This window comes from Oncorhynchus kisutch, linkage group LG1, assembly GCF_002021735.2.
Source record: "Oncorhynchus kisutch isolate 150728-3 linkage group LG1, Okis_V2, whole genome shotgun sequence".
NCBI classification, from domain to species: domain Eukaryota; kingdom Metazoa; phylum Chordata; class Actinopteri; order Salmoniformes; family Salmonidae; genus Oncorhynchus; species Oncorhynchus kisutch.
The window spans coordinates 39,781,001-39,925,179 of record NC_034174.2 but is presented as its reverse complement, the minus strand read 5'-3'; the positions used below and the strand labels follow the sequence as shown (position 1 = coordinate 39,925,179).

Here is a 144,179-nt window from a genome sequence, read left to right as displayed (position 1 = left end):
TGTGGCTTACGCAGGCACACGTAATAAAGCCATGAATAGAGTTGCATTAATCTCACCATCGCCATTTTTATAATGAGAAAGTGACCAAAAAACTGTTTTCTTTTTTAATGGAAGGATTTGCATGGAAATCCAAGTTGAAGCTAACATTAGATGTTGTCATCCTCATATAGCAGCATGTGGTTTTACTGCAACAAAGTAGCTCAACACCCTACAATTGAAGCTGCGGGAAACAAACGAAAGTGGCCACTCTCACAAAAACTGATCAAAAATAAAATCACAGATAATTATAAGGGAGCAGGATAACTTATAAATTGGCTACAGTAATTACAAGGACGTTTCAAGAACCAAATTGAGAAAATGTCTGATTTTCAAGCTAGGCCTTTTACAGTATTTGAATTTCTGTGCTCCAAATCTCCAAATTCAAGAAGGCTACTTCAAGCCCCTTGTATTGTTTAACATTGCAGGTGTGACATGGAAAACACAATGTATTTGTCATGTTATTTCATTACCAGATCATATTATCAATAAGCCCACTAGACTATGTCCTTTGTTGTCATTATACCCAGAAACATGTATGGGAAGAGTGTTGGGTGTTGCGCAATAGTCTATCCTACACAATTGCGCACAGTAGACTTAGTGTCCAATCCAAGGCACAAAAAACATATGAAAACATGTACTCATTACCTTGATGCTTTCTCTGTTAAATCTAATAAGACTCTGCTGTAAATCAAGCAGACAACAGACAATCAACCTCAATTGGCAATGGATATTAGATTTAACATGGTTCCAGGCAAGCAGACAATAGAGTAAGGCAGATCCAAAATGCAGATGTTTCTGTGACGGAGGGGCAGCCAGGAAAGCACAGCGCATATGCGTGGGTAATCTTCTCTAGCTGCGCCGCGATTGGCTCAGAGTTCTGTCACTCATGGGGACACTACATCACCGTAGAATATAAAGGGGGGGCTAGGCATTTCAAGCCCCATTGGGAGCTGCCATATATTTACATTAAAAGTGCCTGTCCAAAAACGTTCAAGGAAATTGACCACAGATATAATTACGTCAAATAAAGTTACTTCTACCGTAACTTTGATTGGACTGATCATCTCGACATCATAGGCTACTTTCAAAATATTAGCTATCAAGCTAGATTAGATAGCAAGGCAAGCAGTCATCATCATGAATCACGTCAACAATATACTGGAAAATTATTTTCAATCCTTGTCATGTGAAGATAAATTACAAATAAATGTATTGGTGCTCATCAGCCATTGAACATAAACATCACACAACAAGACGGAAATCGAAAATTCAACAATGAGTGGTTTGGAAGGAATCAGTGGCTAACTGCAAGCAAGCAATCACTGTTTTGCTTCCCCTGCCAGCTATTTGGTTGAAAGGGTGTGTGTTCCAAGTCCAGGTTTAAGGATTTAAAACATGTCTAAAAGGGTCTCTTTTCTAAGCTTAAAGGGTTAAACATTCACACACAGCACCATCGGCCAGAAAATATTTAATACATTGTCCATGCTGTCAATTCAGGATGACTTTTGTCTCATTCAAAACAACTGGGAACTCAGAACGTGGAACCCCGAAATCTCCAACTTCAGTGCATTCAAGACAATTGGGAACTCGCGAAAAAATGAACTCCGACTGGGAAAATACATTTTGAATGGTCATCCAACTCGGAATTCCAAGTCGGGAACTCGGGCCTCGTTCTAGAGTACTTTAAGAACTGCCCATGTTCTGAATTCTGTCGCTGTACATTTCAAAAGTAATAGACCCATGTAATTCTAGTTGATATTGGAAGGGTTGTTTTGTTTGCCCAATGCGCTGTCTATGCATTTGTATACTGTCTATAAAAGTTGATCCTTGTGATTGTATTTTCCTTTTTCCCTTTTAGACCATATAGGTGTCCATTTTGAAAGTGCTGAACGAAAGCCTACCTTGTTGCAGCTTGTTTTCTTGCACTTGCACTCGTAAAAGTATTCAGACCCCTTGACTTGTTCCGCATTTTCTTACATTACAGCCTTAATCAAAATCCTCATCAATCTACACTCAATACCCCATAATGACGAAGCAAAAACTGCTTTTTAGAAATTTTAGCTAAAAATAAAAAACAGAAATACCTTATTTACATAAGTGTTCAGACCCTTTGCTATGAGACTCGAAATGGAGGTCAGGTGCATCCTGTTTCCATTGATCATCCTTGAGATGTTTCCACAACTTAATTGGAGTCCATCTGGGTAAATTCAATTGATTGGACATGATTTGGAAAGGCAAACACCTGTCTAGAGCTCCAGAGTTCCTCTGTGGAGATGGAAAAACATTCCAGAAGGACAACCATCTCTGCAGCACTCCACCAATCAGGCCTTTATGGTAGAGTGGTATGACGGAATCCACTCCTCACTAAAAGGCATGACAGCCTGCTTGGAGTTTGCCAAAAGGCACAGAAGGGACTCTCAGACCATTAGAATCAAGATTCTCTGGTATGATGAAACAAAGAATCAAATCAAATTTTATTGGTCACATACACATGGTTAGCAGATGTTAATGCAAGTGTTGCGAAATGCTTGTGCTTCTAGTTCTGACAGTGCAGTAACGTCTAACCGTAATCTTACAATTCCACAGCACCTACCTAATACACACAAGTCTAAGTAAAGGGATGGAATAAGAATATATATATATATATAGAAGAACAGTTGAAACTGGAGCAGCAGCACGACCAGGTGGACTGGGGACAGCAAGGAGTCATCAGGCCAGGTAGTCCTGAGGCATGGTCCAAGGGCTCAGGTCCTCCAAGAGAAAGAAAGAAAGAATTAGAGAAAGCATACTTAAATTCACACAGGACACCGGATAAGACAGGAGAAATACTCCAGATATAACAGACTGACCCTAGCCCCCCGACACAAACTATTGCAGCACAAATACTGGAGGCTGAGACAGGAGGGGTCGGGAGACACCGTGGCCCCGTCCGACGATACCCCCGGACAAGGTCAAACAGGCAGGATATAACCCCACACACTTTGACAAAGCACAGCCCCCCACGGGGTTATCTTCAACCACCAACTTACTATCCTAAGACAAGGCTGAGTATAGCCCACAAAGATCCCCACGGCACGAACCCAGGTGGAGGGGCACCAACCCGGACAGGAAGATCATGTCAGTGACTCAACACACTCAAGTGACGCACCCTTCCTAGGGACGGAGATGAGTCTTCAATAAAGACTTAAAGGTCGAGACCGAGTCTGCGTCTCTCACATGGATAGGCAGACCATTCCATAAAAATGGAGCTCTACATAAGAAAGCACTGCCTCGAGCAGTTTGCTTAGAAATTCTAGGGACAGTAAGGAGGCCTGCGTCTTGTGACCGTAGTGTACGTGTAGGTATGTACGGCAGGACCAAATCGGAAAGATAGGTAGGAGCAAGCCCATGTAATGATTTGTAGTTTAGCAGTAACACCTTGAAATCAGCCCTAGCCTCAACAGGAAGCCAGTGTAGAGAGGCTAGCACTGGAGTATTATGATACATTATTTTGGTTCTAGTCAAGATTTTAGCAGCTGTGTTTAGCACTAACTAAAGTTTATTTAGTGCTTTATCCGGGTAGCCAGAAAGTAAAGCTTTGCAGTAGTCTAACCTAGAAGTGACAAAAGCATGGATTCATTTTTCGGCATACTTTTTGGACAGAAAGTTTCAGATTTTTGCAATGTTACGTAGATGGAAAAAAAACTGTCCTTGAAACAGTCTTGATATGTTCATCAAAAGAGAGATCAGGGTCCAGAGTAACGCTGAGGTCCTTCACAGTTTTATTTGAGACGACTGCACAACCATCAAGATTAATTGTCAGATTCAACAGAAGATCTCTTTGTTTCTTGGGACCTAGAACTAGCATCTCTGTTTTGTCTGAGTTTAAAAGTAGAACATTTGCCGCCATCGCACTTCCTTATGACTGAAACACAAGCTTACAGGGAGGGTACTTCGAGATGTACAGCTGTGTGTCGTCCGCACAGCAGTGAAAGTTAACATTATGTTTCCGAATGACATCACCAAGAGGTAAAATATATAGTGAAAACAATAGTGGTCCTAAAATGGAGCCTAGAGGAACACCTACATTTACAGTTGATTTGTCAGAGGACAAACCATCTATAGAGACAAACTGATATCTTTCCAACAGATAAGATCTAAACCAGGCCAGAACTTGTCCGTGTAGACCAATTTGGGTTTCCAATCTCTCCAAAAGAATGTGGTGATCGATGGTATCAAAAGCAGCACTAAGGACTAGGAGCACGAGGACAGATGCAGAGCCTTGGTCTGACGCCATTAAAAGGTCATTTACCACATTCCCAAGTACAGTCTCAGTGCTATGATGGGGTCTAAAACCAGACTGAAGCATTTCGTATACATTGTTTGTCTTCGGGAAGGCAGTGAGTTGCTGTGCAACAGCTTTTCCCAACATTTTTTAGATGAATGGGAGATTTGATATAGGCCGATAGTTAAAAAAATATTTTCTGGGTCAAGGTTGGCTTTTTCAAGAGAGGCTTTATTACTGCCACTTTTAGTGAGTTTGTTTATTATGTTCAGCATAGGAGGGCCAAGCACAGGAAGCAGCTCTTTCAGTAGTTTAGTTGGAATAGGGTCCAGTATGCAGCTTGAAGGTTTAGAGGCCATGACTATTTTCATCAATGTGTTAAAAGATATAGTATTAAAAAACTTGTGTCTCCCTTGAACCTAGGTCCTGGCAGTGTTGTGCACTCAGGACAACTGAGCTTGTCCGTAATTAGTCCGTAATTAGCTTTTTAATGATCATGATCTTTTCGTCAAAGACGTTCATGAATATATCACTGCTGAAGTGAAAGCCATCCTCTCTTGGGGAATGCTGCTTTTTAGTTAGCTTTGTGACAGTATCAAAAATAAATTTTGGATTGTTCTTATTTACCACAATTAATTCAGAAAAATAGAATGATCGAGGAGCAGCGAGGGCTCTTCGATACTGCACAGTACTGTCTTTCCAAGCTAGTTGGAAGACTTCCAGTTTGGTGTAGCACCATTTCCGTTCCAATTTTCTGGAAGCCTGCTTCAGGGCTTGGGTATTTTCTGTATACCAGGGAACTAGTTTCTTATGACAAATGTTTTTTGTTTTTAGGGTTGTGACTGCATCTAGAGTATTACGCAAGGTTAAACTGAGTTCCTCAGTTAGGTGGTTAACTGATTTTTGTACTCTGACGTCTTTGGGTAGGTGGAGGGAGTCTGGAAGGGCATCTAGGAATCTTTGGGTTTGAGAAATGATTGCACTGCTTTTGGTGATCCTTGGTTGGGGTCTGAGCAGATTATTTGTTTTGCGAATTCAAACATAATAAAATGGTGGTTCAGTAGTCCAGGATTATGAGGAAAAACATTAAGATCCACAACATTTATTCCACGGGACACAACTAGGTCCAGAGTATGACTGTGACAGTGAGTATGTCCGGAGACATGTTGGACAAAACCCACTGAGTCGATGATGGCTCCGAAAGCCTTTTGAAGTGGGTCTGTGGACTTTTCCATGTGAGTATTAAAGTCAACCAAAATTTGAATATTATCTGCCATGACTATAAGATCCGATAGCAATCCAGGGAACTTAGTGAGGAACCCTGTATACGGCCCAGGAGGCCTGTAAAACAGTAGCTATAAAAACTGAGTAAGCTGCATAGATTTCATGACTAGAAGCTCAAAAGACAAAAAAGCAGTCTTTTTTTTTGTTAATTGAAATTTGCTACAGTAAATGTTAGCAACACCTCCACCTTTGCAGGATGTGTGGGGGATATGTTCACTAGTGTAACCAGGAGGAGAGGCCTCATTTAACACAATAAATTCATCAGGCTTAAGCCATGTTTCAGTCAGGCCAATCACATCAAGATTACGATCAGTGATTAGTTAATTGACTATAACTGCCTTGGAAGTGAGGGATCTAACATTAAGTAGCCCTATTCTGAGATGTGAAATATCACAATCTCTTTCAATAATGACAGAAATGGAGGAGGTCTTCATTCCAGTGAGATTGCTAAAGAGAACACTGCCATGTTTAGTTTTGCCCAACCTAGATCGACACACAGACACGGTCTCAATGGGGATAGCTGAGCTGACTACACTGACTGTGCTAGTGGCAGACTCCACTAAGCTGGCAGGCTGGCTAACAGCCTGCTGCCTGGCCTGCACCCTAATCGATGCCAAAGGTGCTTCAACAAAGTACTAGAGTAAAAGGCCTGAATACTTATATAAATGTGATTTATTTTTAATTTGTAATAAATTTGCAAAAATGTCTAAAAGGCTGTTTCTGTTTCGTCATTATGGGGTATTGTGTGTAGATTGATGAGGGAATAATTGTATTTATTTATTTATTTCACCTTTATTTAACCAGTTAGGCCAGTTTAACAAGTTCTCATTTACATCTGCAACCTAGCCAAGATAAAGCAAAACAGTGCGACACAAACAACAACACAGAGTTACACATGGAATAAACAAACATACAGTCAATAACACAATATAAAAAGTTTATATACAATGTGTGCAAATGAGGTAAGGCAATAAACAGGCCATAGTGACAAAAATAATTACAGTTTAGCAATTAAACACTGGAGTGATAGATGCGCAGAAGATGAATCTGCAAGTAGAGATTACTGGGGTGCAAAGGAGTAATAAATAAATAACAGTATGGGGATGAGGTAGTTGGATGGGCTATTTACAGATGGGCTACGTACAGGTGCAGTGATCTGTGAGCTGCTCTGACAGCTCGTGCTTAAAGTTAGTGAGGGAGATAAAAATCAGCTTCAGTGATTTTTACAAAAAGGCTGTAATGTAACAAAATGTGGAAAAAGTAAAGGGGTCTGAATACTTTCCGATGCACTGTACTTAGAGCTAAGTGTTATGAAATAATAACAAACATTCTGAAATTACTGAACATAAATGTAATAATGTTTGTGTATGGTTCAAAAGTCAAAACTCATTCCGGCATTAATATTGAAGGAGAATGCGATTCTTATCGAGTTACACAAATCCACAAGGAGTCAGTAGAAACCATATTTATTTAAGGAAGTCAGTCATATCAGCTATGTTTTTTTAAGGCAGTAAATGAGGCTGAATTAACTGTTTCGCTGCCAGACAAGGCTCCACTGATAGCCAGGTGGAGCGGTGGTAAGGATTCACTCCGTGGTGCTGAAAGGAAAGTTCTAACAGTTTGTAGGCACCGTTTGTCACCATTATCGTGCAATTAATTAATTGTTTAGTGTTCTGTTATGTAGTGGCTTTTCTGGCACCATCTACAAAAATTGGTTGAGTTTGCCCCAGCAACATTTACAAGCTAAAATCGCCACTGGATCGAGGTCTGGGGAGGGGCTCCCGAGTTGCGCAGCGGTCTAAGACACTGCATCTCCAGTCCCTGGTTCGAATCCAGGCTGAATCACATCTGGCCGTGATTGTGAGTCCCATAGGGCTCTTTGCCTAGCGTTGTCATCAATTGGCCGTCATTTTAAATAATAATTTGTTCTGAACTGACTTGCCTACTTAAATAAAGGTTAAATAAAAACAAATCCAGGCACAACTGTCTTCACCGGTGTAACAAATGAAACACCAAAATATTTTGGACATTCCTCGTGAATACCTTTTGGGCTGTTGTTGCATTGCATGCGCCATCACAGCAGCTGTTCCTCACTTGGCTGTCATCCTTCTTGCATCAGATGATGATGTGTGAAAATATCACGGCGTAACTAATCAGCTGGACACCAAACACGCATCCAACAAGTATTATGCATAATTATTGAAGAACCACGTTAATCATAGTATCGATTTAGGTTTTATGTATCAAGGTAAGGTGACTTTTCTGGTTAGAAGTATTTGATTTCTCAATTGCATATATTATTAGGATTTGTGTGCGCATAAAAACAGTTTTCACCATGTAATATAAGGAGACACAATATGTTACATAGCTACAATGTATTTCTGAGTGTCACGTTCGTTATAAAGATCGGACCAAGGTGCAGCGTGGTATGCGTACATTCTTATTTATTAAAAGAATGAACACTGAACAAACTAACAAACCGAAACATGACGCTATACAAACGAGTGCTGACAGGCAACTACACATAGACAAGATCCCACAATCACCAAAGGGAAATGGCTACCTAAATATGATCCCCAATCAGAGACAACGATAAACAGCTGTCTCTGATTGGGAACCATATCAGGCCAACATAGAATTACAAAAACCCCTAGACCTAGAAAACCCTAGACATAAAACAAAACCTAGACAATACAAAAGTCAGAGACAATTCAAAACTAGCGTACCCACCCTAGTCACACCCTGACCTAACCAAAATATAAAGAAAACAGAGATATCTCAGGTCAGGGCGTGACACTGAGCTCTATACCAAGAACTGTCCGACAGCTAGATTCTTATAGGGTTAAAGTTCAATGTCTATTTTAACTGATTAATGCTTAATATATTACATAACGACAACTTACACTGCCATAAATGCAAGGACAGAATTTGTTTATGCCACACGATTTTAGACAAATCTGTCAAGACACCAACCATGATAAAGTGTTAAACACAGGTTTTTACATCAACTTGTACATTTGATTGAATATAGCTATGATCCCCCTTACATCTTAATTTAATGACATAAAGAAAATGGCAGATTACCTTCAATGACGTATCAACAGATGTAACAAGTTGTCCAGTGAAGGAAATCACTGGTACCCTAGTTTACAGAAAGTCTCACATACACACACACAAAAATATTTGCAGACAGTCATCTTACAACCAGTTCCACAGCAGAATACAACCACACCAACAAAAGCTTGGAGTCAAAACAAGAGCAACAAAAGTTACATGTCGTTGATATTGAAATACATCTGGATGCATATAGCAATTATAGGATATTATCACTGTATTAAAAGAGTATATTGAAATGTCTCTAAAAGTACACCAATATCATATATTATGTCTACGTCAAGACATAAAGGTCAGCAAAAAAACATGGAAATGCCCTTAAGAGGGAAAAATGCTGGGCTATCTGTTCACCCAATATGACTTTCTGTTTCTGGTAATGAGTCATGCTTTCTGACCACTTCTCAGCCGTTTGTAGCGTACCTACGCCACCCTTTCCCGGGCCTGTCACTTTTTCCAGCAAGAAGAACTTGCTACGACATTGCCCTTCCACAATTAGCTCTGTCAGAGAGAGAGCGTGTGCGTGCGTGTGTTGCTCGTGCATGTGTGTGTGTATGTAGGGGAATACCAATGTTATCAGACACTCCCTTCACAGAAAAAGATTTACCTCTCAGCACTTCCTTTTTTTTTTTTTTTTGTGGAAACCAAACCAAAGAGTCCCCAACGAGGCTGTGAACACCAGATAAGCACTTCCCTTTCGCAGGGGGTGAATTTCTGGGGGGGGGGGGGGGGGGGGGTGTTGTTGTTTTTTCCTGTGGGTGTTACTGTACGGTTGGCACCCAATCAAACCTGTTAAACTTGGGAGTCTACACACTAGATCTCCATGATTAATTGAGTCAATATATGGATGACAGATGTCAATGTATTTTATTGTGTCTGTTGGCACTAAACATTAATAAATGCTCATTTTAGGTCATGTTATTTCAACAACAACAGGTTAACAGACAATGACAGTGACATCCCTACTGATTGATGCATAACTACTATATGCATTTACAGTATGTAGCATTTATGAATATATTACACATAGTTCATGAATATGTTATGCGTTTCCAGTAAAAAAAAAACATAACGTTTCCAGTCAATCCTTTTCCTCTTCAGCACCTGGCACTGAAAACTCATGATCCAACATACACTCTCACCTCCTGCAACTCTCATGCAATCTATGAATAGAACTGCATTTTTGCATTTTCCATTGCTGTTGACTCCTGTGGTGCCGCTTGAAACACGCAAGCAGACTATGTGTGTGGAGAGGTGATGCCTAAGTGTTGGTCATCATTGCACACTGATTGCAACTCGTTACGGCATGATAGCAGTCAGTCCCGCTCTGCTCCATCTGTTGCAATGGAGACACTGTTATTGCCTGGCATTGCATTTGACGGTGTACACTACAGTATGTACACGGCCCTGTCTGGGCAGTTGTGTCATCCCTAAGAGCTTATACACACCCACACACACACACACAAGCCTTAACCGTGGCGCTCTGAGGTCAGAAAAAGGGCTCTAACACGGAGATGTGAAGAAAAATCATTCCTGAGTGAAAAAGTTCACCTCAAGGTACAGTGATCAGACTGACAATTATAAAGTTGCCTGGTGTGTAGTACTGGTCTAAACAATGTTTCTCTCTTTCTCTTCCACTTTTTCCTCACTTTCTTTGCTTCCCATTCTCTCCCTCTCAGTCAGTCTCTCCTTTATTCACTTTCTGTGCCTCTACTTCTTTCTCAACCTGTGGCTTGTCTGCTTCTGTTTATTTTTACTTTCTCTCTCTCGCTCTCTGCTCTCTCCTTTCTACCTGTCAATCATGCTCCTTGCCAATTTCTTAGCCCAACTACTCTCTCACTCACTTTTTTATTATGTCCCTAGCTACTTCTCATTCACACACTGTCTGACTCAATACCTGTCAATCTCTTGGTTTCTCTTTCACTTCTTATCAATGCTCGTCTTCCCTTTGAATCTTTCTCCTCTTCTTTACTCTTCCTCCCTTAACCTTTTCTTTCAACCTTTCTTTATATCTACCTCTTGTTTTGTCTTCCTCTCTCTCCCTCTGTCTCTCTATTTCTTCCTCTCTCTCGCTCACCCCCTCATGTGTTTCTGCCTGCCACTGTTCAGCAGGTGTCAGGTCTTGCACAACTTCCCCTGTGTGCTGTGTTGTCTGTCTGTGTAGCTGTGCAGCCAGTGGAGCTGGAGCAGTATTTGCATGGCATTACCTCAATCCCGCTCCTCTGACACGTATCACATTCCTAGAAGAGGCTTGACTTTCAGCCACAGAGACAGATTCACTAGCTCGTACCTGAAAGTGAAGGGGGCCAGCTTACGCAATGGCCCAGGGGATTGCTCAACCTCTCCCTCACCGCCAACAGGAACTGTGTCGACACACCAGGAGCGAAAACAAAAGTCAGCGCAAAGAAGTCACTATAGTAACTATCAACACATGCTACCAGCAATTAAATATTCAAAAATGTGGCCCTCCTCCTCTCTTCCCAAAACAAATCGTTGAGAGAGGTTGCTGCACTCCCAGATTAGCCCGAGGCATGTTACTGTAGTTAATTATATACAGGTTTCACTGTCTGTGCTCGTTTGTGGTGCATCTGTATGGAAAATCTGAGTGTGTGGTGTGAGAAATACTCATCATCACCATCATCATCTAGCCTCGTACAACCATCCTGATCTCACAGAATTTATGAGGCTAATTATCATCTCAGACAAGCAAAGATTTCAGGAGAGTCACACTGAGTTATAAGAATACACCACATGACAGTGGTCTGAGGCAGAGGCCACCTTGAGGACACCCAAACCCATCTGATCCTACTCTGTTGTTAGAAGTATGACATTAACACAGTTACACACTGCCTCTTTGTTTAAACCCAGAAGTTCAGTGGAACTATGTTGAGACTGAGGTAATAGGAAGGTTGCTTTTTCCTCATAGCATGCTCTTTGAAATAGGGATGTTCCACAGAATTGATTCCTACTGCCAATTGCAAAAACGTCTACTTAATTTATCAGGAAGAAGGAAGGCTCATATTATCACAGGCTTTAACTCGTGACAGAAACCCTACCTTTCAGAATCCTACTTCTCCAGAGTTCTCACAAGACTCTGTGTCGTTTTCATTAAGTGCATGTGATTATGTCTGAATTGCATCATGCAGCGCTGTACACACTCTCCCCAGTGGGAGTTCGCAAGAAAAATAAAAACTATTTAAAGTTATTTTTATTCAACTGTCAAAAGCGAACAATGCCTGCAATTTGAACCAAACAGAGTGCCGATGGTAGAGGAAGATTATTTTGACCCTGGTGTATGACCCTCTATTGAATTGTCATGCCGACATGCGGCATTACAGAGTGTTTCATCAGAGTTCCAATCCCAAGCCTGCGTGCACTGAAATGGCTGCCACTACCCTAGCAGTCATCTGGGCAAGGGGAGTTAGGTGTTGTATTAGGAATGCGGGTGATATAAGCCTGAAGTAATAGGAAGAATGGGGTTGGGGTTATAAGTGAATTCCTGTATAAATCTGCAGATTTACAGTTAATTCAGAAAGTATTCAGACCCCTTGACTTTTTCCACATTTTGATACGTTACAGCCTTATTCTAAAATGTATTAAATAAATGTTTTTTCTCATCAATCTACACACAATATACTATAATGATGAACTGAAAACAGTTTTTTTGAACATTTTGCAAATTTATAAAAAATACTAAACACAAACACCCGATTTACATAAGTATTCAGACCCTTTGCTATGAGACTCGAAATTGAGCTCAGGTGCATCTTGTTTCCATTGATCATCCTTGAGATGTTTCTACAACTTGATTGGAGTCCACCTGTGGTAAATTTAATTGATTGGACATGATTTGGAAAGACACACACCTGTCTATATAAGGTCTCACAGTTGACAGTGCATTTCGGAGCAAAAACCAAGCCATGAGGTCGAAGGAATTGTCCGTAGCACTCCGAGACAGGATTGTGTCGAGGCACAGATCTGAGGAAGGGTACCTAAAAATGTCTGCAGTGTTGAAGGTCCCCAAGAACACAGTGGCCTCCATAATTCTTAAATGGAAGAAGTTTGGAGCCATCAAGACTCTCCCTAGAGCTGGACTCCTGGCCAAACTGAGCATTCAGGGGGGAAGGGTCTTGGTCAGGGAACTTGATGGTCACTCTGACAGAGCTCCAGAGTTCCTCAGTGGAGATGAGAGAACATTCCAGAAGGACAACCATCTATGCAGCACTCCACCAACTAGGCCTTTATGGTAGAGTGGCCAGATGGAAGCCACTCCTCAGTAAAAGATATGACAGCCCGCCCGGAGTTTGCCAAAAGGCACCTAAAGACTCTCAGACCATGAGAAACAAGATTCTCTGGTCTGATGAAACCAAGATTGCACTTTTTGGCCTGAATGTCAAGCTTTTTGTAGTCCGTGATTGCCTGTAGACTCTGCCACATAGGTATCGTGTCTGAGCCGTCTCAATTGCGATTGAGATTTGAGATTGAATTCTTCTGCCTGAATACCAAGCGTCACATCTGGAGGAAACCTGGCGACATCCCTACGGTGAAGCATGTTGGTGGCCGCATCATGCTGTGGTGATGTTTTTCAGCGGCAGAGACTGGGAGATTACTCAGGATCGAGGTAAAGATGAACGGAGCAAAGTACAAAGAAATCCTTGATGAAAACCTGCTCCATAGTGCTCAGGACCTCAGACTGGGGCGAAGGTTCACCTTCCAACAGGACAATAACCCTAAGCACACAGCCAAGACAACGCAGGAGTGGCTTCGGGACAAGTCTCTAAATAGCCTTGAGTGGCCCAGCCAGAGCCCGGACTTGAACCCGATCGAACATCTCTGGAGAGACCAGAAAATAGTTGTACAGTGACGCTCCCCATCCAACCTGACAGAGTTTGAGAGGATCTGCAGAGACGAATGGGAAAAACTCCACAAATACAGGTGTGTCAAGCTTGTAGCATCATACCCAAGAAGACTCGAGGCTGTAATCGCTGCCAAAGTTGCTTCAACAAAGTACTGACTACTTAAGTAAATGTGTTTTTAAGTTTTTTATCTTTAATAAACTTGCTAAATTTACATTTAAAAAACGACATTTTTGCTTTGTCATTATGGGGTATTGTGTGTAGATTGATGAGGGGAAAAATACTACTTAATCAATTGTAGAATAAGTTTGTAACTTAAAATGTGGGGGGGGTCTGAAAACTTTATGAATGCACCGTATATGGGAACTACAGTACAGTGCTATTGCTATTTTATCAACTGTAATCTCGGAAGTATATCGTAACCTATTCATACCACTGCATTAATTAGTATCTAGTGTATATCAAATCCCCTCTTTCAATCAATATTTAATTCTTGACTGGGTATGAATACTGTACAACCAAGCTGACTAGTCCTCATTAAAGTTGCACACAGGATGAACTTCAGTTCCAGGACATTTCTCATGTATCTGTCTGTACCCACCCAGCTATGCAAACGACGTGTTCACTTCCCTTTTCCTTCCTGGTGTGCGACTCGGCTGCATGGGCAACAGGGAGACGGATGCTGTGGTGGCCGAGGGGAAAGCACTAGTACAAAGGAGGATATGAGGAAATCAATCAAAGCTCAGATAAAGCACAGACAGTCCCATCAGTTTCTTGCTCCTAGCAGGATGAAGCTACCAACACTGAGATGAGTTGGCAACTGCTGATAAGAGTTATTTTCTAATGAACGGCAGTATTATTTTATCTACATTTGAATGACTTTGTCATGAGAGATATCAAATGGTATTTTCCCTGATCTCAATGTGCTAGACTCATATCAGTCTGTCAAATGTGTCAAGGTGCTAGTCAAGTCAAGTGTTTTTCGACATGGATTTCACAACCCTCTACATGCAGTTCTGGGGCCTGTTCTACCCGCAGCTGCATGGTCTAGGGGGTCTGGTTACTCACAGGAGTCATATGAGTGGGGAGCGGAAACGCTGGCTAAACCACAGACCTCAACCACACCACTTCACTACAGTAGTTTCACCCTTTCCTGCTGGAATGGGCCTTGTTGTTGCCAATGGACCTGTGTGGGACTTTGATGGGGGCTGAGATGGGAAATCCTCTCAGAGAATCCAATGGGAAGTGTCCCAGATAATTGCATCCTGATTCCTGACTACTGTCCCAGCCCTGTCTCCAGGGTCCTTAGTGAAATCCCTTGATCACAGAGAACTATTTTAGACTCTAAAACTTCAAAAAGCTGTCTGGTGGAGAATCAATCACATGGAACCCCTTTACATCTATATCTAGCTACCCACTGTCTTAGTTCATCAGAATGACAGAGATCAGTTCAGTCAAAATAGTCCTCTCTCTCCTAAATACAGCTTGGAAAGCAACTAAGATGTTACCTGTTAGTAACACATGTATAAGGGTGTGATAGAGAGGAGCCAGCAGAGGGCAAGGTACCAGGTGTAAAATGATCAGTAAAACTACAGAACAATCTACTTTAAAGCAACATTCTTATTGGGGAATCCCACAGGTTGTGACACGCCAAGCCAGTGAGAAAACACACAAACAGTCACTATGGAGTCAACACCAAACCCTGCTACCCACACTAGAGACGGTATAATCTGTACCACAGTCACAGAAAGACTGAGTCATTTATACCTTTGACAGCTGAACACATCTGTGAACTCAATAGCTCACTACTAGCCACTCAATATACAGTAGACTCTTCCAAATCAAACAGAAGGAAACCCCAGGTAAGACTATTGAATCTGATTTTGATTGATGTCTATGTGGTGGACATCTGTCAATTGTGTCAAGGTGCTAGTCAAGCCAAGTGTCTCTGTATAGCCTTTCCTACTTTTGCTTTAGCTTTCGACATGGATTGATTGCACATCCCTCATCCAATAAATAGATATTTTGGGAAATATAGTCTGACAAAACAAGCCTAAAATGTGATACTGTGAGGAAGTTAAAGTGAGTGAGAGAGAGCAAATAAGACTCTGTTTTGATGATCAGACCTTCATTTTGGATGGGAAAACAGAGCTTAACAATAAGCCAAGGAGAACCCTGCTGTTTTGGTCCATACTGTATGTATGTGTTAAGGGTAGCCAGACCAGACCAGGCTGTGCTCTGTCTCTGGGCATAGCCTGGCGTTAATGGCAGACCACCGTTGAGTCAGAGCACTTGGCCTCTGATTTCATCACATTTTGTTATGAAAGGCATGTGATTCAGAAAGAAAACGCAGCTGACTCGAAAAGGCCACTTTTGTGGCTGGGTGTGGAAATGCATCTGAAATGTCAATCTCAATATAGAGATAGATCCGTTGCACCAGCTAGCAGCGATGGAACGAGATGAAACACAGTGGCTTGGAGGCCTTTAAAAATCACATCTCTTTGCATCCCAAAATGGCACCCTGTTCTCTGGGGTCCTAGTCAGGAGTCATGCACTATATAGTGAATAGGATGCCAGCCCTAGTGGTTTACATCTAGCTTGGACTGAAGGCTACAGTGAGCCATGGCAACACTCGGCAACACATACAGCATTACTCTTTACAAATGTATAAATCCTTTTCCTCATTTATTTTCCTTTTTACATGATAATTCCGCATTGGACACAAAATGAAGCATTTGGTTGACCCAAATCCTGCCTTGTACTGTACCAGTGAAAATCCCATGTTAATTTAGTGTTCTGTTGAAAATAGGAAATTGCTGATGTGTCATGTGTAAATCTCTTGTGTATTTGTTAGTGGTTTGCCTTAATGGTAGAGACACACATACTGTAGACTATAGGGAAGAGAATGGGCTCATTGTGTGTGGCCTTGTCAGCAAAAAACAAAATACATTTCTCAGTAGTTCACTGCATGCTCAACACAAGGTCTTAGTTATTCATTCTCTTTTGACCTGGGCATCCACTGGCTCTGTTCATGTAGACCCAGGCTCCTCGGCTTCTATGCCAGGTCGGTATGATTTTACTTAGCCCACATTATGATTTCATTACAGTCATAAGGCTCTCGTGAGATTGTATTGGTTGCCCTCGGTTACCGGCTCTGTTCGCTTGTGAAAGGTCATTCTGGTTTCAGAGGCCCCATTCTATGTTTACACAAGACTCGAAGATATGTGTTTTACATGACTCACATAAACACAAAGGCAGGAGTTCATTGTGGAGACAGGCTTTTTTATTGTTTTGATAGAAAAGGGCACAAAACAGCTGAACTAACGTTAGGGAGGGGATCAAAGATAAATTGTCTGCACCTTTCCATTGGCTAACGTTAGGGAGGGGATCAAAGATAAATTGTCTGCACCTTTCCATTGGCTAACGTTAGGCAATAGCCTACAGCAGGAGAATGAACTGGTTCAAACAGCTGTTCAATGTTCATAAATTTTTTTTCATTTACCAAAATGTACCAAAATAAGTTACAATAGAAGAAAGTCTGTGTTAATTCGTCATTATTATTAACCAGAAAATATCCAGCTAACCCCCCCAAAAAACTTGCCAACTGCTTGGAGACTTTCGGTTTCCTTCATGGTCATCACTTCCGAATAATTATTGCATCGTTAGGGACGTGACTTATAATTGTGAAATCTTTCACAAGAACTGCTTAACTCAGCATTTTCCGCTTTGTTTCTGAGTTAAGTTATGCCACACATTTCATCTGAAATAAACAAATAAGGGGAATGAACAGGGAAGTCCCTAATAGGTTATTGGGTGTCATGCTATGCTATCAATGTGAGCGATTGAGTTGAACTTTTCTCCCCCTCAAGTCTATAATCATACACCACTTAAATTAGCATTCCCATCTTTCCTCCCAATCATTTCTTAAATATTTCATCATGTAGTACATACTCTATGGAGTGCATTCACAATCATTTAAAAGCTAGATTCCTTAGTTGCTAAATCCATTTGTGGACTTATAAATGAATGATATATAGTGGGGTCCGAAAATGTCAACCTTGATAAAGATGTGCAATAATGACTGTATAAAATAACTAATTTAAATACTGTGTTACAGTGCCTAGTGAAAGTCTACACACCTATTTGAGTATTCACATTTTGCTGCCTCAAAATTTAATCTAAAAAGGGAACAAATTATATTATTTTTCTACAGATCTACACAACCTACAACCTGCTTATAGAAATGTTGATGAATGAAAACCAGTTACGACAGAGCCTGGGCGCGAACCCAGGGACCACTGCGCCACCCGGGAGGCCAAGAATGTGTTCTTAACTCACTTGCCTTTCGGTGCCGAAGAATACTGATTTCCGATTGTTATGAAAACTTGAAATCGGCCCTAATTAATCGGCCATTCCTATTAATCGGTCGACCTCTACTTGAGACACCTGTGGCATTGTTCTGTGATAAAACTGCACATTTTAAAGTGGCTTTATATTGTCCCCAGCACAAGGTGCACCTGTGTAATGATCATGCTGTTTAATCAGGTCATGAAACATGGGACCAACACTTTAAATGTTGCGTTTATATTTTTTGTTCAGTGTACATGTTACTTTCTTAAGGGCGTTGGTTTAAAAGGATCAAATGTCTCTGATGATTTGTTTAGGGGATAATATAAATATTTGGGGTAGGTCATGGAATCTATTTAAAACTGTATAGTCTCGGGAACTTGTTTGCACAACAGCATTTTGGATGCATCACTCTTTAGAAATGGTTTGAACTGCCATTAAAAGTAATGTGCAGATAATGCAGTAGGCACAAAGGACTGAAAGCAAAACTCTGTCGTCACTGAGCTAGAATAAAGAAATAAATAGGGACTGGTGATGGGGGGGGGGGAGGGGAAGGCCATGGGGATTTACTGCTTCCTCAAAGGGCATTAGACATTAATGAGCCATTAGAAACAATACACAAACTGTGCCTCCCTACGCAATACACAAACACCCACAGCCCAGTTATGTGTGGTGGAGCTGCTCCACCACAGCCAGCAGTAAGAAGCGTTAAAGGCCAGTCATAATGGAACCTGACGCCTGCGACTTTTGATCTGTAAAGAGATTAGCTCCCAGTGTCTAATGAGGGGGAGGTCTGTCAGTGCACAGCTAGTTACAGTCAACAGGGCTAAATAGGTCACGATAGGTTCCAATACAATGTCTGAATGAAGGCCTTAGGACAGGCCATAAGGGACGGTGGCAGCAGTGTGGCCTCTTATAATTCAATTCTAGAAAGAAGCATACATTGACAGATGCCAGCTAATTGAATCTCCTCTCCATTGAAAGGCTAGAGGAAGGTGACAGGTACTTTGTAGCTTCTGCTTCAAAGGACAAATCTTTAATGTGATTAATAAAAGAGCAAACCAGATGGCATCATCAGGTTAAGTGGATAAATTAACACAATTATGAAGCTGTATTATAACTGTTCTGTTTAGTTAATGGGAAAATCAGGCTCAGTTTTCTTTTAATCTGTCTAATCAATCAATCAAATGTATTTATAAAGCCTTTTTTACATCAGCTGATGTCACAAATTATTGTCTTCATTAAGAACAATGAGCTATAACTGAAATAGAAGTTTTGTCAAATGGGGAGCATGAGCAGCTTTTTTCAGGAGCACGGTCAGAGGAGCAGGTACCATTTGCCTGAGAAGAACACCACTGTCTAACTTGTTTATGCAAAAAGACCTGTCGCTGCAATGGAATTTCTGCTTTCGTAATCTCTTGCATTGCTGTGGCCGTGCCAGAACGAGGCCAAGCCGAGTATGGTTGGCTCTGCTGTTATTTATCTTCCTGGTCACAGTTAAAAAGTCCTGCAGATATTTTCCCTAACAGAGAACCATCCACCACAAAAGCAGCATTATGATGCAATACCCCAAACTTGCCCTTTTCTTTCCCCTGACTGAATCATTACAGTAGTGGGAAGAGGCCCAATTCATGGTAGTGTCTGTCTGTTGTGAATGCCAGGAACTCTGTGGTCTGATAGCTGAAGACCCAAACTCCAAAAGAGCCATTGAGTACTGATAATCCAATTACCCACAGAAATAAAAGCTATAACCTCTTTGTTAGCTAGGCTAATTGAGCTAGCCCTCTCATTGAGCTAGCCCTCTCCGATCCATGTTCCCCAGGCTGAGAGTCTGTCACCACAGAACATTGTGTAGGGGTTACCAGGACATTTTGTATCATGGGTTACCAGAACAGCCAAGTCTACATGACTCCAGCATCAAGGCACGCCACTGTGAGAACAGCGACTTGTGCTCCCATTGCGATAGGCCTACTGTTGCTCAACCCAGGAAGTATGACTTCAACACAGCTGAGAGTTTCAGAGAAATCTAGTCATTTTCCCCCACTAATCAATTTCCTCTGATTGCCATCTATTGTACTGAGATAGTTATTGGTTTATCATTGCACTATTTGCAGACTGCTATGGTGCCAACACAAATTATTCTGTTTCATAATCCTTCCATGTAAATGTTAATACAGAGGGTGATTCATTCATCATCAAACTGTGACTCACAGAGTTAATGAAGGGAGATTGAGGCAGCAGGCAGGGAGAGAAAGGCTCCCAGAGAATATTTTAGGATATTTAGTGCTGCCAAGTTACATTGCGACGAGTGACAATTTCATGGCTGTAGCCTCAGGCAATGTCTCTACCAGTCATGCAACGCTGTGTGTGCGACTGAAATGTTTCAATATTAAGGCAAGGATGATCTCCCACTCATAGGTCTGACTAGGAGTCATCCAGGCACAGGACGCTTCCCTCACCCACACACGCGTTGGTTTTACTACCCAAGTAGGGATCAAAACTTTATTCCCATTCAAAATAATTTATTCCCATTCAAAATCATATATTTCCTAACCCTAATCTTAACCCCTAACCCTAATCGCAACCTTAATTGTAACCCTAACCCTAAAATGTAATTTTTTCTTTAGGGTGCCAGCAAAATGTCCCCACAAATTTTCCTTGAATTACTATCATTGTGAGGACTGTTGGAACCCAAAAGCAGTAAAATGAGTAAAATGAGACCACACACAAACACACACCCTCTGACTCAGCTCAAGACCACACCAGTAATGAAGCATTACATCCTATCTTTGGTCACACAAAGACATGACTTTGAAGTGAACGTTGTGCAACTCAAGCACAAGCTCAGGCCATTAAAAGCTACCTATGCGGAACTAAAGATCCATGTGTTTCATTGACATTAATAATGTGAAACTGTCCTCCACGTGTGTATTAGTGAGGCATACATACGTGTGTATGTGACGCATGCCATAAGTTGTATCAATAGCCGGATAAAATTGATTTGATCCTTGCCCACTTTACTTCCAGGCTACTGAATTTGTTTAGCTTTGTAATCAATGTTAGGCACTTTTTTCAGATACTTGCAAAATGTGTTGAACATAGATGGTGAGGACAACACACTTCTACTTTCAAAGTCAATTTCTCTACTTTTCCATAGTTACAACAATCAAACAGATATTTGCTAACCCAAAATAACCAATGATTTACATATACACAAGATGACTTGACAGGGGCCTCTGTTTTGAAGCCACCACGCCTCCATCTTGGCAGGTGTTAAAAATATTTTGGAAGATATAGAAATGCATTTATTTCATTTCTACATTTGTTTTTGCCACTTTTATGCTATTACAGACACCTTAATGCATACTTTTAAATTATATTATGTGAGCTAAACATAAAACAATATATATAATAATTAAAAAATATAGAGAGATTTTCCTTCAGGTATATAGTTTTTTATGTACTAATGTTACTGTCCCCACTACAACAAACCATATTTCAATACATTTTGTCCTTGAAACATTTAATTTAAATACTGTAGTATTCCATTCATTTCTATTTAGGTCTGCTTTTCTGAGGAGTGTCAATATGGCCAACCAGTGGCTTCAAAGCCTGTCCTTGGTCAATACATAGCATCAGTAATCCATGGTTTATATACATGATTAATATTAACCCATCCCCATGTGCATGCCATCCAGAGAGCATGCATTGGGAAGAATGGTGCAATACAATCATTGCTATTGAGTCATAGCAGGGGTGTGGCAAACCCTGTCCAACATATGGTTGGGTTTATAGTGACAATTTGTTTTATCTTATTAAATAACATGCCCAATGTCCTTTGGAGAAAAAAAATATATATATTTTTTTTATATATGCAACTCTTGCATGTAGAGTAAATCGTTTTGAATTCATTTGGTCAGTGCACATTTGGATGTATTCCACCTCAACTGGATTTTGTCACATAATTACTTTATGATCAATGACTTCCACCACACCTTGCAATTTCAGATTTAAATTGCAAGATTATTTTTTGTTCCATTCAATAGATGTAAACTGCCTGGGTGACTATTGCGACGTTCCCCGGCTGATGTCGTCAGACCAGGGGGTGGAGCTACGATGTTGCAATCATGCTCAGTCGCGCATCACCAACTTCACTGCTGTAACAGAAAGGATATTTGAAGCCAATGTGCTGTCCAGTCCATTCTCAATCAGTCGGTGGGGGCACGTCTGATTAGAAATCTACTTTTTAGGGACTGCATTTGGAAATTAAAGGTTTACTATGCAATTGACCAAATAGGGGACGTGTAGCTTACTCTTCCCTATGACCAATTATTTATCTGGACGCGTCCACGAGTTTCCATAACTACTTCGGACAAGTAGGCGCTCTTTCTTCATTATTGTGCAAGAGTCTTTAAACGTGTATTTTTACTATTTATAGAAGGTTTTGCTGGTTTTCTACTAAAATTCGCTGGCTTTTTCGCAAGGAAAACACTGGATACACAAGTCGCTACACACCGGGAATGGAACAAAGGCATCTGTACCAACAACAGTAGACACCAGTGTTGCCGCCTCTCTTCAAAGCAAAATAACCTATTCAATTTGTCAAGGACTTTAATACATATTTTGCTTTGGATATGTGAACAGACATCCCGCACAACAAACGACGAAAGCTAATTTGAACTCGTATGTTATGGTTACATAATTTGCACATGCAACTGTAAATACGTTAGACTCCCTTTAACCACTTTCTTCTAGAAGGAAGAAAAACATTTTGTCTGAAGCGATCAAAATTATTTGGTTTACTCTACACAGCAAGGGTTTTGCTACGTTTACTGCACATTTCGAGTTTCTTGACAAGCAAAGCACTACACCAAAAGCTGGAGTTACCATACCATTGTTCTGTTCTGGAGAGCTGACCCCTTTGTCTTCCACTGCCAAGGTAATAACTTGTTCACAATTTTCACCCTATCTCAGTATCCTATTTTTATCATACAGTTGAAGGGGTTGCTTGCAGTCCCGACATGTATTGAAAATTCATACCTTTTTTAGGTGTATGTTGTCGTGAAACAACAATGTTAAACTTTTAGAAAGTGATGGTGCAACTCTCCCTTCCACTCTTCGCGCTCGGTGAAGTATCCCGAGGTCGCTCTATTTCTCAGAATTGCTCGCTGGTCTGACCAGTTTTACCCGGTTCAACAAATATTTATTTCGACTAATAACATGACCCCCATGTGACCTCTTCTAGTTATAATGTAAATGTATCATGTTTATTTTACTTGTAAAACTTCAGGCCTTGGCGCAAGCTAAGGGAAGCCTGACGTCACTTTTATCATGACGTCCATCCATGTATTTAACTTTTTTTTTCATTTGGCTGGCTGAGAGTGACTGACTCACAAGCCACATTTCGAAAGAAACAGTCAGTAATTTGAGTAATGCATATGACAGACAACATTGCTCATCAGTCAAGGCTCCATGGCGTCATCTAATAACTTTTAGCCTGTTATTTAGCACTGTTTAATGGTGGATATGATTCACATCTCCTCTCCAAGTTCCCCAAGTTGTAAATTATGCCTTGTATGTGCAATAAAAAATATACAGTATTTGCACACAGTAAGTTTTTATAGGTAGTTATTTCACTGTGTATTTGAAATGTGGTTATCAGCATATCCAATCAAACACGAATCATACAACCCACTAGGATAACCCTGCAGGTTACCATGTGGTTCAGACACGTCCTACACATATTGCAATGAAACCCACTAAAACAATCCGTGTGACTCTTTCAGATGAGTGTGAACATCTCTCCCGCCCCTGCGCCTACTCGTCCCCTGCGGCTGAAGCGGCTGGAGCTGGATGACCCCCAGGACTACACAGAGGCCCTAAAATGCAAGCGTCCTCGACTGAGCCTGCCACCCTCATCCCCCGGCCTGGCCCCATGCCTGAGGCCCCTGAGACACAGTCCGGGTCCTGTGGGCACTGACCACCACTGTGTGTCCTGCATCGGGCCCTACGTCCTCCTTGAACCCACAGAGGGAACAGAGACTTACAGGGCCGTCCATAGGGTCACAGAGCAGGAGTACACCTGCAAGGTATGTATTGTAGCTACATGACCAGATAGTGGTGTGACTGTTTGCTTAATCAAGTCGCCCAACTGTCTGTCGGTACTTGCTTGATACTGTGCCTGTGAAATCGACCTATGCACACACATCCCTTTTGTGCCGTTCAAGTTCAGCGTATTTGTCATATGCACAGGAACACACGGTGTTCTTTGACACTCGAATGGATACATTATCCTCAGGCAATAAAGAATATGCATAGCTGTACAGTAGTCCGGTCTGTAATTTGACCATGAACTTATGAATTGTAACCCAACTCTACCCCATGTCCTCTACCAGGTGTTTTCTATGAGGCGGTACCAGGAGCTCATCGCCCCCTACGCCCGCCTACTGCCCCACGACAACATCTGCCGCATCGCAGAGGTGGTGATGGGCGAGCACAGCGTCTACGTCTTCTTTCAGCATAACTACGGTGACATGCACTCTTACGTGCGCACGTGCAAGCGGCTCCAGGAGGAGGAGGCGGTCCGTCTCTTCGGCCAGATGGCAGCGGCGGTGGCCCACTGTCACGAGCACGGCATTGTCCTGCGTGACCTCAAGCTGCGCAAGTTTGTCTTCGTGGACCAGCAGAGGTTAGTAGTTGACACTTTTCTTAACTTAAATCGAGTTTTAGCTGAGGAACATGATCATCTGTTTGCAGGTTAGATTGCCTTACAGTAGTGACTGAGACCTGTCCCAAATTCATCATCTGAATGTTTAGACGGCCAGGCATATGTGGACTATGTTAACTTCCATTATGTCACTGCTAAAGAAAGCCCTTTAGTTGGGTAACTGTTAAAATGACTCTAAAGATCTTCATAATGCCTTAATCATGACATCATAACTGTCATATAGGACTGCAATTTCTCCAACCCTGTAAACTCCGGTGTTATTCCAGACAGTTATGTAAGCCACTGTATTATGCATGCATATGACTCGGTGCACCACCTGTAAATCACACAAAGCAGAAAACATGATGTCCCACCATGGGGGTTTGATTACTATGATGACTCAACCTCTCTCTCTGGTTTTCCTTAGGACCAAGCTTGTTCTTCAGAACCTGGAAGACTCATGTCTGCTCCATGGGGACGATGACTCTCTGACGGACAAGCACGGCTGCCCGGCCTACGTGGGCCCCGAGATCCTCAACTCGCGCCACTCCTACTCAGGGAAGGCTGCCGACGTGTGGAGCCTGGGTGTGGTGCTGTACACCATGGTGGTGGGACGTTACCCTTTCCAAGACGTGGAGCCTGCTGCGCTCTTCAGTAAGATCCGCCGGGGGGCATTCACAGTGCCAGAGTCACTCTCAGTGCAAGCCAAGTCGCTGGTGTGCTGCATGTTGCGAAAAGCTCCCTCAGAGAGACTGGAGGCCTCGGAGCTGTTGTTCCACCCGTGGCTGAACTGTTCCATCAGCACAACACCTCCCAACACGCACCTCAACCCCAGGAACTGCACTGACCAAGTGGTCCCCAGCTACACCGACGACACGTGTTTCTAGAATAAAAATGTTAAATATCCTCTGTCCTTCATCGTCCACTTTGTCCTACTGATGCAAGTACAGCGGCATAATCTCCATATAGGAAATACTGGTAATGCAGTTCTTTTTTCTCCCTACCTGAAATTTTTGGTGACATTTAAGAAACATATCATAGTCATAAGGCATTGCAAATGTCTATAACTGCAGTGTTGTTAACCTGCTGTTAGACATTAGCATGTATATATGTTGAAGTTGTGCTTTTGAAGAAGTTATGAACATGTTATGCATGGCCGTCAATCTGAAGTGTTACCAAAAGTATAACATAGTTCTGTGTCAAAGCATCTGTTGGCATTGCAGACAACAAAGCAGTAACTACCGAATACTGTATCTCCTGGCCACGTGTACACCTACCTCCGTCGAGGTAGTTGTACACTTGCTGGTCTAGGGTCCAATACAGTTAGTCCCACACTGCTGTGAAACATCAAAAGAGGTGCTTTTCAAAAGCTACCCAACTATTGTGCTTTTAACCAATGAAAATGATTTGTTGACTCAATGGGAAGAACAGGTGAAAAGTCTTCAGATAACATGCCCTATAGAAGCAGTCTGTCGAGCTGTATTCCCCTTCACAAAAAGCAGTCATTTTACAATTTTTTTGTTGAGCAACTCCGTTGGGAACACTAAATCGAAGATCTATATCTGACCGGATTGATACCTGATACCTCCGAACTTGACAAAATCCTGGAATACTTGATGCACGTTTTGTGCCTTTTTATGTAGGCCTACTGTTTATATATTTCAGTGACCGATGGATCCTACCAACCGTTGAAGTGCCTTGTTTTCATAACCACAGTTTATGTTTAGTCCCCCTCCCTATATCCCTATCAGAAGTTGAGTTTTGCTTTACCAAAGACTAATGCTGCATTCATAACCAAGTGGGAAGGTGGTATTTACCACATACGACTGGGAAAGTCCACTTGAACGCCCCCCACCCCCCCCCAACTGGTAATTACTAGTGGGAAACTCGTCTATCATCCCTGACTTCTCTTACATGCTGATCTGAGGTCACCTACTAAGGAAATTTCAGCAGTTAAATGCAACAAAACATTTATAAAAAGCAATCTATTAATATGGTTTTTGAACACATTGTTCACAAGCATGATAGCTGTGCTTTTAGTTTTTAGTGACAACTTGTTGGCCATTACCCAACTCGGCATTCTCAACAAGTTTAAAGCATCAATGCATCCAACTGGTATTTACGACTTGGCAACTGGTAATTACCACCTTCCCACTTGGTTATGAATGCAGCACTAGGCTACCCTCAATCATCACTTGTGGTGTGCTGATAGTTTGTCATCTGTGATTCAGTGATCGTTCGCCTCGGTCACAGGGTTTGTATGTTTTCTGACAAACGTATGATGTCAGAGTTAGCATGGTGTCCTAGATCCCTAGACAAGTGTAGTCATTACCTCAGGCGTGAGTTAATGTCTGTAGAAGTATATAGTGCAGTAGGTTAGATCCTGAAGAATACAGTGCTGTAGTGTACTTTAAACATCTTAAACCCATGTAATGGTGAAACTGTGTTATTATCTGTTGACCTGAAGAAACAAAGGCATCACATACATTACACAGTACTGTGTGTTAGTCGTGATGCCTGCATGCAGTTCGCTGACCCTAAATAGATCTAAGATCCTACACTAAGCCACAGCTCTTATTGTGACTTTGTAAATACTTTTTTGTAAGAAAAGTACACACTTTTTCTGATGTTTGTTTGATGGATGTACTTTTGTGAACAAGTATTTGTTGCCAGTAAAAATAAATCCTTGAACTGACTGTTTGCAAATTAGCTTTTTTTGCGATAAGACCAAACTGTGTTGTCAGAGATGGTTGTAACACTTCATTACCCAATCTCTATTTTCAGGGTCAGAAAAATAATTGCAGGAATCAAGAAATTATTGAACTATAAGCATGCCTTGATTCAGCTTGGACTAATATCAGGATGTAACGTGCAAGGACCGAGGTTATGGCCATTTCATACGTAATAGTAAAGATTGTCGGGTTTCTGCTACGTCTGACAATAGTAATGATGCACTACCTAGCCTCATTCCAAGTCTTGTACTGGTTGGATTACACCGATTTTGAAGAAAAACACTCACCTGAGTTTGTCAAGAAAATAACACATCTACATTATTTAAATCAGTGTTATAAAAACATGTTTTAGTCAAGACCTTTGTTGTACATGGCGAGTTGGTGACAAATGGAGAAAAACAACAAGTATGAGGTCTTTAAAAGTTACCAGAAAGAAAATTAAACTCTTCTGCAATGTATTAAATAAATAGGTCAACCTTGCGATGGGAATTTAAAACCAAATGTTTTGACAGATAATATATCCCGGTCTTTAACACAGACTAAAATAAATGTGGCTCTGATACAAAAGCATTAGCATTCTTTAGCAATATTATCTTGCTTCTTAGTATGTAATTGGACCATATCATCAGGAAGTCAGAAAAAAAGCTTGCCTGTCCCTACCATGACAACCACCTGGTCATCACACATGGGCCAAATTGATCACAACAAATCAACAGTGATATCTACAGTACCAGTCAAACATTTGGACACAGCTACGAGTGTTTTTCTTTATTTTTACTATTTTCTACAATGTAGAATAATAGTGAAGTCATAAAAATATGAAATAACATATGGTATCATGTAGTAACCAAAAAAAGTGTTAAACAAATCAAAATATATTTGAGATTCTTCAAAAGTAGCCACCCTTTACCTTGATGACAGCCTTGCACACTCTCAACTAGCTTCATGAGGAATGCTTTTCCAACAGTCTTAAACGAGTTCCCACATATGCTGAGCACTTGCTGGTTGCTTTTCCTTCACTCTGCGGTCCAACTCATCCCAAACCATCTCAATTGGGTTGAGGTCAGGTGATTGTGGAGGCTAGGTCATCTGATGCAGCACCATCACACTACTTCTTGGTCAAATAGCCCTTACACAGCCTGGAGGTGTGTTGGGCCATTGTCCTGTTGAAAAACAAATGATAGTGGGACTAAGCGCAAACCAGATGGGATTGGGTATCGCTGCAGAATGTTGTGGTAGCCATGCTGGTTAAGTGTGCCTTGAATTCTAAATAAATCGCCAAGTGTCACCAGCAAAGCACCCCACACCTTCTCCATGTTTCATGGTGGGAACCACACATGTGGAGACCATCTGTTCACCTATTCTGCATCTCACAAAGACACAGCAGTTGGAACCCAAAATCTTGAATGTGGACTCATCAGACCAAAGGACAGATTTCCACCAGTCTAATGTCCATTGCTTGGGTCTCTTGGCCCAAGCAAGTCTCTTATTTAATGTCCTTTAGTAGTGGTTTCTTTGCAGAAATTCAACCACGAAGGCCTGATTCACCCAGTCTGCTCTGAACAGTTGATGTTGAGATGTGTCTGTTACTTGAACTCTGTGAAGCATTTATTTGGGCTGCAATCTGAGGTGCAGCAGAGGTAACTCTGGGTCTTCCTTTCCTGTGGCGGTGCTCACGAGAGCCAGTTTCATCATCATATCGCTGGATGGTTTTTGCAACTGCACTCGAGGAAACTTTCTTGAAATGTTCCGGATTGACTGACCTTCATGTCTTAAAGTAGTGATGGACTGTTGTTTCTTTTTGCTTATTTGAGTCGTTCTTGCCATCACATGGACTTGGTCTTTTACCAAATAGGGCTATCTTCTGTATACCGCCCCAACCTTGTCACAACTAATTGGCTCAAACGCAATAAGGAAATCAACTCCACAAATGTACTTTTAACAAGGCACACCTGTTAATTGAAATGCATTCCAGGTGACTACCTCATGAAGAGGTTGAGAGAATGCCAAGAGTGTGCAAAGCTGTCTTCAAATTCAAATAACATTTTGTTGGTTGCATACACATGGCTAGCAGATGTTAATGTGGGTGTAGCGAAATGCTTGTGCTTCTAGTGCACAGTAACATCTAACAAGTAATCTAACAATTCCACAAAGACTACCTCATACACACAAATGTAAAGGGATGGAATAAGAATATGTACATAGAAATATATGGATGAGCGATGGCCAAGCGGCATCAAGGCAATGGGTGGCTACTTTGAAGAATCTCATATATTTTGATTTGTTTAACACTTTGTTGGTTTCTACATGATTCCATGTGTTATTTCATAGTTTTGATGTCTTCACTATTATTCTACAATGTAGAAAATAGTAAAAATAAAGAAAAACCCTGTGTGTCCAAACTTTTGACGTACGTCTAAAACGTCTTGTTAAGTAGACAAAGAATAAGACAATCAACAAGGAAATATGTACTGTAGCCATATCTACCTGCACAAAGTATGTATGTCTAAAGCTAATACGCTGATCACTTTGGATGTTGTTGACATTTGAAATCAATCTGAGTAAATTCAGGTCAGGTTTGCGTTAACATCTCTAGGGAGCATGTTCTACACTAGAGGCAGATAGATATACATCACATAGAAGGGACTGGATGCAACTTTAGAATACCCACCTGTATTTTTCTACTATTTTGTACCCAAAGTACGTGTCTTTGTCACATTTTACTTGAACAAAAACAGCCAAGAGCAAGAATTATGCCACATGCAGATATAGGATCTTAATTTGAGCCCGTTTGCTCCAGCAGGAAAATAATCCTGCAGCAACAGGAAATGTGAATTATAACTAATTGACATGTTTTGTAAGGGAAAATCCGGTCTAAAATTTCAAAGTGGAAATTACTTTTTAAACCTGGAGTACACTACACGTTTAAAATGTCCTGCATTGCAGGAAAGTTCACCTGCAACAGGGCGATCAAATGAATATCCTACATCTGTTAGAGTAACAATGCCTAGCTGGTATTCAGTAGGACAAACACAATACTGATACAGTGGCTGTGAGGATCGATATCCAGCTAACCAACCACTCACACTACTAGCCCTAAATAGGTAGCCTTCAGTCCTACCATTAATCACAAATGCGTTATTCTATATTAAGTACATTTCCATCGTGTCATTTGATAAGGAAAGTTGGACGATAGGCATCACGGATCTCTACTGGCAGTTTTTTAGTGAAAGGAAACTCAAACTAGATTTGTTTTCAAACTAGAAGTCTTAAAATTACATTTCAAAACACCACACATGGTGAGAGAGCGACAGTTGGACTAAACGGAAACTGCTCTATAGCTAGACTTCTGCGGTCATAAACTCTTCAGACAAACTAAAAACTGTTCAACTAAAGCAATACCTAATACGACTTTGAAGTTATTAAAACACAAGACATGTAAATTAGGTTCAAACAGTACACTCTACAGGCAGAGTTTGTATTTGGTGTGAGAATGCACGTCACACTCGTCCTTAAAACACATCATAGGATTGAGAATCAGAACTAGATTCTGCTGTACTTTTGGAACAGCGATGCAGCAGAATTGTATTTGCTGGCTTGACCCATAAAACTATAGACTGCACTAAGTCCTGTCGCTAAATAAATAAAAACATTGTAGGTTTGAGTAGCATTGGTATGGAAGGCATAACATATCCAAGAGGCAGACTGATTCAAGCTGGTATGTGAGTTTTCCATCAGCTAAGTTGAGTATGCCCCCTTGTGTTCAAACATGCCCTCAAGCATGCAGTCAGAATGGTCCTAAACCTAAGTTGAGTCAATTTGGTACGACGACATCCTACACTTTGGAATGGTAAAGCTTGAAAAACAGAACATGATCATAAAAATCCCAAACTGTGCTTACCAACACCAGCATAGACAATGTGAAATATGTAGCAAATTAATGAGTGCCAGAACTTGCTCCAATACCAGGCCAAACAACACACACCAAACATAAATGCTTTTGCTTCTGATAAACAAGGTAAGGAGAACATAGCAATGGAAAACTAAAATGAGACACAAATAAAGTAACAGAGTAACAGAGCTCCAAGCTCACAGTCTGACTTCAGTAAAACATGAGGTCCACCAAACAAATGAATAAGAAAAATGTTTAAATAAAATCCCAACCCGAACGAGTTTAAGATTGTAAGAGAAATGGTGGCGACGTGGGTACAGACAGACATCCAAGTATACTGTCTGCTCCTGCATGAGAATGGGATTGGAGCGTCACTGGGCACACAGGGCACCATACCTACTGAGAGAAGAAATACATGGTTCAAATTAGAAGATTAGACCGCCCCAAACGATGCATCCACGAAGAGTACTAATTCAACATAAAGACTGTAAAACAGTTTCATTCTCCATGTTTTCCATACCAATCACATTTTCGGTTTTTCTATTTGGGCAAACATTTCTGTGAAGAATGCAGGCAGTGTGTTCTCCTCACCTCTCTTCATCCATGTTCTCATCATAACAATCTTCATCCAGCTCCAGGTCCAGTTCGTTGCCAATGCCAGAGTCCCGTGGGGCCATGAATAAACTAACATGCGGAGACAAAGGCAAATGTTGCTCAACACAGACCATTTCAATGTATAAGAAATTCTTTCAGGGATGGCATATAAGTATTTTGGGCATTCGCCAGTCGGAGTAGTAGACAGATTTCTACTGGCCCAGGTAAGAGTCGGGTCCAAAATCGGTGCCATGCGATGTTTGAAAAGACAAATATCACTGCCGGGTTAGTTTCTAACAGCCCAGTCTGAAAAGTACTAGCCTCAGGCTAGCGGGCTAGCTTAATTTCTATCCCTTCCCTGGTTCTTTGGCTATGTTGACTGACAGCCAAAGATATTTATCCATGCATTGAGCTTTGAGCAAAAGTTAAGTATTTATTTTGTTGATCGTATTGCCAGTATGCAGTTATATCGTCTTTGACCAACCATGTTCAGATCGTAAACAGATGATTTCCACTCAGAAAAAAGAATACCATACCCAGACAACTGTCACTTCAAATGGACATGAGAAGTTAAAAAAAAGGTATAGGTCACTCAAAAATAATACATTCATATTTGGTTAATTAGTCCATTTTTAATACAACCCCAAAGAACTGTGCACATCAATCAAGATTATTAAAATTGAGGACTTTCAATACAGAGCACAAAACTGTAATAATGATGTGTTTTGCAGTCTTCAGTCTTACCTGACCGAGCGGCATGTGAAGAAGACGATCCTCTTCAGCCTCATGTTGTAGAAGAAGTAGTTGAAGGACCACATGTTGCCCTCCTCTCCGTACGGGTCAGAGTCCAGGTCTGGGTTGTAGCTGCAACATCCAAAACAAAATGGCCTTTACATTCTGGTTTACAAATGACATGTACAGGTAACTACCAAAATAAAGCAAACCCTTGAGCAAATGACTATACAAAGTATTTTGAAAGCAGGTGCTTCCACACAGGTGTGGTTCCTGGGTTAATTAAGGAATTAACATCCCATCATGCTTAAGTTGATGTATAAAAATGCCCATTTGCCCATTATTTTGCTTACCATTGTTAGAAGAAAATACCTCAGTGACTTTGAAAGAGGGGTCTCAAAGGAGCATAGGAGGTTTACAGGGTGTGTGTCTCAGTCACCAGATCTCAACCCAATTGAACACTTATGGGAGACTCTGGAGCGGCGCTTGAGACAGTGTTTTCTACCACCATCAACAAAACAACAAATTATGGAATTTCTTGTGGAAGAATGATGTCGCATCCCTCCAATAGAGTTCCAGACACTTGTAGAATCTATGCAAAGGTGTTTTGAAGCTGTTCTGGCTCGTGGTGGCACAATGCCCTATTAAGACACTATGTTGGTGTCTCCTTCATTTTGTCAGTTACCGGTATGTCTCCTCGCACATGTTTAAAGGTGGCGGTGCTCGTGCCGGAGCCTGGTGTAGTGATAGCGCTGCCAACTCCAGACCACAAATACCCGCTGTCTACCACACATACCCTCTCTACCTTTAAGAAAAAATGGAATTGCTCACCTGTAGATGTCACACTCCGACAGGCAGATCTCTGTGTCAATGGCCTCCCACAGCTGGGGCTGTAGCCGACTGTACTCCTCCCCAGCCGCCGCCGACAGACTGCTGTTCACCGCGTTGAACACCTAACATCATACACTGCGTTAATAATGCCACACAAACACAGAACTTTCGTATTTATCAGGCCCTGTTAGGATTTAGCCAACACTGACCATGTCTAGACATCAACTAATAGATTCAAGCTCAGTGTCCAAAACTTCATTTTGGAGTTGATCTGTTAGTCCCCTTCCCAAGCCTTTTGTCCTCCAGGTAATGGATTACAGTCTCACACCACATGAGACCAGACAAGCTTTGGGTCGTGTACAAGCTGCCTCGGCACGTCAAGCCCAATCAACTCCAGCTACTGTGTAGTGAAAGCCACAACGCAAAACCAGCAGAATACGCTGGTTCTGGTGTAAGCAATTCCTACCAGCAACGTGAGGCAGGTAAAGGCACAGTTGTGTAGGTAGGAGATATTAAATCCTCACCCAGTTTATGCTGGGCTCTCTGCTGAAGTCGTGGCTCTTGGTGCGGCTGAAGTCATAGTCGGGGCGGAAGGATTCGTTGAGGGTGGCAATCAGGTAGAAGAGGGTCTTCCTGCTGCACTTGTCAGAGAGAGGCCCCTCTCCCTCGTCTCCACTCTGACTCTGGCTCAACCTACACCACAGCACAAAACAACACCCTAGTTAGTGTTACGAAGATGTTCAGTGCACACTTGTGAATACTTGTCATTCACACTGTCTGCTTGACAGGAACTAAAGGATTCTTCTAGGTCTTCCAAGTGACCAGGCCATGATCATTACAGAATACAGATAGAAGTGTAATGACTAGAACACATTCAATTCACTATCACTATATTATACATCTACTATAAAGTGTGTGTGAACACTACATGCATTAGTTACATTTATCTGAAAAACACTGACCATTTCTCCCAAGTACTGAATAGATCTCTACTTCCTAAGGCGGCTGAAGAAAATTGACATGTTGCCCCGGGTCCTCTCCAAATACTACCGCTGCACCACCGAGAGCATGTGTGGTGAAGACGGCCCTGTAAATCACTGGGACCGTGCTCTCACCCATCCGGGACATCTACTCGAAACGGTGCCTGAGGAAGGCACGCAACATCATCTAGGACCCCATACATGAGCTATTCTCTCCCTTACCGTCAGGCAGGCGGTATCGGAGCATGAGGTCTGATACCAACTAGTGATGGGTCGTTCGCGAACGAACAGCTCTTTTTGAAGGGATCTTTTCGGTGAATGTCTGGAACCGAATCACCTCAGTGAAAGAGCTGTTCATTTAGCTCTCTGATTTGCATACTGCTATTACTGCTTCTTGAGCTCAAAACAATGTTTTTCTGCAGATCTGTAGTCTTACTTGTTGGGGCTGATTCCTGAGGACTGTGGAGGGGACAGGGCTTCCAGGACATGAGGCAGTCCCTCCTGGCAGAACTGTTTGAACATCTGCTTGTCCTCGCCTGCCATCTTGCAAGAGTAGCTTTCGATCCTGAGGAAAGACACAGTGCAAAACAAAAAATGGTTCTCACATCATGCATCTACTTAAGAAAATTATGTGATTGTGAAAATCAACTTCCTGTGTAACAAAGTTAAGTTGTGTTAGGTCTGTTAAATTCTGTGAAAATGTTTTCCCATTTCTAGGTCTACATACCAAATGGGTTGGTGGCACATTGAAGTGTTGAAAACTTACCTTCCTATTATCTGACAGTCCCCCATTTCAATGGTGAGTCTGGTGTTTATGGCTTCAAAACTTGAATTTTCCAGGAGTTTCATCTTGAGTGTTTTCTTATGCAAAATATAAATTGTTTAAAATGCACTCATCCCCTGTTTAGCACCTAGGTTTGAATACTACACTGCTATTTGTCACCACCAGGAGGTCAGATCATCAATTCTGATAAACAAAATTACACTTGTCTTTACACCCCTGTCTTGCTTTGTACACTTTAGTTAGATATTCAACAATGGTCGTACTAATTTAGTTAGGCTAACAATTAGCTATGCACTGGCCCACAACAAACTCGGTCAAATGTCTCGTTCAAAAAAACTGCGGACGCTTAAACTTTTCAGGCCTATCAAGCTGCGTAGCTAATGGAGCTAGCCATTTTGCTAATCCTGCAACAAAGCTTGCCTTGCATTTAATACCTCCGAGACAACGGGCCGTGGAGAAGAAAGATCCTCAGCTCGCGCGCACAAAACAGTTCGGTGTATTTTGCGCTCGCTTAACTCAACACCAAAGTAACCAATTTCAATTACACACTTCAAATTCAATATTGCACGATTCATTTACGGATGATGTAAATACCTTTGTCGATGGCTTAAGGCACTTATATTTCTGATAAAAATATCTTCCTTTTTACTGTGAAATTTCCAATACCTGCCATTAAATAAACTGAAATTAGATACAAAAATCTTCATCCCAGCTTTTGTATCAGAACTTAAAGAGAAATCCCAGGCTTCTCGAAGCCTTTCGCATTCGATATGCACCTGAATTTGTCTATTAAAACAGCAAAGCAATTTTGTTGTTTTGATCCTTCCTCAGTGTAACTGCACTTCCTTCTTCCCTACAAGCCCTTCCTCTTTCAGCGCATTTTGCCTCGAGGGGGCGCCATGGGGCCATATAAACATGCAATGACGTATTATCATAACACCCACCCCCTCTTCGTCCATTTGTAGTATCCTTGCACTTGCATTAGAAGTTAACACACAAAAAGCAAATATCATGTAATAAATTATTAAAATACATATTGGTCTATCTGGATGTTATGAAACGGCAGTCTCTCATCACTATCTATGTACAGTACTGATATGTCATAAATTGCAATATGCAAATTAATCCTTTAAAAACGTACTTCCTGAATATAGCTAGCTAAGTTTCGTTTCACTTTTCATTCAGCTAGCCTTATAATCTTGATAATGAAGTAGCTACACGTAAAGAGAAGTGGTTTCAAGTTCTATAATTACATAACATTTTTTGGCAAGAGAAAGGTAAGTTAATTGTCAACAGATGAGGAAACTCTATGAAGAAGCCTGATAGCCCTATTACGTAACTGCGCGCTGATCAGGTGAGAAACCCATTTGCAGTTTTATCAACTTGAAGCTCGAGCGCCTTTACCACCTTCACTCTGCTGTGTGACCCATTCTATGTACATTTCTCTAAATTTTGGTAGTCTCTAGATACTTATGGGTAAAGTATCACATGTCGTTTAGCATACAATACAATATTAATAGTAATGGTCTTCCTTATGGGATAGAGTACTGTCAAAGTGAACGTTTCCGTTTCACATGATGTTGTTTTTCACTGTGTTATTCTTCTCTGCATCATTACTTTCTTATTCTTGTCATTTCTTAAAATAGGTCTAACTATGACTTCTCCTGAGGTCTTCACAAGCAACTTAGTAGAGGGTAAGAATAGAGAGTTTTCATAATAGTCTCCTATCTGATTTCCTGATCATGTCTAAATGGGTCAATAAACGGCCAAAGAGCAATTATAGTATGACATCATATGAACGTGAAACGTACAATAGCTGGTCTATTTTTGACCAAGTTGAATTGAGTATCGAGTGTTCTGTGCATTGATGAAAATGTAATTGTTCTATTGCAGCGGAGGAGCTAGCCCAGTTGTTGAGTGAGGCCATCAGCTGTGGTGACAAAGAGGAAGCCAAAAGGTGTTCAGAGCAGCTGGCAGAGTTGTGTGTACCAGTATCTGTCATGATCTCCCGCAAGGCTTACTCCCAAGACTCTATTCGGTAGGTGGAATCATTTAGTAGTATTCTGTTGGGTCATACTTTACAGTAGTTACATAGGATTAGCCTATAACAGAATAAACGCAAGTGGAATAATCAACATGTAATTAGGCTGTAACAAGCTATTAGATACAAGCGATTGTGGATTACTTACTTTACTCTATTGCTCACCACCTTGAAAAACGTGCAGAAATCGCCCCACCATTTCCTGGTTGCTACAAGTCTAATTGTCAAAACAAACAAGTAGAGTGTAGAAAATCATTGTACCATTCAAACCGCTATGAAATATATTTTCCATAAACAAAATTATTGCATTTTAAGCTGTTTGAAGCTGGTGTACCAAACCGAAAGTAAAATATGGAAATACGAAATTTAAGCACGTGAAGCATAGAAATAGTGCACATAGAACTTATGCTTGCTTTCAATGAGAATGCCACATCTATAACACCAACGTGTATGTGAATTTGGTTGGTTGGCCCACAAAGTGACATATTGCAGCTTTAATAAATTGTAACACCTTTGTAACTGTGTTGTTTTAGTGCTGAGACATTCCGACCCAGTTACCTCTATTGGTTACTTTGCTGCAGGTTGAAGGTGGGAGTCGGGGATGCACAGTCAGAAAACTATATTCCGGTTACTTTGTTGGTAACACTTGACATGACCATTTCAGATCTGAAAGAAAAGGTAAAATAAATAATTGTTGCAACCCATTTTCAACAACAGCTCTGATATTTACTAATTATCTTGAACACACATATTTGCAGTGAAAAAAAGTGGAGACCGAGACCCCATGCATTCTTGAATTTCTCTCTACAGATCAATACTGACTATGGATTTCATCCATCTCTGCAAAGCTGGGTGATCGGTAAGCGTCTGGCACGGGACTCTAAAACTCTGTACAGCCATGGGGTAAGGAAGAATGGAGACCAAGCCTACCTGTACATCAAGTCTGCCCAGGCTGCCAACCTCAGCCGGGAGCAAGTGAACCAGGAGGAGGAGCACCGTCGGCTAGACAGTAAGGATACTCTGTCATACAGCACTGTTTAGTCTTCCAATAAGAACCTAGTATACTGAGCAAGGCACAGGTTGTCAACGTATCAGCTTGTGACACACACATGCACACTTACACCAACCTATACCTTAAAATATTTCCCCCCATTATAGACAGCCATGTTTGTATTTTGACTTGTTGCCATCATGGTATAGGTATCATTGAGTCATTGAGTCCTCTACTGGCCAGAGGAGCAACTGGACCAACCCCACCTCCCAAAACTAAACAACCAGCACCTCCTCCTCTGCAACCAAAGCCTCCGGTAAGATTATAATGCAAACTGTGCAATGACTCATTGTATACATATACGATAACCATGACCGTTTCTACAATAATGTGTGCTTGCATATGTGTGTGGGGACAACTAGGTGGGTTGGTCATGCTCTGTGTGCACCTATGCTAACAAGCCAACGAGGCCGGGCTGTGAGATGTGTGGGTCTGAAAGACCAGAAGATTATAAAGTACCTGAGGTTTACCAGCCTGATGAGCAGGAGATCCAGAGACTCCAGCTAGAGGAGATGGCCAATCTACAGTACCAGCAGGTATGCTTTAAACAAGATATGAGTTGCAAGATATGAGATATACACGTGTTACTCAGATTTTCGTGACAATCATGTCATAATTACATATAGCTAAAAAGACACTTGGTATGACTGTTTTAATGTGTGTAGCCACCTTATTAAATGAGAAAGACAGCGTTCCCTTAATTTTACCGCTCTGTTGCTGTGGGACGATGAAGGCATTGGATGAAGAGCGGGAGAGGAATTTCTTGAGTCTGGTGGAAACAGACGCCCACAGCCTCGTCCCCAACACAGAGGAGCTGGACTGTCCTATTTGCCTCTGCTCCATTCCGCCAGGGGAGGGAGCCACACTGCGGGAGTGCCTGCATGTTTTCTGCAGGTATAACACATCTTGGCTACATCTCAGTAAGGGGGTAAATGTTATTTATAATAGGGGTTACATGGAGAAAATCGGACCTCTCTGAAATGAAAATGGACTGCCCTCCCTTCAGCAAAATATATTTTACTTAAACCCTCTAAACGCTTGAAAAAAAAAACAAGTGACCATCCCCTATACCCAAAATAATAATTAAAATAAAAAAGATAGCAGAGAATATGTATACCGTTTACCCTCACTTCCTGGACAGACCAGAGCCTTAGATACACAGTTTTAGAAACTGTTCTTCATCCTGTAAGCATTATATGGCAATGCAGGAAGAGTGATAGCGCAGAGGGCTGCAGGCCAGGAGGTTGTGGGTGGAGGAATTGACCGACAAAATTTATGGCTATAGCCTAATTTCGTCTGTCAAACAGGTAGGCCTACCTCTTATTTCTTAAATAGGAAGAAATAGACTCAAATATAAAGCCTTCTTGTTGTTAGTTAAGTCTAATTTAAAAAAAAATATATGGTTGAAATGAATTATGTCTACTTGAATTTGCCTACATTCAGCACCATGAGGTGTCCATTTCCGATTGATTGTGACGCGGCTGCTGCTTCAGGTTTTAGCCCCACGATGTAAACTACTCAAATTTGGCTTATTGTGATGTCAATAAATATGATAACTACATCATGTTTTTAATAAAATTAATTAAAGTATTAGCAAGCTATCAAAGTTCTCATTTTCGCGCTCTCTTCAAACTGATCAGAACATAGGATATAGGCTAGTCCGCGTGCAAGAGTGCATTTTGTGGACTTGGCCTAATAAATAAAAACATTTGGAAGCAGCCTTTGACTCTCCTCCTGAACTGCCACTGTAAGCCTACACAGCACAGCCATTGGCAGCAGACAAAAAGTTTTGGATCAGCAAGAGCAGAGCAGGCCGGGGTTCAGGGTTGGAATATCCATTGCCGTGTGTAATGCAGCCTAGTTTTATTTTCACTGCGGCTATCTTAGAAATATAACTTTGTTCTGTGCCTCTCCGAGCATGCACTTCATAGCCTATGGCCTATAGGCTATGGATCATTGGATTGAGACCAGACTAAATTTCCTATAGGCACACTTGATATTGCACGCCCAGCGGCAAATCAGAGATGAGGAGCGGCATCGAGCACACATTGATATATAGCCTAATAAGCAACTAATTCTAAAACCCTGAGAAATATTGAAATTTCGTCAATTACAAATTACATGACCCTCCCCTGGATTAGATTGAAAAAGTACTAAACCCTCCCCTTGACTGAGATTGAAAAAGGAGGACCCTACGCAATTTCCCTCCAGGTAACCATTCTGTACATTTTGATCAACCCTTAATATTATAAAATGACTTCCATTACTTGTCTCATGCACGAGGAAACAAAGCTAAAACTATTGAGACACAGCCCTGGCTGGTACTCTCTAGAGTAGATCACTGTCGCTCCACTGCTATCAATAATATAGAAATCAAATACTTACTGACCGTGTATCAATTTTAGAGATGTCCCCATAAATGTTTTATCTGTAATAAAAAAAAATTTAAAACATCTAAATAATAAAATAATTTGAGACATATACAGGTTAAATGCCTTCTTATTTGCGTGTTTTCTTTAAACAGGGAGTGTCTTAAAGGAACCATAGTGAATAGCATGGATCCAGAGGTGACCTGCCCTTATGGGGATGAAGACTACAGCTGTGATAGAAAGCTGCAGGACAGGGAGATCCAATCTGTGAGTCCTGCTGGTGCTCTCGCCATTAGCCTGGCAGCCAGTCAGTTTATGCTTGGTTGGCTAAAGAAAAAACAGAACTGTACCCAGGCTATCTCACTATAGCTCTCTGTATCAAGTGATGATAATGCCTTGTATCATTTATGTAGGGTGCTAATAATAATAATAATACATGGCATTTATATAGTGCTTTTCAAAGACCCAAAGATGATTTTTGTGAAAGATATTCATCACCATAACATATATTTCATCCATTCCATTGTACTCTACAGTGTCCTGTTCTTTGTCTCTTTAGCTTCTCTCTCAGGAGGAGCACCAGAAGCTTCTAGAGCTGAGGCTCAGTATTGCTGAGACGCGGAGTGAGAACAGCTACCACTGCAAAACCCCCGACTGCGCTGGCTGGTGCATCTTTGAGGACGAAGTCAATGAGTTTATTTGTGAGCTCTGCAAAGAGACCAACTGCCTCCTCTGCAAGGTGTGTCAACTTTCTCTCACTCTTCCTCCTTTGTCCCCCCTTGAATGCTAAAATAAATTATGAAGATAACAATAGGTGCTTGGCCAACAACATTTTTGTCAACCTCTTTTTAAGGCCATCCACAAAGACATGAACTGCAAGGAGTATCAAGATGATCTCCGGATCAGAGCTGAGAATGACGTGGCTGCAAAACAGACCACACAGATGCTGGAGGTAATGTGGTAACAGGCAGATAGTATTCCCTTTCAGTGATATAGCACTGTCTGGGATTGAACATGACATACTACACTACTGAACTGCTATTTGAAGTCTGTTTTTTGGGGGGTGAAACATACTATCGGCCTATTATAGTTTTGAACTGAAATATGAAGCTTATGGGTTTAGATTACACATACTGTCAGCCTATTACACTACCGAACCCATATGTGAAGTCTACTGGTATACCCAATCTTGATTAAACCCACTATTGGGTTATTATATGACTGTACTGTGATATGATATCTATGGGTAAACCTAACCTGGAGCTCCTGTTGTCTTCTTCGATAGTCCTTACTGCAGAACGGGGAGGCCATGCACTGTCCTAAGTGTAAGGTCATAGTTCAGAAGAAGGACGGCTGTGATTGGATCTGCTGCCTGATGTGTAAGACGGAGATCTGCTGGGTCACCAAGCAGGCTCGCTGGGGACCAAACGTAAGACAGTTACGGCCAAATCAAACGAAACATGAATGAGCGTTGCTCGTTCGACGCAAGAAAAATATATTTGCTGTCTAATTTGAAGCGCATGGCGATTTTGACGGCATCGACGCTCGCGGCCCGTCTGATTTCTGTCATTCACTACCATGCGTTCTAATTCCAGCATGTAAACACTCGTTGGCGTTTCGTTTGATTTGCCCTTCAGTTACAATGAACTGTACTCTTACAGCTACTTCCTCCCCACTCTAATACCTCACCGTGCTAGACCATTCTTCTTAGACCTACCCTATGGCACAATTTCAAACATACACTACATGACCAAAAGTATGTGGATACCTGCTCATCGAACATCTCATTCCAAAATCATGGGTGTTAATGTGGAGTTGGTTGCCCCTTTGCTTCCATAACAGCCTCCACTCTTATGGGAAGGCTTTCCACTAGATGTTGGAACATTGTTGCGGGGACTTGCTTCCATTCAGCCACGAGCGCATTAGTGAGGTCGGGCACTGATGTTGGGCGATTAGGCCTGGCTCGCAGTCTGCGTTCTAATTCATCCCAAAGGTGTTTGATGGGCTTGAAGTCAGGTCTCTGTGCAGGCCAGTCAATTTCTTCCACATCAAGCTCAACAAACCATTTCTGTATGGACCTCGCTTTGTGCACGTGGGCATTGTCATGCTGAAACAAAAAAGGGCCTTCCCCAAACTGTTCCACATGTTGGAAGCACAGAATCGTTTAGATTGTCATTGTATGCTATAGTGTTAATTTCCCTTCACTGGAACTAATGGACGTAGCCCGAACTATGAAAAACAGCCCCAGACCATTGTTCCTCCTCAACCAAACTTCACAGTTAGCACTATGCATTCAGGTAGGTTGTATTCTCCTGGCATCCGCCAAACCCAGATTCGTCTGTCGGACTGATGGTGAAGTGTGTTTCATCACTCCAGAGAACGTGTTTCCACTGCTCCCAGAGTCCAATGGCGGTGAGCTTTACACCACTCTTGCCGATGCTTGGCATTGCGCATGGTGATCTTAGGCATGTGTGCAGCTGCTCAGCCATGGAAACTAATTTCATGAAGCTCCCGAAGAACAGTTCTTGTACTAACATTGCTTCCAGAGGCAGTTTGGAACTCAGTAGTGAGTGTTGCAACCGAGGACAGACGATTTTTACACGCTTCAGCACTCGCCGTCCTGTTCTGTAAGCTTGTGTGGCCTACCACTTCATAGCAAAGCCTTCATTGCTCCTAGACGTTTATATTATAGTGCTCCAGCGGGGCAGAAATTTAACGAACTGACTTGTTGGAAATGTGGCATCCAATGACGGTGCCACGTTGAAAGTCACTGAGCTCTTCAGTTACACCATGCCCAAACCGGACGCATGCGTGCGTGCGCCATCGTGCGCAAATTGATTTTGTCCTCCCACATCAAACGTGATCGCGACATGCAGGTTGAAATATCAAAACAAACTCTGAACCAATTATATTTTGGGGACAGGTCAAAAAGCATTAAACATTTATGGCAATTTAGCTAGCTAGCTTGCTGTTGCTAGCTAATTTGTCCTGGGATATAAACATTGAGTTGTTATTTGACCTGAAATGCACAAGGTCCTCTACTCTATTAATCTACACGTACAACAGTCAACTGAATCGTTTTTAGTCATCTCTCCTCCTTCCAGGATTCTTTTTCTTCTTTGGACTATATGGCTTTTGACAACTAACTTTCATAATAAGGTGCATTACCACAACCGACCTCAGTTTATCTTTCAATCACCCACGTGGGTATATGTTCCAAAAAACCAATGAGAAGATGGCACGTGGGTATATGCTTCTAAAGACCAATGAGGAGATGGGAGAGGCAGGACTTGCAGCGCGTTCTGCATCACAAATAGAATCAACTTCTATTTTAGCGTCTGGCAACGCAGACACGCGTTGGCGCGCGCGACCAGTGGGTGCAATGATTGAATAACATGTATGTGTAAATTTATTTTTGCAACACTCGCTCATGCGACGCGACCGGTGTGGTCAGCATGTAAGGTCATTCTACTGCCATTGTTTGTGTATTGCATGGCTGTGTGCTCGATTTTATACACCTGTCAGCAACGGGTGTGGCTGAAATAGCCGAAACCACTAATTTGAAGGGATGTGCCTTCGGAAAGCATTCAGACCCCTTGACTTTTTTTCAAATTTTGTTAGGTTACAGCCTTATTCTAAAATTGATTAAATGTTTTTTTCCCCCCTCATCAATCTACACACATTACCCCATAATGACAAAGCAAAAAAACAGGATGTTAGACATTTTTGCTAATTTATAAAAAACAAAGAATGGAAATATCACATGTACATAAGTATTCAGACCCTTTACTCTGTACTTTGTGGAAGCACCTTCAGCAGCGATTACAGCCTCGAGTCTTCTTGCGTATGACGCTACAAGCTGGGCACACCTGTATTTGGAGAGTTTCTCCCATCCTTCTCTGCAGATCCTCTCAAGCTCTGCAGGTTGGATCGGGAGCGTCGCTGCACAGCTATTTTCAGGTCTCTCCAGAGATGTTCGATCAGGTTCAAGTCCGGGCCACTCTGTCTGGGCCACTCAAAAGACATTCAGAGACTTGTCCTGAAGTCACTCCTGAGTTGTCTTGGCTGTGTACTTAGGGTCGTTGTCCTGTTGGAAGATGAACCTTTGCCCCAGTATGAGATCCTGAGTGCTCTGGAGCCAGTTTTCATCAAGAATCTCTGTACTTTGTTTCGTTCATCTTTCCCTCGTTCAAATTAAAATCGGATTGTATTTGTCACATGCGCTGAATACAACAGGTTTGGCACACCTTACAGTGAAATGCTTACTTACAAGCCCTTAACCAACTTAACCAGTTAAGAAAAGTACCTAAAAAAATAAGAAATAAAAGTAACAAATAATTAAAGAGCAGCAGTAAAATAACAATAGCGAGGCTATATACAGGGGGTACCGGTACAGAGTTAATGTGCGGGGGAACTGGTTAGTCGAGGTAATTGAGGTAATATGTACATGTAGGTAGAATTATTAAAGTGACTATTCATAGATAATAAACAGAGAGTAGCAGCAGCGTAAAAGAAGGGGGGGGGGTCAATGCAAATAGTCTGGGTAGCCATTTTTTGGCTTAGGTGTAGAAGCTGTTTAGAAGCCTCTTGGACCTAGACTTGAAGCTCTGGTACTGCTTGCCGTGCGGTAGCGGAGAGAACAGTCTATGACTTGGGTGGCTGGAGTCTTTGACCATTTTTAGGGCCTTCCTTTGTCACAGCCTGGTATAGAGGTCCTGGATGGCAGGAAGCTTGGCCCCAGTGGTATACTGGGCCGTTCTCACTACCCTTTGTAGTGCCTTGCCGTCGGAGGCCGAGCAGTTGCCATACCAGGTAGTGATGCAACCAAATGCTCTCGATGGTGCAGCTGTATGACCTTTTGAGGATCTGAGGACCCATGCCAAATCTTTTCAGACTACTGAGGGGGAATAGGTTTTGTCGTGCCCTCTTCATCGACTGTCTTGGTGTGCTTGGACCATGTTAGTTTGTTGATGATGTGGACGCCAAGGAACTTGAAACTCTCAATCTGTTCCACTACAGATCGGTCGATAAGAATGGGGGCGTGCTCGGTCCTCCTTTTCCTGTAGTCCACAATCATCTCCTTTGTCTTGATCACGTTGAGGGAGAGGTTGTTGTCCTGGCACCACACGGTCAGGTCTCTGACCTCCTCCCTATACAATGTCTTGTGGTTGTCGGTGATCAGGCCTACCACTGTTGTGTAATCTGACAAGGTACAAATCTGTCGTTCTGCCCCTGAACAGGCAGTTAACCCACTGTTCCCAGGCCGTCATTGAAAATAAGAATGTGTTCTTAACTGACTTGCCTGGTTAAATAAAGGTAAAATTTTTAAAAATAATAATAATCGGCAAACTTAATGATGGTGTTGGAGTCGTACCTGGCCATGCAGTCATGAGTGAACAGGGAGTACACGCACCCCTGAGGGGCCCTTGTGGTGAGGACCAGCATGACAGATGTGTTGTTTACTTACCCTTACCACCTGGGGGCAGCCCGTCAGGAAGTCCAGGATCCAGTTGCAGAGGGAGGTGTTTATATCCAGGGTCTTTAGCTGAATGATGAGCTTAGAGGGCACTATAGTGTTGAATGCTGAGCTGTCGTCTTTGAATAGAATTCTCACATAGATGTTCCTTTTGTCCAGGTGTGAAAGGGCTGTGTGAAGTGCAATAGAGATTGCATCATTTGTGGATCTGTTGGGGCGGTATGCAAATTGGAGTGGGTCTAGAGTTTCTGGGTTAATGGTGTTGATGTGAGCCATGACCAGCCTTTCAAAGAACTTCAAGGCTACAGACGTGAGTGCTACGGGTCGGTAGTCATTTAGGTAGGTTACCTTAGTGTTCTTGGGCACAGGGACTATGGTGGTCTGCTTGAAACATGTTGGTATTACAGACTCAGACAGGGAGAGGTTGAAAATGTCAGTGAAGACACTTGCCAGTTGGTCAGCGCATGCTCGTTGTACATGTCCTGTAATCCGTCTGGCCCTGCGGCCTTGTGAATGTTGACCTGTTTAGTTCTTACTCATATCGGCTACGGAAAGCTTGATCACAAGGTCGTCTGGAACAGCTGATGCTCTCATACAGGTTTCAGTGTTAATTGCCTCGAAGCGTGCATAGATATAACTTAGCTCGTCTGGTAGGCTTGTGTCACTGGGCAGCTCCCGGCTGTGCTTCCCTTTGTAGTCTGTAATAGTTTGCAAGCCCTGCCACATCCGACGAGAATCGGAGCCGGTGTAGGACAATTCGATCTTGTCGAGTCCTGTAGTGATGCTTTGCCTGTTTGATGGTTCGTCGGAGGTTATAGCGGGATTTCTTATAAGCTTCCGGGTTAGAGTCCCGCTCCTTGAAAGCGGCAGTTCTACCCTTTTGCTCAGTGCGGATGTTGCCTGTAATCCATGGCTTCTGGTTGGGGTATGTACATACAGTCACTGTGGGGGTTCGACATCATCAATGCACTTATTGATGAAGCCATTGACTGATGTGGTGTACTCCTCAATGCCATCGGAAGAATCCCATTACATGTTCCAGTCTGCGCTAGCAAAACAGTCCTGTAGCTTAGCATCTGCTTCATCTGACCACTTTTTTATCCCTGGTGCTTCCTGCTTTAGTTTTTGCTTGTAAGCAGGAATCAGGAGGATATAATTATGGTCAGATTTGCCAAATGGAGGGCGAGGGAGTGCTTTGTACATGTCTCTGTGTGTGGAGTAAAGGTGTTTTTTTTCCCTCTGGTTGCACATTTAACATGCTGGTAAGTTTCCCTGAATGAGCATTTTCCTGTTTGCTTATGGCTGTATACAGCTCATTGAGTGCGGTCTTAGTGCCAGCATCAGTTTGTGGTGGTAAATAGACAGCTACGAAGAATACAGATGAAAACTCTCTTGGTAGATGGCATAGTTTACAGCTTATCATGAGATACTCTACCTCAGGTGAGCAAAACCTCAATACTTCCTTAGATATCGTTTACCAGCTGTTGTTTACAAATATACATAGACCATCACCCCTTGTCTCACCAGAGGCTGCAGTTCTATCCTGCCGATACAGTGTGTAACCCACCAGCTGTATGTTATTCATGTCGTCGTTCAGCCGCGACTCGGTGAAACATAAGATATAACCATTTTTAATGTCTTGTTGGTAGAATACACGTGCTTGTAGTTCGTCAACTTTATTATCCAGCGATTGTACGTTGGCAAAGGAGGATTAGCCACTCGTCGCCGGATCCTTACAAGGTACCCCAATCTCCTTCCGTGATATCTACATCTTTTTCTCCCGCAAATGACGGGGATGAGGGCCTCGTCGGGTGTCTGGAGTAAATCCCTCTTGTCCGACTTATTAAAGACAAATGATTTGTCCAGTTCAAGGTGAGTAATCGCTGTTCTGATGTCCAGAAGCTCTTTTCGGTCATAAGAGATGGTAGCAGCAACATTATGTACAAAATAAGTTACAAACAATGAGAAAAAAACTAACAAAATAGCACAGTTGGTTAAGATCCCATTAAATAGCAGCCATCTAGCAGTCATTACTACCCTATCCTGACTAGTCTCCCAGTCCCTGCCGCTGAAAAACATCCCCACAGCATGATGCTTCCACCACCATGCTTCACCATAGGGATGGTGCCAGGTTTTCTCCAGACGTGGTGCTTGGCATTCATACCAAATGTTCAATCATGGTTTCATTAGACCAGAGAATCTTGTTTCTCCTGTTCCGAGAGTCTTTAGGTGCCTTTTGGCAAACTCCAAGCGGGCTGTCATGTGCCTTTTACTGAGGAGTGGCTACCGTATGACCACTCTACCATAAAGGCAGTGGTGGAAAAAGTACCCAATTGTTATACTTGAGTTAAAGGAACAATACCTTAATAGAAAATAACTCAAGTAAAAGTGAAAGTCACCCAGTAACATACTCTACTTAAGTATCAAAAGTAAAAGTATAAATAATGACAAATTCCTGATATTAAGCAAACCACACAGCACCATTTTCTTGTTTTTCTGTACCGGTATTATTATTTTTTACAGATAGCCAGGGGCTATCTCCAACACTCAGATGTAATTAAGCATTTGTGTTTATTGAGTCCACCAGATCAGAGGCAAGAGGGATGACTGGGGATGTTCTCTTGATAAGTGTGTGGATTGGACTATTTTTCTGTCCTGCTAAGCATTCAAAACATACAAAGTTCTTCAGGGAAAATGTATGGAGTAAAAAGTAAATTATTTTCTTTAGGAATGTAGAAGTTGTAAACATAAATAGTAAAGTACAGATACCCCAAAAAACGACTTAAGTAGTACTCGAACGTATTTTTACTTAAGTACTTTACACCATTGCATAAAGGCCTGATTGGCAGAGTGCTACAGAGATGGGGGAACCTTCCAGAAGAACAACCATCTCCACTGAGGAACTCTAGAGGTCTGTCAGAGTGACCATTGGCTTCTTCTTCCCCCGATTGCTCAGTTTGGCCGGGCGGTCAGCTCAAGGTCTTGGTGGTTCCAAACTTTTTCCATTTAATAATGATGGAGGCCACCCACTGTGTTCTTGGGGACCTTCAATGCTGCAGAAATGTTTTGGTACCCTTCACTAGATCTGTGCCTCTAGTCAATCCTGTCTCGGAGCTCTATGGACAATTCCTTCGACCTCATGGCTTGGTTTCTGCTCTGACATGCACTGTCAACTGTTGGACCTTATACAGACAGGTGTGTATCTTTCCAAATCATGTCCAATCAATTTAATTTACCACAGGTGTACTCCAATCAAGTTGTAGAAACATCTCAAGGATGATCAATGGAAACAGGGTGCACCTGAGCTCAATTTCAACTTTTATAGCAAAGGGTCTGAATACTTACAGTACCAGTCAAAAAATTATTTGTATACATTTGCAAAAATGTCTAAAAAACAGTTTTCGCTTTGTCATTATGGTGTATTCTGTGTAGATTGATTTCTTTTTTCTTTAATCCATTTTAGAATAAGGCGTAACAAAATTTTGAAAGTCAAGGGGTCTGAACACTTTCTGAAAGCACTGCAGTATATCACTATGGTCACCAAAAGATTTGAAAGTTACCATGCCCAGTTTGAATGCTATACTCTTAAGTCATTCAGATATCTTAGGTCAGATATTAAAATCTGATGGATTCTATAGTGAAAACACAAAAAATCTATATTATTAGCTGATCTACCCCAATCCAGTACTGCTTTGGTGTTAAATACATGGTACAGTACTATAAGGCTTTGCATATCCTGTAGAACTGAGTGTATTAAAAAGTTTGTAACATGGCATTGTTTAATACTAATTTCTGATTGGCTTGAAGGGCATTCTAGCGCGTGCATTATTTCCCCATAATGCATGGTATATTTTCGCAGTAGAATTCAATGGCTATAGTTCGTTCCTACATGTTCTGTTTGAGTTGCTTATGAATGCAAAAGTATAATTGAAAACATTGGCATTGTTGAGTTCAATTTTCATAATAGCAAGCTAGGACACCTGTATTGCTTGCTGTTTGGGGTTTTAAACTGGGTTTCTGTACAGCACTGACATCAGCTGATGTAAAAAGGGATTTATAAATACATTTGATGGTTTAGTTAGCTAAACTAGCAAGTCTGTTTGTTTTGTCACTAAGGCAACTACTGTCACAATCTTATAAACTTGCTAAATACATTCATTTCTAGTGGCTAATGTGTTAAATTATAGCCATGGTATGAGGGATAATCAACTCGGGGCTCAATGTGTTCTCTGGAAAATAATTAAACTCGTGTTGGTCAGTTCCACTCCGCTAGTGCATCTTGGAACTTGTTGATTATTCTTTACGTATCTGATGCCTCTCTGCAGGGTTCTGGGGACAACTCAGGAGGCTGTGGATGTCGATTCGATGGGGCGCGTTGCCACCCTAACTGCCAGAACTGCCACTGAGGGGCCCCACTCCATCTCAACATGGTGCTGGATGGTAGTCCATATCGGGACACACTCCTCCTGTGAGGCAAGGGGACTATTTTTCACTCCTCAGTAATCCTAACCTGGACTAACCTGAAAAAATCATGCACGGATGACAAGTGATGATTTGGGTAAAAACTTTAGTTCTGCACATGGATCTCAAGTTATTCAGTCCTTTGTGAAGACACTGGCTGGTCTTACTTCCAAAGGCCTTTTATATTACTTTGAACACCAATTATCCCTGGGCGGTGTTTAATTGATGGTTCAATTGACGTTGGTGTATCACACATTTTATTACCTAGTTAGAGGAATAATATAAATGTTTTGCTCTATACATGTAGGACAATTGTTAAATATTATGTTAGAGGTGTATAACCACCTATATCTGACAGGGGACACTCCATTTAAACAAAACAGGGTTGTGAAATACATTCAAGATGCTTATTGTTTTCTTTGAGATGCACGCTTCTGTTTTGTTAAATGGCAAGAGTCTTAGACACTGGAAGAATATTGTATATTGTCCTTCATGTAGAAAATAAATGTTGGCTAATTGTTTAACTTCTCATCAGCAGTAAGGTTCTAGTCATGACCTTAAAAGCATTAACACTAGAGATACTAAAACAGATACATATTGTAACCTTGTAATGGGGATAACTATTTACTTTTCTTTGGACTGACCGTGTACAACTGTAATTAAGGGATATTTAACATTCATTGGTTCTGTTAGATTTTGTAAGTTATCAAAGGCGGTAATGGACAATCACAATTCTTCTGTAGTTTGGTTTGACCACTCCTCCAGCCTTATTGGAAGTGTTTTTTGAACACTCCAGCAGAAGCCATCCATACTTTTTCGTTATTGATGACTACAACTAAACCGATCTGTTCAGCGTAGCCAATTGTTTAACACTGCATACAGTGCAGTATAATGCAAGTCTCAGCTATGTTCATTAGCTACTTTTTTGAAGGATGATACCATTGCAGGGCACAATTACTATTTTGTTTGGCGAATGTAAAGCATTAATTACTTTAGGGAAAATAACTTTTCTTCATGAATGATCCTGAATAAAGTTTTTTTTATTGTGTTGTCTGTCTGCTGCTTTGAGTAATTTTTAGCCCTTAGCGTAAACAAAGATGGTAGAAACCTTAGACTCCGGTGATTTTCAACGTGTCCTTCATTTTTTCACTACTGCATTCACCTTGATGAAATAGTCTATATGTAGCGATACATAGGAACTAAACAGATATGTCCACTCAACCTATGCAGTTTGCATTGATCTTGTTTTTTATTCTTTATTGTTCTCATGACAAATATAACAATTCAACATAAAAGGCAGATAAAAACCATTGCAATGATACAGAATGAGGCTATTTCAGTGCAATGAAAACCATCCATGGCTAACACTGATGGAGTCAATAGGCACCGCTGAGCATCTGCGTGTCACAATCGAGTCGATTCTACTCATGTATCTCTGTTGAACAAATTTCGGTAGGTCCAATGCGACACATTCAAATTGTGTCAACTGTAGTCTTTAAGCTCAAGTGACATTTCTTAAAATTAAATGTGCAAAAAAACTTGTCATTTCTACAACCAGGCCATTTGGTGAGTTTGGTTGAAATGTGAGGATAGGGTGTGCAAACAATGTAATAGGACTTCATTATTGTGCAATAAAAGCATGGGATCAAGCCAAGGCTCATGGGATTGTCTGGGAGTGCTATTGGTGCTTTGTCGCAGATCACAAAGCTAACCTATTCCAAACCTAACCTAATTTAGGCATGCTGAGAGAACTATTGCAAATTGTCATCCATAAGGTCAGAAGACCCAAGTGGATTCTGTTAATTTAATATAAATGTTAAATATGGGTGTGCTTGTACAAAAATTATATTTCCTATAACTTAACAATAATAATGATGCTTTAGAAAATGTGAAAATTAAGTGCTAAACATACAAAGATGGGACTAAGACGTGTGTATTTGGTCTCGGTACAGAATGAAAGGAAAGGAAGAGGGACATGATGTGCTGAAGGCAGAGGATTCAACTTGATGATCTGCGGGGGGGGGGGGGGGGGGGGACCATACCAGTGGCGGACTAGCGGGATCTCTGTCCTTTTGCCAATATGGCCCATGTGAGGTTCAGAGGGACATTTAACTCACCCCTGAACCTGACAGCACAGACCGTCTAAATGAAACCCTATTCCCTATACAGTGCACTAGATAGGGAGCCATTTCAGACACATCCACACTCTCACACACGCTCTTCATTGGCAACAGTTTCGACCCCAGTGACAACTCTTCAACCTAGGAAACCTAAGTCTTTGCTATAACTTGTCACTTGCCATCACTCCTAATAGTTTAATATCGCTCAGCACATTTATCACCATTCGGTTTTATTAGCAAATATAAATTAAATACAACGTTGACAGTCAAGTCTCTGTTCCATTCACGTCCTTCATATTAATGTGGAAAATAACTTCATATTCTCTTTACAAAGATCTCTATTCTCTCTCCTTCCCGTGGATGTCTTCTGCTGTAATGATCGTCAGCCCCCTTCACTCGCCTACAAGCCCCCTTCACTCGCCTACAAGCCCCCTTCACTCGCCTACAAGTCCCCTTCACTCGCCTACAAGTCCCCTTCACTCGCCTACAAGTCCCCTTCACTCGCCTACAAGTCCCCTTCACTCGCCTACAAGTCCCCTTCACTCGCCTACAAGTCCCCTTCACTCGCCTACAAGTCCCCTTCACTCGCCTACAAGTCCCCTTCACTCGCCTACAAGTCCCCTTCACTCTCTCTCAGGGGAAGAGGTGTAGGTCCAGTTTGGGCGCCCACTCTAGGGCCGTGTTGACCAGGGTTAGGGCGGCTGCCCCCAGGGCCACAGTGAGCCCCATGACGGCCAGTCGGACGAAGCGCCGAGCCGTGGTGGGTTGGGCGGTCGCCACCATAGCACCTGCAGCAGCTCCCTTCAGTGCCTGCCTCTCTCTCCGCCGCCTCCGCAGCACCGTGTCCGGCCGCTGCTGCTCCGGGGTCAGATCAAAGTCTTTAAAGGTGGAGGCTGCCATCCTGAGAGACAGATGGCAATGGTTTTAACACCAGGAGGGCTACAGCCATGTTCAAATTCAAGAGTCATTGCTTAATATGCTGATAAGTACATGATAACAGACCTACAGGCTAACGTGAAGGAGGAGACAGAGGACAATGTTATTAACACCAGGCAGCTACTGCTGGGATAGCGCAGAGGAATTTGCATGATTTCATGGCTGTTTGGGGCTAACCGTGTTACTTGTTCTAGTACAAACTAGTTCTATTGGTCTAGCTTAGGAGAACAAACATCAGAAGGACATGTATTTTCCTAAATATACAGAACCTTCGCTTGGGGTATGTGTGTATTTCTATAAACTAGGATACCCGTGAGGATTTCCTAAGCTGGACAACTTGTTACAGCTGTTGAGAAGTAATTGATAATAATCTGCCAATTTATTTCCATGTCATTATACTAAGATATAAGGGGGGAACATAGCTAAATTCAAGAGTTGATTTAAAACCTGTTTTAACCCTCTCTCATGGTTTGTGTTGACGGATTTCTCAAATTGTATGACATAAAACATAACTTGTCTGTCCTTGCATTTATGGCTATGTAAGTTGTCATTATATAATATATTACGCATGAATCAGTTAAATTAGACATTGAACTTGAACCCTGTAAGAATCCTGGATTGTTTTGTATGGAGATCTCAGAATTTTAAATTTCAAGTTAATGTCACATGCATAAGTACAGTGAAATACCTTTCTTGCAAACTCAAAACCCAACAATGCAATAATCAATAACAATGTTATACTAGAACAAAAAAAAAAGAAATAGGAAGAGCACAATAAGTAAGCAAGCATACTATATACAGGGTCAGTTTCAATACCATATTTACAATGTGCAGGGACACTGGAGTGATGGAGGCAGATATGTATAGGGGTAAGATGACTAGACAACAGGATATATGATAAACAGAGTAGCAGCAGTTTGTATGTGAGTGAGTGTGCATGTCTGTAGGGTCAGTAGAAATTATATTGTGCATATTAAGTGTGAGTGAACAGATGAAGTGTGTGTGGAAGTGTGTAGGGCCCCGTGAGTGTGCATGGAGACAGTGCACAAATAAAAATAAAAAGTTCAATTAATTAGTCCATGTAGCTATTTATCAATCTTAATGCTTGTATAATCTGTTCAAGAGCCTGTTGTTGCCAGACTTGATGCACCGGTACCTTTTGCCATACGGAAGCAGAGAGATTAGTCTATGGCTTAGGTGGTTGGAGTCTTAGCGATTTTCCGGGCCTTCCTACCACGCCGCAGTGTAACATTTTGTGTCTCCTTAGGGTACGGCGTGAAAACAGTTTTTATGGGCACACAAATCCAAAATAATGTATGTGATTGCAAAAAACGAATGCTTCTAACCGAGAGTCACCTTACCTTTATACTTCAAACCTAAATTGACACTGTGGTTCTTCAATAATTATGCACAATACTTGTTGGATACGTATTTTCACACATCATCTGATCCAGGAAGGAATTTTCAGAATGATAGTCAAGTGACAAAAAGCTGTTGTGATCGCGCATGCGATTAAAACAGCCCAAGTGTTCGCAAGGAATGTCAAGAATATTTGTCTCTCATTCGTTACGCTGGTGAAGACAGTTGTGCCTGGATCCACGTTGGATCGAATATCCCTAGTGAATTGTTGTTGATCATCGGTTGTTGTCGGTTTGATTTACAACAGGATCTCGTTAGATTTAACAGAGAATGCATCAAGCTAACGAGTTCATGATTGGACAGTCTACTGTGTGCAATTGTGTAGGATAGGCTATAGCGCAACACCCAACGCTATTCCTAATAATTATTCTGCATATATATATGGCAACAAATGACATAGCCTAGTGGGCTTATTGGACAATATGATCTGGTAATGAAATAACAGGAACAAAAGCTGAAGAACATAAGCACATCCAGGTACTTTCTGCAGTTGCTGGAGCCAAAATGTATTTATCATGTTGTTTAATTGAAAAACGCAGCACACTGCTGCTCATGCTCCCAAGTGATATTTATCTACAACAACGCCTGATGAAGACCTAAGGGTGGAAACGTTGTTGTAGATAAATATCACCTGGGAGCATGAGCAGCAGTGTGCTGCGTTTTCCTTTCTGTTTTTCAATTAAACAACATGATAAGTACATTTTGGCTTCCATGTTACAACTGCAATGTTAAACAATACAAGGAGCTTGAAGTAGCCTACTTGAACTTGGAGCTTAGAAATTAAAGTACTGGTATAGGCCTACCTTAAACATGTGGTGGTTGAAAAGTCCTTGTAATTATTGTAGTCAATTGATAAATTCCCATGCTCCCTTATAATTATCTGTGATTAAATTCTTAGCCGTTTTTGTGAGATGTGGCCACTTTTGTATGTTTCCCGCTACTTCAATTGAAGGGTGTTACTCTACTCTGTTGAGGTAAAACCATGTGCGGTTATTATGAGGACAACATCTAATGTTGGCTTCAACTTGGCTTTCCATACAAATCCTTCCGTTAAAAAAAGCAACCTGGTTTTTGGTCACTTTCTCATTATAAAAACAGTGACGGTGAGATTAATGCTACCGCTATTCATGGCTTTATGTGTGCCTGCGTCTGCCACACAGGAAACAGAAAAGTCGCCAGACTTACCCCAATCTATGTAGTCATGCAATGTCCACATTATTCTCATATTTTAGAATGTAATAATTGAATATCAATGCCTAAGCAAGGCCTAAAGAATTAATTATTTCTAAAGTGGTTATGGCCTACTTTTGCATGCTTTTGGGGGAGGGAGGGTTCTATATTAGGCCCTATATGTACAATTATATAAATGAACCCTGCTTAAAGGATGTATAGTCCTAGACGCATGTTGTTGTATAGCTGGAGTTATGGGCCAATTTGCATATATTCACATTTATTCCTCAAAGTACACATTTGTAACTGCATAAAATGTATTTTAGTTTAGTTTCAAACTATTTAGAAATGTTTATCCCAATGTCACACATTGGCCACATTATTTATAGAAAGACACACGTACATGTTCAAATTCCTGTGTCATTGTTTAAATATGCTGGAAATAAGTACATGATAATTGTCGTACAGGCTAGTGTGAAGGAGTAGACAGAATTAGCTCAGTGTCAGGTTATTAGCGCACAGTTCATCTGTCAGGGGAGATGAAGGTTATTCTGTCAGATTACACTCTCTCATCTCAGAGTGTTAATGAGGGAATTCGACTCGCAACAGCAGGTAAAAAGAGGGGGGAAAGAAAGAGAAAAAGAAAGGGGGAAAGACAGAAAAAGGAAAAGAGGTTTGGAGAAAGGAGATGTAGGAGGAGGTAGAGGATCTAGTGGGGGAGAGTGAGAGAATCCATGGGAGAGACTACGTGACAGAGACAAGCGAGAGAGGCAGGCAGGCTTACTGTTGACTGTACTGCTGGGCAGCCTCCCTGGCCAGCTCGGAGGGGGGGAACTGGACAAAAAGGTCTCCTGCGCGGCTGATGAGCGTCTCGTAGGGCAGGTCCTGGGGGATCTGGGACAGGAGATGGTGCACCGACGCCATGTCACACTCACAGTCCAACACCTCATCCTCCCGGTACTGCACAATCTGGAACAGACACAGACCAAACGGTGTGTGAGCGCGCACACACCCACAGTACAACAAGCAGTTAACATCTATTGAATTCAATAAAATGTTATCAAACTTCTACGGCAACTTAGAAGACATTGTCCGAAGACAAGAACACAGCATAAGTGACCAGCTAAGCTCTTTGCTGCTGGAAAAAAACATGTATTTTTATTTTTTATAAAACACTAGTTGTGAGGCACATTTGAACTCTAAGGATGGCTAAAGCCACATTTCCAAATATCAGATCCATGTCAACTGACAAAAGGAAAAATAGGGTTATGTTTGGAGTCACTTAGAAAAATGCTCCACTTTACTCCCAAAAAGGAACACTCACCACAGCAGCAAAGTAGATTGGCATCAGGGGATGGCAGGCCAGGAAGAAGTCATACAACCGCACAACGTGTCGGAAATCTGACAGGACATGGCCAAACCAGGTGATGAGCCAGCTAAGGGCAAAGATGGTGCCCACCTCCGCCCTGAGGACACAAAACGTAGTGACACCCATTTAGCAATAAGTCAAATAATTGGTATTATAGCTACCTTAGTTGTGCTCATTAGTTATTTGAACAAATGACTGATTGTACTAACAGAACAAGAGAAAAGATGCTTACTGCTGCATGAAGTCATGCACCTCTGGATTGACCCTCTCGATGATTGGCATCAGATAGTTAAGGATGTGTTTAGTGTTGTCCATGGTGGGGTCCATAAAGTCCCTACAGTAAAGAAACAGGAGAGAGAAACTGGACACTTGACAAACTGAACCAGAATCAGATAATCAACAAGACAGTCTGTCAAATCATAAAAATAGAAAGTAGCACTGCGTATTGTTAAATTAAATGCTTCGAGACTTGCGTCGTCTCCAGCAGCAACTGTATAGGATGACTCATCTAGCCAGCTGTGTGCAGTTCACAGTTATTTAAACCTGTACACAGTATAAAATGCTGAAACTAACAGGAGGTGCTGTTATTGTAACTGGCTACGTTCTATTTTCTACATGGCTTCCCTTCTACTTAAAACCCCTTTGAAAGACAAGCTCCTATGGGAGGGAAGCACCTAGAGAGACAGAGACCCACCTCAGGTGGTGCGTGGAGAGTTTCTCCACCAGAGCGGTAGCAAGCCGCTCGCCCAGCACCAGCAGGAAGGTGACCACGATGTCATGGTAGCCCTGGTAGTAGTGCAGCTGAGTGTTCCTTCCCAGCACCCGCAGGATGATGTCAATCAGCTCCTCCTGGAGGCCCTCACGCTGCTCGTCTGGCATGCCTACACAGGGAGATGAGTCAAATGTCAAAAGGTCACAAGTCAATAGGCCCAGCTGGTTTCCTCATTATGGGCCAAATTCTAACTAGGGAAAAGCATGTATAACTTGGCCTTTGTGTATATCTTATGCACGGGTGTCAACAGGAGACCAAGTTATGCAGGCAGCTCCCAAATTAGGCTTCTGCAGTATACAACTGAAAAAGAAGACGTCACACCCTTCCTGACAAAATGACCAAACTTTCACATACAAAAAGGTTGTCCTGAATTCTTGGCCAGTGAAACACAAGCATGGCAGAATTCCAAAGAATTCCCAGTAATAATTTTGGGACTTTCTGCTGCTTTAATAAATAAAAGCAGTAACATACAGACATCTAGGACACTCTCCAAAAGAATCAAATACAAACTGACAGGGTTGCGTAGTCTGTAGACCTACATCACCCAAGTCAAATTCAAGCGGGATGCAGGCAGATCAGACAATGATGACAAACCACACCACTGCCTCACATGATTTAGTGCTATTCTAAGACCAGTGTCACTCACCAGGAGGGAATCTTCGCAGGGAACGCTGGACATCCAACAGCACCTGGTTATAGTCCTTATTATTCTCCCGCTCTACTTCCTCTGGAGAAGAGAGAGATCAGGTCACACTTAACTAGGAATGCACAATATATCGGGTGAACATATCGGAATCCGCCGATATTAGCTCAAAAATGCCAACATCGGTATCGGCCGATGTCTAGTTTAACACCGATGTGCAAAACCGATGTCAAAGCTGATGTTCATACCTATATAAACGTAGGTACATTACGTAATGACGCCACGTAAAATTTGCCGCTAAATGTGCAACACAGCATTCCTAACTTAGCCCACAATGTCTGCTGTGTGGCTCGAGCAGTCATTTGAAAGAGTAAGACAGTTTCAGCCAGACAACTCAAAGGCGTAATCCATTAAAGCCAAGATAATGGAATTCATTGCCCGTGACAATCAACCGTTCTCTGTCGTGGGTGATGTTGGCTGTCGCCGACTGGTCGTGCACCGGTAAACACTACCAAGTTCGCTATTTTTCAGATGTTGCCCTACTGGAGTTACACAGTAATGGCGTCACTGCTATTAGCTTTAAGAAGTACATACTATGGAATACCGTTTGGGTCTTTGCGTGTCAAAAAAGATACAGTAGCACTGTCAAAAAATGTACCCTAAAAATTCTGCAAACAAGAAAACACAGGTCACGAACGATGTGTTTACAATACCGCGTTGGTAATAAAGCATCATTTGTTTGACCACAACATCTGGCGTAGCTAGCTTTAGCTTGGTACCTAGATAGCACCAATACAACCAGCCTGAAAACAATGACCAGTAGAAACTGCAGTCATTTTCATTATTCTTAGCAATGATTTAGGAATCCGTGTGAGTAAGTATTAGCTAGGTTGCCAGTTGTTGCTCTATTGAAATGTAACTTAAGTTCATGAAAATAAATAGCTAGCCAGCTACTTAACCTTGTTGCCCAAAGCTAACGTTATATGCAGCCAGCTAGCTTCATCTGGCTAGTGAGGCTTGACCGGACCGGGTTGTGAAGCTAGCCACATTAAGGATTAGGCACAAAAAAGGAATTTGCGGTTTGCCTTCTAAATAAAAGTATGTCATCGACAGTGATGAAAATAAGTACAATTAGTATAATTATGCCATACATTTATTCTGAAGGCTAACTGCAAGGTCCACTGTTGTGGCTAATCCTTATTGTGACTAGCTTCACATAGATGGGTCCGAACACCACTAATCAAATAAGAACTGTCTTATAAATTAGGGTTATTTTAGATGACACCTAGCTATATAGTTAGCTAGCAAACTATAGCTACTGAAACAGATGTCGTTTTGCTATGTTTTTGGGAAAGAACATTGTTTGAATCCATGAGCTAGCTAGCTTTTTTTTTTATGACCAGCTCTGTAGGTGCACGAGACAACTTTACCAGCATCACAGCATACATCAATGAATTGTTATGACATATGAAATACGAGTGAGTGGTACATGACGTAAATGTGTAATAACTAAGTTGAAAAAAATTACCAACGCGTTAAATTACTATATGATGTGCAGTCATATTCAGGTCCTGATTGGTCAACAAGCTTAATCGACACGTCAAATCGTGTTAAATAGTATATTTTAAGACACGAAAAGACCCAAACATCGTTCCATAGAAATCCTGTTTGAGAATCAAACGACTGAATAACGAAACAAGTGAATAATGAATATGTTTTACTGGTAACGGGGACATATGTAAATGCCAACAAAATAACTTTTTAGTCAGTGTGGTGTGTGTAACCTTTATTTAACTAGGCAAGTCAGTTAAGAACAAATTCTTATTTTCAATGACGGCCTACACCAGCCAAACCCGGACGACGCTGGGCCAATTGTGCACCACCCTATGGGACTCCCAATCACAGCCGGATGTGATACAGCCTGGATTCGAACCAGGGACTGTAGTGGAGCCTCTTTCACAGAGATGCCGTGCCTTAGACCGCTGCATCCATGTGTGTGTTAACTATTTTACTGTAAAATAATGCTTAAAAGGACACTAAAATTCAAAATATTAGTATCATTTTTGGCAAGGAAAATATTGGATATCTGTATTGGCCAAAAATGTAATATCGGTGCATTACTACTGTTAACCAACAACGGTTGTTGGGCGCATGGAAGATATATAGGCAATTGCAGTGGGGATGTGGACTCTACTGTAATTTATGAAACTCTCAGGTTCAGCAATTAGTAGACTAACTCAAGTGACAAAATCTACTGTCAATTAAGCTCAGACCCCTGCCAAACCCTAAATCCCCCTTAAAAATAACTCCAATGCATGCCCCTACGCTTGATACAGGACTATTACCCTTTTTAGACTTAGTGGCATCCCTGGTCTGTCAGTGGCAGTGGCAAGGCAGCTCACCTGATTTCTCAGGCAGGATGTCGGTGGGCACGTTGAGCAGCCGTGGCCACACTTTACAGCGGATCTCATCAGTGAGCAGCCCCCCCTCGCTGATGGCCATCCTCCTCAGCACTGCCACATCAACTGGCGTCACGTTCAGGGCCTGAGAGATCTCCGCCAACTTCCTCTTCCTCCGGGGGTCCCCATCTGTCCACATGACAACGGTTCAGGTGAGGTCTTAACTCACAGCAGTTACAGTAGCACAGTGGCCATTAGCCAGAACATCCTCCTGAGATAGCTAAACTCGGAAGCAGACAGGCAAAGTATCCATCAGACCTGGGGTTCCTAAACGTTTTTACTCAGGCCCCCCTTCCAGCAGTGGGGAACATCCTGAACCCCCCCACGCACATGTCTATTTCTATAGGCACAAGCACTGTTCACACCCCTCTTGTTGACACAGAACATTTTGTAGGTTAAAAGCTCATTTTCGTGCAATTCTACACATTGCCATATTTATTGTTTATTTTTGTGATATTTGAGTGACTCAAACATTACAACAAAATTTATGGGCTAAAAAACATTAGCTGACATGGGCTAGGTGATCTGGACTTTTCTGACAAGTTATAAATAGCTCTCTAAGGTATGCAATGACCAGTGGTGTAAAGTACTTAAGTAGTACTTTAAAGGATTTTTTACTTATGTAGTTTATTTAGGTATCTGTACTTTACTATTTACATTTGACAACTTTAACTTTTTCTCCACTACATTCTTAAAGAAAAGAATGTGCTTTTTACTCCATACATTTTCCCTGACACCTAAAAGTACTCGCATTTTCAATGCTTAGCAGGACAGGAATCGGTCCAATTCACTCACTTATCAAGACAACATCCCTGGTCATGTCTACTGCCTCTGATCTGTAGGACCCACTAAACACAAATGTTTTGTTTGTAAATCATGTCTGCGTGTTGTTGTGTGCCCCTGGCTATCTGTAAAAAAGAAAAAGAAAAGAAAAACAGTCTGATGTGCTTATTATAACATACATAAGACACTCACTAAACACAAATGCTTAATTATGTCAGTGTTGGAGATAGCCCCTGGCTATCTGTAAAACAATACATAAAAACAAGAAAATGGTGCTGTGTGGTTTGTTTAATATCAGGAATTTGAAATGATTTATACTTTTACTTTTGATACTCAAGAAGATTTAAAACCAAATACTTCTTTACTTTTACTAAAGTAGTATTTTTCTGGGTGACTTTCACTTGATAATTGGGTACTTTTTCCACCACTGGCAATGATTGACATGACAAGAGGAAAGCTGATGCACTACGCAATTTCGAAATTACACCTTGTGCATTCTACTATTAAAACTTTCAAGAATAAGTTGAAAGCTGGACTGAGTTCCTAAAATAAAACATTTTGTTTAGGAAACACTGCATCAGACAAGCAAGTACATACCTGACAAAACTGAACTGCAGACACCCAGCTGACTGAAGTGTGAGGGAGTACTTCAGTAAATTAACCACTGGGTTGGGGAGTTACAACCATCATGTAATGTAACGTTAGTACATGGCTAGCCCAATTCATGACCTTTTGACAGTCCCCCTGCACTGTGCCTTTGCTGGATATTGATGTCACTGTGCCACACAAACTGGCAATACTTGTGTGCTTTCAGGAGTATTAAATATTTATTATAGTTAATTTAGCTATGTATTTTAAGGAAGCCTGTAGTATAAACCCCGTTCTCTTATATGTTCCTAGTACTGTTCCGGTGATTGGTGAAAGAATTAAGGAGACCATGTCAAATAATGTCTGGGTAACTACCAGTCAATGGTGTGTTGTTAGCTAACATTAATGCATTTCGTTTTCCAGCTGTTAACGTAAACGTTAGCTAGCTAATCTAGTTAAAACAAGTTTGCAAACATGCGTTATGGTATGACAACTAGTTAGCTAGCCAGACACATTCGTCACATCCTCTCAACTAATTGGGTAACTAGCTAACAGCTAGCTAACGTTAACTAGCTAGCTAAACAAAACAATGAATGTCCATGACGTTAGAATAACGTTACCTTGTTTTCCAATCCCATTCAAAGGTGAAGACGCACCAACACTTCTAGATCTTTTCATGGTTTCCACACTACAATCTTCTCGTCATCGTAGATTATACTATTGGATAGATATCATTTTCTTTCTCCAACAAACTGATTAGCTGTACATGACAAATGTTACCAATACCAAGCTAGCCTAGCTAGCTAAATAGATCAGTTATCTACGTCATTCAGCTATTGGTTATTTTATCGCAAAGTATAGCCAATTACAAACATTTGATTACTCACATAATTAACAACGTAATAATTTAGAGATATACAATTTAGCTAGGCAGCTAGCTAGGTTAGGCTTTTGCCGGACAATTAATTTGATCAAAGACGGTACAGTATTAAGATTGGATAAGCAGTTTTAGCCTATAGAATTCCCCGATCACACTTGTAGGCGACGTCATGGCGACGTTGTATAGCAAGGCTCATGCGTATAAACTTGTAATCGGGACTAACGGTCGTCTAGCGCCAAACTCCGCATGTGCAGGCCGTCAAATCAACGGAAGTCTTTCGATATCAAGCCGTTTTTGACGAAAATGAAAACGTGTCAGTTTGTTACTTTCACAAGGTTGGGGTAATACCATGTTCGATTACTTAAAACATTGGCTCGAATCTAAGTTGTGCCTTTAGATTTAGAGAAAATTTAAAACTAAATAATAATTGTTCACTTCTCTCATTGACTTCCCGCCTCGTCAGTTTAGCCAGCATTCCCGGAAGTCTCGTAATGTTGCGCCTCTGGGTTTAGAAACTCTGTGATTCGATGCTTTGGTGAAGGTGCCCGCGCTGATTGCTGTCGAGCAGGGGCATATTCATTACGGAAACCATTTACTTACAGAGTACTGTATATGATTTTAGCGTTTAAGAACCAAACGGAAGCAAACATAGCAAAACGACAGTTTTTGGTTTCGTTCAGTTTGCTTTTGTTTAAAAAACATTTTTCAACAGAATCGGCGTAATGAATACGCTACAGGTGATGTTGACGTACAGAGCAAGGATGCTGCTGGAACCCGTCTTTTTTCATATATATATATATATATATATATATATATATATATATATATATTTTTATACGAGGTTAGCCGAAGCCACTGTCCTTTTCAACAAGGGTTGTAATTCCTACCACATACAGACCCAATCAGTCGATATAATGGGGAACTATCATCAGAAATCACGGGATATGAATCAGAGGGGCGCCACCTGACCCACAAGTAAATTAGACGGTTCAAATCAACGTTTCATATCGTAATTTCCGAGTGGGCAAAAAGCATCAACCACGGCAGTTATTACACCCAGCATAAATTGGTGGGGGTAATGAGTAATAAATTAATTCGGCCATACTCAATGGATTTCACGACTGGGAATACAGTTGTGCATCTGTTGGTCACAGATACCTTTAAAAAAAGTAGGGGTGTGGATCAGAACCTGTCAGTATCTGGAGTGTAGCATAACACATCTCCTTCGCATAGAGTTGATCAGACTGTTGATAGTGTCCTGTGGAATGTTGCCCAATTCCTTTTCAATGGCTGTGTGAAGTTGCTGGATATTGGCGGGAACTGGAAAACACTGTTTTACAGGTTGATCCAGAGCATTCCAAACATGCTCAATGGGTTACATGTCTGGTGAGTTATGCAGGCCAGTTTTCAGGAATTGTGAGTATGCAGACATTTTCAGCTTTCAGGAATTGTTTACAGATCCTTGCGACATGGGGTTGTGTATTATCATGCTGAAACATGAGGTGATGGTGGCGGATGAATGGTACGACAATGGACCTCAGGAACTCAACACGGTGTTGCTGTGCATTCAAATTTCCATCGATAAAATGCAGTTGTGTTCATTGTCTGTAGCTTATGCCTGCCCATATCATAACCCCACTGCCACCATGGGGCACTCTGTTCACAACATTGACATCATCAAACCACTCGCCCACGCAACACCAAACACGTGGTCCGCGGTTGTGAGGCCGGTTGGACATATTGCCAATATCTCGAAAACGTAATTCTCTGGCAACAGCTCTGGTGGACATTGCTGCAGTCAGCATGCCAATTACACACTCCCTCAAAGTTTGAGACATCTGTGGCATTGTGTCTGTCGGCCACATATATAGGTCCGTCCAGCCGGCCAGATAGCTAGTTGGGTCCGGTTGGCCTGCCAGTCAGATAGGTCCGTCCAGCCGGCCTGCCAGTCAGATAGGTGGGTCCAGCCAGATAACTATGTCCTCCGACACATTGGTGAGGCTGACTTCCAGGTTGGATGGGCATTGTGTCAAGAAGCAGTGCGGCTTGTGTTTCAGAGGACGCATTGCTCTCGACCTTTGCCTCTCCCGAGTCCGTACGGGAGTTGCAGCGATGAGACAAGACTAACTACTACCAATTGCATACCACGAAACTGGGGAGAAAAAAAAGAGGGTAAAAGAATATCTATATATATATACCTAGTTTAGGTCCTGCCGGATATATAGGTGTGGCCTGCAGGCCAGCCATATAGCTCGGTCCGGCTGGCCAGCCAGATAGTTTGGTCCTGCTGGCCGGCCAACCAGATAGTTAGGTCTGGTCTGTCAAATAGCTAGGTCCCTTCAGCAGGTAAGATAACTAGGTCTGGTCGGCCAGATATATAGGTGCGGCTGGCCAGTCAGATAGGTAGGTCCGGTCTGCCAGCCGGCCAGATAGGTGGCTACTTTGAAGAATCTCAAGTGTAAAATATATTTCAATTTGTTTTGCACTTTTTTGGTTACTACATGATTCCATGTGTGTTATTTCATAGTTTTGATGTCTTCACTATTACTCTACAATGCAGAAAATAGTATAAAAAATAAAAAACTTGAATGAGTAGGTGTGTCCGAACTTTTGACTGGTACTGTATGTATTGACGGCCTGCCAGAATGATAGGTAGGCCCGGCCTGCAGTCCTACCACATAGCTAGGTCCAGCCAGATAGGTAGGTCTGGTCTGCCAAATAGCTAGGTCCGGCCGTCCAGACCAGCCAGATATGTAGGTCTGTCCGGGCCAGATATAGCAGTTAGGCTGGCCAGCCAGATAGGTAGGTAAGGCAAGCCGGGTAGATCCAGTTGAAGTCGGAAGTTTACATACACTTAGGTTGTCATTAAAACTTGTTTTTCAACCACTCCACAAATTTCTGGTTAACAAACTATAGTTTGGGTAAAACGGTTAGGAAATCTACTTTGTGCATGACACAAGTAATTTTTTGTTTGTTTACAGACAGACTATTTCACTTATAATTCACTGTATCACAATTCCAATGGGTCAGAAGTTAAATACACTAAGTTGACTGTGCCTTTAAACAGCTTGGAAATTTCCAGAAAATGATGTCATGGCTAATTGACATAATTTGAGTCAATTGGAGGTGTACCTGTGGATGTATTTCAAGGCCTACCTTCAAAATCTTGCCACTTTGCTTGACATCATGGGAAAATCTAAAGAAAATCAGCCAAGACCTCAGGAAACGCCTGAAGGTACCACATTCATATGTACAAACAATAGTACGCAAGTACAGTGGGGCAGAAAAGTATTTAGTCAGCCACCAATTGTGCAAGTTCTCCGACTTAAAAAGATGAGGCCTGTAATTTTCATCATAGGTAACACTTCAACTATGACAGACAAAATGAGAAAAAAAATCCAGAAAATCACATTGTAGGATTTTTAATGAATTTATTTGTAGGATTTTTAATGAATTTATTGGCAAATTATGGTTGAAAATAAGTATTTGGTCAATAACAAGTTGCACAATACTTTGTTATATACCCTTTGTTGGCAATGACAGAGGTCAAACGTTTTCTGTAAGTCTTCACAAGGTTTTCACACACGGTTGCTGGTATTTTGGCCCATTCCTCCATGCAGATCTCCTCTAGAGCAGTGATGTTTTGGTGCTGTTGCTGGGCAACACAGACTTTCAACTCCCTCCAAAGATTTTCTATGGGGTTGAGATCTGGAGACTGGCTAGGTCACTCCAGCACCTTGAAATGCTTCTTACGAAGCCACTCCTTCGTTGCCCGGGCGGTGTGTTTGGGATCATTGTCATGCTGAAAGACCCAGCCACGTTTCATCTTCAATGCCCTTGCTGATGGAAGGAGGTTTTCAATCAAAATCTCACGATACATGGCCCCATTCATTCTTTCCTTTACACGGATCAGTCGTCCTGGTCCCTTTGCAGAAAAACAGCCCCAAAGCATGATGTTTCCACCCCCATGCTTCACAGTAGGTATGGTGTTCTTTGGATGCAACTCAGCATTCTTTGTCCTCCAAACACAACGAGTTGAGTTTTTACCAAAAAGTTATATTTTGGTTTCATCTGACCACATGACACTCTCCCAATCTTCTTCTGGATCATCCAAATGCTCTCTAGCAAACTTCAGATGGGCCTGGACATGTACTGGCTTAAGCAGGGGGACACGTCTGGCACTGCAGGATTTGAGTCGCTGGCGGCGTAGTGTGTTACTGATGGTAGGCTTTGTTACTTTGGTCCCAGCTCTCTGCAGGTCATTCACTAGGTCCCCCTGTGTGGTTCTGGGATTTTTGCTCACCGTTCTTGTGATCATTTTGAGCCCACGGGGTGAGAACTTGCATGGAGCCTCAGATCGAGGGAGATTATCAGTGGTCTTGTATGGCTTCCATTTCCTAATAATTGCTCCCACAGTTGATTTCTTCAAACCAAGCTGCTTAACTATTGCAGATTCAGTCTTCCCAGCCTGGTGCAGGTCTACAATTTTGTTTCTGGTGTCCTTTGACAGCTCTTTGGTCTTGGCCATAGTGGAGTTTGGAGTGTGACTGTTTGAGGTTGTGGACAGGTGTCTTTTATACTGATAACAAGTTCAAACAGGTGCCATTTAATACAGGTAACGAGTGGAGGACAGAGGAGCCTCAAAGAAGAAGTTACAGGTCTGCGAGAGCCAGAAATCTTTGTTTGTAGGTGACCAAATACTTATTTTCCACCATAATTTGCAAATAAATAAATTTAAAATCCTAGTGATTTTCAGGATTTTTTTTCTAAATTTGTCTGTCATAGTTGAAGTGAACCTATGATGAAAATTACAGGCCTCATCTTTTTAAGTGGGAGAACTTACACAATTGGTGGCTGACTAAATACTTTTTTGCCCCACTGTATAAACACCATGGGACCACACAGCTGTCGTACCGCTCAGGAAAGAGACGCGTTCTGTCTCCTAGAGATGAACATACTTTAGTGTGAAAAGTGCAAATCAATCCCAGAACAGCAGCAAAGGACCTTGTGAAGATGCTGGAAGAAACAGGTACAAAGGTATCTATATCCACAGTAAAACTAGTTCTATATCGACATAACCTGAAAGGCTGCTCAGCATGGAAGAAACCACTGCTCCAAAACCGCCATAAAAAAGCCAAACTACGGTTTGCAACTGCACATGGGGACAAAGATCGTACTTTTTGGAGAAGTCCTCTGGTCTGATGAAAAACAAAAATAGAACTGTTTGGCCATAATGACCATCATTATGTTTGGATGAAAAGGGGGGATGCTTGCAAGCCGAAGAACACCATCCCAACTGTGAAGCACGGGGGTGGCAGAATCATGTTGTGGGGGTGCTTTGCTGCAGGAGGGACTGGTGCACTTCACAAAATAGATGGCATCATGAGGGAGGAATATTATGTGGATATATTGAAGCAACATCTCAAGTTATGGCTTGATCGCAAATGGGTCTTCCAAATGGACAATGACCCCAAGTTGTGGCAAAATGGCTTAAGGACAACAAAGTCAAGGTATTGGAGTGGCCATCACAAAGCCCTGACCTCAATCCTATAGAACATTTATGGGCAGAACTGAAAAAGCAAGGAGGCCTACAAACCCGATTCAGATACACCAGCTCTGTCAGGAGGAATGAGCCAAAATCCACCCAATTTATTGTGGGAAGCTTGTGGAAGGCTACCCAAAACATTTGACCCAAGTTAAACAATTCATAGGCAATGCTACCAAATATTAATTGAGTGTATGTAAACTTCTGACCCACTGGGAATATGATGAAAGAAATAAAAATCACTACTATTATTCTGACATTTCACATTCTTAAAATAAAGTGGTGATCCTAACTGTCCTAAGACAGGGAATTTTTACTAGGATTAAATGTCAGGAATTGTGAAAAACAGTTTAAATGTATTTGGCTAAGGTGTATTTAAACTTCCGACTTCAACTGTAGGTAGGTCCAGGACAGCCAGCCAGATACAGTGCATTCGTGAAGTATTCAGACCCCTTGATTTTTTCCACATTGTCACATTACAGCCTTATTCTAAAATTGATTACATAATTTTTTCCCTCATTAAACTACACACAATTCTCCATAATGACAAATTGAAAACAGGCTTTTATAAATATTTGCAAATGTATTAAAAATTAAAAACAGAAATACCTTATTTATTTAAGAAAATAACGTATGCTATGAGACTCAAAATTGAGTTCAGGTGCATCCTGTTTCCATTGATCATCCTTGACATGTGTCTACAACTTGATTGTGTCCACCTATGGTAGATTCAGTTGATTGGACATGATTTGGAAAGGCACACACCTTTCCAAATCACAGGAAAAGGATAGAGGGAAATATGAATGGCGCAAAGTACAGCGAGATCCTTGATGAAAACCTGTTCAAGAGCGATCAGGACCTCAGACTGGGGCGAAGGTTCATCTTCCAACAGGACAATGACCCTAAGCACACAGCCAAGACGATCCAGAAGTGGCTTCGGGACAAGTGTCTGAATGTCCTTGTGTGGCCCAGCCAGAGCCCGGACTTGAACTCGATCGAACATCTCTGGAGAGACCTGAAAATAGCTGTGCAGCAATGCTCCCCATCCAATCTGACAGAACTTGAGAGGATCTGCAGAGAAGAATGGGAGAAACTCCCTAAATACAGGTGTGGCAAGCTTGTAGCATCTACCCAAGAAGACTTGAGGCTGTAATCGCTACCAAAGGTGCTTCAACAAAGTACTGAGTAAAGGGTCTGAATACTTATGCAAATGTAATATTCCCAAAAACCTGTTTTTGCTTCCTCATTATGGTGTATTGTGTGTAGATGGATAAGGGGGAAAAAACGATGTAATACATTTAAAAATAAGGCTGTAACGTAACAAAATTTGGATAAAGGGGTCTGAATACTTTCTAAATGCACTGTAGCTAGGTCCGGCTGGTAGGTAGGTCCAGATGGTCAGATAGCTAAGTCCGTCCGGCCAGCGATATAGTTAGGTCCGGCCGGCTGGTTAACAGCTAGGTCCGGCCGGCTGGCCGACAAGATAGGTAGGTCCTACCTAACTGGCCGGCAGGACCTACCTACCTGGCAGGCCGGACCTACAACCTCCTGTCCAGCCAGACCTATCTACCTGGCCGACTGGCTGGCCTTACCCATCTACCTGGCTGGACCAACCTACCTTGCTGGCTGGACCTATCTGGCTGGCTGGCCAGTACTATCTACCGTGAAGGTCTGCCGACCTATCTACCTGGCCGACCAGACCTTCCTACCTGGCCAGCCGGCCGGACCTATCTTCCTGGCCTGCCGGCCCTACACTACATTACCAAAAGTATGTGGACTCCTGCTCGTCGAACATCTCATTACAAAGTCATTGGTAATAATATGGAGTTGGTCCCAACCCTGCTGCTATAAAGCCTCCACTCTTCTGGGAAGGCTTTCCACAAAATGTTGGAACTTTGCTGTGGGGACTTGCTGCCGAGCATTAGTGAGGTCAGACACCGATGTTGGGCGATTAAGCCTGACTCATAGACGGCGTTCCAATTCATCCCAAAAGGTGTTAGATCGGGTTGAGGTCAGGGCTCTGTGCAGGCCAGTTAAGTTCTTCCACACTGATCAACAAACCATTTCTGTATGGAACTTGTTTTGTGCACAGGGTTATTGTCATGCTGAAACAGGAAAGGGCCTTCCCCAAACTGTTCCACAAGGTCAGAAGAACAGAATCATCTAAAAGGTCATAGCATACTGTAGTTTTAAGATTTTCCATCACTGGAACTAACAATGAAAAAAAGCCCCAGACCATTATCCTCCTCCACCAAACTTTACTGATGGTACTATGCATTCGGGCAGGTACTGTTCTCCTGGCATCCGCCAAACTCAGATTCGTCCTTCGGACTGTCAGATAGTGAAGTGTGATTCATTACTCCAGACAGCGCGTTTCCACTGCTCCAGAGTCCATTGGCGGTGAGCTTTACACCATTCTAGCCAACCCCTGGCAATGCACATGGTCATCTTAAGCTTGTGTGCTCGGCCATAGAAACCCATTTCATAAAGCTCCGAACGAACAGTTATTGTGCTGACATTTCTTCCAAAGGCAGTTTGGAATTCACTACTGAGTGTTGCAACTGAGAACAGACAATTATTACACGCTACATGATTTAGAACTCAGCAGTCCAGTTTCTATGAGCTTGTGTGGCCTACGAGTCATGAAATAAACGTGGTTGCATGAAGATAATGTAAACGTGTGAAAAGTAATTTCAATACCCTCTTTTCCAGGACAAACATACCATACGAGTTTAACATATTTATTCACACAACACATTTTTTTAGTAAGGCAACAATATATACAGACAATGATTTATATATGAATACCATACGTACAGTTGAAGTCGGAAGTTTACATACACCTTAGCCAAATACATTTCAACTCAATTTTTTTCAAAATTCCTAACATTTAATCCTAGTAAAAATTCCCTGTCTTAGGTCAGTTAGGATCACCACTTTATTTTAAGATTGTGAAATCTCAGAATAATAGTAGAGAGAATGATTTATTTAAGCTTTTATTTCTTTCATCACATTCCCAGTGGGTCAGAAGTTCATACACTCAATTCGTATTTGGTAGCATTGCCTTTAAATTGTTTAACTTGGGTCAAACATTTCAGGTAGCTTCCCACAATAAGTTAGGTGAATTTTGTCCCATTCCTGCTGACAGAGCTGGTGTAACGGAGTCAGGTTTGTTGGCCTCCTTGCTCGCACACGCTTTTTCAGTTCTGCCCACACATTTTCTATAGGATTGAGGTCATGGCTTTGTGATGGCTACTCCAATACCTTGACTCTGTCGTCCTTTAAGCCATTTTGCCACAACTTTGGAAGTATGCTTGGGGTCATTGTCCATTTGGAAGACCCATTTGCGACCAAGCTTTAACTTCCTAACTAATGTCTTAAGATGTTGCTTCAATATATCCACATAATTGTCCTCCCTCATGATGCCATCTATTTTGTGAAGTGCACCAGTCCCTCTTGCAGCAAAGCACCCCCACAACATGATGCTCCCACCCCCATGCCTCACGGTTGGGATGGTGTTCTTCGGCTTGCAAGCATCCCCCTTTTTCTTCCAAACATAACGATGGTCATTATTGCCAACAGTTCCATTTTTGTTTCATCAGACCAGAGGACATTTCTCCAAAAAGTACGATCTTTGTCCCCATGTGCAGTTGCAAACCGTAGTCTGGCTGTTTTATGGAGGTTTTGGAGCAGTGGCTTCTTCCTTGCTTAGCGGCCTTTCAGGTTATGTCAATATAGGACTCGTTTTACTATGGATATAGATACTTTTGTACTGGTTTCCTCCAGCATCTTTACAAGGTCCTTTGCTGTTGTTCTGGGATTGATTTGCACTTCTTGCACTAAAGTACGTTCATCTCTAGGAGATCGAACACGTCTCCCTCCTGAGCGGTATGACGGCTGCATGGTCCCATGGTGTTTATACTTGTGTACTATTGTTTGTGCAGGATGAACGTGGTACCTTCAGGCATTTGGAAATTGTCTACCATTTTTTTTTTCTGAGGTCTTGGCTGAATTGTTTTGATTTCCCCATGATGTCAAGCAGAGAGGCACTGAGTTTGAAGGTAGACCTTGAAATACACCCACAGGTACACCTTCAATTGACTCAAATGATGTCAATTACCCTATCAGAAGCTTCTAAAGCCATGACATCATTTTCTGGAATTTTCCAAGCTGTTCAAAGGCACAGTCAACTTAGTGTATGTAGACTTCTGACCCACTGGATTTGTGATACAGTGAATTACAAGTGAAATAATCTGTCTGTAAACAATTGTTGGAAAAATGGCCTGTGTCATGCATAAAGTAGATGTCCTAACTGACTTGCCAAAACTATAGTTTGTTAACAAGAAATTTGTGGTGTGGTTGAAAAACGAGTTTTAATGATTCCAACCTAAGTGTATGTAAACTTCCGACTTCAATTGTAAATGTATTTCATGACTAACATGTCATTCACTAACAGCACTAGCCTGAACACAGTCATGGTTTAGCATGTCATGTTAAAGAGTACCTAATGCTTAAGCCTCTTCAGAAGTCTCCATACTGTTGGGGTGTCCATTAGCAACCCGACTTTGTTCAATGTGGCATTTTGTAGAATTCTCTAAGCAGCTACAAGCTTTTGACAGTGATGTCTTTGACATAACATCCCTTTTAGATTGTGTACTATGAACAATGGGACATCAAATATCAGAACCCCTTTACAAAGGTAGAACCCTTTTACAAATAACTTGCAATACAAGACCACTGAATCCTATTCATTTACGTACAGTGTAACCAAACTCCAATAGCGTATACTGAGCACATTTCTTGTTACTTTCATCAGCAGTGCAAGATACAACAAAAACACATTATTCAATATTTGACACCTTGACCATTGAGGATTCATGTTACGAGGCATTTTGGCCATCTCCTAACCTAATAATTCCAGAGAATATGTGACTTCAGAGTGTTTGCGTGGTAAAAGGTCCATTTTGTTTAGTGTTAAATGTCTCCACATACAGATCACCATTTGGCAACTGAGTTTGACTGTGCAAAGTATAATAATTATAGAAGACTAATATGTGATAAGCCATCAAATGGCTTACTGCTTTCTCTGATACCTCTGTCAATTTAATACCTAGCTCAATCTTTTGTGCCCTAAACCACAATTTTTTAAAGTAAAATTAGTAGGTTGCTAGAACAATGTTCCTTCTCTTCAAAGCTGAGTCTGAGTTCAGTCATTTACAAAAATATAATCAGATTCTGCATAACAAACATCAATAATATTGATTAGTACTGAATTAGAGGATGAGCAGACACGGGGAGTGGCTTGAATACAACACCTTGGAAAAGACCCTGGGCCGTGATGTGTCAGTTCAAACAGATCTGGTTCTATTGTTATGACGATGCATGAAGCGATATTGGGGCTCAGCTGTAACTGTTCAAAACACACAGAGCTTATTTAACAAAAGTTGGTACGGCCATGAAGTGATGAATTATGAAACAAAATGAAACAAACCGGCCTTACACACACCCCTCAGCCGTAGTTGTAGGTGAAGTTGTAAGTGCTGGGCTCTTTTGGCACAGGGGGAGGGGCTTCGGGTATGGCGATGTTCTCCAGGTCCAGGAGGCGGAGCTTCATCTCCATGGAGATGAGCGTGTCCAGGTCGCTGCGGGTGAGGTCACTGCCCATCTCTCGGCCCAGCAACGCACACAGCCCATCAGTCCAGACACAGTACTGCTCAGTGCAGGCAGGCGCATGCACGCACACAACACACAAAGCAAATAGAGAGCACGGGTCAGATAAGACAGTACATTTGCGGTATGCCCTCACATACAACGCAGATCATGTCTTCAGAGTTATTAATTCTGAGGGGTTAAACATGCAGTTCACCTCATATTTGTTGGGGGCCACAAAGTTGAGGTTCTCATCAGGATCGTACAGGACGGAGAAGGCCAGCTCTAAAACCTCCTACCCAAACAACAGAGCACACCTCATGTCCAAACCTCTAATATAAACATCATACAGTGCACTAGGATGATTTTGAGAATCTCAATTGGATTTCCTCGCATCCTCTCCTCTGTCCTCTCCTCGCCTCCTTTTTGAAAAAGGTAATCGAGGAAACGTGAAAACAAATGGGCTTGTATGAAATGAGACTCCTTCTTTAGCACATTATCAGACAAATGACGTTTACAGGAGGTGGAATCCCAAAACATGTGTAAAGAGATAAAAATAAATGTAGCTAGTTGTGCTATTTTATAGATAAAAGGATAAGTAGCGTATATGTAACCGGTGTGAAATGGCTCGCTAGTTAGCAGAGTGCGCTAGTAGTGTTTCAATCAGCGACGTCACTTGCTCTGAGACCTTGGAGTAGTTGTTTCACTTGCTCTGCAAGGGCCGCGGCTTTTAGTGGAGTGAATAGTACCAATGCTTCATGGAAGGCAGTTGTTGATGTGTTCAGAGGGTTCCTGGTTCAAGCCCAGGCCGGGGCAAGGAGAGGGACAGAAGCAACACTGTTACATATGGCTTTTAAATGTGTACATGCTTTTCTCATCCGAGAAAACAGCTGTTTTAAAGGGGATGTGGCAGAATTCAAAAGTCTTGCCGCAGTAGGATACACCGGAGTACCCTCCGCTGGAGATGGCAATCGAGAAGAGGAGCAAAGTCCTCCGTTGGCATATTAACGAACTGACACTCTCATACATATGGAGACCACTTATTGGTTTCCAGGTCACGTAGGAGAGGACGGAGGAGTGAGAAACTCCCTAGATACTCCATAACCATTGAGCTGAAGAAGTCATGCTAACAGACATCACACCAACAGGTCTATGTCCCAAATTGCACCCTATATCCAAGTAGTGCAGTATATAGGGAATAGGTTACCATTTGGGATGCACTCTGCAGATAAGAGGCCACAGTAGCCTACCTTGTTTTGTTTCAGTGCACTCTTCTCCTTCATGTGGGGGCAGTCCTTCCCCGTCACCACAGACTTGATATCAGACACGGGGACTGAAGGGGAAGACGACAAAGAGCAGGAAATTAAGACGAGATGAACAGGCATTTATCTGAGTCAACCACTGCACAGTTCCACTGACCTAGGTGTGATGTGAATCAGTCAGTGTCAGTCGTAACACTTGACTGGATCGTCTGCCCTCCAGACGACAAGTGAATCTGTGCAACATCAGCTCAGAGCTAATGCCTCTCCATGTTCAATGAGACTTCACCTGATTAGCTTGCCTTTTGATAGGCAACCTCACTCGAATCTCAAATAGTCACGATTGCACAGGTCACGGTGACCCCATCACTGAGAGTCAGTGGGGGGAGACAGAGTTGCAGCCAGGAGACTCACTCTTGTCGGTGAGCAGCTCAAGGGGCACTTCCCCCTGGGGAGACTCGTCCAGATCTCCATAGTGCAGCACCTTGTGGTTCAGAGACAGGCGGCAGAACCAGAACTTCTCTGAGGAGGACAAAAGATGACGGCAGTGAAAAAAAAAACACAGAAAGGTAGTGCTCAGCAAATATTCAAAAGCGTATCTTGGTGCAGGTACGTAGGAATAATGCTTTTTAAAAGAAAACCCGCACACTGCTCTTGCTCCTATCACTTTGTTTATTTAAGTGTGTGTGCCCACCTTGTCTGCGGCGGTTGCCCAGCTTGCGGAAGCAGCTTCCCTCACACAGGCGGTTGAGCCTCTGCTGCTTGATCAGCTCCAGGATCTCTGGCTGAATCCTCTCGCGTAGCTCACTGCAACACAACACTCACGTAGGTCTGTTAGCATTGAACAGCAACCAAAACACACACGCGCTAACTAACCTATATTGTTCATAGAGCAGGGTGGGAGTCAACTCCATTTCAATTCAGTCAATTCAGAACATAAACTGAAATTCCAATTTTCCTGAATGCTTTTCAATGAGAAAAAGTGTAATTGGAATTTCAGTGTCCCACAGAGCCTCTTTAGTGGTCATTGTGGAGAAAGAAAAAAAAGCCAGGCTAATCCGGTCCCACTGTTTTTTATCCATTCCCTCTAGATTTTGTATTTGTTCCCTCTGTTTTTGTATCCGCTCACAGATAAAAAAATTTCATCGCCTTATGTAGGCTACCATGACAGCCCCACATGGCCGATAATTATATTTAGGCTGCAATATGATGTATTTAGTCAATTACATGCTTCAAATGGTGATGAACACTGACCATTCAATAGCTTATTTCCAGTTTCAGTGTTTCCATATGCCTCCGAGTCATATGGGCAAATAATAGGTAACGGGCGTGCAAAACCCCTCAAGGTGCAAATACGGTGCAGTGATGAGCTCTCATCACTAGGCAAGAATTCCATCTGGCTCTGCTTCATGACCTTCGCTGTTCTATATCTGTATTCTGGAAGAGTTCTTTAGCTACCTACGCTAGCCTAGAACTTTGCTAATTTCCAGGTGACGCATTGTCATCCCAACCAAGGAAATAGACCGTTTTAGTTATGAACATAGAGCCAGAGCTGATTTAAACCATCGATCTGTGCCTGGTTGGTTACGTCGCACAAGAAGTTCACCTGCCGAGCACAGGGACGAGTGCATCATTGTACCTGGTAACCCCGAAGCCTCTTGGAAATGACACACAATCAATTTGCATGCCTTTCCTTTCTGCCTTCTATGAGTCACATGCACAATTGTAAACAACAAACACACCCAGGCGCTTGGCTGCACCATGTTTTACTGGAGTACTTGGCACTAACTTTATGCACGAGGGGTAAAACACTGGGTCGCAGGGATGAGAGGCACGAAAAATAGACAACTGTGTAGCCTATTTGGTTTGCATCGTAAACATGCATCATCCAGTTGACTGCTAGTGAGGCTCCTGGCTTTTCAGGCTATTGAAATGACCTAGCCTACTTCATGGGTTTTGCACACCCATTACCTATTTGCCCATATGACCCGGAGGCATATGAAAACACTGAAACTGGAAATAAGCTATTGAATGGTCAGTGATCATCACCATTTGAAGCATGTAATTGACTAAATAGAATTCTAGTCAGGCTGCAATATGTTATCGGCCATGTGGGGCTGTCATGGTAGCCTACATGAGGGGAATGCTGTTTTTAAGCTTAGATCTACACAAATCAGGAATAAACTGAGGGAACGAATAAAGAATCCGAAGAAATTGATTAAAAAAAACAAGGGAATGGATTAGCCTGGCAGTTTTTTTCTCCACCTTGACCCCTAAGGGGCTCCATAGTTTCCTTCCTGAATTTAAATGGAATTGACCCTCATCCTGTCATACAGTACCATGAAACTTTTAAAATGAAAACAAAGTCTGAAGAGAGGCTAAAATACTGACACGTGGGGTTAAACCCAAACACAAAGGCAGACTAATCTGATGGACAAAGTCAAAAAGTTAACGTGGATGTGGGACTGACATAATGGGTGGTGACTGGAAGTCGTCCTGGCTCATCCTCTCCGACTGGCGCAGACGCAGGATCTCAGAGTAGCTGAGGCCTCGCAGTTTACCCTTCAGATGGTCCAGGGACGAGGGCTTCATGGCCAGAGCCCGGGTGATCTGCTCCCGAACCACCTGCATCACCTGGCCAACCAATGGGTTAACAACCAGAGTCAAACATTTAGTGAAAACCCTGATAAATGAAGGCAGCTTAGCTGTTGAAACATTGGCACTTGTTACATTACATTGAAGCCATGCGATTTATCAGCTTTTCCTTTACCAACCAGAGTCAACCAGATAAACAAAGTGGTATGGATAGGAGTCATTAATGTCCTAAGTAACCAAGTGATCAACTGACTCCGGTAGATGAACTCTGACCTTGTTGAAGTCCTCAGCCGTGGCCCTCATCTCCTTCCAGGTCTTGTTGAGCAGTTGGATGCAGACGCAGAAGAACTCCTCCCACGCCCGGTCGTGAGTAAAGAACATGGGGTGGTAGTCGTTGCAGCCTTCGTTGGCTGGAGAGAAGGAACACACACACACCATCGAATACTTATTATAATGCATGAGGGTGTCCTGAAAAATTATACATCAGTTATCCCTCTGAGGATACAAGTACATTAAAAATGAATGAGGTTGGCCACTCTGATTAGCTTGGACAAGCCCCAAAAAGATTGAGGCTTCCTTGAATGCCACGTCCGCCTTAAAGCCATCGTAATGTGTGGTGTCCATCTGCGAGAAGTGTACTCACGCAATTCTCCCACTTGTAGTATCTCACACAGCATACGAGTGAGCTCGATGGCACAGCGACCAAAAGGACACTCGTGTTTGTCCTCGCGGCTGCTGTTCTCCAGAACAATCTGATGTGAGTGACACACACATATATATGGTTACACTCGGGAAAACTCAAGTGCTACCATTTGAAATATAAAATGTATTTGTTCAGAACTTTTTGTCACAGAAAACCTTCACTGGAGAGTGTGGTACAGGCTCTGTCTTAAAATGGCACACGCACCCTGATGTAGGTGTCCTGGTGCAGCTTGGCCAGGTAGAGCATGTTGTCCAGGGCCAGCATCCCTGGAGGGGTCTGCGTGAAGTCCATGGCAGGGTTCACATGGTTCTGGAGAAACAACCGACAGGTGAGTCAATAACACATCCAATCACTCTCCGACCCAAACAACCTCTCTAGAGAGCAGTTATACAGATGAAAGCAACCCACTAGCTGGACTCACAGTGAAGCCCAGCATCTTGTAGTCCTTGGTGTACATGGCCTTTCTCTTCTCCGTGCCACTGGGGTCGTTCTCCCCGTCAAACGCAATCCTGCGCAACTCGAAAATGATGTCCCTCTGGGCCTGGAAATGGATGAGCGCAGAACTTAAAAACATCAAACGGTATGAGGGTGAAAAGGGTTGAGGTGAAAGACTCAGGGAATACAAAAATAAAACTGCTTCTGGTTGTTTTACCTGGTCGCTGGGATCCATCTTGGTCATCATGCGTTCCTCCAGAAGGTTAAAGGTCAGTACCTGCAGCACGTAGAGCTGGTGCGCCATCTCGGCTTTGATTGGTCTGTTGCCTCGGATAACGTGCTGCGAGAGATGACACACATATTAGGAGCAGCAGCACCTCTTCATCTGTACTGTTTAGAACGCATCATGTTATTATGAAGGGCTGTTTGGTTGTGACTGGTTATCCAAGACAAGTACACTCAGGCTTTCCCCGAAACTCACATTGAGGATGATGGATCGCAGGTGTTTCTGGGCCAGGGTGCTCGCCATCTCCTGAGAGGGAAATAGACAAATACAGTGAGCCTCAAAAGCAAGGCCAGTATGGAACAGCTAGGCAATAAGCTTACTACCAGACAACAATATCAAAAGGCTCATTTGAGGAAAGGCTCACAGTCAAATCACTAGGCCCTGGATGGGTTCATAACTGTTACAATTCCATATTTATTGTGTGTGTGTGTGTGTGTGAGAGGGGGGGGGTCACATCATCATAGACGTCATCACCAGTGAGACGTCTAATAGTGAAGAACGCAGCTGCTACCACTATAGGGACCCAGAGTTGCTATGACAAGATTGCATACTGTATTCTTCCCCACTGACTTCATCTGAGTGGATTGAACTATGAGGGTGGCAGCCCATGGTTCTCTATGGATCAGAGGGAAGAGGGGGCGGAGAGGATGGAGCGAAGGATTGTGGGATGAAGTGTACTCACAGTGAGCCGCTGGTCCAGGGGGTTATTATGCTCTTCCTGAGAGGGGGTGGATTGGGAGGGGTTCCCGGTGATGGCAATGGCAATGGAAACAAATAGTGCACACTTATACATGGTTCACGTGATACAGGCATACATCACAAGATACAGCATGCACAGTAACAGCATGGTACAGTAAAGTACAGCACGATATGGCATGGCATCGCGGAGCACAACAGTACAGTATGTGACATGACACAGCGATGTCCTTGAGCGGATTGCGGGGGAGCCGGATCATGGTCATAAATAATTCGTACACTGCAAATTGACCTCAAGAATCCCAAACAGATATAGCATGACAAAAACAAAATAATTTCAAACCTTGATAACATTTGGATACGATCACAAAGGCCTTTGCCTCTATTAATGGGAATACTTGGGAACAGATTTCCTAATCACTTTGAGATGATTTCTTGATGATTTTAGAGAAAACTAGAACAATAAAAAATATATACTTTTTTTAAATATAATACTTTGTTTTTGCTCACAAAATTTGGGGGTCAAATAAAATTGGGCCAGCGGGCTGGAACCCTGCTCTAGAGGCTAATTGAGAGAGCTCAGGCTGACACCATGAAGCATGAAATCCTCCTCTCCAGTCTCTCAGGGCTGGTCGTCTCAGGGACTACACAGGAACGACTTTGGGAAACCTTGTTTTAGGTTATTGTCCTGCTGAAAAGTACATTTATCCCCCAGTGTCTGGTGGAAAGCTAGGATTTCCGCTAGGATTTAGCCTGTGCTTAGCACCATAGTTTATTTTTGTATTTTTTTCCCCCCAGTCCTTAACAATTACAAACATACCCATAACATGATGCAGCCACCTACGCTTGAAAATATGGAGTGGTACTCAGTAATGTATTGGATTTGTCCCAAACATAGCACATTGTATACAGGACAAAAACGTAATTACTTTAGGTGACTTGTTGCCAACAGGATGAATGTTTTGGAATATTTGTATTCTGTACAGGCTTCCTTATTTTCACTCTGTCAATTAGGTTAGTGTGGTGGATTAACTACAATGTTGTTGATCCATCTTCAGTTTTCTCCAATCACAGCCATTAAACTCTGTTTTAAAGTCACCATTGGCCTCATGGTGAAATTGCCGAGATGTTTCCTTCCTCTCTGGCAAACTGAGTTAGGTAGGATTCCTGTATCTTTATAGTGACTGGGTGTATTGATACACCATCCAAAGCGTAATTAATAACTTCATCATTCTCAAAGGGATATTTCACTGTCTGCATTTGTTTTACCCATCTACCAATATATTCCCTTCTTAGCAAGGCATTGGAAAACCTCACTGGTCTTTGTGGTTGAAATTCACTGCTTGACGTTATATATTGTATGGGTGGGGTACATAGATGAGGTAGTCTTTCAAAAATCATGTTGAACACTAATATCACAGAGTCCATGCAACTTATTATGCACATTTTTACTCCTGAACTTACCTAGGCTTGCCATAAACAAAGGGATGAAATACTTTACTCAAGACATTTCAGCTTTTCATTTTCATTCATTGATTTGTACACATTTAGACATGATTGGGTATTGTGTGTAGGCCAGTGACAAAAAAATCAATTTAACAAAATGTGGAAAAAGTTCAGGGGTGTGAATACTTTCTGAAGGCACTGTAGGTGTTATGCATGTATGAGTGACCATGGTTCAGTGTAAATACACTATATATACACACAAAAGTATGTGAACACCCTTTCAAATGAGTGGATTTGGCTACTTCAGCCACACCCGTTACTGACAGGTATATAAAAATCGAGCACACAGCCATGCATTGTGGAAGGCTACCTGAAACGTTTGACCCAAGTTAAACAATTTAAAGGCAATGCTACCAAATACTAATTGAGTGTATGTAAACTTCTGACCCACTGGGAATGTGATGAAAGAAATAAAAGCTGTAATAAATCATTCTCTCTACTATTATTCTGACATTTCACAATCTTAAAATGGTGGTGATCCTAACTGACCTAAAACAGGGAATATTAACTAGGATTAAGTGAAAAACTGAGTTTAAATGTATTTGGCTAAGGTGTATGTAAACTTCCCACTTCAACTGTACATATGGTATTCATATATAAATCATTGTCTGTATATATTGTTGCCTAACTAAAAAAAAATGTATTTTGTTTTGTGTGAATAAAGATGTTAAACTGGTATGGTATGTTTGTCCTGAAAAAGAGGGTATAGAAATTACTTTTCACACATTTACATTATCTTCATGCAACCACGTTTATTGCATGACTCCTCTACATTGTATTGGAGAGGAAGCCATCTACTACAGCAGTAGTACACATTTGTGTTGTAGCCCTGGACAAACATACCTCATTCAGCTCATTAAGGGCTTGTTGACAAGTTTAATCAGGTGTGCTTGTCAAGGGTTATAATAAAAAGGTGTACTGTTGGGGGTACTCGATGAGCAGGGTTGGGAAACACTGTACTACAGGATTTATTGAACAAAGCTCTAGTCTGTTGTGTAAAGCCTCATTTTAACACGGTTGTCTTTGTGGTGGTGACTGTCCCTGTCAACTGTAAGTGCTGTTATTGTGAAATGTAAACGTATTGGAGCAACTATGGCTCAGCCCGCGAAGTGGTAGGCCACACTAGCTCACAGTTAGTGAGCTAGTGTGTTCCGAACTCACTAATGCTTTTGATTCAGATATTGGAAGTACCAGCCTCTGAAAAGAATCCAACAGCATGATGCTATCACCACCACGCTTCACCGTAGGAATGGTGGCAGGTTTCCTCCAGAAGTAACGCTTGGCATTCAGGCCAAATAGTTCCATCTTGGTTTCATCAGACTAGAGCATCTTGTTTCTCATGGTCTGAGAGGCCTTTTGGCAAACTCCAACTCCGTCAGGCCACTCTACCATAAAGACCTGATTGGTGGAGTGCTGCAGAGATGGTTGTCCTTCTGGAAGTTTCTCCCATCTCCACAGAGGAACTCTAGATCTATGTCAGAGTGACCATCGGGTTCTTGGTCACCTCCCTGACCAAAGCCGTTCTCCCCCGATTGCGCAGTTTGGCCGGGCGGCCAGCTCTAGGAAGAGTCTTGGTGGTTCCAAACTTCTTCCATTTAAGAATGATGAAGGCCACTCTGTTCTTGGGGACCTTCAATGCTGCAGAAATGTTTTGGTACTCTTCCCCAGATCTGTGCCTCGACACAATCCCGTCTCGGAGCTTACGGACAATTCCTTTGACCTCATGGCTTGCTTTTTGCTCTGACATGCACTGTCAACTGTGTGACCTTATATGGACAGGTGTGTGCTTTTCCAAATCATGTCCAATCAATTGAATTTACCACAGGTGGACTCCAATCAAGTTGTAGAAACAGCTCAAGGATGATCAATGGAACCGGGATGCACCGGAGTTCAATTTCGAGTCTCATAGCAAAGGGTCTGAATACTTATGCAAGGTTTCTGCTTTTTATTTTTAATAAATTTGCTAAAATTCTAAAAACCTGTTTCGCTGTTATTATGGGGTATTGTGTGTAGATTGCTTAGGATTATTTTTTATCCATTTTAAAATAATGCTGTAACTAAACAAAATGTTGAAGTCGTCAAGGGGTCTGAATACTTTCCGAAGGCACTGTAGGCCTATGGTCTAGGCTATATGAGGTGTGTGACTTTCATTTGGAAAAAGTCTCACAAAACAAAAGCATGCGCAACAGCTGGGCATGATTCACAAGTGATAATATATCATTCACAAAGTGATAGGCTAATATTGTCACCCTTCACAATATTCTTGATTCAATATTGCCTTTACATATACTAAAGAATATGTGTGTGAAATTTGTTTTAAATTTAGAATGGACCATTATCATGTCTCGAAACTGGGTCAGTGGAAAAAAAATGTGCCATCTATGCAACTAAATAGCGAATGGAGGATGCTTTTTCCGTGGTTAATTTTCATGCCAGGCAGGTTGGCTATACTCCTGTTGTAAAGAGAAGCAATGTGCTTAATATTAGAAAAGTTGAGAAATAAATATAGTAGGTCTAGTCTGTAGAAATCTGGTGGGATCCTCTTTTTAGTAGAGGCCATCACTCTGTTTTCTCATGCAATTGCATAGCCTATTGAAATGTTGCACAACATGAGCTCATGGGCTCTCATGAAGTGTTAAATTAGATTTTCGATTACATTTGCATTGATGTCAGAGTGATTAGAGGGACTATAGAGAGCTGAGTACCAGGCAGGTAGCATGTTTGGTAGGCTACTAATAGCCATCAGCAGCATCAGAGCTTGGAGAAGCCTAATCACCATGACTAAATGGTCAAGTGGAATTTGACTGCCGTCATGACTCGTGACGGCCAGTGTGGCGGGAATACGGTCACCGTAAGAGCCCTAGTGTCCACATACTTTTGGTCATGTAGTGTATATTGCAAGGGTACCCTTTCGGTGTATTGGTGAGCAGGTACTGTACTGACCTGCCGTCTATCCTCCGGTGCCTTGAGGAAGAGGGCGTTGATGAGTGCGATGGCATACGTCTGGATCTCCTGATTGGATCTAAAAAGGCATATCAGACACAGCAACACCAGTTAGAAGCATCTGGTTCTAGGAATTCTCACATGGTTACAAAAACTAAAGTAGCAGCTGGTTAAATGTATTAATACAGTACTCAGATAGCATTAGTCTGGGGTTCTACACTTCTAAGCTTAGTCATAAGGTTGCGTAGCAAGGCAAGGCTCGTCATCTACGTTTGATTCCACCGACATTAGTAAGTTACGCCACTACATTTCTACACACTAACTTCGACTACATCCCCCACATAGCTGTATGTGGGAGGCCCCAGTGCGTGTGTGTGTGCTCACACTTGCAGGTGTCCGATGAGCTGTCCAACAGTGATATCCTGCGCCACCCGGTGGTAGAGGCTGTGGCTGTTGAGAACCATGCTCTCCAGGATGGCCAGAGAGCGCTGCAGGATTGACACATCCACCATTGGCTGGTTCACATAGCCCGCAATCTGACCAGACAGGATAGGAGGGAAATACTCCATTAAAATGGACACATAAATCTAGGGTCTTCTTGATTACTACTTGGTTTATGGAAGTAGATTTGAAAACTCGAGACTAGGACTTGAAAAGTAGGTCTATCAAATGACATACAGTGGACAAAAAAAATGAATAATATCCATACTTGTGCATAAATGCACAGCCTATAGAAAACGATGTATCTCAATTCTACAGTGCTTGTTGCTGTGCAGCACTTCAGAGGACTTCATCAGGGTGAAAACTTCACAGACAATTCAGCTGAAAGAGCTCCAAATAACATGGGGGGTTGCTAGGTAACCGCAACCCACTCAGTTCTGGCAACCAGTGAGGTGTTGAAGGTCAAATAATTAAAGAAAAGAGAAGAAAAAAAAACATGGGGGAGGACTTCAAGATAGGCCTCAAACTACTGAACCCACCCAAACTCATTTACCAGTGTTCAAACTGAGAAAGATAGTTCACATACTGTACAGGGCCAAGTTCCATCAAAATAAGTCAGAAATACATTGAGTCTTACTTCCATTGTGGATGGTGTAGGAATCTGACAGTGGCTTCCTTATATGACAAGTGTTATGTTGAGTGTCTGCGTACAAAATGGCACCGTATTCCCTATGAAGTGCACTTTCTTTTCCCTATGAAGTGCACTTTTAACCAGAGCTCTATGCACCCTGGTCAAAAGTTGTGCACTGTATAGGGAATAGCATTTCCGATATATGCAGCCTGAACTGTTTAGTTGAGGCAGGTATGGATTCTGACCTGTTTGATGAAAGACAGAGAGATGAGGTCCCAGGACACTATTCCATGGTCCATCAGCTCCAGGAAGGCAGTGAGAGTGAAGGCCAGCATCTCTCCAAAGCTGATGAGAGGAGACCAGAGTCAGAGGACAACACTCACCAACTGATGGGGAAAAGAAGCAAGACAACTGCAGCCACAAACAGCAAGCTATCAGTATAGGGCAATCAGTGTTAGTATAGGGCAATCAGTGTTAGCCTACGGCAACCATATCCAGAAAGGCTTCTAGTAGCCAGTAGAAGTAGCCCAAGGGCTGTGGTGTGGTATGTACCCTACAACATGGTTTGTCTGTCTGTACGAGACCATAATGAGACTCGCTCCGGAGTGAAGTTTCCCCGTAGGTAGAGATCTAGGATCAGCTTCTCCTCGCCCAATTCTTACCTTAATCATAAGTGGGGAAAATGCTAAACTGACCCAGGATCAGCGTCTAGTGGCAGTTCACCATACACTGCATGAGACTCACTGGGTGCCGCTCTCCACCAGGCGCGCCAGGGTCCCGATGCCCTCCATGTTGATGAACTCGGTGGCAAAGGTGGGGTCAGCTGACAGCTTGGCCAGCTCCTTCAGGGCCTCCAGGCGGGCATCTATGCCATGAGACTGGATCCTGTCCAGGAGCTGCCGTGCTGCACGGGCCTATTGTGGGGGGGGGGGGGGGGGGGGGGGGGTCAGGCAAGGCGATGTTGGCCATTATTGACTGTTTTTTTTTTTTTTACCTGGTTTACCTCAACGACTACATTAGCTTGATACATGTAGGCAGCGATCGAAACGTATAAGTCAGCAATAGGGTTAGTCTAAAGCAGCTGCCATGTTTTTGATCTGTTTATTAGGGAGAAGCTATACGGATACGTCGGGTGCCCAACTTGATGACATGTCACTCAGCTGAGAGCAGAGTGGAAACTAATGGATTCAGTTCAGTCAGTCATTCTGATAAGCCCTTTCCAGCTAGCTAGTTTATGCTGGCTATCTGGCAACAACGGCACTGCGCTAGTTAAAACTTGTAAAAGAAAGTTGTGTTTATTTTTGATGGGCGAGGGATAAATAACTTAGTATTGGTCACCATTTGGAATCTGGATGTCACCGTGACATGCCAATTAGCTAACGCAAGCCTGTGTGAATGACCAATGCAACGGTGTTGTATGTTGTACCGAGGCGCTTCACTGCTTCCCACTGTTGCTTCCCACTGGGCAATAGTTTCGTCACCGGGCAGCTGTATAACGTCGCTAGCATTAGCCAATTTGTTCAATACTCTATTATATTTTTGAGTAGGATAGCAGCCTACACAAGAAATAACTTGCTGTAACTATCAGGATGACCATTGGGCCTCTTACCAGAATGCTAACAAAATGAGCACAAACTAATAGCGAAATCCCAAAGATGCTGTTAGCTAAATGCTAATGAGCGAAAACGAATATAAACTAATCCCAAAGACAGGAAAAAACTGCTCATAAATTATACAAGCATAGCTACTAGCTACCGAATGTCATAAGGAAGAGCAGAATGTGTACACGGAGCACAGAGAAGAACGGATTTTTTTTAAACACTAGTAGGAAGCATAAGGAAAAATGTAAGCTGTACAGATAACTCATCCAGAGCTCTTTGACTTCTGGCAGAAAGCCATTATAAGATATCTGATGGCAAACATTTAGTAGTGAATTGAATACAAGTGTAACTTCATCACCCCATGTACACCGCACAACAGAGCCTCGCCGATATATAACACTATAGACTCACCAGCTCCCGCCGTCTCCAGTTGTGCTATTTACAAACAGACTGGCTCAACTGTTCTGAGAAACTACGGTAAGCTTCATAATGTAAAATAATGTGACAGGTGAAATGAAGACCACAACCTGCTTTATCTCCTAAAGTATTGCACAAGTTGACTGCAGGTATTAAGTTAAAAAGTAGCTACAAATATTCAGATTTATTCAAAAATTTCTAATAAATCATTTTGAAGGTATTGAAAAACGATCCCATGTTTTTTTCCAAATAACCAGGTATATGATATACCACCCAAGCCTACCAGAAGATACCTACCCTACCCTTACGCTCGTTTAAACTGAGCTGCACTGGGGTCAGAACGCATTCATGGTTACATTAAGACACCGTGGAGCCGACGCGCAATATGGGTCTGAAAACTTACCTTAATGCTGGGATGGGATTTACCACGGTACTCCAAAATTGTACAATTATCTACACTGCTCCATTGCTAAGATTGAAATACTGCAAGTTTTTCCCAAAAACTGCCCTTTGCATCCTCATGCTAGCTACCAGTAGCCATTATGGAATGATACGTCACAAACAACAAAGGAGCTGATTGGCTGACACTGCCATTCCAAAATTGGCAGCGGTGGCTACTGCTAGCTAGCATGAGGACAAAAAGGGAAGTTTTCCGGAAAAAGCAGCAGTATTTCAATCTTCTCTATGCGGCAGTGTGGAGTACAGTGGCAAATACATTTTTTATTTGATATCCCATCCCTGAATTGAGGTACATTTTCCGACCCATATCTCATGCCGGCTCCTTTGTGTCTTAATGTAAGCATGATTGCATTCCAACCCCAGTGCAGCTCAGTGTAAACAAGCGTAAAGGTAGGGTCAGTACTTTATGGCTGTCCTGCAGTAACTCATTTTTAGGAAAGTAGCTATAGTGTAGCTAATATCAGGCAAGGTTGACAGGCAGCTAAAGCACATTTATTGGACTACATAATCAACAAAAACTGAATAATTCTGAACACTCCCAAGTCCCAACTTCGGCAAACAAGTTATACATTCTCACTGAAGTTTCTAGCCACAAGCATAAACTAGCTAGCTGAGGAGGGCTCATCAGGATGACTGACTGAACCGAATCCATTAGTCCACACTCAACTCTCACTGCGCGACATAGGTTATCAATTTTGGGCACCAGGCATGTCTGTATAGCCTCTCCCTGTTTATAATTGGTGAAACTATGAGCATTGCAGTCACTATAGAGTTAATAAAATATACCTAAGAAATACTGGTAATTTACTTGAAAAAAATGAAAATAACTGCATGTAAAAGAAGAGAAAGTGTCTCACGGGAGATATGGCTAATCGAAGGATGGTCCCATTCTTCATTTCACTACGGCTCTGGAAAGAAAGATGGTGAACATTGCTACTACCACAGCATGATGCTGTAGCAACAACAACAACAACAACAACTTCATATTGGTGATATGACATACACTATATATACACAAAAGTATGTGGGCACCTCTTAAAATGAGTGGATTCGGCTATTTCAGCCACACTTGTGCTGACAGGTGTATAAAAATCGAGCACACCGCCATGCAATCTCCATAGACAAACATTGCCTGTAGAATGGCCTTATTGAAGAGCTCAGTGACTTTCAACGTGGCACTGTCATAGGATGCCACCTTTCCAACAAGTCAGCTCGTCAAATTTCTGCCCTGGTCAACTGTTATTGTGAAGTGGAAACGTCTAGGAGCAACAACGGCTCAGCCGCGAAGTGGTAGGCCACACAAGCTCACAGAAAATGACCGCCGAGTGCTGAAGTGCGTAAAATCTTCTGTCCTCGGTTGCAACACACATGACCGATTTCCAAAATGCCTCTGGAAGCAAAGTCAGCACAATAACTTTGTTGGGAGCTTCATGAAATGGGTTTCCATGGCCGAGCACCCGCACACAGGCCTAAGATCACCAAGCTTCAGCTGGAGTGGTGTAAAGCTCGACACCATTGGACTCTGGGGCAGCGGAAACGCATTCTCTGAAATGATGAATCACGCTTCACCATCTGGTAGTCCGACAGACGAATCTGGGTTTGGCGGATGCCAGAATGCTACCTGCCCCAATGCATAGTGCCAACTGTATAGTTTGGTGGAGTAGGATGTTTTTCATGTTTCGGGCTAGCCCCCTTAGTTCCAGTGAAGTGAAATCTTAGCGCTACAGGTTACAATGACATTCTAGACAATTCTGTGCAAACAGTTTGGGGAAGGCCCTTTCATGTTTTCACATGACAATGGCCCCTGTGCACAAAGAGAGGTCCATACAGAAATGGTTTGTCGAGATCAGTGTGGAAGAACTTGACTGGCCTGAACAGAGCCCTGACCTCAACCCCATCAAACACTTTTGGGACGAATTTGAATGCCGACTGCGAGCCAGCCCTAATCGCTAATGTTCGTGGCTGAATGGAAGCAAGTCCCTGCAGCAATGTTCCAATATCTGATGGAAAGCATTTCCAGAAGAGTGGAGGCTGCTATAGCAGCAAAGGAGGGGACCAACTCCATATTAATGCCCATGATTTTGTAATGAGATGTTCGACAAACAGGTGTCCACATACTTTTGGTCATGTAGTGTACTAACAGTAACATATTAACTAAGGAACCACGTAGTGTATTATAGTAATGAATTCTGCCAAGGTGTTGAGGCTCACCTGTTCAGTGATGTAGAGCTGAGGACCGTCAGCGTAACGCAGGGCAAACTGCTCAGAGCCAGACAGAGACCAGCTGTGGACACACGCACAAAATCAATTGAAAAGTAGGTGAATGAATTCACCAATTTTCCACTCAATACCAGAGTGCACTGACCTCCCTAAACATGAGGCAGGCAGAAGCTAAACCCACACGTATCTCAATAAGACCTACTGTAATGCTGTGCATTTGTTTTTCCACCCTACAGAAAATGCATACCATGTGCATAAGGTTAATAAAAGTCATTATCGGAGCCTCGAGCATTTCTATTTGCAAGAGAAGCAGATGGAGAAGATTGTACAGGGTGATATTCAGTGGGCGAAAAAAATACATTCAGATGCGAGAGGGAGAGCAAGAGAGTAGGAGGAAGCACTGGAGAGAGAGAGGGATAAGGAGAAGTAGTGAGTTAGGAAAAGTCTCAGTAATCATAGACAGACAAGGTGGACCAGGAGACAAGAGAGAGGAAACGGAAAGGCAATGGGAGGAGGCACGTGAGGGGGGGGGGGGGGGGGGGTCTAAATGGTTACATAAGTATATAAACACATTAAAAGTTCAAGTCTGGCCCCCATCTATGAGCCATTAGACCTCCTTTAGTGTATTGGCTAGAGGTGTGTGTTTATTGGCAGTGGTATGTGAGTAGGCGCAATAAAAACTAGGCAAGTCAGTTAAGAACAAATTCTTATTTACAATGACGGACTACCCAGGGCCAATTGTGCGCCGCCCAATGGGACTCCCAATCACGGCCAGATGTGATGCAGCCTGGGTTCAAACCAGGGACTGCAGTGACTCCTCTTGCAGTGCCTTAGACCGCAGCGCCACTCGGGAGCCAAGCAGAAGGTGGAGTACCACAGCATTTATAACACTGAAATGCCTCGTATGTTATTGTAGAAATATCTGCACCTCAAAAGTAAAGAATAATATCCAACATCTTTGTATGCAATAGAATTCTAAACTTGTGTGATAATATAGCATAGTGAATCAATGGCTATGATGGAGCAAGATTGTAGAAAGCATTCAAATGATATTTTTTGTATTTTGAGCAGAACGTTCTGCAGTATTCCAACAGGCACAAACTGTTCCATTTCTACACAGGGTAATATATTATAATATAGAATATATATAGACCCTTAAAGAAGTCATTTTATAATAAGAATTCTGTCATTGTAATGAAACTCATGTGTGATCCAGTCCATGTGTAATGGCTCTTACTAATGTTCCTTTGTGTGTTCTCAATATGGACCTGCTATACATTTGGCCCTAACTAAGTCTGTCTAGCTAGCACTAATCTTACATAAGTGAACGCAGGGTGTGTGTGTCTGTGTGTGCGTTCACGTGTGCTCATATCACACACATATATAAATCAGTCGTAAACATTGTGCGGCCATTATCTCCAGCGTGAGCAGAAACAGCTGGGTGTGGACCTGGTGCTTACCCATCACACACCTCCCGTATGATAGAGGACAGAGGCTTCTTCTGCAAACACACAACAAACAAAAAAAACAGTCAAACTCTGCAAAGCCACTGGAATCACAGGAAAGTTGCCGATTGGTCATAAAAAGGCCCTATAGCAGAGCTTTACAAAGTCAATCCTGTGGACCCCAAGGGTTGCACGTTTTGGTTGTCTTAGCACTACACAGCTGATTCAAATAATGCACTCATCAAGCTTTGACTATTTGAATCAGCTGTGTAGTGCGAGGGCAAAAACCAAAACGTGCACCCCTTGTTGGTCCCCAGGACCGAGTTTGGGAAACGCTGCCCTAAAGTAAGTTCAAAAATGGTTCTCATTCCTTGCCTAGCTTGGCATTCAGTGGAAAACAAACGTTGATGGATTTGGTTTCATGTCATTGCCGGCAACATACATTACAGTTCATGCTGAGAGTCGAAAGATGTGCTAGACTTACCAACAAAATCTCAGTAGTTTATGCTGGTCTGAGCAGAAACATACTGTAGATGTCTTTTCCCTACAATTACTTAACATGGAGTCTCGGGAGTTTAAAGTCTCCGGCACCGGGAAAATAGACTTCTATAAAATGTTTGGTTGAGTAGACAGAGTGGAGGATTGATGCTGTTAAGGACAAGACCAATCAACACAATCAGCAGCCAAGCACAGTGGCCGTCCTATCGCCTCTGACCACAGAACATCGGCGCTCATTTTTCTGTTAATTTCCCGACGATTCTACACGTTGAATCGACACTGTTCACCGATACCAAGCAGGTATTCTACTGCACATGACCGACATTCATGTTGGTATGTCTTGTCCTTTAGGGGGGGGGGGGGGGGGGGGGGGTTAGACGGGCACTGACCTGGTCAATCTCGATGAGCTGGGCATTGGCGCCGGGCCACTCGATGGCCACCTTGACAATGTCAGAGTGGGGTGGCATGGCTGCTGTCCTCTCACACGCCACTGGAGGACAGACATCACAGAGAAGATGAGCCCTTTATTACTGTTACACTGTTAGATATAGGGATCCCATGTCTGCCACCATGTTACATTATTACATATGTCACCATGATCACATTATGTTGGTATGAAGGTTTGACAGCAATTTAAGCCAATTGTGGCTTAAAAACACCATGACGCCTGTCGAAAAGTATTCTAGAAAGCCTGTTCCTTATCATTGGCACAAGGTCAGACAAGTACACTCCTCTTAAATGTACATTTTAGCAACAACATCACTCAATTTTGTCTCATTACAGTCCAGTTTGTCATAGCCCATCTTTGGTAAAGCTTTCCCCACATGACAAAATGTTGTTTTTAAGAGGACATGTTAATGTAAAAAGATGGGCCCAGGAGAGCTTTTACAGCTGCAGTGGCTTAAGGTATCAGCTATCAATGCCATTAAATCCTCAGATGTATTACCCGTGGTAGGTAGCACCACACTTTGTTTAGCTATTACCTACATCCACTTCAAAAGGGGCATTTCAACAGCCTGATGGACAAGCCCAACGATGGGGAGAAAAAGTATTCTAAATATCAGTGCCCAGGGGTTTTCAACATCAAAGCCCTGCACCACCGAGTAGAAAACAGGCTGATATTATGCATCTTGTAGCCTGGACTAGACTCCAGCTCTGTCGCTGCCAGAAATAGACACGCACTAAAACCAACCAGATTTGACAAAGAAAAACATCCCGTGTCTTGTTAAAACACACATTGTTTTGTCTGTCTTTCGGTGCAGTTTTCTCTAGGATTTTTTTCAGCAGCGGTGGCAAAGACAGCAGGGGAGGGGGGTGAGGTTTGTGCTCTTTCCTGCGGGGGTCAGGGCACATGCATCCTGGGAGATTTTTTTTTGTAGAACGACTGAGAAGGTCACTTCTGGTGACTTTTGAAAAATACATTCTACTCCAAAATGCAACTATGTTGACACCATCTGAAATACACTGCTCAAAAAAATAAAGGGAACACTTAAACAACACAATGTAACTCCAAGTCAATCACACTTCTGTGAAATCAAACGGTCCACTTAGGAAGCAACACTGATTGACAATAAATTTCACATGCTCTTGTGCAAATGGAATAGACAACAGGTGGAAATTATAGGCAATTAGCAAGACACCCCCAATAAAGAAGTGGTTCTGCAGGTGGTGACCACAGACCACTTCTCAGTTCCTATGCTTCCTGGCTGATGTTTTGGTCACTTTTGAATGCTGGCGGTGCTTTCACTCTAGTGGTAGCATGAGACGGAGTCTACAACCCACACAAGTGGCTCAGGTAGTGCAGCTCATCCAGGATGGCACATCAATACGAGATGTGGCAAGGAGGTTTGCTGTGTCTGTCAGCGTAGTGTCCAGAGCATGGAGGTGCTATCAGGAGACAGGCCAGTACATCAGGAGACGTGGAGGAGGCCGTAGGAGGGCAACAACCCAGCAGCAGGACCGCTACCTCTGCCTTTGTGCAAGGAGGAGCAGGAGGAGCACTGCCAGAGCCCTGCAAAATGACCTCCAGCAGGCCACAAATGTGCATGTGTCTGCTCAAACGGTCAGAAACAGACTCCATGAGGGTGGTATGAGGGCCCGACGTCCACAGGTGGGGGTTGTGCTTACAGCCCAACACCGTGCAGGACGTTTGGCATTTGCCAGAGAACACCAAGATTGGCAAATTGGAGAACGTTCTGCTACGTTCTGCTACCTGCAACATCCTCCAGAATGACCGGTTTGGCGGTGGGTCAGTCATGGTGTGGGGTGGCATTTCTTTGGGGGGGCCGCACAGCCCTCCATGGGCTCGCCAGAGGTAGCCTAGCCTGACTGCCATTAGGTACCGAGATGAGATCCTCAGACCCCTTGTGAGACCATATGCTGGTGCGGTTGGCCCTGGGTTCCTCCTAATGCAAGACAATGCTAGACCTCATGTGGCTGGAGTGTGTCAGCAGTTCCTGCAAGAGGAAGGCATTGATACTATGGACTGGCCCGCCCGTTCCCCAGACCTGAATCCAATTGAGCACATCTGGGACATCATGTCCCACAGACTGTCCAGGAGTTGGCGGATGCTTTAGTTCAGGTATGGGAGGAGATCCCTCAGGAGACCATCCGCCACCTCATCAGGAGCATGCTCAGGCGTTGTAGGGAGGTCATACAGGCACGTGGAGGCCACACACACTACTGAGCCTCATTTTGACTTGTTTTAAGGACATTACATCAAAGTTGGATCAGCCTGTAGTGTGGTTTTCCACTTTAATTTTGAGTGTGACTCCAAATCCAGACCTCCATGGGTTGATAAATTTGATTTCCATTGATCATTTGTGTGATTTTGTTGTCAGCACATTCAACTATGTAAAGAAAAAAGAATATTTCATTCATTCAGATATAGGATGTGTTATTTTAGTGTTCCCTTTATTTTTTTGAGCAGTGTATAACAGATGAGCACCACTACACTATAGGGAGATGAGAAAGCAATGGCTGTTTGCTTGTGGCTCTCATTCACCACACTGGTCGCTAGGTTTGCTACAAATATACATTGTGACTTGTCACTGATCTTCAAAGGATAGTACAAGATTAGGGAAATTAAGCATTTTTTCTACTAACAAAGAGTCACTAACTCATGGATACCATTTTTGTCTGCGTGCAATTTGAAGGAAGTTGAAGGTAGTTTCGCGAGCCATTGCTAACTAGTGTTAGCGCAATGACTGGAAGTTTATGGGAAAAGCTAGCATGCTAGCTGTTCCTGTAGTCCAGCGGTAGGCAACTGATTCAGCCACAGGACAATTTTTGATGGAGGGAAGGTCGGGGGTCCGTAACAGTTATAATAATTTGTACACTGCAAATTGACCACCACCAAACTCAAAAGAAGATTGTATTTGAAAGTAATCATTTTATACCTCGATTGCATTGAGACACAATCACATGGCTCTTTTATTCGTTGGAATGGTAGGTGAACAGATTAACTAAATTAAACAAAGTTTTAGCTGAATTTCTGGTGATTTTAATATTTTTACCAAAAAAATCCCCCCCTCGCCTGTTGCTGACCACATCTGTAGACATCCAGCATGCTAGCTGTTCACATAGAGGTCCAGTTATTGTGCTAATGCTAGTTAGCAACTTCCTTCAAACTGCATGCAAAGACATAACAATGGTGTCCATGAATTATAAAAAGAAAATTAAACAGAGCTTAAAAATTGCCAAAACATTGCACTATTCCTTTAAAAGCTGCAGCTAAATGAATATATGGGAAACTCCAGTATAGGGTGGTATTCTCTGGTGTTACTGCCAGAAAAATTCAGATGCCTACGGACTGAGAATCTTTCTGCGCATTTCTTTACAGAAAATGTGAATGCAGTCACACACACACACACACAATCTGGGGTAGTGAGAAACAGCAAGTTTCATACATCCACATCTCTGGCAGGCTCAGTCCTCCCACTCAGGAGCCCTAGAACCTGTACGTGGGCTGGGGTTGGTTTACCACAGCTCCCCGATCTACTGCAGATACAACAGCACCAGCATCAGGTATACCCCTACTAGCCTCCCTATTCTAAATCCACAGGGATTCTTTGCTCTGCACTCGGCTGGCGTCGTGTGACGACAGATGAGAGTGCGCGTCAAAGCAGTAGAAATCAGTGCCAAGAGCGGGCATTTTACTTGGGGAACCACACAACACATAATCAAGCAGTGCTTGTCACTGCACTGGGCAGATGCCAAATAGCTGTAACCAACATTTTTTGTTGAGTATTGGGCGGTAGGAGGAGAAGAGAAGGGTAGGGGGCTTTTTGGAGGAGGGGGGGGGGGGAGATTTCCCTCTCCTGTCTCCGGGGGCTGTTATACAGCTCAGTTCATGCTTTTGTTCACATTTGGCATGAAATAAATTGCAGTTATAAAGTTAATTTCCTGCAATTGTACACATTTTGCTATCATGTGCGATCTCGGCCCCCCAAAACTTCAGAATTGTTTTCTTTGCATGCCTGTTCAGTAATCCGGCCCTGACTCTGGCTGGAGATCAGATGGTGTGTGGACATGGTTTAAAAGTGTCTGTTTGCTTGCCTTGGTTCTCTGAGGACACCCGAGTTTGAATACGGATATTTTCACAGCAAACAATTTCAGGGACCATGAACTAATAAATTTAAGTATTTCAGTTGATGATCAATTGATTCTACTGAATATATCCTGTACTGCAAAGACAAAGTTAAATTCATAATCTGCAGTAGTAGCCTAATGATCAACTCTTAAATGGTCTGTGAAAACACTTGTTTACTTTCTTGAGGAAAATGTAATTCCATTCGTAACACCTCTAATAACAAGCTGGATCCAATTCAATACTGCCTTTTGATAAAGTATTTCCTCTTCTCTCAAATCAGGCAATAATATCCATACATGAGGAGACTTGCCTGGTAGGAAGGATAGGGGATAGGAGAATTTAGCTAAATGAGAACACCAAGTCAAACAACAATCAGTGATGAGACTTGGCTTGGAATGATGAATGGGGCATTGTGCAACAGGCTGCCTAAACAGGCTGTGAAAAAGCTGCAGAAAAATACTTAGAAGAATTTAGTCCAAGACTGGCAAGTGCAGGACAGCTCATCAGAGCACATTCAGATACTCTGACTTCACTATAACCCACCACATCCACAAATGAAAGAACAAGAAAAACAGACCTGTAAATTTAACCACACTGTTATACACAAAAGCATATGCTAATGAACCATGTTTCACTGCTGCATACAATTACACAAACGGTTTATAAGAACACATCAAAAGCTTTGGGGATTCTTTGTGAGGGTTTAATTCTCAAAGTAATATCTATTTTTTTCATTTCACAGACAACATGTTTTTCTTGACACACTGCCCCACCGTCAGTGCATTTGTGGCCAAACATCAACAACAACAACATGAAAATAGACGCCGGAAGACAAGGCACATGTAATGGCTAACTTAACCTTGCCAGACAGGAACTCCTGCCATGACACATCATCTGGGCCACAATGCTGCCATTGTCTGGGGGTATAAATAAGAGTCCATTCCCAGTCCCAAATGGGAATAACTAAGGCCTATTAGGGCTCTGGTCAAAAGTAGTGCACTACATCGGGAACAGGGTGCCATTTCGGACACAATCGCCCATTCCCAGTCCGAAAGTCATTGACTAGAGGTCCTCACAGATCCATCCACCTGTACCCGAATACTCAAGACCCAATGCAGGACCAGATCCAGGATTCTAAATAATGTCACGGGTCTGATCTGATTTTCACAGGTCTCAGGTATGTGTAATTTTAACCGACTTGTCCAGAACGGCCGTACAGATTCGAACGAGACCGCTGTAGTAGAAAGAGAAATTGTATTATTTATGCTGCTGCTCTTGCTTTTTCATGAGAGGGGAGTGTGACGTGTGTAGCTTATTGTTGGCCAATCATAAGTCAAATAACAAGTCAAAGTGGCAATAGGCTACAGTCAGAGCCTCCATGTGTGGCAAAAGTTAGGAGATACAGTGGGGCAAAAAAGTATTTAGTCAGCCACCAATTGTACAAGTTCTCCCACTTAAAAAGATGAGAGGCCTGTAATTTTCGTCATAGGTACACTTCAACTGTGACAGACAAAATAAGAAAAAAAATCCAGAAAATCACATTGTAGGATTTTTTATGAATTTCTTGCAAATTATGGTGGAAAATAAGTATTTGGTCACCTACAAACAAGCAAGATTTCTGGCTCTCCCAGACCTGTAACTTCTTTAAGGGGCTCCTCTGTCCTACACTCATTACCTGTATTAATGGCACCTGTTTGAACTTGTTATCAGTATAAAAGACACCTGTCCACAACCTCAAACAGTCACACTCGAAACTCCACTATGGGCAAGACCAAAGAGCTGTCAAAGGACACCAGAAACCAAATTGTAGACCTGCACCAGGCTGGGAAGACTGAATCTGCAATAGTAAGCAGCTCGGTTTCAAGAAATCAACTGTGGGAGCAATTATTAGGAAATGGAAGACATACAAGATTGGGAGAATGTCATATGGTCAGATGAAACCAAAATATAACTTTTTGGTAAAAACTCAACTCGTCGTGTTTGGAGGACAAAGAATGCTGAGTTGCATCCAAAGAACACCATACCTACTGTGAAGCATTGGGGTGGAAACATCATGCTTTGGGGCTGTTTTTCTGCAAAGGGACCAGGACAACTGATCCATGTAAAGGAAAGAATGAATGGGGCCATGTCTCGTGAGATTTTGAGTGAAAACCTCCTTCCATCAGCAAGGGCATTGAAGATGAAACATGGCTGGGTCTTTCAGCATGACAATGATCCCAAACACACCGCCCGGGCAACGAAGGAGTGGCTTCGTAAGAAGCATTTCAAGGTCCTGGAGTGGCCTAGCCAGTCTCCAGATCTCAACCCCATAGAAAATCTTTGGAGGGAGTTGAAAGTCCGTGTTGCCCAGCAACAGCCCCAAAACATCACCGCTCTAGAGGAGATCTGCATGGAGGAATGGGCCAAAATACCAGCAACAGTGTGTGAAAACCTTGTGAAGACTTACAGAAAATGTTTGACCTCTGTTATATACCCTTTGTTGGCAATGACAAAGTATTGAGATAAACTTTTGTTATTGACCAAATACTTATTTTCCACCATAATTTGTAAATAAATTCATAAAAAAATCCTACAATGTGATTTTCAGGATTTTTTTTCTCATTTTGTCTGTCATAGTTGAAGTGTACCTATGATGAAAATGACAGACCTCATCTTTTTAAGTGGGAGAACTTGCAGTTGGTGGCTGACTAAATACTTTTTTGCCCCACTGTATTTAGTCAATGGAAGATGGAATTACAATGAAGGAATTAAAAGTTCAAGGAGAAGGAGAGGCTACAGGCTACTTAATATTCTGAATGGAGTTTTTGTTGTGTAACTGTAGGATGAGAAAGCACATGCACTGCAGCCTCAACTAGCAAACGTTACCTAGCTTAACTAGCATTTCCCGGTTTGACGCAGTCAAGACAGGTACTGAGCAATCATATTGGATGATAAATAATTGAGTCACAGCAGCTATTGGTCTACTATAGCGTGAGTCCGCTTGATTGGTTGCGACCTCTAGTCTCTCCCTTCCTGCTCCTGTGCCACTCGCTCACAGTACGACAGCTCCCCTGCCTGCTAGAGCGGCACCTCTCTCTCCCTCTTGCGCTTTCAGGTCTGGTTATCAGTAGCTCAAAAAAAAAATCTGCTGCTTCCCTCACTCAGATCGGACTGGGTATGGATCCAACCCGGTCTATACGGAACGGGTCTAGTTGTCCCCGTGTCCGTTCGGAACAGGTCTATATTCAAAACATTTATATCTGGTCAGGGCGGGAAAACCCCAGGTCCATTTTGGAAGTTGGACCTGTGAAGACCTCTACCGCTGACTGCAGTCTCCACAAAGGAACCTCTACGATAACAGTTTGAGCCACAGCACTAGTCAAGTCCAGTACAAATCGTACTGCAGCTGTCAGCTCCACTTTGTGAATGGACTTCTGATACGCTACATTGTCATAAGTATGTGGACACCTACTTACACGAACATCTCATTCCAGGATCATGGGCATTAATATGGAGCCCCCCCCCCCTGGAACATTGCTGTGGGGACTTGCTTCCATTCAGTCACAAGAGTATTAGTGAGGTCAGGCACTGATGTTAGGCCTGGCTCGCATTTAGCGTTCCAATTCATCCCAAAGGTGTTCGATGGGTTTGAGGTCAGGGCTCTGTGCATGCCAGTCAAGTTCTTCCAAACCGGTCTCGACAAACCATTTCTGTATGGACCTCGCTTTGTGCACGGGGTCTTCCCCAAACTGTTGACACAAAGTTGGAAGCACAGAATTATCTGAACTCAGCAAAGAAAGAAATGTCCCCTCACTGTCAACTGTGTTTATTTTCAAACTTAACATGTGTAAATATTTGTATGAACATAAGATTCAACAACTGAACAACAAGTGCATCTCCTCCTTAAGGACTGCACCAGATTTGCCAGTTCTTTCTGTGAGATGTTACCCCACTCTTTCACCAAGGCACCTGCAAGTTCCCGGACATTTCTATGGGGAATGGCCCTAGCCCTCCGATCCAACAGGTCCCAGGCGTGTTCAATGGGATTCAGATCCGGGCTCTTCGCTGGCCATGGCAGAACACTGACACTCCTGTCTTGCAGGAAATCACACACAGAATGAGCAGTATGGCTGGTGGCATTGTCATGCTGGATGGTCATGTCAGGATGAGCCTGCAGGAAGGGTACCACATGTGGGAGGAGGATGTCTTCCCTGTAACGCACAGCGTTGAGATTGCCTGCAATGACAACAAGCTCAGTCCGATGATGCTGTGACACACCGGCCCAGACCATAAAGGACCCTCCACCTCCAAATCGATCCCTCTCCAGAGTACAGGCCTCGGTGTAACGCACATTCCTTCGATGATAAACGCGAATCCGACCATCATCCCTGGTGAAACAAAACCACGACTCGTCAATGAAGAGCACTTTTGCCAGTTCTGTCTGGTCCAGCGACGGTGGGTTTGTGCCTGTAGGCGATGTTGTTGCCGGTGATGTCTGGTGAGGACCTGCCTTAGAACAGGCCTAAAAACACTCAGTCCAGCCTCTCTCAACCTATTGCGGAGTCTGAGCACTGATGGAGGGACTGTGCGTTCCTGGTGTAACTAGGGCAGTTGTTGTTGCCATCCTGTACCTGCCCTGCAGGTGTGATGTTCTGATGTACCGATCTTGTGCAGGTGATGTTACACAGTCTGCCACTGCGAGGACAATCAGCTGTCCCCAGTCTCCCTGTAGCGCTGTCTTAGGCATCTCACAGTACGGACATTGTAATTTATTGCCCTGGCCACATATCATCACCTCTCCTCATACCTCCTATCAGCATGCCTAAGGCACGTTCACGCAGATGAGCAGGGACTCTGGGCATCTTTCTTTTGGTGTTTTTCAGAGTCAGTAGAAAGGCCTCTTTAGTCTCCTAAGTTTTCATAACTGTGACCTTAATAGCCTATGGTCTGTAAGCTGTTAGTGTCTTAACGACCGTTCCACATGTCCATGGTCATTAATTGTTTATGGTTCATTGAACCTGCATGGGTAACAGTGGTAAAACCCTTTAGAATGAAGATCTGTGAAGTTATTTGGATTTTTATGAATTATCTTTGAAAGACAGGGTCCTGAAAAATGAGATGTTTCTTTTTTTTGTTGCTGAGTTTAGAATGCCATTGTATGCTGTAGCACTGAGGTTTCCCTTCACTGGATCTAAGGGGCCTAGCCCGAACCATGAAAAACAGCCCCAGACCATTATTCCTCCTCCACCAAACTGTACAGTTACCACTATGCATTCAGGCATGTAGTATTCTCCTGGCATCCGCCAAACCCAGATTCGTTCCTTGGACTGCCAGATAGTGAATCGTGATTCATCACTCCAGAGAACACGTTTCCACTGCTCCAGAGTCCAATGGTGGCGAGCTATAGACCACTCTAGCCACCGCTTGGCATTACGCATGGTGATCTTAGGCTTGAGTGCGGCTGCTCGGCCATGGAAACCCATTTCATGAAGCTCCCGACAAACAGTTCTTGTGCTGACTATGCTTCCAGAGGCAGTTTGGAACTCGGTAGTGAGTGTTGCAACCGAGGACAGACTATTATTACGAGCTCCGCACTTCAGCACTCTGTCCCTTTCTGCGAGCTTGTGTGGCCTACCACTTCGTTGCTTCTAGACGTTTCCACTTCACAAGAACAGCACTTACAGTTGACCGGGCAGCTCTAGCAGGGTAGAAATTTGACTAACTGACTTTTAAAAGGTGGCATCCTACGGTAGTTCCACGTTGAAAGTCACTGAGCTCTTCAGTAAGACCATTCTGCTGCCAATATTTGTCTATGAAGATTGCATCACTGTGTGCTCAATTTTATACACCGGTCAGCAACGGGTGTGGCTGAAATAGCCAAATCCCCTCATTTGAAGGGGTCCACATAATTGTGTGTGTGTGTGTGTGTGTGTGTGTGTACACACACACAGAGTGTACCTAAAGCTAGCAAGAATGGTGTTAATTTTCTCAGTTCACTGACTAGCTCTATAAAAATCTTTAAAAATTAGGGTATCAATGAAATTCTTGAACCAAAGCAAGCAAACATGACTGATATCTATCATTTAATTTTAAATTAAGGAAATAATTAAGAGCTGAGTCAATATTCTACTTGGGGAACAATATGCATGGCATGAAACACTAAGTCCAGCATAGTAAGGATACCGTCTGAATACTAACTCAGAATTCCAGTAGTTGACAGAGGGCCATGTGCTTACAGCCACAATGGTGGGGGAAACCACAAAGCACCAATAAGAAACCAGAGTCCATGAAGGACAAGGCTAAGAGGTTATTAAGAGAAACAGTATGTGTGTGTGTGTGTGTGTGTCTAGGTTGGAGGAGGCGAATCAGACAGTCAGTACATGTCAGGACCTATGTGCCTGGGCAATAAGGGAGGGAATTGAAAACAGATGCCCAGTAAGCCTGAAAGAGACATTCTTAATTTAGTAGGCTTCTCCCTCTGCCCATAACGAGGACTATGCAGTCTAGACTGGGGGGGGGCAGTATTGAGTAGCTTGGATGAATAAGGTGCCCAGAGTTAACTGCCTGCTACTCAGGCCCAGTTGCTAATATATGCATATTATTAGTAGATTTGGATAGAAAACACACCGAAGTTTCTAAAACTGTTTGAATGATGTCTGTGAGTATAACAGGACTCATATGGCAGGCAAAAACCTGAGAAGAAAATCCAACCAGGAGGTTTGTAGTTTTTCAACTCATTGCCTATCGAATACACCGTGTCTATGGGGTCATATTGCACTTCCTAAGGCTTCCACTAGATGTCAACAGTCTTTAGAACCTTGTTTGATGCTTCTACTGTGGGGTGGGGGCGAATGAGAGGGGATTGAGTCAGAAGTCTGGCAGAGTGCCATGAGCTTACCACACGCGTTCACGTGAGAGTTAGCTTGCGTTCCATTGCAATTCTACAGACAAAGGAATTCTCCTGTTGGAACAATATCGAAGATTTATGAAGATTGATTCCATACTTCGTTTGACATGTTTATACAAACTGTAATATAACTTTGTCTGAACTTTCGCATGGACTTGCCTGTGCGTCGTGAGTTTGGATTGTGTACTAAATACGCAAACAAAAAGGAGGTATTTGGCCATAAATGATGAACTTTATCAAACATTTATTGTGGAACTGCGATTCCTGGGAGTGCATTCTGATGAAGATCAAAGGTAAGTGAATATTTATAATGCTATTTCTGACTTCTGTTGACTGCACAACATGGTGGATATCGGTTTGGCTGTTTTGTTGTCTGAGCGCTGTACTCAGATTATTGCATGGTGTGCTTTTTCGGTAAAGATTTTTTTAAATCTGACACAGCGGTTGCATTAAGGAGAGGTGTATCTAAAGTTCCATGTATAACACTTGTGTTTTCATCAACATTTATGATGAGTATTTCTGTAAATTGATGTGGCTCTCTGCAAAATCACCGGATGTTTTGGAACTACTGAACATAACACGCCAATGTAAACTCAGATTTTTGGATATAAATATGAACTTCATCGAATAAAACATACATGTATTGTGTAACATGAAGTCATATGAGTGTCATCTGATGAAGATCAAAGGTTAGTGATGAATTTTCTCTTTCTGCTTTTTGTGACTCCTCTCTTTGGCTGGAAAAATAGCTTTATTTTTCTGTGAGTTAGCTGCTTACATAACATAATCGTTTGGTGTGCTTTCGCCGTAAAGCCTCTTTGAAATCAGACGCTGTGGCTGGATTAACGAGAAGTTTATCTTTAAAATGGTGTAAAATACCTGTATGCTTGAGGAATTTTAATTATGAGATTTCTGTTGTTTTGAATTTGGCACCCTGTACTTTCACTGGCTGTTGTTGAGGTGGGACGCTACCGTCCCGAATATCCCAGAGGTTAAGTGGGTACTGTTGTTTATGTTTTCTCCTCTCATCCTGGGTCTCATCTTAACAAGATATGGCGACCATCCTCACCTGTTCGAGCGTTGAGTGGGCACCTCACTCGCTCTCTCTCTCAATCTCACGTTTCAGACCATGGCATCAGTTCCCCTGTAAAGACAGAAACTGTCAAGGCATCTTTGGGTCAAACACTGGTGCAAAGCCTAACAGTGGGAAAGTATCATTAGCGGAACTGTAAAATATAGTCAAACATTCCACCTTTAATTTTATTTATTTATTTTACCTTTATTTAACCAGGTAGGCAAGTTGAGAACAAGTTCTCATTTACAATTGCGACCTGGCAATGCTTCTCCACCCCTATAAAATCCCTTATGTGAGAAGTTCCCTTTATCCTTGTCTTGATGTTAATAACCAGTCAAATACTGACAACCTGCTTTCATGCAGACATTCCTTCTAAAACTGTTTTAATTGCATCTCAGATTGGTTTCAATCTTGCAGAACGCTTTTAACTGACATCATTTGAGTGTATTGAATTTCTTATTTTATAGACAGAGGGATTCTGTCTTGCAATTCTTATTGATGTGGGAATGTAAAAACTGCAAGACAAAATACACATTTTCAAAGGCATCCTGACTAAAATAAAGGATAATCCTGTCTGCTGGTGATGCTGCTGAGGAGCTCAGCTACTCAAGCAACCACTGACGTACCTAATCTGTAAAAGTTAGGAGAGACTTCAGATTACTGATCCTAAAGACCCCATAGCCTACCATGTACTGGCTCTAACTACAAATCCTGAGTGGCAATGTTACAGTTATCTTATGTTACAGGAACATGAGTTAATCCTTTGTTTTCAGGACTCATGCATGATCCTGGCTCTTCACATAATATATGAGTATATGTCCATGGCTACTGCACAGGTAGGTAGGTACCTGATCTGATAGGTTACTGAGTGACACGTCCGCAGCTTGCAGGAGGACAAAAATCGACCTTCTGTAGAATGATGGGGACAGAGAGTCCCCCTCAGACAGATTAGGGTGGTTTCAGTGTCACACAAGGCAGCTGGATACATTTGTAACAATGTATCAATTACTGCTGACCACCACCACCTTGTAAGGCCAGTGTAATTAAGACAGAATGGGCTGCTGCCACAATGCATAGCTTTATTAAAATGACATTCCTGCTCTTAACGCTGTATTTTCAGAAACCTGGCCAAATTGTGAAACGGATATTAATAATCATTTTATAGACCATGATAACCTCACATGTAGCCTAGTGGGCGTTGATCATTTACTAGCAACCGAAGGCAGTGGGGCTGTAAATGAGCCACATCGGACGGCAAAGCATGTAAATCCATTTACTAATTTGAGAAACACAGCTACCTTGAATTAAATTGTAGCCAGCGCTCAACATAATAACTTCTGGGCATTCATATTTCAACAATTAAATCCCCTCCAAGTGAATAAAATCCTAACTGTATGAATTTATAGAACGTATTCGTCTCAAGAGTGAATCACCACACTGAGAAAAAAAAGCCTACACACGATATTCCATAAGAGAGCGATTTGTTCATTCGCAAACATCTATTTTTCACTAGGCTACTGCCGATGTGCTTTTTGGTCTGCAGGCGCGCAACAGTGACTACAATATAACAACACAATTATATAATTACTCAAAAGGGTTAATTTACTGATAGTAAATAGTTCATGTAACTGCGGTTACCTACCCCATGGCCTGGACCGGATCGCCGCCGTTTGATACTTCCACCAATGCAGCATCTGTGGTAAAACGATACATCACCACGCCTCGTAGGCGGGACATAGAGTATATGTCCATGGCTACTGCACAAGAATCCTGTCTTTCACATAAATTCAACATTTTGATTTTAATCAGTGCATGTGCAGGGCAATGCACACATTAACATTTAATACATATCATAATGTGAAAAAAAATATTATATCTACCAAGGAAGGGGGGGGGGGGTCTAAAACAGCATTTACTACAGACATGTATGTTTTTATTTTCCATTCAGACAACAGGTAGTGCACATACAGTGCCTCAGAAAATAATCACAGCCCTTTACTTTATCCACATCGTTGTTTTACAGCCTGGATTTAAAATGAATACAATAGCGATGTTGTGTCACTGGCCTAGATCCAATACCGCATATGTCAAAGTGGAATTAGGTTTTTAGATTTTTTTATTAATTACAAATTTAAAAAAGGCTTAAGTATCTTGAGCCAATAAGTATTCAGCCCATTTGTTATGGCAAGCCTAAATACGTTCAGGAGTAAAAATATACTTAACAAGTCACACAAATTGCATGAACTCCCTCTGTGTGGAATAATAGTGTTTAACTTAAGTTTTTCATGACTACCTCATCTCTGTCAAGCACTGAATTTCAAACAAATGAAACCACAAAGACCAGGGAGGTTGCCTCACAAAGGGCAGCTATTGGTAGATGGGTGTAAAAAATATATTTTTTTTTTTAAAGCAGACATTGAATATCCCTTTGAGCATGGTGAAGTTATTAATTACACTTTGGATGGTGTATCAATACAACCAGTCATTACAAAGACACGGGAATCCTTCCTAACTCAGTTGCGAGAGAGGAAGGAAACTACTCAGGGATTTCCCCATGAGGCCAATGTTTTTTTTTAAGTTATAGAGGCCTCCCAAGTGACATTGCAGTACTAGCGGCGTAACTACAGATCAGGGTTTGATACCAGGCTGTGTTGCAGCCGGCCACGACCGGAAGACCCATGAGGCGGCACACAATTTGCCCAACGTCGTCCAGGCTTGGGGAGGGTTTGGCCGGCCGGGATATCCTTGTCCCATCGTGCTGTAGTGACTGCTGTGGTGGGCCGGGTGCATGCACACTGACACAGTCGCCTAGTGTACGGTGATTCCTCTGACACAATGGTGTGGCTGGCTTCTGGGTAAGGCGAGCAGTGTGTCAAGAAGCAGTGTGGCTTGGCGGGGTCGTGTTGAGGGACGCATGGCTCTCGACCTTCGCCTCTCCCGAGTCCATACGGGAATTCCAGCGATGGGACAAGACTAACAATTGGATATCACGAAATTGGCGAAAAATGAAAAATGTTGAGAGTTTATCGCTGTGATGGGAGAAAATTGAGGATGGATCAACAACATCCACAATATTAAAGCTAATTCAGAGTGAAAAGGAAGCTTGTACAGAATAAAAAATATTCCAAAACATGCATCCTGTTTTCAACAAGACACTAAAGTAATACAGCAAAAAATGTGGCAAAGCAATTAACCTTTGTTGTGTTTGGGGCAAATCCCATACAGAGTACCTCTCCATATTTTCAAGCATAGTGGTGGCTGCATCATGTTATGGGAATGCTTGTTTTTGTTAAGTGGTGAGTTTTTTTTTAGGATAAAACAAAAATAATACATGGAATGGAGGCAAAACACAGGCAAAATCCTAGAGGAAAACCGGTTCAGTCTGCTTCCCAACAGACACTGGGAGATTAATTCCCCTTTCAGTAGGACAATAACACAAAACACAAGGTCAAATCTACATGGGAGTTGCTTACCAAGAAGACACTGAATATGGCTGAGTTACAGTTTTGACTTAAATCCAGTTGAAAATCTATGGCAAGACCTGAAAATGGTTGTCTATCAATGATCAACAACCAAATTGACAGAGCTTAAAGAATTTTGAAAAGAATATTGAGCCAATTTGGAACACCCAAGTGTTCAAAGATTATAGAATTACCCAGAAAGACTCGGATGTAATCACTGCCAAAGTTGCTTCTACAAAGTATTGACTCAGGGGTGTGAATACTTATGGATATCACATGTACTATATATACACAAAAATATGTGGACACCCCATTCAAATTAGTGGATTCAGCTATTTTAGCCACACCGGTTGTTGAAGTGTAAGATTTAACACAGCCATGCAATCTCCATAGACAAACATTGGCCTTACTGAACAGCTTAGAGACTTTCAACGTTGCACTGTCCAAGGATGCCACCTTTCCAACAAGTCAGTTCATCAAATTTTCTGCCCTGCTAGATCTGCCCCGGTCAACTGTAAGTGCTGTTATTGTGAAGTGGAAACGTCTAGGAGCAACAACGGCTCAGCCGCGAAGTGGTAGGCCACACAAGCTCACAGAATGGTGATAATCGTCTGTGGAAAGGCGTTCACTGGAGTGACGAATCACGCTTTACCATCTGGTAGTCCAAGGAATGAATCTGGGTTTGGCGGATGACAGGAGAACACTACCTGCCCCAATGCATAGCCTCAACTTTATAGTTTGGTTGAGGAGGAATAATGGTCTGGGGCTGGTTTTTTATGGTTCGGGCTAGGCCTCTTAATTCCAGGGAAGGGATATCGTAATGCTTCAGTATACAATGACATTCTAGACTATTCTGTGCTTCCAACTTCGTGGCAACAGTTTTGGAAGGCCCTTTCCAGTTTCAGCACGACAACGCCCTCGTGCACAAAGCGAGGTCCATACAGAAATGGTTTGTTGAGATTGGTGTGGAAGAACTTGACTGGCCTGCACAGAGCCCCGACCTCAATACCATCAAACACCTTTGGGATGAATTGGACCACTGACTGCGAGCCAGGCCTAATCGCCCAACATCAGTGACCGACCTCACTAATGCTCGTGGCTGAATGAATGTGGAATAAGTCAAGGGGTATGAATACATACTGAAGCCACTGTACATACACCCATAACTGTAAATTTTACACATACATATTACAGTACTATAAGGGATAAGCCTAAAGTAATTATGGTTCACATGAGATTCAAGAGCATTGGAGGAAATTCCCTTTAATCTATCACCAATCTGGAATGCTTGTTTAGATAAGTTAGTGGAACTCAACTTACCAACCAACGCCCACTGTACTTAGAAATACTATGTTTTTCAAAATAAAAAAAAGTACCTTTAAAAAAAAAAAAAAATTCATCTCCAAACCATAGTTACACATTAGGAAACAAAGTACAATATCAAAAAATAGTATTTGTTGACTGACTTGACTTGACTTGACTAAAGATTGTGGGTGGCAATCTCCAATGTGGCAGTCAAAACATGAATGGACATAAAAGCACAAGGTTTACTGTACTTTTCAGCGTTAGGCCTATATTTCACTAAACCGCACTGCTGAAAAGTCTTCATTACCATCAATGGTAAAAAAATATGAGAAGATTCTTTAATTTGCAAGTGTTACATAACACATTTATACCTAATGATCTACTGAGACTTGTAGATCTATAAAACATAATATCTAACATTTAACATCCTTTAGATTAAAACACTGGAATTCATTGAAGAATAATCTTTTTTTAAATAACAAAATTGGGACTAAGAATGTGTATTTTAGCTTGGTGGAGACAGCCCAATCGCTACGTTCACCATCAGGCTGGTTCACCATCCAGGCTGTGTGCTTCGTCATAAAACTTAATATAGTACAAAAAAAGTCAAAGCATCAGAAATATGGAGGCAAACTGTAAACAGCAGCACCTCGTTTTACGTTCATATTTTATCTTTTGATCATACATGCTGTCCATCTAATAACGGAAAACACACACCCAAACACACACTTAAAACCAAATGGACACCGGTTTATCAATAGATAGACTATGAGGACAGCTCTTTAAGGCTTGTAACACAACATTAAAATAGAGGGTGGGGAGAGTGCAATACCGCAAAACATGCACTACTACACAAGCATTGCAGTTAGTCATTAAAGTTATCCTGGTGTGTAGAAAACAACTCAGACAGTCTTTGTTTCTCATTTAGCAGAAGCATTTCTCGTTCACACAAGACAATGCAAGCCACATCAGCACATATTGCTGTGGTTCCACCAGGAAAACAGCCAGGGGAAGGAAATGCCAACAATCTGGTGCAATTAAGAAATAGTTGCCTTGCCTTGTTCTCTTTTTCATGAGTGAAAAAAATCATCTAGGCAACGCCACTCTCTCACACAGATACAAGGGTGAAATTGAGAGTTCCAACGTGAGACATTACAAGGGGAGATAGTAAACAGTAGGAACTAGGCTAATCTGTGAAAAATGACTATGGAAAAGCCAGCAATTCAGAGGACATAGAAATGCCCATTTAACCCCTGCATATGAACACAAAAACATGTCAAATCGAACAGGGGCAAGGGATTACATGGCTGAAGTTTGCACGTCAATGTAAAACATCGGACTCATCTTAGAAGTCCAGCGAAAAGCTCTTTCAAAATTGGCAGTATTTATTTATTTATTTTTATTTTACCTTTATTTAACCAGGTAGGCAAGTTGAGAACAAGTTCTCATTTACAATTCAACCTCACTCCTTGAGAAGTGACTGTCCGTATCAAACTGAAATTCGTATCAAAGATTCTTACATGACTGGCCTGAGACGTGTTCTTTTCCCATTGTCTGTTTTAACATGAAATGTCATGAAAACTTGGATGCAACACTTAACACAGACATGGTGACTGAAAAGATCAGCTTAATGAGAAAGCCTCTTTTTTTTTTTGGTGTGTGTGTTGAGGACAATAGACGCAACTAGACTATACTAGATCCCACTGAGGTCACAGAAGGTTGCTGAGGTCACAGAAGGTTGCTGTGGTGGTCCCACAGGTTCGGCAGTATTACATGCAATGAACCACGAGTCAGAGTTACAGTCCCTGCTCCAAAAACAAATGTGTCCAGTTCTCAACACACACACACAATAATTGTACAGCTTACCACATTAAATTAACACATTATCATTTATATTACAGTTAGCTGCTGAGATTAATGCCATGCGATCGACAACCACTGATTGGGTGGTGCAATAGTACTTTAACACTGTCAACCGCTTTTGAGACTCGATTGTATTAAAACCTAAATGTACTTATCCCCTGTTCCTCATCAAAATAACCAAGTCGTACCGACTCATAAGAGCTTTCTGTTCAGGTTTCAATGAAGACGGCTGAGAATGGAAAGAAAAAAATATTGGTAAAATACTATACTTGCATCACATGAATCCAGCGGCTACATTTTATACATATAACGCCATTGCACAATGTTAAGCATCATCATACCAAGGTTAGCTGCAGTCGTAAATTGACACACAAAATAACATTTTGACCGTAAGTTTTAGTCAACACAGACCGCACTGTTGGGGTGCAAGGGATGCTGGCTTTACACTACAGCACACTAAATTGGATTCCAGTTCCTTGTCAATTTCATTATGCATAAATGGAGTGTGGAAACTCAGAAAGTTGAAATCCCCGTTTTGCAAGGGATAACCACTGACAGACCGGGCTCCTCTCACTCTAAAAACACTGGTTGAGTAGGTGACTGCCGCCATCTTTAGTTGAGGATGATGTATTAAAATGTCAGACTATAGACTTAGATTTAGATTTAACTCCTGTAATGAATTAAAGAAATGTATACACATCCAGGCAAAATTAAATAGACTGCAACCTTCCTTTAAAATGTGTAAATATTCAGGAATACTCAGTGTGCGTTGAGATCAATTCCATTTCAATTAGTTCTTATTGAGTGATAAATACATACTGAACTCGCATTGAACTCAACCCAGGTTAGAGACAGAACTGTGCAACTGTAAAAGTGCCTGTGAGAAGGAAGGAAAGAGAGAATGGCGGTGAAGGTAGAGGAAAAGGGAGAAATCGAGCTGGGGAGGATTGTGAGTGAGGCCTCTACCAGTCTGCATTGTCCCAGGTTTCCTCAGCAGGTTTGGTGGGGGCGGCTGCGGGGCTTTTCTTGCCCTTGGCCTCTCCCCCAGCAGCGTTGTCCCAGTTGTTGTCCCAGGCCTCCCAGCTGTCTCCAGTGCTGTGTTTGTTGTTGGATGCCGCCTTCGAGTCCCAGTTGTCCCAGCTGTCGGAGCTCTTCTTCTCAGCGGCAGAGTTGTCGACGTTGGTCCAACTGTCGCTGCTTGGGGACTTCTTGGGCTTGGAGGAGCTGGCGCTGCCAAAGGACGTCCAGAAGTCCTGCGCAGGGGCCTGGCCTAGTTCTGGGCCTGATGAGTTGAACTGGTAACCTTCAGTGGCGTCCATGTTCTGGTAGCGCTCTCCTTCTGACCTGTGGGAGAGGGTTCGTCACAAAGAGGGGAGACGGTTATCTCAGAAATAAAGACCCTCAACTGACACATCACTATGCCAAATTCCAGATTTAATCATTTTGATTTACCCGTCCTCGGGCTTTCCAGCAAAGAAGTCAGTCATGTCTTTCCAGCCTTTTGCACCAGCATCCTGAACCTGAGATGAGGGAACACATGTCAAACAAAATTGAGAAAACAACAATAGACATGAAATGTTGATAAAAAGTCTACAACACTCACCAAAACAAGTTTACAAATCATGTTAATCAGATTCACAATAGTTCATTGACCAAAGTGAAGGTTGTATAAGGTTGTACAAGTTAATATGAGTACAATTCAATCTACACAGTACTCACCACCAGAATAACAATAGCAGCAAGAGAAAAGGGAGATACAAATTGCATGAATATCTTCAAAATGTACATCAACACACCCAAACTAGTCTCCTTTTCAGAGTAAGCAGTGCGATGACAGCACCAACATATTTTGCCCTGCTAAACTTAGGCTAATTCCTGATGAATGCATAGCTTCCCACGACCCTTGCTCAGGAGACTGGTTGTAGGTGTGCAGTGTGGCAGAGGTCTGCCTTCTCCTACCTTGGATGCCAGCCCAGTAATGCCGACGGACATTTCATCTAGCAACTTGCCATCTTTAACCTGGACAAGCCAAATCACCGTTAATGGAAATGGAGACAACTCACAGCATCAAGAGGTGGGTGTGTAAATCAGGACATCACCACACAGGCTAGCTCAGGCAGTGTTTCTATATGTGAACAGTTGCACATTTTATTGTGCGCAAAGGAATTCGTCTTAGATTTTATTTTACTGAGAGGACAATAATGTGATGATTAGCCTACTTATGAGACAGTAAGTGATTTCTGTTAAGTCTCAGTCAAGATAGATTTGAAAACACCCATTTTAAGAAGCTATGTGGAATTGTTCTACATCAAGCAATTAGCTATTGCACATGCACAGTGCACACTATAGTCAGTCACTAGAGCAGACACATTCCAAAGGAGACAATGCAAATCAAATGTAAAGCTGGTTTTATGAAGCATATTAGCCTATTAACTAAACTTTAAACAGTTACCTTTTCGTGGGTAGGTTTGATAACATTCTCATTTAATGTCTGTCCTAACTCTGTGGCCTAGTTGGGAGTGACAGGGAGAAGATGTGTGAATTAAACAGAACAGTTTGACATTCACGACAATGCAAGACACTGACTGAATTTCTGAGTAGCAGGAAGCTGAGGTAGGCGAGGGAACTGTCATTCCATTCACTAGGACATTAAACAATCACAGTCAGCACAGCGAGGGCTGACCCTCAAAGGGAACTGAGCAATGGAACGGTCATGCAGGGATAAATAACTATGGTTGGCGAGTACAAAATAAGTGGTCATCATGTTGATTATTATGCCAAGATTTCTTTCTTTGTAAATGACAGGAATGTTCACACTCCTTGAATGGTTTCTCAACCATGGTCTTAATGAGCCACTAAAGTGAACGTGACCAAGAACTTCATAATAATTCATTTAATAATAATAATTTAAACTACGAAAACCCTTGACATTAAGATTATCCATCAACTGCTAAATATGTTTTTCTGTCTGCAGCCAAGAAAAGCTCAATATAACACTACTGGTGAGGCTAACTGTACTTATCCACCATTTTGAGGTGGTGGGTCTGGTCATTTTCACATACATTTTCAGACAGGACACCGATGACCAGCTGACAAGCTTAGGCTGGGAATGAATACATTCATGAAAACAATGAGTAAAATGGGATGCAGGAATATGGACAAAGAGCATGCATTTGTTATTGATTTTACCGGCTCTGGGGGCGGCTTATAGCCCCTTAACTACGTCCAGAGAAAGCAAGGAAGTTAAAGAAGCGACAAACAGTTCAAACTACAGTAATGTTCACAGTTATTTATGTCCAGTTCATTTATGAGCCAAAATAAAAAGGGAAACCCGTGGAAGAAAATCTATGTTCCATGAGCTCTAAAGGCTAAACATTTGCACTGCTGTTTCTGCTGCAGAGGGAATCACATACAGTGGTGCATCCATAGAATTATGTTATATCTGGAATAATGATTTTTCTGTGGGTACATCATATGGAATTAGGAGGTTGAACCTCTTAACCAATACATGAAAATGTCTTACTCAAATAAATGACTCTAGCTTGGTATTTCCTGAGAGAGGGGGCTAGAACTATTTATCTTTAGCAGATCATCATGACTATCCACACTGACTATATGCCCATCCACGGGTCTCTACCTACTCAGACAACTGTTGAAATTATTATTGGATTAGATTTATTACTCCATTATGCTGCTGTCCATTGATTATTGATCACGATTACCATTAGTATTTACCTATTTGTCCTGCTACTGGTCACTATTACTCTTGTTTACATATACTAATGGTAAAATATACTGTACATTACCATAAGTATTTATACTGAGTATACAAATTGCTCCTTCAATTACAGACTGACCAGGTGAAAGCTATGATCCCTTATTTGATGTCACTTGTTAAATCCACTTCAAATCAGTGTAACTAGATGAAGGGGAGGAAACAGGTTACAGAGCCTTGAGACATGGATTGTGTATGTGTGCCATTCAGAGGGCAAGACAAAATATTTCAGTGACTGAACAGGGTATGGCAGTTGGTGCCAGGCGCACCGGTTTGTGACAAGACCTGCAACGCTGCTGGGTTGTTCACGCTCAACCGTTTCAAATCAAATCTATTTATATAGCCCTTCGTACATCAGCTGATATCTCAAAGTGCTGTACAGAAACCCAGCCTAAAACCCCAAACAGCAAGCAATGCAGGTGTAGAAGCACGTTTCCCGTGTGTATCAAGAATGGTCCACCACCCAAAGGACATCCAGGCAACTTGACACAACTGTGGGAAGCATTGAATTCAGTATGGGCCAGCATACCTGTGGAACGCTTTCGACGTCCAACTCAATATTAGGAAGGTGTACCTAATGTTTTGTAAACTCAGTATGTGTGCATTTTATTTATTATATATATATCTGCTACCAGTCACTTTTCAGCCCTGTTTACATGTACAGTACCAGTCAAAAGTTGACACGCCTACTCATTCCAGGGTTCTTTATTTTTACTATTTTCTACATTGTAGGAGACATCAAAACCATGAAATAGCACAAATGGAATCATGTAGTAACCCCCCCCCCCCCCCCCCCCCCAAAAAAAATATTAAAATCAAAATATATGTTATATTTGAGATTCTTCAAAAGTAGCCACCCTTTGCCTTGATTACAGCTTTGCATACTCTTGGCATTCTCTCAACCAGCTTCATGAGGTATTCACCTGGAATGCAGGAAAGAACAGCTTAAATAAGCAAAGAGAAACGACAGTCCATCATAACTTTAAGACATCAAGGTCAGTCAATGCGTAAAATTTCAGTCGCAAAAACGTGCAGCCACAAAAACTGGCTCTCATGAGGATCGCCACAGGAAAGAAAGACCCAGAGTTACCTCTGCCGCAGAGGATAAGTTCATTAGAGTTACCAGCCTCAGAAATTGCAGCCCAAATAAATGCTTCAGAGTTCAAGTAACAGACTCATCTCAACATCAACTGTTCAGATGAGACTGCGTGAATCAGGCCTTCATGGTCGAATTGCTGCAAAGAAAGCACGAAGAAGAAGAGACTTGCTTGGGCCAAGAGACACAAGCAATGGACATTAGACCAGTGGAAATCTGTTGTCTAAATTTGACATTTTTGCTCCCAACCGCCATGTCTTTGTGAGACGCAGCCTGGTGAACGGATGACCTCCGCATGTGTGGTTCCCACCGGGAAGCAAGGAGGTGGTGGTGTGATGGTGATTTGCTGGTGACACTGTCAGTGATTTATTAAGAATTAAAGGAACGGGCCTCCCGGTTGGCGCAGTGGTTAAGGGCGTTGTATTGCAGCGCCAGCTGCGCCACCAGAGACTCTGGGTTCGTGCCCAGGCTCTGTCGTAACCAGCCGCGACCGGGAGGTCCATGGGGCGACGCACAATTGGCCTAGCGTCGTCCGAGTAAGGGAGGGTTTGGCCGGTAGGGAAATCCTTGTCTCATTGCGCACCAGCGACTCCTGTGGCAGGCCGGGCGCAGTGCGCGCTAACCAAGGTTGCCAGGTGCACGGTGTTTCCTCCAACACATTGGTGCGGTTGGCTTCCGGGTTGGATGGCGCTGTGTTAAGAAGCAGTGCGGCTTGGTTGGGTTGTGTATCGGAGGACGCATGACTTTCAACCTTAGTCTCTCCCGAGCCCGTACGGGAGTTGTAGTGACGAGACAAGATAGTAGCTACTAAACAATTGGATACCACGAAATTGGGGAGGAAAAGGGGTAAAAATTAAACAAAAAAATATATATATTTCAGGGAACACAGCATGGCGACCACAGCATTCTGCAGCAATACCCAATCCCATCTGGTTTGCGCTAATGTGGGACTATTTGTTTTTCAATTGGAAAATGACCCAACTGACCCAACAGAGCTATTTGACCAAAAAAAAGAGAGTGATGGAGTTCTGCATCAGATGACTTGGCCTCCACACGACACACATCACCCGACCTCAACCCAATTGAGATGGTTTGGGATGAGTTGGACCGCAGAGTGAAAGAAAAGCAGCCAAAGAGTGCTGAACTCCTTCAAGACTGTTGGAAAAGCATTCCAGGTGAAGCTGGTTGAGAGAATTTTTATTTTCTTTATTTTTTTTATTTCACCTTTATTTAACCAGGTAGGCTAGTTGAGAACAAGTTCTCATTTGCAACTGCGACCTGGCCAAGATAAAGCATAGCAGTGTGAACAGACAACAGAGTTACACATGAAGTAAACAATTAACAAGTCAATAACACAGTAGGAAAAAAAAGGGGGAGTCTATATACATTGTGTGCAAAAGGCATGAGGTAGGCAAATAATTACAATTTTGCAGATTAACACTGGAGTGATGAATGATCAGATGGTCATGTACAGGTAGAGATATTGGTGTGCAAAAGAGCAGAAAAGTAAATAATGCCAAGAGTGTGCATAGGGTGAAGAATCTAAAATATATTTTGATTTGTTTAACACTTTGGGTTACTCCATGATTCCATGTGTTATTTCATAGTTTTGATGTCTTCATAATAACGCTAGAATTTAGAAAATATTTAAAATAAAATAAAAACCCTTGAATGAGTACGTGTCCAAACTTTTAACTGGTACTGTGTATCATACTAAATCAAATTATGTTTTATTTATCACATCCCCCGAATACAACAGGTGTAGTAGACCTTACTGTGAAATGCTTACTTACAAGCCCTTAAATCAACAATGCAGTTCAAGAAATAGTTTATTTATTTATGCATAAACCCACCTCAACCACTCCAGTAAACCTGCACATTGAATAAATGTACTGGCACTGACCTAAACATACTCTTGCATTCTCGTGTTAAAAAAAAAAAACTCTCATCGTAGTTATTATTATTATTATTATCACTGCCTTGTTGGAAAGAGCTCTGAAGGTAAGAATTTCCCTGTACTGCTTTACACCTATTGTATCCTGTGCATGTGGCAAATAAACTTTGAAACCTATTTATTACTTGTGTCATGCGAGCATGAGCATAATAATAGTTTGCTTTTTCATCAAAAAGGGATTCACACAATCACATCTTTATCAACTTTGTTAAATGGCAAGGTTAAGAGTTTGTATCTACACATTCATATAAATAGTTGCAAAATGATGCTAGTAAAACAAACCTTAACGATATCTTAATAGTAACTAAAAGTTTAAAAACTTGGTGCTCATCAAATCGGGTACTAATGAACTGTTTAATAAAAGAAAGTAATACCTTTAGAGTTGCTGAGGTTGCAAGTTTTGCAGTCTGTTCCAGTGAAAAGACAGAAAAAAAGCTATTAATAAACAGTGAAATTAAGTTCTGTGACAGGATAACAGCTTTCCTTGGAGATACTTACATTATCTTTGGCGACTGCTGCAATTTTGCTTGCTCCGATTGTGAAATTGCTCCAGCCCTATCAAACAAAACATGTCACACACAATTCACCACGGCAGATATCTTAAACTCTGCGTCCCAAATAGACACACGAGTCACCATGACAGATACCTTAAACTCCATGTCTGTGTCCCAAATATAGGGAATATGGTGCCATTTGGGAACCCCCCCCCTTTACTTCAGGGCCACGCAGATTCCCAGATGCTGTGCCATATTACTGCCGTACCGAGTAAATGGAAGATAGAGCGTTGTTCAGGACATCATCCTCCTTCTTCTCTGGGGTCGGTGTATTCCCAAAGCCAACATAGCGGTTCTCCTGATTCCCACTATAACCGCCACCACTACAGGGGAAATGGTATGTTTGCATAAATTATAAGTCTTCATAAAAAGGTGAGCAAAAACATAATAAATTACATTTAGGAAATGCTTTTATGTAACGTGACTTACAATCATGCGTACGCATATGGGTGGTCCCAGCGGGAAAGGAAAAAAAATGACAAATATGGATGAAATTGATCTTAAAGCAAAAGTACAAATGTGTACTTTGTGGTATCTTACTGTTGGATTAAGACCCTGTGCTATACATTGGTTGAGCATTTACAGATAAAGTCTTGAAAGTTGTTAGTTAAAATGATGGTTAAGAACATAAAGAGAAAATCAGATTCAAGTTATCTTTAAACAAACGTCATGTGCTCTGTGGCATCTTACTTTTGGATTTAGACTGTGATTTCTGGGTACAATATGTTAACAGTGCATTCAGAAAGAATTCAGAATCCTTGACTTTTTCCACATTTTGTTACGTTACAGCCTTATTCTAAAATGGACTACAAGTGTTTCCCCCCCTCACCAACATACACACAATAACCCATAATGACAAAGCAAAAACAGTTTTTTTTAAGTGTTTACACAAGTATTTAGACCCTTCACTAAGTACTTTGTTGAGGCACCTTTGGCAGCAATTACAGCCTCGCGTCTTCTTGGGTATGATGACACAAGCTTGGCACTGTAAACTGTCCATCCAGACTCATATTAAACATCTCTAATCCAAAATTAAATCTAGAGATGGCTTCCTATTTCGCAACAAAGCCTCCTTCATTCACGCAGCCAAACATACCCTCGTAAAACAGACTATCCTACCGATCCTCGATGATGTCATTTACAAAATAGCTTCCAATACTCTACTCAGCAACCTGGATGCAGTCCCTTTCTACATATTCTACATATGTAGTCCCTTTCTACATATTCGTCGCCAGACCCACTGGCTCCAGGTCATCTATGCTAGGTAAAGCTCCACCTTATCTCAGCTCACTGGTCACGATAACACCCACCCGTAGCAGGCGCTCCAGCAGGTATATCTCACTGGTCATCCCCAAAGCCAATACCTACTTTGGCCTCCTTTCCTTCCAGTTCTCTGCTGCCAATGACTGGAACGAAATGCAAAAATCGCTAAAGCTGGAGACTTATATTTCCCTCACTAACTTTAAACATCAACTATCTGAGCAGCTAACCGATCGCTGCAGCTGTACATAGCCAATCTGTAAATAGCCCATCTGTAAATAGCCCATCTGTAAATAGCCCATCTGTAAATAGCCCACCCAATCTACCTACCTCATCCCCATTTTTTATTTGCTTTTGTGCTCTTTTGCACACCAGTATTTCTACTTGCACATCACCATCTGCTCATCTATCACCCCAGTGCTAATTTGCTCAATTGTAATTACTTCGCTACTATGGCCTATTTATTGCCTTATCTCACACCATTTGCACACACTGTATATAGACTTTCTATTGTGTTATTGACTGTATGTTTGTTTATTCCATGTGTAACTCTGTTGTTTGTGTCGCACTGCTTTGCTTTATCTTGGCCAGGTCGCAGTTGTAAATGAGAACTTGTTCTCAACAACTTACCTGGTTAAATAAAGGTGAAAAAAAAGATGTATTTATGGAGTTTCTCCATTCTTCTCTGCAGATCCTCTCAAGCTCTGTCAGGTTGGATGGGGAGTGTTGCTGCACAGCTATTTTCAAGTCTCTCCAGAGATGTTTGATCAGGTTCAAGTCCGGGCTCTGGCTGGGCCACTGAAGAACATTCAGAGACTTGTCAAGAAGCCACTCCTGGATTGTCTTGGCTGTGTGCTTAGGGTCGTTGTCCTGTTGGAAGGTGAACTTCGCCCCAGTCCTGAGCAGATCTCTCTGTACTTTGCTCTGTTCATCTTTCCCTTGATCCTGACTAGTCTCCCAGTCCCCGCCGAAGAAAAACATTCCCACAGCATGATGTTGTAACCAACATGCTTCACCGTAGGGATGGTATTGTCCATGTGATGAGCGGTGCCTGGTTTCCTCCAGACGAGACGCTTGGCATTCAGGCCAAAGAGTTCAATCTTGATTTCCTCAGATTAGAGTGTCCTTTAGGTTCATTTAAGCAAATTCCAAGCGGGCTGTCATGTGCCTTTTACTGAGGAGTGGCTTCTGTCTGGCCACTCTACCACAAAGGCCTGATTGATGGAGTACTGCAGAGATGGTTGTCCTTCTGGAAGGTTCTCTCATCTCCACAGAGGAACTCTGGAGCTCTGTCGGAGTGACCATCGGGTTCTTGGTCACCACCCTGACCAAGCCCCTTCTCCCCCGATTGCTCAGTTTGGTTGGGTGGCCAGCTCTAGGAAGAGTCTTGGTGGATTCAACTCTTCCATTTAAGAATGATGGAGGCCACTGTGTTCTTGGGGACCTTCAATCCTGCAGAATATATATTTTTTAAATTGCTACTCTTCCCTAGTGGACAGGATTGTACCTCGAGCTATAGGAACAATTCCTTCAACCTCACTGCTTTTACTCTGACATGCATTGTCAACTATGGGACCTTGTATAGACAGTTGTTTTACTTTATTTATTTCACCTTTATTTAACCAGGTAGGCCAGTTGAGAACAAGTTCTCATTTACAACTGCTACCTGGCCAAGATTAAGCAAAGCAGTGCGACAAACAACACAGTGTTACACATGGAAAAAACAAACGTACATTCAATAACACAATAGAAAAGTTTATATACAGTGTGTGCAAATGAAGTAAGATTAGGGAGATAAGGCAATAAATAGGCCATAGTGGTGAAATAATTACAATTTAGCAATTAAACACTGGAGTGATAGATATGCAGAAGATGAATATGCAAGTAGAGATACTGGGGTGCAAAGGAGCAAAAAAATTAAATAACAATATGGGGATGAGCAGCGGTCGGTTGAAGAGCACGCATTTAGTTTAACTTGCATTTAAGAGCAGTTGGAGGCCATGGAAGGAGTGTTGTATGGCATTGAAGCTTGTCTGCAGGTTAGTTAACAGTGTCCAAAGAATGGCCAGAAGTATAGAAAATACTTTGGGGGATAATTTTCGAAAGAGAGGGTCCAGATAGTCTAGCCCAGCTGATTTGTAGGGGTCCAGATTTTGCAACTCTTTCCGAACATCAGCTATCTGGATTTGGGTGAAGGAGAAATCGGGGAGGCTTGGGCAAGTTGCTATGGGGGGTGCAGAGCTGTTGACCGGGGATAGGGGTAGCCAGGTGGAAAGCATGGCCAGCAGTAGAAAAATGCTTATTGAAATTCTCAATTATCATGGATTTATCGGTGGTGACAGTGTTTCCTAGCCTCGGTGCAGTGGGAAGAGGTGCTCTTATTCTCCGTGGACTTTACAGTGTCCCAGAACTTTTTGGAGTTTTTGCTACAGAATGCAAATTTCTGTTTGAAAAAGCTAGCCTTTGCTTTCCTAACTGCCTGTGCATATTGGTTCCTAACTTCCCTGAAAAGTTGCATATCGCGGAGGCTGTTCGATGCTAATGCAGAACGCCAAATATGTTTTTGTGCTGGTCAAGGGCAGTCAGGTCTGGAGTGAACCAAGGGCTCTATCTGTCCCTGGTTCTGCATTTTTGAATGGGGCATGCTTATTTAAGATGGTGAGGAAAACGCTTAAAGAATAACAAGGCATCCCTTCCCCAGGGGACAGGATCATGTCCAATCAATATAATTTACCACAGGTGGACTCCGTTCAAGTTGTAGAAACATCTCAGGGATGATCAATGGAAACAGGATGAACCTAAGCTCAATTTCGTGTCTCATAGCAAAGGGTTTGAATACTCAGGTAAATAAGCAAAAAATTCAAAAAATGATAGTGTGTAGATTGACATTTTTTTTAAATCAATTTTAGAATACGTCTGTAACGTAACAAAATGTGGAAAAAGTCAAGGTGTCTGAATACTTTCCAAATGCACTGTATACACACACAAAACATTAAGGACACCTGCTCTTTCCATGACAGACTGACCCCTATGATCCCTTATTGATGTCACTTGTTAAATCCACTTCAATCAGTGTAAATGAAGGGGAGGAGTGAGGTTAAAGAAGGATTTTCAAGCCTTGAGACAGACTATGTGTGCCATTCAGAGGGTGAATGCCTGGTTTTTCATGCTCAACTATTTCCAGTGTGTATCAAGAATGGTCCACCACCCAAAGGGAATCCAGTCAACTTGACACAACTGTGGGAAGCAATGGAGTCAACATGAGCCAGCATCCCGGTGGAACACCTTGTGAAGTCCATGCCTGACAAATTGAGGCTGTACATCTGCTTCAGAGACAAGCAAGTCATGGATACAATGGTCTCACCTCTGATAAGAGTTCACATCGTCACTCAACCAGTCCTCAAACACCTTGTCTGAAGGGTTTCCCGAGTTCTGGCCAGGGCCCCCTGAGCTACATTGGAAAACCAACCACAGATTATTTTGGGATGTGATAATATTGGAAATGAGTATTTTGAAAATATTCAAGTCATTGAATACTTTAGCTATATGAAATAACAGTCTTTTCACCCTTACCGATGAGACGTCGAAAGTCCGGTCTTAGCCTGAGGCGGAGTCCAGTCCTTGGCAGAGGAAGTTTCAATAGACCACTCTTTCCCCTCTGCAATGGTTGCAACCTGTCAATCGAATAAAGAGGCATGCATTTCAGTGAGTGAGACCATTATAGGTGTACTGTTTGATATTAGCATTGGAAATTCAGAAATGTTGATTTGGAGTGTCCCCGGCAACTTTATTATGTACATGACCATTAAAATAATGACTCAAAAGGGAGGCTTCCTTACCTTGTCTCTGAAAAGTGCAGCAGGTCTGCTGTTATATTTGTCCTGCATGGTCCAGGTGGCATCGTAATCATCTTGGAGTTCCAGAAACATACGAAACTTTCCGTTCCCTCCCGCCTTCATCTTCTCCAGCTCAATGTCCTTCCACTTGTCCATGGTAACAGAGCGCACAAAGCTACAGTACAGAGATCACATTAGGGGTTAAATACTTACAAACCGACTTGACAGGAAATGTTACTTCATTTTTTATTTAACTAGGCATGGGACCTTATATAGGAAGACATTTGGATGACTAGGTGAGTATGGTGGGTTAAAGAATATAAGTGGTAATCACCATCTTAGAAGGGCCTGGCTGAAGGCTTGAACAATTACTTATTCAGGATAAGAGATTCAACAGTAGAGGATTGACATTCATGCACAGACGAGCCTCTGCAGGCAAGCATAAATACCAACAATCAGAAAAATTGGCCTCTTGGAATTTACTCACCTAAGGTGTACTCCCAAGCCTCTGTGTTTGCCAGAACATTCCAAACAAATCCAGATCCCATAGGTCACACTCACCCACTGAGGATTGAAGCCCCCACACTCAAAGCAAAGCTGAGAAAAGAGGGGAAATGTTGGCTCACTATTTGATGTCGATATTGAAAACATGGATGTGGACACTATCACATTAAATATCTCAACAGAAATTGTTCACCCACAAGGTCCTAACGTCAGTGTTCATATTAAACCTTAGATAGTTCAGCCTTGGCCCTTTGGGCAATCACGTCGTGACTAAACCAGATACAACGTTACTGGTCAAACAGCAAGCTAACGTTAGCTAGCTACTCACGTTGTTTTCCTCCTGGGTTCTCACTTCCTTCAAAACTCTTCTGGTCCTTGGGCTTGCCATTTTGACTGACACTGAAGAGAGTAATTATTAGCAATCTTACACATAAATCATGCCCTAGCTTCTTCTGTTATCACCAACCAAGCCGGCATCAAAGCAATAACGCGTATAGTTTAGCTAACTACCAAGCGGCTAACGTAGGACGCCTTTGAAAGCCATACCTTGTTAAATAAACAATATTCGAACTGACTGCAACTAGAAAGCTGAATGTCATTCAATAGTCTATACTATGTATGATAGTGTATCTGAAGAGATCTATTAGTTACTGTAGCTAACTGATGTTAACTACTACTATGCTACTGCTAGCTCGTAGTCTCTTACCAGGCTGGGTATTGTAGAACCTAAAGAACGCGGTGTTTAAAGCGTCTCTCTTGCTTAGCTAGTTCGATAAGTCTTTTTGCTAAATACGTGGAGTTAAATGACATCCCATTGAGAAGAGCTATGATAGCGGATTGCAAACACTGGTGGCCATGTTGACAACTAGCCAGTGGCAGATTTGCCTACGTTGGCATTGCAATGCATTATGGGTATATTTATTTATTTATTTTTTATATAAAGGACTGTGACGCCGACATTCAAACACTGTTATGTGGAGCATTATTCCATTTGCCTGAGTAATTGTACCTATTACAATGCAGGATGCATACATAGCCAGCTACAATATTAGTCTATTGAAGATAAATGTCACTTACAGAGCCAAAATGTTAGCGTCATGAGGCTTTCATCTCTGCAATAGTAATGGCATATTTTTGTACGCACTCAGACATGGTTTGCTGGACGAAGCCTATGGGAAAATCTATGTAGTTTATGGAGAGATTTGGGAAAAACTCAGAAAATAAGGTCTGTGGTAAACACAGGCTTAGGAGATATCATACGTTTAGATAATATTCATTAGCTAACGTAACTTTTTGTGAATTTTGAAGCATGTATGAACCTTTTTTTAAAGCACATAAAAGGCTTCTTAATTCATAAAGGTCATGTTAACTGACTGATATTATCTCATAGAACAAAACGTATTAGATCTACTAAGCCTGTGTTAACCTCAGACCTTATTTTGAGCTTTTATCCCCAAACCATGTTTTTTCCCCCATTCATTTGCCCCATAGGAATGGCTGAACGAACCAGAGGTAAGTCATTTGCGGTTTTTAGGACTACAAGTTGGCGAGCACTATTAATAGCAAGTTTAGGCTAATTATGCATAGGTCGTTTTTTATTGTATTTATTTATGTCAATACTGCTTGATCATTTCAAATTAACATTCAATGTAGCCTACATTTCATCCCAAATGAAATAGCTAACTAAGCCTAATCATTTTTATAAGGTTAGATCAAGGAAAGCCACAGCTTTATCAGAGACATTGGTTTACATCATCAGAATAACACCCATATCTAATAATCTACAGGGGTGCGAATCCTATATTTTATTTTGCTTCAACGATTGGAAATTACGCAACACTTCAAAATAAGCTTTCATAGTCGTGGAGAAATCTAGGCAACTAAATATGAGGCGTATGAGCCATTTGGATCTAACAAGCAACATGCCGGTAGGCCTATTTCTCCATGCCAACCCCTCCCCACGAGCCAAAGAACAGACCGTGCATGATCCTATACAAAGTGGTTGGAGGTTCATCAGTGGCGAGTTAAGTGCAACCTCAGCCCACTCACACTCCTGGGGTAGCCGTGCTTTAAAGAACTAAGTAAAATAACCTTTTATATATACTGAAAAAATATATAGACGCAACAATTTCAACGATTTTAACATTCAATTCTCTGGCAACAGCTCTGGTGGACATTCGTGCAATCAGCAAGCCAATTGCATGCTTCCTCAAAAGTTTAGACATCTGTGGCATTGTTGTGTGACAAAACGGCACATTTTAGAGTGGCTTTTTATTGTCCCCAGCACAAGGTGCACCTGTGTAATGATCCTGCTGTTTAATCAGCTTCTAGATATGCCACACCTGTCAGGTGAATGGATTATATTGGTAAAGGATAAAATGCTGACTAACAGGAATGTAAACACATTTGTGCACAATATTTGAAAGAAATAAGGTTTTTGTGTGTGTGGAACAATTCTGGGATATTTTATTTCAGCTCATGAAACATGGGACTAACACTTTACATGTTGTGTTTGTATTTTTGTTCAGTATATATGCCTATACAGTGCATTCAGAAAGTATTCAGATCCCTTGACCTTTTCCATATTTTGTTACATTATAGCCTTATTCTAAAATTGATTAAATTGGGGGGTTTTCCATCATCAATCTACACAGAATACCCCATAATGACAAAGCAAAAAAAGGTTTTTATAAATGTTTGCAAATGTATTAAAAATATTGAACTGAAATATTACATTTACATAAGTATTCAGACCCTTTGCTATGAGACTCAAAATTGAGCTCAGGTGCATCCTGTTTCCATTGATCATCCTTGAGATGTTTCTACAACTTGATTGGAGTTCACCTGTGGTAAATTCTATTGATTGGACATGATTTGGAAAGGCACACATCTGTCTATATAAGGTCCCGTAGTTGACTGTGCATGTCAGAGTAAAAACCAAGCCATGAGGTTGAGGGAATTGTTCGTAGATCTCTGAGACAAGATTATGTCGAGGCACTCTTCATAGTGCTGGCCGCCCGGCCAAACTGAGCAATCGGGGGGGAAGGCCTTGGTCAGGGAGGTGACCAAGAACCCAATGGTCACTCTGACAGAGCTCCAGAGTTCCTTTGTGGAGATGGGAGAACCTTCCAGAAGGTCCAGACAACAATCTCTGCAGCACTCCACCAATCAGGCCTTTATGGCAAAGTGGCCAGATGGAAGCCACTCCTCAGTAAAAGGCACATGACAGCCCGCATGGAGATTGCCAGAAGGCACCTAAAGGACTCTAAGACCATCAGAAACCACATTCTCTGGTCTGAAGAAATCCAGATTGAGAGGAAACCTGACACCATCCCTACGGTGAAGCATGGTGGTGGCAGCATCATGCTGTGTGGATGTTTTTCAGAGGCAGGGACTGGGAGACTCGACAAGATCGAGGGAAAGATGAACGGAGCAAAGTACAGAGAGATCCTTGATGAAAACATGCTCCAGAGCGCTCAGGACCTCAGACAGGGCCAAAGTTTAACCTTCCAACAGGACAACGACCCTAAGCACACAGCCAAAACAACACAGGAGTGGCTTCGGGACAAGTCTCTGAATGTTCTTGAGTGGCCCAGCTAGAGCCCGGACTTGAACCCAATCAAACATCTCTGGAGAGACTTGAAAATAGCTGTGTAGCGACATTCCCCGTCCAACCTAACAGAGCTTGAGAGGATCTGCAGAGAAGAATGGGAGAAACTCCCCAAATACAGGTGTGCCAAGCTTATAGTGTCATACCCAAGAAGACTTGAGGCTGTAATCACTGCCAAAGGTGCTTCAACAAAGTACTGAGTAAAGGGTCTGAACACTTACTTGTGGCGGGCCAGACAAGGCCCCTGTGGCCTCATTTATAAACCATGCATAGTAAAAAATATACCCGAAAATATACCCAGCCCAGTTTTCACGCAAAGTTAGATTTTTGTTTTTAATGAACTTGAGGGGAGAATGTGCTCACCTCCCTGAACTTTAGACCAGTGGTCACCAACCTTTTTGGCGTGAAGATCACTTTCGCAGTCAAAATCTACCTCTCAGAATTATTTTAAACACAACAAAAAAATTGTAACATTAACCTAAACCTATAAAAACAATTCTATAGGAATGAGGTTTGTGCAGTAGGCTTAATACATTATAACAGCATATTGGCTATAAGCCTGGCCTGACTATTGTTATTCTCAGACAATATTGGTTGTACTCTGACTTATCATGTAGGCTAGTATCAAACTCTGCTGTGGCCGGGGTCATGGAAGCTATAGGCACTGTGGTTGTAGCTATCCGATTAGCCAGCGAAGTAGGCACCCTCGATTTAGCCACAGATCTCCCATGCAACAAATGACCATGCGCAACTATCATTTAATTGGACCTAGTAGAATATATACACTATTGAACAACAATTAGTCTTTTGTATGCCGTGCCACGACATGCCAAGAGTTCCAAATGATTCAGCAAATAAAGGGGTGTTTTTATCACCATAAAAAGGTGAGTGGATTTGTGTCTTGCTCATTTAATGCTCATTCAGAAATGTAGTGTGAAATCTACTCAAATGTTATAAATGAGGCCACAGGACGACTGTTGTAAAGATCAAGTGCCTGTAATGTCTATATATGCCCACTAGATATCAACATATTCATACAAATGAAGGACACAACTTGGAAACAGCACGTTTGTAAAACCTTCAAAGTTTGGAAAACCACTTGCTAACCAACCAAGCACAATTTCACTGATAGGGGCTAAAGCAAAGGTATATTCTCATCCACTGCAATAATACACACTTTCTTGAAGAGGTAGAACCCTTTTTCCATTTGATTTGGAATGTTTTGTTGAATATATTGTGCTGTACTTCACTAAAAAAGATTGCAGTTAGATTGCAGTATAACTGCAGTATACTGCAAATACTGCGTCCAAAATAACACTGTTTTTTTACTGCAGTAATTTTGCAGTGTAACTGCAGTTAATGTGCAGTATACAGTGCCTTGCGAAAGTATTCGGCCCCCTTGAACTTTGCGACCTTTTGCCACATTTCAGGCTTCAAACATAAAGATATAAAACTGTATTTTTTTGTGAAGAATCAACAACAAGTGGGACACAATCATGAAGTGGAACGACATTTATTGGATATTTCAAACTTTTTTAACAAATCAAAAACTGAAAAAATGGGCGTGCAAAATTATTCAGCCCCTTTACTTTCAGTGCAGCAAACTCTCTCCAGAAGTTCAGTGAGGATCTCTGAATGATCCAATGTTGACCTAAATGACTAATGATGATAAATACAATCCACCTGTGTGTAATCAAGTCTCCGTATAAATGCACCTGCACTGTGACAGTCTCAGAGGTCCGTTAAAAGCGCAGAGAGCATCATGAAGAACAAGGAACACACCAGGCAGGTCCGAGATACTGTTGTGAAGAAGTTTAAAGCCGGATTTGGATACAAAAATATTTCCCAAGCTTTAAACATCCCAAGGAGCACTGTGCAAGCGATAATATTGAAATGGAAGGAGTATCAGACCACTGCAAATCTACCAAGACCTGGCCGTCCCTCTAAACTTTCAGCTCATACAAGGAGAAGACTGATCAGAGATGCAGCCAAGAGGCCCATGATCACTCTGGATGAACTGCAGAGATCTACAGCTGAGGTGGGAGACTCTGTCCATAGGACAACAATCAGTCGTATATTGCACAAATCTGGCCTTTATGGAAGAGTGGCAAGAAGAAAGCCATTTCTTAAAGATATCCATAAAAAAGTGTTGTTTAAAGTTTGCCACAAGCCACCTAGGAGACACACCAAACATGTGGAAGAAGGTGCTCTGGTCAGATGAAACCAAAATTGAACTTTTTGGCAACAATGCAAAACGTTATGTTTGGCGTAAGAATTTTCAGTTTTTGATTTGTTAAAAAAGTTTGAAATATCCAATAAATGTCGTTCCACTTCAAGATTGTGTCCCACTTGTTGTTGATTCTTTACAAAAAAATACAGTTTTATCTTTATGTTTGAAGCCTGAAATGTGGCAAAAGGTCGCAAAGTTCAAGGGGGCCGAATACTTTCGCAAGGCACTGTAGTTATTCTGCAATTATTGCCTCCATAATGCCACAGTCGACTGCAATTACTGCACTTTTACTGCAGTTTCAAAACTGCAATCTTTTTTTGTAAAGGGAATTGTAAAGATATAGAATTACTGAAACATTTTTTATTTTTTATGCAAAGTCAATTGTTTGGGCATCTTTTGTTTTGAAAAACATGTTCAATACTATAATACCTTTGAGGCATTAGCTCAGTTCTTTTCCCAGTACAATATAAACTAATTTGAGGCATACAGTAACAGTCGGGAAGTAAAAAAAAAAAAACATGAACTTCTGAAAAACGATTTCCCTTACTTATTCAAAATAGACCCTGCATGGCTACTAACCTAAAAATGTATTTTATCTGAATCCCTAATCATTTCATCAGTACACATTGTTCTGTGAAACTGTAGAACGTGCTGGATTGTAAAAATGTTACTGTGGGTAATTTGAGGGACCAAAGTACAACCCTGTCTTCAGCGGTAGAGATGTGATGTCCTGTGTAGCTGTACAGTGTGCGTTTCTGCTCTCTGCCAAATGCCAATCTTTATCTGGCAGCAGAGCTATAAAGCGTGCGGCTGCAGGAGTAATTGGCCTATGTGAGGTGTCCATTCCACCATGAATAACTCCACTAGCCTCAGGGTGCGGTTGCCAGTGCTGGTACTGTTGATGGAAGTGGTTTTCCTTGGTCTCTTTGCCGGCTTTGTCACCTACGACGACAATGCCAACGCCAAGTTTCAGAACAATGAGACCAACCCTATGGACAACTCCCTGTATCGGGACTATCCCTTCTTCGCGGATGTGCAGGTGATGATCTTCGTTGGTTTCGGCTGCCTGTTGGCCTTCCTGCGGCTCTATGGCTTCAGTGGGATGGTCTTCAACTTCTTAACAGCCACCTTTACCATCCAGTGGGCCATCTTGATGCAGGGCTACTTCCAGTTCTACTCTGATGGAAAGATCCACCTTGGGGTCATCAACCTACTCAATGCTGAGTTTGCCTGTGCCGTGGTGCTCATCTCCTTCGGGGCAGTGCTGGGAAAGACCAGTCCGGTGCAGCTGCTGGTCATGGCCCTGCTAGAGGTCCCTATCTTTGCCTTGACAGAGTGGGCTGTGCTGAAGTACCTAAAGATCAATGACGCAGGTGGCTCCATCCTCATCCACCTGTTTGCCTGTTACTTTGGGTTGGGGGTCACGTTTGTGCTGTATCGGCCTAGCCTGAATGACGGCCACGTCAAGGAGGTTACCAGTTACCAGTCAGACATCCTGTCGTTGATGGGCACCCTGTTTCTCTGGGTGTTCTGGCCCTCTTTCAACTCTGCTCTGACCTTAAAGGGTGATGACCAGCACAGGGCCGTCCTGCACACCTTCATAGGCCTCAGCTCCTCAACGATGACCGCTTTCGCCTTATCTGCCGTATTCAACAAGAGAGGCAAGCTCACCATGGCCGACATTCAAAATGTGACTCTGGCGGGTGGTGTGACTGTTGGGGCCTCTGTGGACATGATGATCTCCCCTGCAGCCGCCTACGCCCTTGGGATCATGGGCTGCACCGCCTGCTTCATGGGATACAGGTACCTCACCCCGTTCTTGGCCCGCCACTTCAGGATCCAAGACCAGTGTGGCATCCACAATCTCCACGGCCTCACCGGCCTCATATCCTGCACGGCTGGCATTTGTGCCATCCTCATGGCCAACGAAGAAACCTATGGCCCCAGCATGTACCAGATCTTCTCCCACCGTGCACCCATGGAGGGAGACCCAAAGCTCCTAGAGCTACAGCAGCTGATCCCAGGGCTGATGCCCGGGCTGGGGCGCACCGCCAAGGAGCAAGCCATCTACCAGGTGGCTGCTATCTTCTCTACCATCGGGGCAGCCGCTGTCGGTGGGGTGCTGACCGGCTTTGCACTGAAGTTGCCCTGTCTCGCTACGCCGTCTGACGAGTTCTGCTTTGACGACGAGCTGTTCTTCGACGTGCCCTCTGATTTTGCCAGCATGGGGGTGCACAAGGCCCCCCCCAGCATAAAGGACATTTAGGACAATACCAAGGTCTGAACTCACATTTCAGGCTTCCAGCCCTGTATGGGGACACTGGGTTAGCAATACTGAGGAATGAATGTGAAGGTGTGACGCTGCAAAATGTTGCACATAGTGTTAGCTTTCCACTCTCTCTTATATGACATGAGAAGATGGGATTGACATTTTATACATTCTTGCCAGCTTTCAAGTTCTTTGGCATTTTGATCAATAAAAAAAAAAAAATTTGAATGTTTGTTGTGTACAGAAGGAATAGCTGCTGTTCATTTTGTCCTGTTATTGACAATTGTTATACAATTATTTGTTTTGTTAATTTTGCAAGATGACAATTTCAGATGTGCACTTTTTTACAGAGTGAATGTAAGAGTGAGAAATAAAGTGTTATACTCAAAGATGCTGTCAGAGGAATTTACACAACTATTGGATGATATTGAAATATTCATAATGGGATGAATTTGTACAAAAATGATCAAAGATTTGACTATACAATTGATGCTTTTTTTGTAGTATGTTTATTGATGTTTTCAAATAATATTTTTGACTTTATTGGAAATAAAACATGAATTATATTTAATTTATATTTGTTATTCAACTTTTTGTTATTTGTTATTAGACATCATGACAACTTCTATGAAAGCTTTAGTGAAAAAGGAAACATGCGTTGTTGATCCTCACATCAAGAACACAGTTAGCCCTACTCATGTTCACTTGTGATGTTCATGGTCTTGCACTATACCCTTTCAGATATTAGCTTTTCAATAAGCTTTGAATACCTTTTTTGTCTACGTTACAGTATGTTTTATGTACATCCATCATTAGTTAGTTAGACAGGAAACACTTTTTATGTCTCAAAGGTTGGCATTATCGGAAAACCTTTTTGTTATGATTCCCAAGAAAGAGAGGTCCATATATTTATGAGGTTATACAAGGGACAATTGGTGTTACCTGAAAATGTTTTATGTGTTTCAGGTCCATTGACAGATCTTGAGGAGATCTGCATGTTAAAAATGTGTAATTAGTTTAGGAATTTGGAGTAGCTTAACTCTACGCCTCTAATCAAACTCTCTCAGCTGTCATTCACATCCAGAACAGAGTCCAGGACAGATATCTAACACCATTTTTTTTCTCACTGTAAAAAAAAAATACAACTTAGAAAAATGTCCATGGAGCTTAAATATCCAAGTTGGCTGGACTTCATATTGGGAAATTGGTCAGCTGACATGGAATACTCCACTAACCTAATGATTTTTGCTCAAAGTGAGCTGAATTTGTAAGACAATTTTGCGTGAACTGAAATATTTAAGTTGAGTTGAGCTGATCACACAAGAGAGTTTAGTTTGCTGAGACCCGTAATGTAAAATACTGTGTTGGCTTAAAAACATGTGTTTCATTAACATATTACCCAATGTACCTTTCTGCAAGTTGTTTTTACTTTATTTTAGTCAAAACTAGAAAGGACTCAAAGCGGACTGACTCGAAGGCTGCGTTTACACAGGCAGCCCAATTCTGATATTTTTCTTTTAACCAATCAGATCAGCTCTGAAAAAAGTTGGATGTAGTGCTGATTTTCCAGATTATTAAACAACTAATTGACCCATGTTGGTTCAATTACTTGAATTCCATTTAGTAAATTATTTTGTGAGCTCAACGAGCCGTTTCAAGCACAAGATTACATAAAATCCAGAACGAACTGTGGGACGGTGAAGGAGTTGTTGTTTTCAATGGGAAAATATTCAACCTAGTTCAGCGCAGAAAATGTGATAATTAACTACAATGACCAGAATCCATTGCTCCTATTCTTCCCGGGCCTGCACACAGACCATATGAGAGAGGAATGTCCAACACAGTGACGAGACCCGATTGATAGTTTTAGCAGACTTGAAAGTATGCCTTATCTACTTTGAAGAACTACTAAAATAGTGATTTCGTCAGACAGCTCTGCAGCATGGGCAACTGTGGTAACCCAATGATCACGGGATACCATTTTCACTGTCTGTCTGCTGTCTGAGAAGAGATAACAGGATGACATTAAGAAATTAAATAATAAAGTCATACATGTAAAATATATATATATATATACACAACTGAAATATTGTATTTAAGTAAAGTAATGTGAATAAATGATGGTGGTTAATAAGTGATAAGACTTAATGGGCAGTCTCTACGATCATGGGGCTCTTATTAATTGCTTTATTCTGTGTTAGAGACAGTGTAATGTTTTCAGTGTTTTGACAATTGAATGTTCTCAACATTTGGCTTGGAATTTCAATGAAAAAGCTCTAAAATCATTTCAAGGTCATATTTCATAATGCATTTAATGTAAAAAAATATATATAATAATTTAAAACCATGATTTTTTTTTTTACAACAGAACCAAAACCAAACCGAGCCCTAAAAACACTAATCGCTCAGCACTAGTCTGATGTGAAAAGATCTGATGTTATTGGTCAAAATTTTCAGAATTTAGCTGCCTGTGTAAACGCAGTCTTCATGCAACATTAACATACTTGTTCCATCCAAAATAAAAAATATATAACAGCCATCAATAACCAAATCATTTCCATAGTGGTAATTCTATAGAGCAATGGTAAGGTGTTGTAGTCACTGGCTCTGGGTCCGAGTCCCGGTTGGGACTACCCACAGAATTCGCAATCTTTTCCCATTGATCTTAAATAGTTCAGCTGAGCGGGTGGGCTTGCATCGTTAAGTTGAGAGGACTTGAAATCCAAAGTGTCAACTTTAAAAATCAAGGCAACCAGCTGCATTATGATTTCTAGTTAACTCAACTTTGGCAAATGTTTTGAGACAACTCAGGAATGTACGTTAGCTGATTGCCTAGATTTTTTAAGTTGACTCAATTTACAGTGTACACTGCAGACATTTTGTTCTCAAATTAAATACCAGAGGTCACATAGGGTAATACTTGATTTCAATTACTGACACTCAGTCTGGCTTTAAACAAGACCTATCTATCAAGTTCAGCTCATGATGAATTATAAAAAGTGAAGCTCAAACGAAACATTTTATGCTTAATGAACAACCCTACAAAAGGGATACGAAGAAACATCCATTATAAGAGGGAGAGACTAAAGCTTTGTTAGGTAGTAACAATCATGGTAACAATAGTAACAACCGTGGCGGAGATCTTTGTGGGCTATACTCAGCCTTGTCTCAGGATGGTAAGTTGGTGGTTGAAGATATCCCTCTAGTGGTGTGGGGGCTGTGCTTTGGCAAAGTGGGTGGGGTTATATCCTTCCTGTTTGGCCCTGTCCGGGGGTGTCCTCGGATGGGGCCACAGTGTCTCCTGACCCCTCCTGTCTCAGCCTCCAGTATTTATGCTGCAGTAGTTTATGTGTCGGGGGGCTGGGGTCAGTTTGTTATATCTGGAGTACTTCTCCTGTCCTATTCGGTGTCCTGTGTGAATCTAAGTGTGCGTTCTCTAATTCTCTCCTTCTCTCTTTCTTTCTCTCTCTCGGAGGACCTGAGCCCTAGGACCATGCCCCAGGACTACCTGACATGATGACTCCTTGCTGTCCCCAGTCCACCTGGCCATGCTGCTGCTCCAGTTTCAACTTCCACCTGACTGTGCTGCTGCTCTAGTTTCAACTGTTCTGCCTTATTATTATTCGACCATGCTGGTCATTTATGAACATTTGAACATCTTGGCCATGTTCTGTTATAATCTCCACCCGGCACAGCCAGAAGAGGACTGGCCACCCCACATAGCCTGGTTCCTCTCTAGGTTTCTTCCTAGGTATTGGCCTTTCTAGGGAGTTATTCCTAGCCACCGTGCTTCTACACCTGCATTGCTTGCTGTTTGGGGTTTTAGGCTGGGTTTCTGTACAGCACTTTGAGATATCAGCTGATGTACGAAGGGCTATATAAATAAATTGGATTTGATTTGAATCATTCAACTTTGTGTTGGCTCTTTTACAGTCTTAATCTCCTGTTTGAAATCTTAATCTAGGGTTTACTATTTTATCAGCACCTCAATAATCATACAATTCTATATCAGCACCAGCAGCTTATGTTAAGAATGCAACAGGTTGAAGGATCAAGGAAAGGCTACCCTGTCCCGGAAAATAAAGATTGATTGGTTTATAATGGATGATTAGCAGCTATTTATGACCGGCATTGTGATATAAATGTAGGATCTTAATTTGATCACCCTGTGGCAGGAGATCATCCCTGCAATGCAGGAAATGTCATACTTGTAGTGTATTAGCAGTTTAAAAAGACTTCTGAAGTCTGTCATTTCAACTTGGAAATTTCAGAGTTGATTTTCCCTCACAAAAAAATGTGTCAACCCCTACAAAAATGGCTGTTAAATTATAATTCCACATAATAATGAACATTTCCTGTTTCTGCAGGCTTATTTTCCTGCTGTAGAAAACTGGCTCAAATTAAGATCCTACATCTGTACCTATTGCTGACCTGGCTCAAGATGTTCTGTTGGAAAACTCCAAGGCAACAAGTACACTATATATATATTAGTGTACTTGTGTGTATATATATATTGTCATTTACACCGGATAGGTGTTGTGAAATGTGTTGTTTTAAAGGGTCAGCCATAGCACCCCTGTAGCAAATTGGGGTTAAATGCCTTGCTCAAAGACACAGACAAATAATTCACCTTGTCGACTCAGGTATTCAAACCAGCGACCAATGCTCTAACGCCGCTAGGCTACCTATCACCAATAGTTAGGGATTATTGTTGCTGAGTGGACTGTCTTGGTTGAATAATAAAATAATAATTGCCCTCATAAGTAAATTGCCGCTATTAACTACAAATATTTTTTTCAATTCTGTTCAAGGTCGTGGGATCACGTGTTGAATCTTTTAATTTCCATTACAAGGTCCAGAGTTGTTCCTGGTCAGGTTACATGGTCAGGAAACCCCCTAGCCCCAGACATTAGGAATAAACTATTTTTATTAGCAAGTCGGTGGTGTTGCTTTTGCACTTGATAAAGCAGTCTAGTGTGTGAAGCCCTATGCTGCTGGTCCCCTCTTACAGGAGCTCTGGGCACAGAGTTTGAGTTTATTTTTTATTTTTACAGGGACAGTGCACATTAATCAACGTTTCAGTAAAAGTGCCGGTTTTAGCCAGCCGGCTAATTTTCAACCGCAGTCCCTGGGCAGGTTATTAAAAACAATTACAATATAGACAATAGCAACATAGAACAAGCAAGACATAGCAACATAGGACAAGCAAGACAGAGCAACATAAAACAAAAAGCAGCAAGACAAGATTCATAAAAGCAACAAAGTATTTCCACACCTCACAAGCTACAGACAACAGACAACATGGAGAGCGGCAACACACAGCTAGGGACCATGTTCACAAATCTGATTGACCTTTAGCTATGTCTTCAAGCATTTTGTGAAAGTGTGATATGTGGTGCAGTTATGTGTGTCTGATGGCAGTGTATTCCAGACATGGGAAGCTCTCACAGAGAATGCAGATTTACTAAAGGTGCTTTTCCTTAGGGGAACTATACAGTCACCTCTCATGGCAGACCTTGTGGATCTGCTGCCATATGTCTGGGTTTTCTGTTTAACAAAAATATTGAGTGGAGGGGGAGCCAGGCCATTGAGGATCTTGAATACAAGACATGCGTCGGTGTATTGCACAAGATTTTCCCAACTCAAGAGCTCATGCTTTCTAAGGATGTGACAATGATGATGGCTATTGGGCTTCCTATCAAGCACTTTGAGAGCCTGTTTGTAGACAGACTGAATAGGTTTTAATGTTTTACAGCAAGCTTGGGCCCAACTAGTCAAGCAGTATGTTAAGTGGGGGAGTATCATAGATTTGAAGTACAGTTTTGCCACCTCTGTAGTCAAACAATTTCGTATAAATCGGAAATTAGCTAGGTTGAATTTGGTTATTTGAATTACCTTTTTCACATGCTTTTTAAAAGAGAGGTTGGAATCAAGTATGATGCCAAGGTACTTAAAATCGGATACCACCTGGAGCTTCTCCCCTGACACATAGACATCTGGCTCAGTAGCATCTGTTGCCCTCTTTGTGAAGGACATGCAAACAGTTTTTTTCACATTGAGATGCAAACACGAGTCACTGAGCCACTTTGTAACCTGGACCATTACAGTAGTGAGTTCTTGTGCAGCTTGTTGTTTGCTCTTTGCATGCACATATCACTGTATCATCTGCATACATTTGAACTTCAGACCCAGTACAGACAGAAGGCAGATCATTAATGTACAGGCTGAACAGGAGGGGCCCCAGTATTGACCCTTGGGGCACGCCCACATCATAGCTACGAGTGGGCGACAGCTCATTGCTCACTCTGACACACTGAGTTCTGCCTTCAAGGTATGATTTCATCCATCTCAAGGCATCAGGGGAAAAGTTGAACTTGGACAATTTTGTGATGAGAATCTCATGGTTAACAGTATCAAAAGCCTTCCTTAGGTCCAGAAACACAGCCCCAACAGCACCCCCTTTGTCCATCTTGGACTTCACATTTTCCAGAAAAAAGCAGTTGGCCGTTTCTGTGGAGTGTTTCGCTCTGAAGCCAAACTGCATGGAGTGTAATGTGAAGGGGCTGTTGTTGAGGTGGGCAATCAGTTGTTCTGTTACACACTTTTCAACAACCTTTGACACCACAGGTAGTATACTAATGGGCCTGTAGTTACTCACGTCAGCAAGGTCGCCTGATTTAAAGATGGCCGTTATTATGGCCGACTTCCATACCCTTGGAAACACACCGAGACCAATAGATGTGTTGGTGACCTTAGTAATGGGGCCAATGAGTGACTCTTTGTAGTTTTTAAGAAAGGTAGAGTCCATCCCAAACACATCTTTGGCTTTAGAGTTCTTTAGTGAGCTAATCACATTGTTCACCTTTGACTCAGAAACCTCCCTTATGATGAAGACAGGTTGAGTGTCATTCACTAGCACTGAGCCCAAGAAACAAGTGGAGGGGTTCTGTGTCAGTACCCTGACAGAGTCAATAAAGTAGGAATTGAAGGCTATTGCTATTTCGACTGCATCCTGTGTTAGATTGTTATTCACCATGATTTCTAGTCTTTTTGCAGTGTTACTATGGTCTTTCCCTGTTAACTTTTTTAGATTCTCCCATATCAATTTAGAATTTCCCTTTGCTTCACCAATTATGTTAATAAAAAAGTTTGCCTTGGCCTGTCTGATTTCTTTCATCACCTTATTTCTCAACATGGTAAACCTACGTCTGTCATGCTCTAATTGAGATTTTAGGGCTATTTTTAGAGCATAATCTCGTTCTTTCATCAATTTCCAGATTTCTCCATTTAGCCAAGGAAGAGTGCTCTTTTGGCCAGGTTTGGATTTGATTTTCTTTAGGAAGCCATTTATTGTAGTCTGGATTGTGGATAGAAAAACCTGACTATCAGCTTCCACGTCTGTATAGGACAAGAGATCATTCCAGTTTATTCCCTTAATTGCTTTTTCAAAATTATTTAATTCACTCTTAGGTATTCTGAGTTGATCCGGCTTTCTAACAGTAGAGAGGTTAAACCTGCTCTAAGACAGCTTTCTGGCTATAAGTGTCAGATTATGATCAGACAGCCCAGTAACCATATTGAATGATTTAGTCACTCTCTCTGGTTTATTACTGAACACCAAATCAATCTGTGTTTTAGAGCAACAAGTCACCCTGGTTGGCCCTTTAACTAGCTGTGTAAGGTCAAAGGTATTAGTGATCCGTTAGAGGGTTTTCCTACAACACTTGTCTTCATAATTCATGTTAAAATCTCCCATTAAGATTATCTCTTTCCCAAAATCACATTCCCTAAGCATGGTGTTAAACTGATCAAAAAACACACTTTTGGTGGAAGGTGGCCTATACATTCCAATGAGGGTAAAAGACATTTGGGGAGACAGTGTAACGTTCAGGCCGATACATTCTAGTTCATTATCACATGACCACTCAATTTGTTTACATCGGATATGTTCTTTAATGTAAATCATCACACCCCCTCCTCTTCCCTCAATCCTGTCTCTCCTGAAAACATTGTAGCCAGGCACAACCAAAGCAGCACATGGAGAGTGTTTATGGAGCCATGTCTCTGAGAGGCAGAGAAAGTCAAGGTTGGAGTCTGTGAGTAGATGTTGAATTTGATCACTTTTTGGAATGACACTACGAATGTTCAAGTGCCCCCCTAGTAGTCCCTTGGGCTTAGCTCGTGGGTCCCAGATGACTCGAGAGTGATTGACACATTGAAAAAAGTTAAATTTTCTGTGTTTTCTGACGGCTGGGTTTAGGCCGTTTTGTTTCGTTTTGATTAGGGGCAGTTCGGTATCGCAATTAACAATCCCTCCCGCCTGCACTGGATGCGGGGAACTAATTAAAATAGCTTGCGTACCAGAAGCAGAGTCAGGGATCGCATATAGCGACTCTGGTATGTTTGAAGAGTCAAAATCTATCCTGGAGCCGGGTGAGTCGAGAGAAACCATAGGACCATAGCACTCACCCACCTCCACAGCGGCGACGACCAGTGGACGAGGCCATCCACCGCTCTCCACTCCGGTGCGTATCACTGGCTCGGTGATATTGGGCCCAGGATTGAGTTGTACATCCCCGGAGAGCAGGAGGGTAGCGAACAGGTAGTTTAATAGTTTCCGATAAATGTTGGACTTGTGTTTGTTACGCCTAAGCGGTTCAGTAGAATAAGGAGCGAGGTAGACTTGGCCATTATTCAGAACATTATGGTGTGCTGTGTACTGTCCGCTCCCGTGGAACGGTGAACCAATGTGTTTGGTGTTGATATTCTCCGGTAGTAGACTGATTGTGTCATCCCAGCAAGGACGCACTGAGATTATCAGTAGAGCAGCTACATAACTGACAATCGTGGCAGAGTACTGGAGATAAAACACATAATTGCGCTTTAACTCTTTGCATGAGTTACTTAGCTGGGATCGGCGTACACCTGATGGTTTAGATAAAATTACAGCATTCGAATGAGAAGCGGCACCTGCCGCACCACCCTGTCTTCCGTCCGCCATTTTTCTTCCGTCCGCCATCACGCAATCCTACAGCCATGTAGGATTACTGGTTTCCTGATACACAGGGTCAAAGTGGTCAAGACATTGTACTATGTCCACAATGTTGATTTCAGCCAGAGCTTCGACACAATACCATCCACGTTACACGTTATCTTTGGTAGAGAGTACAGAGCAGGATCACTTCAAACTACTTTGAACTCTCTGTCCACTTTCATTTTTGTGGACTTACCACAGCCGCGGGAAGTACGGGTGCTGAGGATGCTGCAGCACCCCCTGAAAAATCTGAATTAAAATGAAAAATAATACATTTAAAAAATATTTTTTTTAATATATATTTTTTCATAAAAGTATTGTACTGGGCCTTTACTAGTATTAGCGGACCGATATGGTCTTTAGCGCAGAAAAAATATTTTTGCAGCATCTCTGCTTTGGCAAAAAAGGTAGTTGTACAATTAAGAACAGTATCTTGCAGGATTCAATTGTTGTAATTGTAAGAGTTGTTGCCCTGTCCATTTTGGTGTGATTGTCATTCTAATGTATTCAGAAAGAACAAAACCCTGTCCTCAAACATTTAAATCAAAAGGTGGAAAGTTATATGCAAAGACACAAAACATCTACAAATTAAATATTTTTCTTGATCAAATAACATGGAAAACAACCACTATATGTGCAGTATTACTTTACCATCCTTACAAACCACTTAATGTAAATGTGCATTACTGTATTATACATAGGCTGGTCATCTATGATTGTACCTGTAGACTTTCCATCACTATGAAGACAAACATTGGACAATACAGTAATTGAGTACATGGAGACATCAAGATGTTTGTGATGATGAGATGTGATGATGTGGCTCAGTTGGTAGCGCATGGTGTTTGAATTGCTAGTGTTATGGGTTCATTTCCCAAGGGGGAGCAGTATGAAAAGTATGCACTCACTACTGTAAGTTGTCCTGGATAAGCGTGTCTACTGAAAAAGGAATGAATAGACCATTTCAGCTTTCACATATAAATTCGTTGCATAATCTGCAAAAATTGTTTTACCATGTTAATAATTCCTTAATATGGTATAATCGATTATCGTTATCTCTTGTTTATTCATTTACCATTTTGACCATAAAGTATTTTCTCATGAACAATTATTGCTGGATTATTACTCCTCTGACATCCTGACTGAGAAAAAATGCTGGACAGCACAACTGCTACGTCCGTCGTTAGAAACGAACGTAAAGCACTGTAGCGCAAAACAGCAACTATACAAAGACAAGATCCCACAAACTAGGGTGGAAAACAGGCTGCCTAAGTAAGATTCCCAATCAGAGACAACGATAGACAGCTGCCTCTGATTGGGAACCATACCCGGCCAGCAAAGAAATAGAAAACTAGAATTCCCACCCAAATCATACCCTGACCTAACCAAATAGAGAAATAAAAAGGCGAGACAGTCCCCCCCCCCCAAGGTGCGGACTCCGGCCGCAAAACCTGACTCTATGAGGGAGGGTCCGGGTGGGCAGCTAGCCTCGGTGGCGGCTACGGTTCGGGGCATAGACCCCGCTCCGCTTGCTGATCCCTCCACTTCCGTGGAACCGGACCGTGGATCGTTGCCGGAGGCTCAGGACTGTAGATCGTCGCCGGAGGAACCGGACCGTAGATCGTTGCCGAAGGAACCAGACCCAAATCACACCCTGACCTAACCAAATAGAGAAATAAAAAGTCTCTCTAAGGTCAGGGAGTGACAACAACGTCTGCAAGAAAGCAGAACATTATAGTACATCTATATCTATGAACAGTTATCTATGCAAATAATACATCTGGTCTAATAAATACTGGGTGAATATTTGGTGAACCTATAGTGTACGTCTATTAATTTCAGTTCAATCCGTTTAGGA

General features: G+C 42.2%; 7 protein-coding genes across 22 annotated transcripts; 3 read left to right on the top strand and 4 right to left on the bottom strand.

Moving 5' to 3' along the window:
* Positions 1–21,985: 21,985 nt before the first annotated feature.
* LOC109894041 (tribbles homolog 2) lies at positions 21,986–27,302 on the top strand. The gene is made up of 4 exons (XM_020487261.2): positions 21,986–22,840; positions 23,688–23,990; positions 24,297–24,589; positions 25,035–27,302. Exons 2-4 carry the CDS (start codon positions 23,688–23,690, stop codon positions 25,492–25,494), a joined length of 1,056 nt encoding a protein of 351 aa, XP_020342850.1. The 5' UTR covers positions 21,986–22,840; the 3' UTR covers positions 25,495–27,302.
* A 3,480-nt stretch (positions 27,303–30,782) lies between these two features.
* maf1a (MAF1 homolog, negative regulator of RNA polymerase III a) lies at positions 30,783–36,020 on the bottom strand. 2 transcript variants are annotated; one of them, XM_020487326.2, is made up of 7 exons: positions 35,135–36,020; positions 34,805–34,933; positions 33,913–34,081; positions 33,389–33,510; positions 32,570–32,689; positions 31,823–31,915; positions 30,783–31,630 (listed from the first exon to the last, which is right to left on the bottom strand). In XM_020487326.2, exons 1-7 carry the CDS (start codon positions 35,215–35,217, stop codon positions 31,603–31,605), a joined length of 744 nt encoding a protein of 247 aa, XP_020342915.1. In that variant the 5' UTR covers positions 35,218–36,020; the 3' UTR covers positions 30,783–31,602. The 2 variants fall into 2 exon arrangements, with proteins under 2 accessions (XP_020342915.1, XP_020342921.1); XM_020487332.2 differs by having other exon boundaries at positions 30,783–31,627.
* A 117-nt stretch (positions 36,021–36,137) lies between these two features.
* Positions 36,138–51,600, top strand: rbck1 (RanBP-type and C3HC4-type zinc finger containing 1). Of its 2 annotated transcripts, none has more exons than XM_020487278.2 (13): positions 36,138–36,506; positions 36,799–36,846; positions 37,046–37,190; positions 37,775–37,871; positions 38,004–38,202; positions 38,394–38,500; positions 38,607–38,780; positions 38,978–39,138; positions 40,769–40,880; positions 41,173–41,352; positions 41,467–41,565; positions 41,899–42,042; positions 50,415–51,600. In XM_020487278.2, exons 2-13 carry the CDS (start codon positions 36,807–36,809, stop codon positions 50,493–50,495), a joined length of 1,539 nt encoding a protein of 512 aa, XP_020342867.1. In that variant the 5' UTR covers positions 36,138–36,506; positions 36,799–36,806; the 3' UTR covers positions 50,496–51,600. The 2 variants fall into 2 exon arrangements, with proteins under 2 accessions (XP_020342867.1, XP_020342860.1); XM_020487271.2 differs by having other exon boundaries at positions 36,505–36,628.
* A 175-nt stretch (positions 51,601–51,775) lies between these two features.
* On the bottom strand, positions 51,776–64,141 carry LOC109894069 (TBC1 domain family member 20). Of its 2 annotated transcripts, XM_031824265.1 has the most exons (9): positions 63,430–64,141; positions 62,234–62,346; positions 61,382–61,567; positions 58,983–59,063; positions 58,259–58,445; positions 57,797–57,898; positions 57,520–57,661; positions 56,980–57,164; positions 51,776–53,571 (listed from the first exon to the last, which is right to left on the bottom strand). In XM_031824265.1, the coding sequence occupies exons 2-9, from the start codon at positions 62,256–62,258 to the stop codon at positions 53,304–53,306; spliced, it is 1,176 nt and encodes a 391-aa protein (XP_031680125.1). In that variant the 5' UTR covers positions 62,259–62,346; positions 63,430–64,141; the 3' UTR covers positions 51,776–53,303. The 2 variants fall into 2 exon arrangements, with proteins under 2 accessions (XP_031680125.1, XP_020342889.1); XM_020487300.2 differs by lacking the exon at positions 62,234–62,346 and having other exon boundaries at positions 63,430–64,138.
* A 9,546-nt stretch (positions 64,142–73,687) lies between these two features.
* On the bottom strand, positions 73,688–107,320 carry LOC109894106 (engulfment and cell motility protein 2). 4 transcript variants are annotated; one of them, XM_020487338.2, is made up of 23 exons: positions 107,213–107,320; positions 105,565–105,639; positions 93,408–93,508; positions 92,536–92,576; positions 91,067–91,139; positions 89,713–89,763; positions 87,123–87,292; positions 86,624–86,723; positions 85,691–85,842; positions 85,307–85,385; positions 80,844–80,879; positions 80,357–80,407; positions 80,093–80,215; positions 79,862–79,981; positions 79,645–79,749; positions 79,381–79,489; positions 79,011–79,147; positions 78,613–78,776; positions 76,837–76,949; positions 76,557–76,664; positions 76,134–76,216; positions 75,101–75,178; positions 73,688–74,944 (listed from the first exon to the last, which is right to left on the bottom strand). In XM_020487338.2, the coding sequence occupies exons 3-23, from the start codon at positions 93,483–93,485 to the stop codon at positions 74,744–74,746; spliced, it is 2,172 nt and encodes a 723-aa protein (XP_020342927.2). In that variant the 5' UTR covers positions 93,486–93,508; positions 105,565–105,639; positions 107,213–107,320; the 3' UTR covers positions 73,688–74,743. The 4 variants fall into 4 exon arrangements, with proteins under 4 accessions (XP_020342927.2, XP_031680092.1, XP_031680097.1 ...); XM_031824232.1 differs by having other exon boundaries at positions 85,697–85,842; XM_031824237.1 differs by lacking the exon at positions 80,844–80,879.
* Positions 107,321–110,413: 3,093 nt separating this feature from the next.
* On the bottom strand, positions 110,414–126,088 carry LOC109894117 (ADP-ribosylation factor GTPase-activating protein 1). Of its 10 annotated transcripts, none has more exons than XM_020487348.2 (14): positions 125,885–126,088; positions 125,507–125,577; positions 125,162–125,271; positions 124,678–124,849; positions 124,412–124,512; positions 124,203–124,289; positions 119,787–119,901; positions 119,523–119,579; positions 119,399–119,431; positions 115,389–115,418; positions 114,652–114,708; positions 114,159–114,218; positions 113,652–113,719; positions 110,414–113,543 (listed from the first exon to the last, which is right to left on the bottom strand). In XM_020487348.2, exons 2-14 carry the CDS (start codon positions 125,564–125,566, stop codon positions 113,162–113,164), a joined length of 1,332 nt encoding a protein of 443 aa, XP_020342937.1. In that variant the 5' UTR covers positions 125,567–125,577; positions 125,885–126,088; the 3' UTR covers positions 110,414–113,161. The 10 variants fall into 10 exon arrangements, with proteins under 10 accessions (XP_020342937.1, XP_031680004.1, XP_020342954.1 ...); XM_031824144.1 differs by having other exon boundaries at positions 119,787–119,886; XM_020487365.2 differs by lacking the exon at positions 114,159–114,218 and having other exon boundaries at positions 113,652–113,713.
* Positions 126,089–131,868: 5,780 nt separating this feature from the next.
* Positions 131,869–133,792, top strand: LOC109872108 (ammonium transporter Rh type B). The gene has a single exon (XM_074933814.1). It carries the CDS (start codon positions 131,869–131,871, stop codon positions 133,282–133,284), a length of 1,416 nt encoding a protein of 471 aa, XP_074789915.1. The 3' UTR covers positions 133,285–133,792.
* The last annotated feature ends 10,387 nt before the right edge of the window (positions 133,793–144,179 follow it).

Coding starts and splice junctions, on each gene's coding strand:
- LOC109894069 (XM_020487300.2), bottom strand. CDS start 63,487: ATGAAAAGATCTAGAAGTGTTGGTGCGTCTTCACCTTTGAATGGGATT. Junction 59,064..61,381: donor CATCCTGCCTGAGAAATCAG/GTGAGCTGCCTT, acceptor TCTCTTCTCCAG/AGGAAGTAGAGCGGGAGAAT. Junction 57,165..57,519: donor CAATCTACTTTGCTGCTGTG/GTGAGTGTTCCT, acceptor TGTCTGTTCCAG/ATTGTGCAGTACCGGGAGGA.
- LOC109894117 (XM_020487348.2), bottom strand. CDS start 125,566: ATGGCAAGCCCAAGGACCAGAAGAGTTTTGAAGGAAGTGAGAACCCAG. Junction 125,272..125,506: donor GAACCCAGGAGGAAAACAAC/GTGAGTAGCTAG, acceptor CTCTTTTCTCAG/CTTTGCTTTGAGTGTGGGGG. Junction 119,432..119,522: donor CAGCAGTCGCCAAAGATAAT/GTAAGTATCTCC, acceptor TCACTGGAACAG/ACTGCAAAACTTGCAACCTC.
- LOC109872108 (XM_074933814.1), top strand. CDS start 131,869: ATGAATAACTCCACTAGCCTCAGGGTGCGGTTGCCAGTGCTGGTACTG.
- maf1a (XM_020487326.2), bottom strand. CDS start 35,217: ATGAAACTCCTGGAAAATTCAAGTTTTGAAGCCATAAACACCAGACTC. Junction 34,082..34,804: donor TCAGGAATCAGCCCCAACAA/GTAAGACTACAG, acceptor GCTGTGGTGTAG/GTTGAGCCAGAGTCAGAGTG. Junction 33,511..33,912: donor GAGAGCCCAGCATAAACTGG/GTGAGGATTTAA, acceptor GTATGATGTTAG/GTGTTCAACGCGGTGAACAG.
- rbck1 (XM_020487271.2), top strand. Junction 40,881..41,172: donor AGGACAGGGAGATCCAATCT/GTGAGTCCTGCT, acceptor TTGTCTCTTTAG/CTTCTCTCTCAGGAGGAGCA. Junction 41,353..41,466: donor CCAACTGCCTCCTCTGCAAG/GTGTGTCAACTT, acceptor CCTCTTTTTAAG/GCCATCCACAAAGACATGAA.
- LOC109894041 (XM_020487261.2), top strand. CDS start 23,688: ATGAGTGTGAACATCTCTCCCGCCCCTGCGCCTACTCGTCCCCTGCGG. Junction 23,991..24,296: donor AGCAGGAGTACACCTGCAAG/GTATGTATTGTA, acceptor GTCCTCTACCAG/GTGTTTTCTATGAGGCGGTA. Junction 24,590..25,034: donor GTCTTCGTGGACCAGCAGAG/GTTAGTAGTTGA, acceptor GGTTTTCCTTAG/GACCAAGCTTGTTCTTCAGA.
- LOC109894106 (XM_020487338.2), bottom strand. CDS start 93,485: ATGCCACCCCACTCTGACATTGTCAAGGTGGCCATCGAGTGGCCCGGC. Junction 89,764..91,066: donor AGCTCTACATCACTGAACAG/GTGAGCCTCAAC, acceptor CTTTCTTTCCAG/AGCCGTAGTGAAATGAAGAA. Junction 79,982..80,092: donor AGATGGATCCCAGCGACCAG/GTAAAACAACCA, acceptor ATCCATTTCCAG/GCCCAGAGGGACATCATTTT.